The 144,179-nt window shown below is 39.3% G+C and overlaps 1 protein-coding gene and 1 long non-coding RNA gene across 5 annotated transcripts; one reads left to right on the forward strand and one right to left on the reverse strand.

Moving 5' to 3' along the window:
- Positions 1–5,002: 5,002 nt before the first annotated feature.
- On the reverse strand, positions 5,003–17,328 carry LOC128137092 (uncharacterized). 4 transcript variants are annotated; one of them, XR_008233555.1, is made up of 5 exons: positions 17,251–17,328; positions 16,374–16,465; positions 13,156–13,262; positions 10,570–10,665; positions 5,003–7,872 (listed from the first exon to the last, which is right to left on the reverse strand). It is a non-coding gene; the product is annotated as an uncharacterized LOC128137092 (long non-coding RNA). The 4 variants fall into 4 exon arrangements; XR_008233552.1 differs by lacking the exon at positions 17,251–17,328 and having other exon boundaries at positions 16,374–16,756; XR_008233553.1 differs by lacking the exon at positions 17,251–17,328 and having other exon boundaries at positions 5,003–7,890; positions 16,374–16,756.
- KCNN2 (potassium calcium-activated channel subfamily N member 2) lies at positions 16,393–87,908 on the forward strand. Its single transcript, XM_052777731.1, has 9 exons — positions 16,393–16,626; positions 17,370–18,523; positions 18,848–18,943; positions 38,336–38,754; positions 65,772–65,913; positions 78,254–78,364; positions 80,887–81,014; positions 85,616–85,685; positions 87,579–87,908. Exons 1-9 carry the CDS (start codon positions 16,416–16,418, stop codon positions 87,864–87,866), a joined length of 2,619 nt encoding a protein of 872 aa, XP_052633691.1. The 5' UTR covers positions 16,393–16,415; the 3' UTR covers positions 87,867–87,908.
- The last annotated feature ends 56,271 nt before the right edge of the window (positions 87,909–144,179 follow it).

Raw genomic sequence — 144,179 nt, forward strand, 5'->3', positions numbered from 1 at the left:
ACCTAGCCATCTTAGCAGGGGTATTCTTGCCAGGACTCACACCCTCACAACAGGCAAAATAAAGGTATGCTGTATTTTAATGCAAAGTTTGTTCATATTCAACTGCATTTTCCTTTGTTTTATTTATTTACAGTAATGTCTTGGTGGAAGAGCAGTAAGATTATCAGGGCTGCTATGCATCCTCTTAGTACTTAAAAATATAATCTTAAAGTGTATATGCAGAGAGAAAAAAAACACTGTAAGAATTAATGGGTTTGAAATGTTTTGATGAAGTGACTTGCTATTCTGCCTCAGTAAATGAAATGATTTAGTAAATTTTAGTGTTGTGGCCTTGCCACATAACAGTCTATTTTAATGCTTAAGAAAAATTATACAGTGGGGGAAAAAAAGGAGTGATTATTTACTGCAAACTTGATTTCAGGGCCCCACTAAACTGTCTTTTGAAAATCCAAGTGTATTAAATGGTTCTCCCTTGTTAACACAACTGTGTTGACTTCTTCAAGGAAATCCATCGAATTTTTAGATAGGGCCCCACCTGAAGGGTAAGAAAAAAATTTCATTCTTTCCCAAAATCTTATTGATCCATGTGTGTATTACTTCTATCTTTTATTACAGTTCTTACTCAGTTTTGCAGTCCTGACATCAGGTTTACTGGTCTGTCGTGTCACTTATCTTCCCAGGAACCTTGGCATCATATTGGCCATTTGCCAGCTGTCTGGTGTTGATGTAGTCTTAAGCAAGAGGTTATATATTCTGCAGTTAGTAATTCAGCTATTGCGTCTTGAATCATGAAATGCATAGATAAATTCTGCCTGATACTCCCTCCTTTATTTGTTTTTCCCATATCCTCTTTTTCTGAGAAATCAATATGGAATAGGTATTCAAATTGTCCATCTGGATCTCTTCTTTATGGGGGACTTGTTGAAAGATGTAAGATCAGGACTCAAGGCTTCTAGGCCTCCATCACATCTGCTGCTTGATTATGCAGATGCTTTCCCTTCTATCAGTCAGATTCCTGAGTCACTTGGTTTTTGGGGATGCCCAGGAATAAAATCTTACATGTAATGATCAGGTAAGCCCCCAGCTCATGTCTACATCTGACCAGAACAAACTGATTTTGAGTATTTCTTCTACCTCTCCCACCATCACAGCCAACTCCAGCAGGCATTTTTGCGACTTGCTATATATTTTCTCTCTTTCCCTCACTGCCCTTTCCAAAACAGAGGCGCTGCTACCCGTTCCCACAAATTCACTTATTAAATCATCTCATGGGTTAGGACTGTCTCCTAGCATGTGAGAGACCTCTCCTGTGTGATAAAATCTTAAATCCCTCTGAGGTGGATTCTCTAATTGCCAGAATATAAGGTAAGGTTTTCTCAATTACCTTACTGTTGAACAGAATAATTAAATAGCCATTGCAAAGCTCTACAGACTAATGGCTGAGGAAGTCATTTGGGAGTTGGAAGCCTGGACTCCAGTCCCTGGACTAATGAGTGTTTAAAGTGTATTCTATTAAGAGACCCATTTCAGAAAACCCTCTAGGTTAGTGGCTAAAGCATTGAGCTAAGAGATGCACATTAAAGCTCACCAAGCAGAGGAAGATATTGACTGTATTTGTTCCGCATCTTGGGTGTGTGCTGAGCAGGTGAAACATGGCACAGGCACTGCTGCATCCTCTTCTTCCTTTTCTGACTTCCCCTCCATTTTGCAGGGAGCAGTGATGAATAATGTGCCCCAGGAAACAGTCTGGGTTTGGGAGTCTATCTTGTGTACTGTATGGTAGCATCTTATTTTCATGAAGTGCCATCGTCCCTCAAATGCCAGTTATCTACTGTCTAAATCAGGTTCATGTGTTGCTTCTCAATTTCACAGTTAGATGACTAACTCTTCCAGTGTATTGTGTAAAGTTTCAAGTTGTAATTGGCAAGTAAAGCTTCTGGATTGTATTAGTGGCTTGACACCAAAGAACTGTTATAGTGCTAAGAAATTATTGAATTTATTGCTACTGCTGATGTGGCACCCAGCTTTTGAAGCTCTAGTTCTTGTCACAGAGGTTAAGTGATGCTCTGTGGAGCTGAGTGGGTATTCAGTAGTGAAGAGTTTCACTGATTAAATGCTTGTCGTGGTTTAACCCCAGCCAGCAACCATGCAGCTGCTCGCTCACTTCCCCCACCTCGCAGTGGGATGGGGGAGAATCGGGACAAAAAAGTAAAACTCATCGGTTGAGATAAGAACAGTTTAATAGGACAGAAAGGAAGAAAATAATAATTATAATAATAACAATAATAAAATGACAATAATAATAATAAAAAAGTTGGAATATACAAAACAAGTGATGCACAATGCAATTGCTCACTACTTGCCAATCAATGCCAAGTTAGTTCCCAAGCAGCGATCCCACCCTCCCCTGGCCAACTCCCCCCAGTACATGGTATGGAATATTCCTTTGGCCACTTTGGGTCAGCTGCCCTGGCTGTGTGCCCTCCCAACTCTTTGTGCCCCTCCAGCTTTCTTGCTGGCTGGGCATGAGAAGCTGAAAAATCCTTGACTTAGTATAAACACTACTTAGCAACAACTGAAAACATCAGTGTGTTATCAACATTATTCTCATACTAAATCCAAAACATAACACTATACCAGGTACTAGAAAGAAAACTAATTCTGTCCCAGCCAAAACCAGGACGACGCTTTACAGTTATACGATTTATGTTCTAGTGTAATAAAGTTCATAATTTTACACAATTATTGTAAAGATTTACTCAGGTAAGAGATAATAAATGTAAACCATGATTAAGAAATCCACCTCATGAAGTTCAACAAGGCCAAGTGCAAGGTCCTGCACATGGGTCAGGACAGTTCCTAGCATAAATACAGGCTGGGCGATGAGTGGATCAAGCGGAGCCCTGAGGAGAAGGACTTGGGGGTGTTGGTTGATGAGCTCAACATGACCTGGGAATGTGCGCTTGCAGCCCAGAAAGCCAACCATGTCCTAGGCTGCATCAAAAGAAGTGTGACCAGCAGGCTGAGGGAGGTGGTTCTCCTCCTCTACTCCACTCTCACAAGACCCCGCCTGGAGTACTGCATTCAGCTCTGGGGCCCCCAACATAAGAAGGACATGGACCTGTTGGAGCAAGTCCAGAGGAGGGCCATGAAGATGATCAGAGGGCTGGGGAACCTCTCCTATGAAGACAGGCTGAGAGAGTTGGGGTTGTTCAGCCTGGGGGAGGGAAGGCTCCGGGGAGACCTTACAGCAGCCTTCCAGTACCTAAAGGGCACCTACAAGAAAGCCCAAGAGGGACTTTTTACAAGGACATGTAGTGAAAGGACAAGGGGTAATGGCTTTAAACTGAAAGAGGGTAGATTTAGATTGTATGTAAGGAAGAAGCTCTTGACTGGGAGGGTGGTGAGGCACTGGAGCAGGTTGCCCAGAGAGGCTGTGGATGCCCCATCCCCAGAAGTATTCAAGGCCAGGTTGGATGGGGCTTTGAGCAACCTGGTCTAATGGAAGGTGTCCCTGCCTATGGCAGGGGGGTTGCAACTAGAGGACCTTCAAGGTCCCTTCCAACCCAAACCATTCAATGACTCATTCTATGAGCTATGAGCAGCTATTCAAAACAGGCAAATCTTGAAATGTGAGAGGGTGTTCTACGATACACAGTATTTGTCTACCTTAAGTGAGCACCTTTTCAAATTAATTTCTAAAATTAAGAAAATACAGTTTCAAAGATAAGATCATGAGCTATTCTCAAGCTCCTAATCTGGATTCTCTTCTAATAGTTTCTTCTTTTGCCAATGGTTTTCTGTGCTTCGCTGATCATTTATCATTTCTCCAGTACCAGGATTATGACACATCTGCATCCCAGTTTGGTCACGTACTTAGTGCTCATCTGGATCCCTGGAAAAAGTTGACTAGAGACGGGCAATTTAGTGGCCAAAAATCACCCCCTAAAAAGTTCACTCTTGAGATACTCAGGGAATGCAGATATTCAGAGAAAACAAAGACAATGCAAAAGGATTTTTTAACAGAAGTTATAAAAATGCTAATACTCCTCTTGCCAAAGGAGAATAATCTTACTTAGTTTATTGTAAAAAGTGGATGTTTACATCCATGATGGACTAGAAATGCTACTGCAATAAATATTATTCCTACAAGCAGGATTTGTGGGGAAAAATGCTAGCAATCAATTCATGTTTATTCATTATTATTAACTATTTATTCAGACTTAAATGCCTATTGCTGTTAAACATCTTAAAATTCCTCAGTGACCTTATTCTTTCATTTTCCTTCAGTGAGACAAAATGAGAAGGATTCTCTTCAGTAAAATAGATGTAAAGGGATGACTGCTTAGCACTGGAAATTTCCAGAATTATACAAAATTGTTATTAGGTAATTCTGGTTTTGGAGATTCCCAAGAGGCTATATTGTGCCAGGTAACTATATAAACCTAAATTAAGGATTTGCTTTCTGTAAGAAGGACAGTCTTCTGCTTTGAATCTTCTTGCCTGTTTCATTCATTCATATATAAATCAAGAATATATACAAGAACATGTTCATGCAATAAACATATTTAAGCAATCTCTTTACACAGAAATACAAGAGTGCTACAGCAGCTGGACAAACTGATTAACATTGTGCACAGTTCTTCAAATTTCAGATACGAATTTCTTGGGCTTCTCCTTGAAAGTCCTTCTCATCTAGCATGTCTTATTTGTGTCCACTGTCATATTGTTACTGAGAAAGTACTTTCCAGTATGTCTGATTTCAATATTTAAGGCCTCTTTTCATGTACTTCCCTCCTCCCCGAATTAGCATAATTCCAGTTATCTACTTTTAATATGATGTCTATATTTATTTAATACTTGTACTTTAATGCTACAAGAGAATCAGTGCCACCATGAAAAATAGCTGTCCTAAATCAAAACTACTGATTAGCCTAATACTTTCTTCTCAGATCGTTCATGAAGCACATATTCAGTATCCATTTTCTCCATAACCTTACATCCAGGGAAATCACCTGTCTTCGCTTGCACTGGCACTGTGCCACTAATTTCTTTAGGCCTGGAATACTTGCACCCTTCTTCTGCCTAGTATTGAAAAATAAAAGCTTGTACTAGAATTAAGAAAGAGTGTTAAATCTGTCAGTATCATAGTAATTAGCTTAATTTTCAGAATTGCTAAGCACCTGATCTAATTGTCAGTTTGGCAAAATACATCACCTAAGAAGTTCCAAAAGATCTGGCACGTGGCCTCCAAGAGTTTGACATAACTTGCTGGGTGCCTGAGCCATATTCTTCACAGGTATAGCAGAAATGAATCTGTCCCCTTGACTGCACTGCTCTGTTACATGTACATTAGAAAAACCTGAACATTCTTAAGTCTCCTGAAAAGTAAACTGGGTTAATCTTTGCACATGCCTTAACAGGATAAAGGATGTTATTAAGGTGGGCTGGTCATCACTAAGTATGAGTTCTTTGCTTGGACTTCGTAGATAAGCTTGGCTTCAACAAATGATATAAAGTTGGGAACCTTAGGAAACTACTGCTTTAATGTAGCAATAAATGGACAATATTAAACTTTCTTTTACAAAGTCACCTGTGGTGGGAATATTACCCATCACTGCAGGTAGCTCAGTGAACAGCTTCAGTATGCAGTCACAGCAAAAGATGCATACGTAAGTCATAGGATGAAGAATAACAGGAATAGCTTTATAACTTTGAAGGCAAAGCAGTAGCCACCTTTTCTGAAGTGCTGTACTGCACATTCTCTTTCAAGAAGGGCACTTCAGTGCTAAAGGAGGCTGAGAAAGGGATAATTCTATCGGCCAGACATAGAAAACACTTGTGAAAAAAGCATACTACATGCCCTCCTTACTTCTTAGCTTTTTTGAGTGGTCTTCTAAATATCTGCACTCCACAACGTTATAAGAATAGTGTATTAAATAAAAGGGCCTAAAAATAAAATACATGTTACAGAAAAACAGAACAGGACCTGTGTCTTCTGTCTCTTACCAGAAAAGTTAGCAGCAAGTAAATGAAGTATTAGAAATGGGAATATTCAAAATTTATAACAGGATTCTTTTCTCATAAATATGAACCTTTGCAAATTACTGTCTCTGTAAATATGAGCTTTAAACTCAGAGAGATTAGAAGGTGGCTGGGGTATCAATTTAGATTTATACCTGGCATTTCAAATAAGAGACCTTGGAAGACAGATCCAACCTATTAGCTCATAGCCATCACTGCCAAAACTACTATGGGGCAGAGCCGAGACCAGACCAGCACCCCTGCCCTGATGGCCCGCTGCATGGTGGAGATGCACTGGAAAGGGGCTCCTACCAGCAGCAGAGCTATGCTTGTCTCTCCTTCCACATGGACCCATCTTTCCACACCAGTCACCAGGCTTCTGTCACCCATGTCATTTAAAGTCAGCCTGAAAGCATCCCCCATTCTTCTGTCCTTGTAAGCACTAGCAAGGGGGATGGATTATCCCTGTACCTACTGCCAACTCCTTAGCACTCTCCATCTACTGAATCTCTGATTAGCTCCTGTCAGGGACAGGACACTGGCCTAAACTTGGAGCCTGGGCACTGCCTTCTCCCCACAGATTACAAAGACGGGCAGTCCTGGTGCTCATAAGCCTTATCTGCCTTCTAAAGCTACGCATGAGAGAAGGGACATGTCAGCCATCTCCTCCATCTGCTGAGGACCTACATCAAGTTTGTAAAGATGCAAAATATTCTCACTAGTAGAAAAGAGCATGTACCTTACATCAGCAAACCAACTTTCGTTGTTCAGGATTTAGGCCAAAATGGTATTTGTATTCCACATGGATAAGATCTTGTTCCCAGAATTTATCATTGGCATTTAATTACTGACATGCTTCCATTTTAAGAAATTCAGTGCTGGTGACACATCAAATTTAGACAATTTCTTTTGTATGTATATTGTGTATTTCTGGCCAAAACATCACCTCTCATTCTTATAATTACACTTTTCAGTCTCCATGTCTCAGATTATTTTTTTTAAACATCTACTGTCACATCTACTTTGGAATTGCAGCTTTTTTTACCCCTCATTACCATTCTTTCCACCTCACATAGTTTATCTCTATAGTTCCAGTATACCTTCATAGTGACTGCTGTCTTATTTTCACTTCTAGCTCCACTGTCATGAGTTACTTTTATATTACAGATCAGAGACCAATAAGCAATACTGATCCACTTGAATGGCTTTTAGCTGCTTACAAAGAAATTGTTTATGAGCATACTAGGGGGCATTTTCATGCAGGTTCACACTTTGCCTCATAATACGCAGAAGTGCCACTCTTCCTTCCAGTGTGGGAACTGTGCATCCATTTCCAGTGCTTTAGCACCTAACTTCCCAGTGTGCTTGCAGCCCTGAAGTTACACAAGTACACGTGTAGATGCAAACATATTGGCAGCGTTTGTGCCTGACACCTTTCTGCAAATGTAAGCCATTACATTTCATTTGAAAATGACACCTATAATTGCATGGCTTTTTATTAATACTTCCTGTATTTCACTTGCTGTACATTTATCATCCTGACCTAGATTCTGCAATTACATCTGCCACTGTCTTCTAGGACAGTTTTCAAAAGCAAACATTCAGACTATGTCTACAAAATATACTATTACATCTGCAAAGAGATACTTTTGTAGAAAGACATGAGCAAACATTCACTAGCACGCACGTTTGGTCTGTGTAAATACTTGCCTGTAGAAATGAAAGCACTAAAGTTGAAACAGAGTTGAACAAAGTTAAGAGTAAAAACTGTGAATAATTTACTTTTCAGCAGGGTACTTAGGAAGTTGAGGTTCACATCAAAGCAGATTTAGAAGTTCTTTTTCATCCCTGATGAAACCAGGAAGTCTCAACATGCAGTAACATGTAATTACAAAAAAAAAAAAAAAAAAAAAAAGAAAAGTGGTTTAGTTGTTGCAGTAAAAGGAAAATAGATGAACACATAATTTCATAGTAGGTGGCATTATTCTCTCCCTTTTGCAGTAGTCCTATTGTTAGACTCAGTCACCCAGGACATTGTGAACTTTCAAACCTCTCCTGGCTTTGCCTGGGGGATCCAGCCCTACAGGACTGGAGTACAGAGCAGAGACATTCTTGTGCCACCCTGTTGGTATTTTTCTGTATTGGATAGATAGCTACTCATTGGTGCAGGAGCAAAAATGATGGTATTCACCTTCAAGTCTTAGCCACCAGACTTCAAAGGCATGACTGCAATCTGTGACTTTTTGTTTAACACTAAATGTAAAAGCCTCAGAAGGAGAAATACAAAAACTTCTGTTCTAATCCCCTCATGCACAGAATGGAGCATGAAAAAGGTGTGAACTGGGATCACTGAGTAATAGCTGATTATTCGAGAAAGCAGAGATAGGCTCTATTGATTTTTTTTTACCAACAAAATTTCAGATTATTTACTTCTGTCACGTAACAGCTTAGGAACAGGCACTGGGTTTTTTTGTGGAAAATGTTGTACCTGCCAGGGGGAAAAAAGCCCAAATGATCATCCAGCTTTGGGGGAACTGCAGTTTCAACCAGATATGTGAAAAGGTGACAGTTCATTCTAACTTGCACTGCATATGTATTTAGCAGTATGTTATTTTTATTCCTCATCATAAGTACTTTTAGACTTGATGGAATTGCCACAGCACATAGTTCTGCAATCTTACCTACTTGTGTTGATACTGCTTTTGTTTGCATGGTAGCATTGACTAATTTAATAGGGAAATACAACCTGGAGTGTACTTTCTGCGAAGTCATGCCACTTAATAGTAAATTAGATATCCTGTCCACTTTCATGGCAGTCAAAAAAATAAAACAAAGTAGAATCAAACTTCTAAATTGTGTAAAACTGGCCACTAAGTCTAGAAGATAGGAACATTTCAGAGAGACAATTGTAGTATTTCCTTTTAGATACCACTGAATACCAATCTGATAAGTTTTCTTCAGGAGTTTAAAGAGTAAATTTCTGGTAGATCAAAGTAAAAATAGTCTAGGCGGTTTTTGTGAATAAACATAGCCAAACCTGTTATAATGTGGCTTTTTTTTTTCATTAATGCCACATTCCACATTATAAATAAAATCGTGGCTATTTTACATAAAATACAAAGTCTTTTTTCCCTTTTCCGTTATGCAAAACATACTTATAAAGCATGAATCATAAAAAAGCTTGGTGAAGTTGAAAAAGGAATTGTCAAAGAGTTAGTGAAGAACACATGCAGACACTTAAAATCACTTTGAACTTGCAGCTTCATGTAGTCATGTAGCAGCTTCACCTCTTGGAATGACAGTCCTGTCCATTACATAGCACATGCATGGGAAGGGCAGCAGGACAAAAACTTACCCAAACTGACAACTGCATGTTAACTGAATGACAAATGAATATGATGACATTAGCTTGTAGTGAATACTCCTTTTCCTACATATTTAACAGGAGAGATGAAATGCTGAATTTCATATGCAAGACTAAGTGACCACAGGTTGGGGTATTGTAAAGTATAAGCGCTTCTTGAATGTCAGAATAAACACTTAGAACCTGTTAGAAATTTTTAGCAAATGCCATTACTTCAGGCCAGTTCTGAAAGTAGCTTTAAGATCTGGGGTTCCAAGTGCTGCGTGCTCCCCTGAGCATTCAAACGCTGCTACCGCGCTGAAGCAGCCATAGAAGCCTGAACATGAGAAAGTCTGGAGATGGCCAGCCGGCTCCTGTGGCTCCTCCAAAGGGGACAGTGGTAGATGTTGTGGGGATTCAGTGGGTATTTGCATACTACTCTTGGAGATGAGTCTGTAAAAGGGTCTCTCTTCATCTCCTAGCAGAGTATTCCTGTTCCTACTCCAAAGAGAGTGACTGGGTTTTGGCTAGATCTATGTGTCTTGTGTACTCTCATTCGGTCTGACCTAATGAGTCATTTCACATTTCATGGGTAGAAAATTGTAAGGGGAAAGATTGGTTGTTCCTTCCCCCAGCTACGATGCAGCTTGACTTTTAGGACCTGCTCTCTGAGATGGTATATGCATGTGAGTCCATCCAGGCTGGCAGAAAGGAAAATCACTTTTTCTTCCCTACTGTGTTTATGTGGAGAAGAAACACCCAGACCCATCTAGCTTACATTTAAGAGGAGAACACAACAGCTGATGGTGTTTAAAAGAAAATGCTTAGGCTCCTACCCCATCAGGTGAGCATTCTCCTGAATAGGAGAGTCATCAGTTAAGTGTTGGTCTTGAGGTCATCTCCCTATCCTCAGTTCATACTCCTGACTAGCTCAAGCTCTGCACGTTGGGTTGCTAGCCCCTCTAATCCACCTGCTTGAGCTCTGCAGCAGGGATCAGGTGCCTAGAAACAAGGTGCGTGGAGGTGCAGGTAGATGTTGCATGTCCACCCTTCAGAGAACATGGCTCGCTAAACACTGGAATTCTGTCCTAAAAAGAAATTGCATTACCAAATAGTATGTGACAATTTGATGATTTGTTGCTCTCAACACTGTCTCACATCTGCATTGCTGTCTCCCGAGATGGTACAGGAAGATCTCTTACCTATTTGCCTTCTTACTTCTCCACTAATGATCACAAATGGGAAAAAGGATTCCTACCATGCCCTAAAGGTGGCTTTCTTGTCCAGAGGGTAGGCTTCTGTGAGACAGAAAAACTAGTTTTATTCAGACCAGCTTGAACACTGATACATTTTTAATATTAGGAAAATTAGTCTGAGAAAGAACTTCTAGGACATACTTTGTAATAGTTACAGCAGAGATTTCATAATTAAAGCTAGAAGATCTTTTCCATTTCAAACTTGGTTTTGATCTTCCCCAAAGATAAAGAATCTAAAATGCTGGTGAGGAGTGAAGAAACCATACTGTCCATGTATTTCCCATTTCTGCATCAGACTACTCTAATGTAGAATGTATTTTGAACGTGTGAAGCTGTAGACAGAATTTTAAAAAAATAATATTAGAGTTTTTCCTTTGAGAAACGGTCTGGTTATCCTAACTTTTTAAAGCAGTCTACGGTGATATACAAATTTTTAAATGCCACTTTGCTAATAAAAGAGCTACTAGTCTGATATATTGGGTTGCAGAGATGGCTTTTACCCAGCTGGAAGGGACTAAGTTTAATTCTATAGAAATATTTTCTGAATGGGATAAGATTTTACAGGCTATGTGAAAAGTCTTAAGCCCTTTCTCCTTAATCTTAGTTTTGATAACTAAAACTGCCTAGTCCTTTCCTCAAAAACTCAGTTAATTTTTTGTTGAGTAGTATGGAAATATAAGGGATAAGGGAGAGAAGTGACAAGAATTATACTTCAAAGAATGAAAGTTTTATAAAACTTTCCAGCACTTTCTAGAATGTCACCTCAAATAGTTGCTCAGTCTCTGAGGTTATCAAGCCACAGCCAGCTTGAAGCACAGATCGCTTGAATAACTCTGTACTTTGACAAGAGCTGAGCCACAGAACTCTTCCCTGTCTTCCACCACCTGACCCACAGGTACCATACGAATAAGCATCCTGTCTCCTCTGCAGCAGGGAAGGGCGAGAAGGATGGGTAATGTGAAGGGGAGGGGAGAAAAGAACGTGCTGCAGACAGACATAGCTAGGAAGGAAGGAGTGAGATGCTCTTCCCTCCGTGACTGCCCCATTCCTCTGTCCCAAACTCATTTCTCAAGTCAGCCATCTCATAAATTAGAAAAACAACCACACAAATACAATTAAGAGTATATTGAGGAGAAAGTGAAACTGCAGGTAACATAAAACTGGACATTGGCTTTCATCTTTTCCCTGCTTCCATTTGTTCTGCAAGTGTATAAATTTTCCAGACTTGTTACAGATATGATTTCTGCAAACAGGACCACAACATACATCGATATTTGTGTGTGTTATGAACATATCCAAAAGGCTTTAGGTGTGATGGTGACAGCAACAAACAAACAGACTTTTGTGACATGGGATTTGAACGTGCTGTGGAAGCTGTGGAGTCTTTCAGGGTACCAGGTCTGCAGAAACAAATAAAAAAGTCCCCAGTAAACACAATCAAAGAAGCAACCTTACATTTTATACATGCTTTGAATTGGCAGGGCTACTGACTGAAGAACCTACAATGCATTTAAGATTTGAAAGCAATCATACACACCACATATTTGTCACCTGACAAAAGCAAAGTCCATCTTTCATGTTTTAGAGCCTAAAAGGGATCATGTTATTAAGTAACCTAGAATGCATCTTCCAAACACAACAATGCCAGTGCAAATCTATAGTAACTGTGCTCTGATGGTAAAATGGAAGGGCTGATAGTAAAGTACCAATGGAAAAAAATACCTGTTTTTCAAACATGGGCAAATTAAATTTAATTATTTAGAATCAATTGCTACATGAATCAGAAATGACATATTTTATGGAGAGGAAAAGCACTGCTAACATCTTCAATTTGCGCACTACCACCTTTGCAAGGTATGATCTTATATTTAGATGTAAACACTGTCTCACGACTCAACAGGTCAAAATTCTTCAAATACTGGATTCTGTAAAGTTAAAAGTAAGCTCTCACACTTGATAACTGCCCCCACATGCAAAGTGACTCTGTGCTTTTGCATAGGCTGAAATAAATACTGCATGATGTTATTATTTCAGTAATTGTACTGAGTTAAAGTTCTGTTCCAAAACTGCAGCAATTTGTGAGACTAATAAAAGGTAGTCAGATTAAACCTAATGTAATAGTCACCTGCAGTGCAGCTGTATTGGCTGGGCAAAATAGTATTAATGCTGATGCAATTAGCTAGCTAAGAAATTCCTTGTAGGTGGCAGTATCCCTTGATAATGAGAAAAAAGTAGCGGCAAGAAAGGAAGTTATTAGGTTTGTGTGATCTCCAAGTACTATAAAATATCCAGAAAGGATGGAAAAGTGAATTAAGGGAAGAAATACTTAATTTCCCAGCTGTTTTGTGGACCCCATCCAATATTTTCAACATGTTTAATAGTAATAAAAAATGTTGTTAGAAAAAATTTGAAAAAACTCCATCCCTTCAGGAAGGCCCCTTGATTGGAGGAAAGGCGTGCAGCAATTCTACAGATTTCTTAAGCTGCACCCCCATAAATTAAGACATTTACACTTTTGAAAACTTTGGTTACCGTTTAGAGCTGTCAATACAGTGTCCTTATCTTTTGTATCCATCATGTCCCAGACAACAGATGAAGGTTTTGAACTGGAGTGAATCTGCATTTTCATTGGTGATATGCTGGAGAAGCAGAAGAAAGTGCAAATTAGTGGAACAGTATAAAATCAAAAGTGGAAACAGTAAAGCTTGCCTCCTTCTAATATGCAGCTGTATTATCTGCACAAAGTCATTATTTGGTATTTCTTCTCCTTCACCCACTACTGTGGAACATTATCAAAACGTCTTTGAAATAAGCACAGGTCCAGCAGGAGTGGGATTCCAGTTAGGGCATATAACTACGCGACAACAGAAGTTGCTGGGGTGAATGTCAGACATCTGGTGGGTAGAAGCCCTGCCAGATGGTATGCAAAAGGTAATTTACACATATGGCTCATATGGTTAGTTTCCATACCATCGTCTTGGCAGCTGTACTGCAGTCATTTGGTGTTGTCTCACAAAGCATTTTTATTGCTGCATGGATACCCCTGAGTGATCTCATGATAGCCTATTGCTGCCAGTGTTACCTCTGTTTTTATTAATGTGACTCTGCTTTCACTGAATGGCATCCTTCTGTGTATACACTGAGCTCTGTACCTGCTTGCTTTTTCCGAACCAGACAAGGCTGTTTCCTTTACTGCTTTCTAGAAACTCCTAGGTCTTGTGCAGAATATGCTTTGAGTTCAAACTGCTGTTACAGAATGGAACTTCCTAGACTTTTTTTCATTCTTTTTGTTTCCTTTTTTGTTACTATCTTTCTATATTTTTTTACTTTTTTATGAGTGCAGGATTCTCAGTGATTCTGAGAATTCTAAGTGATTTTAAGTCTGGCATGAGTAGGGGCAATAGGATAACAGCCAAAATAGCTTTCTAACACCTTTTATTGAAGCCTGTAGGTGTTGCACCTCCATTGGATGTTGTTATGTGAGCTTTTCAATGACTAGCCATTAGCTGTCATTTCAAATATTTCATAGTCGTTTTTTCCTCTCAGAAATCTAATTTTTCCTGTGTCTGTTGAACTTCCTCTCCTGCTGTTGGTACAGTTTTGCTCAACAGTATTTATCTTGTTCTTGCAGTTAGTGGGTTTAGAAAAAAAATCTGTTTTCCAAACGTCTCCAATAATCACCATTATCAAATGAGATCTGCAGTAATTGTCTCTCTCTTACAAAGGTATATGCACACATGCATGTACACACACACACATATGTATGTGCAAAAACAGCCTCTTTGGCAAAGCAGCAGCAGGACCTATGATAATCAGTAAGAGCAGTTCCATCCAGTATATAATGAAAAGGTAGGAAAAAACCAAAGCCCCCAATCCCAAACAGCTAATATTTGTTTCATAGGGGTTCACTGTTACCAGTTTAGTATGATTTAGCAGTTCTGAGCTGCACACGCTAATTTATTTGTGATACAAAAGAGTATAACAATTCAGTTCACATGAAGAACATGTTTTACTACTGAAAACAAATACATTCATTTTTAAAAGTGAACTTTGAAATTATTTTACAAGGGAAGACGTCAGATTAAATAGCATCTTTCTATTCCGGCTCATAAATCAGTGTCATAAAGAGGAAGGTTCACCTCTTTAGCTGTGAAAATGTAAACTCTCAACCATTCTTATTTTAGACCTTGAAACTGTGATGAGATATCCCAGGTTGCACAACAGAACTGAAATAAACCCCTAGCTGATTAGTTTTGTAACATGCTGTGTGATTAGTATGACCTCTTGTGTTAAACACGGGAATATTCATTTGTTTATTTGCATAATGAAACAACCAAGCAAGTATACGAAATATCTAAAAGCTAGTAACAGCACTGTCCTTGCTATTTCTACCAATAAACAGGATAGCAGCAGTAGAGGTATTAAAATGGGGACTTGTAACTTCTATATATGAATTAAAAAAATAAATGCCATCATTTCTCCATATAGAATGCAGCTATCATGTGTTTTAGTCTACCAAGACTTTAAAAAGATCAAATTTTTCTTCACAATTCTATTAAAACCTTGCATGACTAGACTGGATGAAATTACCGGACAAAGTCTTGGTGACTTCTAAATAAAACACGAAGATTTACAAATTTCTTAAAAAGCCTTTCATGGTAAACGAGGTCCTGAGGACTTTATCTTCTGTTAAGGAGAACACTTAAAAGAAAGTATCTTTAAGCAAACATTAAGGACATGGCATGAACGGAAAAGGAAAGATGAAACCTAGGCCTATCTGTATCTTTAACTAGTTCACAAATCATACATTTTGACAGCACACTTGTGCAGGACTTTTATTTAGAGAGTGATAAAAGCCAGGGTTCCATAAGATTTTCATTTTCTAAGATCCATGCAATTCATGTGTGTTCGAAAACCCAGGCAAAACAGGACCAGTGAGATGGAATTATAGTACCATGTTTTTTCAAACAAACAATGGAAGATCTAAAGCTGTGTTAAACAGCCCATTCATTCTCAAAAATAAACAGCATCTTTAGAACTCAGGGGAACTGAGTGCAACGGAGAGCATCCAAATACACTTCAGTGTAATTTAAAAATACAGTGATGTATTTGGAAAGTGCTTTATCATTCATGCCAGAATGTGTGTGTGTTTTATTCAAAACTTGGTTGTTAAACAAATTGTGAATTATCACAAGGCATTATGATGCTGTATATCACACATACTCCTATTTATGGGTGATTTTTCCAAAATAACCTATGCTTAGAGATTTTTAATTTTTGGTCACTCTCTAAATAATCTATCTATTTTGTACAACCACGATATTTACTACATTAGTGAGGGTTCTTTGACTGTATGTGTGTGCAATATGTGCTTGCTTTAAAAGGTACACCTTGGTTAAGTGTCACTGAAATTTTATAGCAAAGCATATTTAAAAACTTTGTTAATGACAATTCTAAAATTCAAGCCATTCAAAGGTGTAGAGTTTCTGAAGAAATTTAATGCATGTGAGATGCAGAAATTATAAGGACGTAGGCTTTTATCCTAGAAATGCTTAGTGAATCTTGTCTTTAACATTAATGAGAAGTTATAGACGTAAGGAAGCCTTCCACACTATCAAATTTTGCAGTTGATTTTTCAAGCCGCAAATACAGTGCCGCCTGACTGGGGGAAAAAAAAAAACCCAACCCTCCTCTTGTAATCTCACCTAGGTCACAGGAATGGCATAGCTGTAACAAGGCAAATCACTTACCATTTTCACGATTCTTCCCTTAAAGAATCCTGCCTTAAATACATGCAGAGAAGAGACTTTCCCTGCTGCAGACCTTACTCTGCCGAAGGGAGCTGTGGGAATGAATTATTCAGTGAGAGTTTGGGAGGGAAAGGAAGGGGAAGAGGCAAAATGGTAGCGGGCGACCAACTCAAGGACTGCGCTGGCACTGCCCGCCAGGACATGGGAGCCGGAGGGGAACACTGCTGCTCCGTGACACCGATGCCGTTTCACGGTAAAGCTCCTGCCGACCCGCCGGAGCAGGTCTCCAGCCCCCAAACCGCCCCCCCCCCAGTGTCCCGGGTGGAGGCCTCACACCCCGGCGGCCGGCTCTCCCTTCTCCAGAAGAGGGAAGGAGCAGCCGACAGAAGTCGCCGTCGACCGCCCCCCCCCGCTTCGTGACAGGCTCGAGATGTGCCGGGGAGGGTCCCGTCCCGTCCCCCCCCCCCCCCCCAACCCGGCCCCACGGGAGCCCGCGGCCTCTCCCAGTTCCCTCCGGCGGCCCGCGGCGGGCATGGCCCGAGGCCGCGGCGCGGGCGGCGCGGGCCCGCCGGGACGGCGGAGGGGAGCGAGCGCGACGCTGTGTTTTGCAGGGCGGCAGCGGCGGTGGCGGCGGGCGGCAGGCGCCGCTGGACAGCTCCGGAGCGCGGCGAGGCGCCCATGTTCCGGAGGCGGCGCAGATGTGAGCGGCGGCGCGGAGGCAGGGAGCCCCGCCGTGGAGGCCCCTTCCTGGCGGGGGCGATCCCGGGGGCGAGCGCGCTCCCCGCCCTCGGGAACCCCCGGGTTTCCACCGCGCGGGGCTCCCCGCGGCGGGCGGGGCGGGCGCGGGGCGGGCGCGGGGGGCGAGGGCAGCCCTTACCTGCGGGCGCGGGGTGGGCGGGAGGCGGGATCCCCGCGCGGGGCGGGGCGGGGCGGGGCGGCGGGGGGACCGCGCGCCTCCCCCGCCGCCTCACGCTGCGGCCGGTCCACCCTCCTCAGGTGACGTGATGCCCCTTGTTTTGGTCCGCCCGACCAATCGGACGCGGCGGCTGGATTCTACGGGAGCCGGGATGGGCCCTTCGTGGCGGCAGCAGGACTCTCCCCTGCCGACCATAACGCATTGCGCAGGGTGCACCACCGCCCGGTCCTCCTGCGGCTTTAACGGCGACGGCATGGACGCGCCGCGGCAGTTCCCGGCGGGCTTCGGCCCCGACCAGCAGCAGCAGCAGCAGCGCCCGCCGCCGCCGCCGCTGCACTGTCAGCAGCAGCAGCACGGCCAGGACAAGCAGAGCCTCCTCCAGCAGCAGCAACAGCAGCAGCAGCAGCAGCAGCAGCAACAGAGCCCATGCCTCCAGTGCAACAACTGCGCCTACTACGGGGCTGCTGCGGCAACCGCGGGGGATAACCTGCCCCTGCTGCTCCGCGCCTCCTTGCCCCTGTCGGGCGCCTTCCGGACTCACTCCTCGCCGCTCTCCTCCGCCGCCTCCTCCCGGCAGGGCAGCCAGCTGAACGTCAGCGAGCTCACCCCTTCCAGCCATGCCGGCGCGTCCAGGCAGCCTCACCAGTACCCCCAGTACCACCAGTGCCATAGCCTGCAGCAGCAGCAGGCAGCCAGCCCTAGCAGCAGTGTCAGCAGCGGCAGCACCCACCACCACCACCACCACCACCACCAGCACCACCAGCAGCGCCGCGAGAGCAACCCCTTCACCGAAATAGCCATGAGCAGCTGCAGGTACAACGGCGGCGTCATGCGGCCGCTCAGCAACCTGAGCTCGTCCCGCAGGAACCTACACGAGCTGGACTCCGAGTCGCAGCCGCTCCAGCCGCCGCTCGCAAGCCCCGCCGCCGCCGCCGCCGGCGGCACCCCCGCCGCCCCGGAGATCGTGGTCTCCAAGCCCGAGCACAACAACTCCAACAACCTGGCGCTCTACGGCCCCGCCGGCCCCGGCCCCGGCCCCGGCCCGGGCGGCGCCAACAACGGCGGGGGCAAGCCCAGCAAGAAGAAGAACCAGAACATCGGCTACAAGCTGGGGCACCGCCGGGCGCTCTTCGAGAAGCGCAAGCGCCTCAGCGACTACGCGCTCATCTTCGGCATGTTTGGCATCGTCGTCATGGTCATCGAGACCGAGCTCTCCTGGGGCGCCTACACCAAGGTATTCGCCGCCGACGCTCCCGGGCCCGCCCCGGCAGCCGGTCCGACCGCCCCGCCGACGGGCGGCCCCGGCCCCGGCTCCGGCGCCTCAGGGAGCCCAGCGAGGCGGGGCCGCGCGTCCTCCGGCCCGGCCCGGTCCCGGTGCCGGCCCCGGCCCCGGGCCAGGGCGCCCGTCCCGGCTGGTGGCGGGGTGCCGCCGGCCCCCGCTCCGCCCCCGGCACCGTGAGGCGAGGCGGCCCTCCGTGGGGCCGGGGATGGCGGCGGCGGGGCGGGAGCGGCCCCTGCGCGTGGGTCTCTGAGGGACGGCGGTGTCTTTCTCTTGCAGGAGTCGCTCTATTCCCTCGCTCTGAAATGCCTTATTAGCCTCTCCACGATTATCCTGCTCGGGCTCATCATCGTGTACCATGCACGGGAAATCCAGGTAACGTTTCCTTCTGTGGGTGACTGAGCGCCGCTGGCGTAGCTGGGGGTGCGAGGTGGTTTGTCTCAGGGCGCAGCGGTGGTAAGTACTTGGCACTTCCCGCTGGTGCAGAAGGTGCAGGTGATCCATCTCTGCGCGCCTGCCGAAGTTGGTGAATGGACCTCAGCCCTGAGAGAAACACGGCAGGCGTATATGTGCCAGGAAGCTCTGCCTGCCAGGGACAGTTGCCCGCAGTTGTGCTGTAGGGTTGCTTAGCCCCAAGGTTATAACACGCTTTCTCGGTGACATGCCCGCTGTCTTCTGTAGCGGATGTACAGCAGCAGTCTTATTTCCCAATGACTAAATGCCGTGCTGTGTGTTTTCTCTGGACGGCAAGGTTAATTGTCTTCACTGTGCAAGGTATGTAATCTTCACTGCACTGTCTCAGACACGAGCGTGCTCTAGGAGAATGTTTAAGAGGAGGGGGAAGACTTATGTTCGACTTGTTTTATTTAATGCCATACAGCTGCTAGGAGTGTGACAGAGGAAGACTGTCAAGAAAGGTAGGGTTAAAGGTACAAGGAACATAAGGATCAAAGCTGTAGAATGAGTCTCACAAATAATGTCACAGGTTCTCTCTGAGGGACTTAGTTCTAATTTCAGTTGTAATTTTTTTGACCAAGAAATTAAAATTTGGCATTTCAGCTCAACTGCAACATACAACAGATAGATTTCAAAGTTTTGAAGGGAAAAATACCTTACTCTCAGATACATCGGTGCTTTTGCTTTTTCAGATTAGTTAGAGACACCTTGAGCTACAAGCTGAAATGACGGCTTTCAAGGGCAAAGAAGACTTTTCCACTGGTACCAATCAGTACACACACACAAAAAAAAAAAATTCAGAATTCTGTAGTACCCTGTTTCTATGCAAATGAATGCTGTAGTTTCAATGTGAAATGGTACCGTAGTCTCCTACTTAGGGTAATGTTTGAGAAGTATTATGTTACTGAAGACTCTGTGCCAAGTTGGATCCTGTTGTGCAGTCCTTGCACATGCAAAACTTCTATTCCTGGCTCAGAACCCAGTTTCTCTGCATCAGTATCAAAGATATTGAAAGCTGTTTAATGATATTGTACTCAGTAAACAAGTGTTCTGGTGAAAGAACATCTCTATAAACTACTGGAGTACTGATGAAGAGGTTTCTTTATCTGTATAAAAATAAACGAGTGGTGCTGCTGCAATGTGGGAGCCACCTTCTGTGGTGTATCTTCCCACAAGTGGTGCTTGAGGCATGAAGAGCAAAGCTGAAAAAAGATCCCTGTAAATATTTGAATTACTCTCTGCATTTTCCAGAAACTTTAAATGGAAAACTTTATGCAAGATAACCAAATAGTTGTAGGTCCCTGTATGCATCAGCTTATAGTACGTAGTTACTCCAAGATTAAGTTGTAGAGTTTTTTTCAGGTAAATAGTTACAAATTTTCATTCCCTTAGGAGTGTGTTACGGATCAGAAAAAACAATCTTAAAACACTAAAGTTGTAATTCTGGTGTGTTTGGGTGTTTTTTGTGTTTTGGTTTTTTTTAATTGATCGTTTTTAAAGAACTTCCTCAGGTATGTGACTACATGGAAGGAGTTATGCAATCATGTGACTTAATCACGGTTAGTGTAGTTTTCAGTGCTGCCTGACAGTACAGAAAACAAGTATACCTGCCTGTAAAACAGCAATACCCTGTGTTTTAGCCTGAGAGACATCAAAAACTGCAGTAGGCATGGTGGGACCTGGAGTGAGCTGCATTTTCAAGGGGCTCTGTCATTCATGTTGGAAATGAAAAGTTCTCTTTTTCAAGGAGCTTGTTTGAAGGAATGGGTATAGTAGCACCCTTAGCTATTAGATACCTGACAGCTTTTTAATTTAGGCATAGTCTGGTTTTGTACACACACTTGACTTTTAAAAAATAACATGACAAACATGCAGAGCAAAAATTACATCCATCTACAATTGTAAATTTATCTTACACTTGACACCTGAAAACAAGAAGTACCTTTAAAACACTTTGGCTTAGGAACAGACGGAATCTTCTCCAGGCAAAAGAAAATACTGTGTAAGCCTGATAATGTAATGGTTTTTAAATAATCTTTAAAGCTGACTGTTTTCTGAAGGGCACACAGGCCTTTAATTCAAGCAAGTATCCTGCTATGTGCAGTGGAATGATTCACATCTGTAGAATCATGCCCACAGATGGATGGTTGTGTCCTGGAGGACTGTTTGCACCAGCTATTTGTCAATCCTGTTCATGTTTGAACATTCCTTTCTAACTCTTGTCTGAAGCGTACTTAGACTTTACCAGTGGATATGGTGTAAATAAGCAGGAATTCATTGAGAGAAGAAAAATTGTTCTATAGAACGGAAGAAGGTCAATGTATTCTGCTTGCAGTGTGGTATCTTTCATACTCTGGTGGAAGCAAACCAACCTAAACATAAGTAGATTTTTCTACAAAGCATGAGACAAAACATGATGGGAAATAAAAAGCTGACAGTTCAGTGATTATTACTGAGTGCAGATTTAATGTTTAGAAACTCCTGGTGACCTGAAGTGCTGGCAAATGGAAATCAGCTTTTTCATTCTTTTCAGTAGTCTGTGACCTTGATTTATTGGTAGGAGGTCTGAACAGCCACGCCGCAAGCAAGTCCGTGGGGCAGTGCCTAGCAGCATAGCGGGTGACTCTAGTCTTTCCGTTCAAATGACCTTGCCGGTATGCTTTGCTTTGCTTTGAAAACAGTCAGCCAGTCAGGTCAACCAGGCTCCGGAGTTTGCCTGTCCCAGACCTGCTGAGCATTTTAAGGGAGCTGGAAGGGAAGTTTATAAAGACTTGTAGGCATTCTTGCCAAGAGCTGAAAGGAGTGTACCGGCGTGAGACGAATGAGTTTTCTTTCTCATCTCCCCCCCCACTTAGACAGGGGCTGCTGTGCGGCGCAGGAGCTGGAGCACCTTCAGTCCCTCAGGGCTTGGGGGTGCCGGGGCGGGGGGGGCAGGGAGGGCGTTTGCCGCCGCCGCCGCCTTTTCAGCACCGCAGACAGCTCCGCGCGGCCCGGCCCGGCGCACCGGCAGCGGCTGGCGGGGGGCGGGGGGGGAGCAGCTCCGCGCCCCCCCCCCGCCCCCGCCGGCAGGTAAGCTCCCCCGCCGGCCGGCGGCACGTGCATCCATCCCTCCGGGCCTGTTTTCCGCCTGGCACTCCAAACCGGCCACCAAGAGGGCTTTGTTCTTGAATTCCCTGGAACTTGCCCAGAGCTCTGCACCTGACAGACCGAAGTCTGCAGAAGGGCCTAGCTGCGGTGTTTGGAGAAGAATAACTAACTCTATGGATGATGTGTAGCCTTGTGAAATAGTGGAAATGTTAAAATATTTTCATCAAATAGGTTTTCAGGGATTGCACTTAGTTATTCTGTATAACTCTAAGAACAAAGTGTGAGCTGTTACTAAATTTAATCAATGTGAATTAGTGTTAAGGCTATAATAAAAGTCAGATGAAACCAGCTGGTTTTAAATGATAAGTCACAGCTTACATTATAATTTCCAGAAAAGGTGATAAAAATTACAAGCGAGTTTCCTTCACATCTCTCCCCCTTCTAGAAAAAAAACCAAACCCTAATGAACAACAGTAGCGGTGCTGAAATTGAGGATAGTGACAACCCCAAATCTCTGTGTTCTCTTTTTGGTCCACTGTTGTCATGCCTGTAATGCTGTTAAAAACATCACACGTGGGAGATAATGAAACATGCATCGCTCTGTCCCCAAGCTCTTGTAGGTCTCAATTCAGTTCTTCAGAGCAAGTGCCCTGTGTTTAGAAGATCAATGGGAAAAATGTGATTCATCGTTATCCCAGCCTAGAACAGGTATTTCTCTGACGGTTAACTCCAGTTGACAGTTTGAAGAGGTGGAGGAGGGAAGAGCTAAGAAGATAGCATGATCCAATTATCATAATAGTTTTTGATGTATAAATTATCCACTTCATGCATAAACAGTTTGTTACTTAATACTATTTTACATAATTAAAACAGCAGGATGGAACATGGTTAAAATTGTAGTTCCTAAACAACTTATTGTTCCATTCAACATTTCCCTAGAGGAATTTGCTGTTAGATCAATAAAGGTAATGGAATTTAAGAAAGTTTTGGGTGGCAGTTCACACAATATAGCTGCAGTTTTTTTAGTTTTATTGAAGAATAGACCTCTCTGTCTGCCGGAGATAGAAATTCTTTTTCAGTGTGCACTTCTGAAGCTCTACTGGCACTTCCTTGTATTACTCAGAGCAAAGGATTAAAATCAAAATTCTGAGGTTGCCAGTAGGAAGCCTTTAATGTCTTCCATTGGCCATTCCACCATAGCCTGGTATTTCTTGAGGGATGGTGGTCACTGGAGGAATATATCCACTGGAACGCTTTTCCTTTGATGCTGGACTGCTTACTGTATCCCTTCTGTAAATAAACATTGCCCTTCTATTGCCTGTCCTGAATAATAGTAACCTGAGTAATGCTAACCTGTGCTCTCCTGGACAGAATCTCAACCTCTTTTGCTTCTCCCTGATACAAATGCTCTCACTCATGCAGAAACATGAAAGTTGTTGGTATTTGGTAGAAGTGAATAGAAATGTTCTTTTTTTTTTTTTTTTTTGTATGTCAGTTGACATTTCAAACCACTTCTAAAATGTATTGCTCATTTGTACTTAGATAGAACGCCCATGGAAAGTCTTGCAAACTCCAAGGTTGAGGTTAAGCCATTGCTTTCACAGCAGAGCCTCCCAGGGCTCTGGGGAGAAAGCACCTTCCATCCCTAGATGGTTCTGAAGTGGTGGGAAAATAATGTGCTACTGATGGATTTGGAGTGAAACACTTTCAGTCTTCATTAACTTTATGGAAAGATATCACAGCTGAGGGGCCAAATATCTTGCTGAAGAATGAAGAATCTTTTCTTCTTTTCCCTGTTTCTGAAAACTTGAAGAAATAGAACAGGCAGTATCAGGAAACAGCAAAGAATGGTAATAAGTACATATCTTGACCTGTTTATTGTGCAAATAAATTCCATAATGCATGATAGTAATAAACACTGTTTATGGGAATTTGACATCAGCGGAAAGTTCTGCTGTAAAATTTTTGCACTCATGAACAACTATGAAGTTAAACTCCCTTATAGTTTCCTGTCATAAGAAGTAATGGGTATTCTGCAAGCCAGATTATTTATTTGGTTTTATCTGTATTATTGGTTTGCCTTCACTGGGGTGGTACATGTGCATCTCATTAGCTGTCTTGTTGGCGATCTGTTGACTCTGTGCTGAGTCTAACTTGAGTTTGCTTAGGTACATTGAAACATCAGGGATTGCACACACAGACAGTAAAACTGCTGCAGAAACGTATGAGTTAGATTAAGAGCACAGAGAGCAAGTCTGTTGAATAATGGGTGAAAATCAAGAAATAAACTTCAAGTGATAATTTTATTCTGATCTGAAGCCTGTTGAAAATTAGTGATTTTTTTTCTATTTATTTTAATAGGCCTTAGATCAGGCAACAACAAAACTCACTGTGTAGCAGTTACGATCCAGGATACAGTATCTTTGTGTACAGACTCAAAAATTCACTTCTACCAATCGAGTTTAATATGCATCCCATATGTGTATTAAACAGAGCATTTCATACGTGTATTGAACAGCAGAAAATCATGTAGGAATCCAAGGATGCCATATCTGTCAAATTAACACTTTAGAGTATTTTTGTGAAAATACTTAGTTTTAATTTCATTCAGTACATTTTTGATAGCTAATATCTGCAGAACCTGTTGACCTAGGAAAAGTTACAGGTGCCCCATGTCTCTGAAACGCAGCACCGTAATGTATATGTCACGGAAAGCAGGCTAGAAAATACTTCAATGTTGGTCAGCATCCAAGAGGATCTGGGGCCTTTTGCATTGAAGTAGAAGGTGCTTCCATTTCCAACAGGCTCCATTAGAATGTAGGAGGAGGTTGTACCTGATGGTCAGGACACTGAATGGTTGGCTTGGCCGTACCTAGGATTATCTATTCATATGCACCGTTATTCTGAGCATTTTTTAATGAGGTTGTTAGAAGTTTATCAAGACACAGTAGTGCAGTGAAGTGTGAGAAGGTATGTTTTTGCCCTTGTTGGAGGAGAGCATTTGTAACCAGAGATCAGATTCTGGATTTGTGTAAATTGTGTAGCTTAGCTGAAATTAACAGAGGTACTGCTGTCTACGACCTTAGAGACATTCTGTGTGCACATCTTAATGTGAAAGTATTGTACGTGTCAGATCCTTCAACTGTGGGGACTTCAGATCAGAAAATTCTGTCAGGTACTTGACTGCAGCTCTGGTTTGCCTGAGTTTAAGTGACAGTGTGCCAAGACTGACAAGTGTGGATCAATGCTGTTGTGATTCTGGTTCTGGTTTGTATGGGATCTACTAAATGAAGTATTCTGGGCTTTGAATTTGATTTGAGACGTATTTGTGGTCTGTTTTGAGCAAAGATCAGAACAGGAATGGCTGCTGCTTAGGACTTTAGAGAGTTAAAAAGCCGTGTGGAAGCTTCATGCAACTTCAATCAGCTGTTTTCACCCTTGATTTTGATGATGAAAGTTGTTGTCACACTCCCTTACTAGAGGGTGAATATCTGCTCTGAGCTTATGAAGTTCTTTTTTAAGACATAAATTACCCCTAAGTGAAGAGGCTGTAATTGATTTTGTAATTAGCTTTCAGGTAAGCTGGATATATTGGTCATTGTACAAAGTTTCTTTTATTAACTGAAAATAAACTGTAAAGTATGCAGAAAAACAAGTTATTTTGTGGGGAGTTTCCACAGCTCTGTTCTGTGGGAAAGAGAAAAGGTATATATCGTGACAATGAAAAAAACCCAACAAAATTTAATATAACTTTTTAAATGCTTTTTTTTTAAAATAACATAAAATATATTTTGCAGTCAACAATGTTCAGTTAATATCATACATAAATATTTTATATGATACTGTTTTAATGTAGTTGTTGGGAATCACTTATTTGTAACTTACTGATTCATTCAGCTTTTCCCTCTTGAACAGTCCCTGCAATTGTGCTCCTTTGTCTGTGTGAAAACACAGTCCTTAATAAAGATAATTTTATATTGACATTTTAAGAACAAAAGGGCATGAATGTTAGATATTCCATGAAGGAGTGAAGAGGGATGAATTCTGAAGACGGATCTGTGCATCTTCTAAGGTGCTTCCTTATCTCAGTCATTTTGGTGGAGACTGACAGACCTTTCAGAAATAAACTCCGTTTGAGGAAATACTAAATCTTTTCATGACAGATGGAAATACCCCTGTGAATTCCATAAAAGTAAAAACAAGGGGCAGGTCTTAAATATCTTTATATTTTAAAATTGCTACTCTTAGTCTTTTTAAGAGTAATTTGCTCTGGGTTGTTTTTTTCTGTAAAGAAACATATTCATTAAAAGAAAAACCCACTCTGTCAAAGTGGCACCTTCTAAACTTTTATGCATATTAGGTAGAGCTACGCTGATGAATAGGGGAGAGCTAGGTTTTGTGTTATATGATTGACCAACAGTATTGTTTATTGAGTTCTAACTGAACACATGTCACAAAGTTACTGCAGACTGCAGGAGCCATGAGGGTCATAAATAGTTAAAAGGCTGTAGAGGTGTAACTCTAATTTGTCTTGCCAAGCCGCTGCTGCTGGTAAGGATGTGTCTGTGGGAAGGGACCTAGCTTGATACAGGGTGTGGGTATTCAGAAGAAGATATCAGAGGCAATGGAAGAGTTTTTGCTTGTAAAAGAGCATACTTGAAATAAAAAATAATTGAGAAATAAATATATATGGGCTCATACCCATAGATTTTATTGTCACCTGTGGGTAAAGAGCTTCTTGAGCTTTCTTACCTGTAGTCTGCAATAAATATTGTTGCTTGTAGTATTTTAGAGTGTAGCTGTGTGTCTTCCATAAACAGTTATACATCAGTTGTGTGGTTTGATGGGTGGGTGTAAGATAGCCTGTAAAGAGGTAAATGCATGTATAACAAGCATTTATATTGTAGTTTTGATTGTTAAAGGGAATTACCTGGGTGAATCCTCACATTTTTTTCTGTCACTTAAATGCTGTTTTTACAATAGGGAACACTGAGACCGAGAGTTCAAGTGCTGTGGAAGTAATCTGGGGAAGGCTTCGTAACTACATTTGAAGCTCAGGCTTGCCTGTCTTGTAGTCTGATGCTCAGATCAGTCATTTGTCACCTAAATAAGACACTGTTGTTGCCATCCAGCTATGCTTATAATTTTCAAGAATTCCGGCTGCTTTAGTGAATGTCCCAAACGCTGCAATGTAAAATGAATGCAGTGCTCCACAGTATGTCCTAATGAGATACTGTTGGGAATGTTTATGAAGCATTTTATTCCTATTACAATTGTTTATTCCAGCTTTCATAGCACTGCAACTTCTGTAGCATTACTACAGGTGTATGCAGACATTCACACCTGCCCTACCCCTGACCTCTGACGGGAGTGTCTTTCACTAGAATAACACATTATGAAGCAATGTTTCATCTTCAGTCTCGTAACAAAATAAAGATTCATCCCAGGTGGTGAATGGTATTTCTTGTTTTGTGATGGTTGCTATGCTTTTAAGAATAAGATCTGTTGCAGCCAGGGAATGAGGCGTGTCTTTAATTAAAAATTGCATAGTAGCTTTGATTCAGTCTGTACCATTGCATCCATAAAATTCGCATGCATGGAACTCTGATTTCAGTCTGGGAAACTGGAGAAAGACTGAATGTTCAGCTGTGGCTAGACAGCACAAAATAGTTTCCTACCTGAAACAAATAATAAATACAACTAGCAATAATGATCACTGAGCATTCACTGATAGCACCTATGTTTAATGAAGTTTTCATCAAAAGTATTCTCACTGCATTTCTGATACAACATTAGGTATCATTTTTACACAGGTCATGCACATTTGAGGTGTGTTTTGACTTATGTATTTGTGAGTATCTAAATTAGTGAGATCTTTAGAGCCTTTCAGTTTCGAGCATCCCCATTATATGCTAAGGATTTGATCCTTAACACCTTTGTCATTATTAAAATACCTTTTCAAGAAGACTTGGAAACTCTTGAACAGACATTGATTTATGAATAAGCCAAGGATACTCTTCACCCACTTTCCTTTGCCCACTGAGCGGCTTTCTGCAGTAGCTGTAAAATTCACTTCTGGCTGTGCAGCTGCTACACCAGGATAATAGTGGGTTCCTTTGACTGTAGATTCCTTTGTAGGATACTGCCCAAGAGTTGTTCTTGGGCTTTGTGTAAGGAATGGGCTGATAGAGGAGAAATTCTTGTCCATCCAAATTCTGGTATAACTGAAAAGGTACCCTGTGACAGCTACTACTGAACATGATGCTTCACACTAAGCCCACCCCCTCCTTTTGTTATCATTCAGGTTTGGGCTTCATGGTAAAAGCCAATAACTTGCATTCTGTTGTGATTTCTGCAGTATGATAAGTTAGAATAACTAAATCTTTATGCAGTAGAATAGACCAGTGCTGGGCCTGATGCCTTCCCAGTTCAGCTTCCATATAGCTTTAAGTTAATGGCAAAATATGTAAAAAAAAAAAAAAATTAATAGAAGACTACCCATGACCAGTCTGCTTTCCAGATCTGGTTGTCAGATAGGAAAATGTTTGATTCTGCATCTTTATCTGCAGCCATATATGAATATACATTTGTCTACCTCCCAGCAACAGAATGGGGATGCAGCGGACCCAGATGAGAAATTTAGCAGTGTGGCTGTAAGCTGGCAGACCATTCTTTTCCCCTGCCATTTGGCACTTGGAAGGAAAATAAAAAAGATGAACAGGTTTTTTATATCCAGCCTGTGATCAGAGATGTCAGCTTATCCAAAATTAATAATTCTTGCATTTCGCCTGTGACTTTTTAATGTATGTTGTGGCTGGTATCATCCTGTGTTAACTGCTGGACATCAGACTTTTTGCTGCCATGGACCATCCCATTGAGCATAATGGTTGTGAAAATAAAGCTTTCTAAAACATTTTGAATACCAATTTTATGTTTAAACCATGGAAGATAAGGGTGTTGGCAGCACTCAGTGCAAACTTGTTTCATCTATTTGGTTTGCAGACTTCTTAAAAAAAAGTAGCTTTGAGAACAGAGCATCTTTTACCTGAGAGAGCTGCTGTAAACTAGACAGACTTGATGAAGTTGTAACCTTCAAATAGTTAATGGGGCAGCAACAAGAATTGTGTATGCTAAGAGGTGTTTGACAGAATATGCTGGGGTTTGGTTTTTGGGGGAGTTTTTGGGTTTTGTTCTTTTTTTTTTTTCCTGAGGAAGCAGCTGCAGTAGTAAGTAGTAATGATTAAGTAAAACAGTATTCTACCTATAAAGAAATACAGGTAAATACCTGTAAAGAAACTCGTGTCTATGTTTATTTAACCTGATGTTGAAAGTTGCCCTTCTTGAAGATATTTTAACTTAATCTTTGAAGCAATTTTAAGACTTTATCTGCTATATGGTTTGGCCAGAAGCCTACTTTAGGCCTTCAGGAGTAACAGGTACTAACTAAATAGCTGCTTTATTGCTGCTCCCTCCCAGTTTTACTTGCCAGGGTGAATTACAGAGGTAGTTCTTGCAGGAATGCCTCTATACACTTAGGATTAGTGTGTGACTATGTTTATTAGGATTTTTAAATACACAAGTACATATAACTCCACTCTGCTTTTCCTGCTGCGCAGTTCTTAGTTTCCCTTATTTAAGTGGTCATGCTTTAGGAGAACACTTAAATACTTAGATTTTGCATTTCTGGATTTGGATTTATTTTAAATGTATCCTTAAATTAAGTTCCCAGTTTAACTGTGTTTCTGAGACAGTAAAAACACTATAGGGACTTCATAGTTCCTGTGGTGCTGATGTGTATTCATCCATTGTCAGTTAAATAAAAATTTACCCAGTTTAAAAACAAACACGCAAACTTTCCCAAATACCTGAAGTATTTATGTCAAAAGTAAACACTAAAGGAGGAACTGAGAATACAGATTCTTGTGTATATGATGTGTTGGTACCAGTCATTCCTTAAGAACAAGTTGCTAAGTTTAGTTACCAGTGTACTCCTTTGGCAGAATGAATGAGTTAGCTCATTTTATCTAGCTTGAGATTCGGTGTTTCTTCCTTTAACTTCTGCTTCTCCTATTCATTTACAAAAGTATTTTTGAATTATTCAGAAAATACATCCTTTTTTTAATTGGTTCCAGTTTTCCTAGGAGTAATGAAGCTGATCATCCCTGAAGAGAGTGAGGCTTCTCTTGCATTGGGAACAGTGGCAGATGGCAGCCGTTTTGGGAGATGGCATTTCTTCGTGCAGTGATCTGTAGAACAAATTATTTTTAGTACTGAATGAAGAAAAACAAATCCTAAATGAAGAATTGTAAAATAATAATTTAAAATTAACAACATAAAAACATTGAAATGTAGATGGTTTTCCCCAGTGTGTTTTGCTTCTGCAAGAAGATTGTAGAATCAGGGTTACTTTATTTCTGAGGTACTCAAAATGGGGAAAAATATAACACAGACCACTAAGTTTCTTAAAAAATGCATTCTAAAAATTAGTTCTACTCTGGCAGGGAGTAGTGTGGAGTGGCAACTGATGGAAGCTTAGTTCTGAACAAGTTGTGGTGTGATTAGGGTAGGGTAGGGTAAGGTAGGTTAGGTTAGGTGCTGAAATGTTTCTTAAGGGCTCGCTACATCCAGATAACCTTGCTCAGTCCTTAGGTTCTTGGGGAAAAAAGCCATGGTTGAAAACTATGTATCTTTTTCGTTCCATCTCTGTCAGTTGTATGATGCCGCTATTCTGGTTTCCTCTGGGTCACACAGTGTATTCTCTAGTAAATACATCTGTTATGTAGTAACGTACATCCTGTTTTTATTTTCTTTGTTATTTCTTCTCTGCTTTTTAAATAACAGAATAATAAATAGTATAAAACAAGATTAATGCTGTTTTAGTGAACTGGTCCCATTTTCCCATTTTGCATGTTTATGCAGGAGGCCTATCTCAAGTGTTCCTTCTCTGTTATTCTTCTTGCACTTAAGCAATATGCAGAGCTTTATTAAGTCATGCTCCTTCTGTGTCTGCTTGGAGAACATTTTTGACTGTCAACCCAGTCAGAAGAGCTTTTGGGAACTGCTGCTGGCACTGGATGGATGCCTTCTACATGGGGTAACTTAAGGAGCTTCTTCTTATTGTGTTTTAAGCAGCTGCAGATGGTGGGAACTGGAACTTTGGTATAATGAAATAGCTGTTAAATTAAGAATATTGTTAAAATGAAGAAATACCTGTTGCGGACGTTGACTTTGTAGAAATTCCTGATTCAATCAGTTTAATTCAGTCACTTACTGGTGGGTCTGCTGAGTATCTCAAATGAAAATAGTAACCCTGAGTGGTGGACTTTTATTTCTGGACCTCTGATTTGGTTCAAAGGTTCATAAAAATTCATATAACTAAATATCTTCCTGTTGGTTACAGATCTGAGGAAGCTCAGCTGTGATTGTTCCAGCAAGAGTCCAAACTAAATTCAATTAGGAGATTGTCTTGTGAAATATCCTTTTAATAATGAAAGTGAAAAAATCTTTTGGTTTGCTATTAATTTTTTTTTAGATCAGCCCTTTCTATTAGTAATAATAAGTTCATTATCTAATTCTTTTGATTTTGTTATATATTTATAAGCTTGTGATGATTTCTTAGTTCAATGCATAATTACTCTTTTCTCAGGGGGTTCTTCTTCTCCATAGCATTGGGAAAGAAATCTTGATATCTTTTAATGTCTTTTTTTTCCTTTGTAGTCCTTGGATTCCAATTCTTAACCCTATTACCTGCATAGAAAGTTACTGGGTAGAAAGAGGGGCATTTTTAGGAGCATCTCACCTTCTTTGGGTCCCTGGAGCACATACATATATATGGAGAGACCTATATTAAAAGAAATTACGTATGTCCCAGCAATTGCTGAGTGCTGTAATGGTCTTTTGGCATTGTAGGTTGTCAGGGGGTTAAGCCATTTCACAGTTGTTTGAGATGAACGATAGAGCTGTAAGTCTGGCCAGTACCATTTAAAAATACTGAGCAGTGCCTCTGAATATCTTTGGAGAGAGAAACCTAAAAAGAATACTGTCAATATGATTTAAAACAAAAGGGAAAAATGGGTAGATGGAATTTAACATTGCATGCTTAGGCAGAATTTAACCCTGTGTTAGTTTATGTGACCATATATGTCCTGTCTTTGTAAAAAGTCTCGTAGAGTATTTGGGGTAGGTTTTTTATAATGATCTGAGGGACAGAGGTTAAAAAAAGGCATAGACAAACCTGACAAGAGCGTTGTTTAACACATATCTGTATTTTTAAATAGTTGTGGTTACGTGTGGCCTGTCAGAGTAATGAAGATGTATCAGATGTATTTTAATGTGAAATTTTTGATGCTGCACTTCTGAAAATAGTGGTTCACAAAGACTATAAATGGTCTAAGCCTCTTTTATGCATTCCTTCCTGAGATGATGAGGTTTAAACGCAGTCTTTGAGAGAAGTATTTTGAGCCTGCTTATAGCCACCAGCACATGTTAACGTGAAGTTTTCTTTACATGCATTGATGTACACAGTGTTTATAGCAAAATACCAGTAACTATGAAAAACTCATTTTGCACAGAGATGTCAAATTTAAATAAATACACTATGCAAATAATAATTTTTGTGCTGAAGCTAAATACCAGGCTTTTACAATCCTCTGTTTAAATTGGCATTTTTATAAGTGGGGGTGAAGAGGTGTGTGCATGTATATATGTATAAGTGATAGGGCAGTCTAGCTTCCCCATTTGAATGAACTAAGCGTGTTTCGTTCTGTAGATAGCTGTATCCACAAGACCTTGTGGATCAATTTCTAATGACCTGCTAGAAAGTTTGGGTTTAACTCTGGATGTGGGAAACATCCTGGAAGATATAAGATAGCCAAGCCTTCATGTAATTTTGTGAAAAAACATATTCTTTGCCTTCAGTGCTTTGCATGCAGAAGATGTTTGATGCCTCGTGACTTTATGCGTGACTTAAACCCACTAACGTCTCTGCTCTGTGTTTGTGTTTAGGCTTTGTGTTTAGGATGAGGAGTACAGCAGCCATCAGGGACTCCTGCAGGCTCTCCAAGGTCAACGACAGGGCTTTAGATAACTTACAGAACATTTGATTATGTGCCTTCTGATGATGGAAAAAGGTCTTTTTCAGCCCCTAGTTCCGGGGAACTGTGTTAAAGGCTTGAGATGTCTATCTCCCACCACCATATAGTTTTAAATCATTTGTACTTATGGGGTGCTGTGGGACGATAACTTGGCTGCTAGGAGTAGTGAGATGAAAGCAGTATCTTCCTTTCCGAGTACCATAATAGTCTTTTTGGTTGTATAAATGATATTTTGGGGACTACAAACTATAGAAAAATGTCTGGTCAAAAATTTTGGTAAATCAGCAGCCCCAGAGGCTCTATTTTGCTACTCTGAATTATAGTCCTATCAGTTCTTTTATATGGTTTCAGTGACTTCAATATCAATATTTAACCATTTTAAATTGGGATTTTTAAATTAAACAATTGTTACAATATATTTCTGAGTACAGTTGATTCCCCTTCTGCAAGGAATGCTTCCAGGAGGGCAGCTGATGCTACTTTATCACTGTTTATTGCTTCCTTTTTACTCCTGTGTTAATGTATCCCCACAGTGATAGTTTTCACATTTGTTCTTTTACCCGGATTATAAAGAAATTTTTAGAAAATGGCTAGTTTCCTTGTTCTTTGCATTCACCAACATTCTCTGGTAGCCTGCTATGAATTTGTTTTGATATACTAATGATTTACAAAATTAACTTCTCTCCTTTTGTTTTAAGTAGCTTCAGGGAGTCTCTGATCTAAGTTGTCATTGTGTGCAATCTGTCTACTTTGAATGTGTTTCTCTTTTTCTCATCTGGTGTTATATGAATTTAACAAAGTGTTACGTAAATATACCCATAACTATATAAACATCTATGATAATGATATTTATTTTTATGTTTTTACTGTGTGAAATTACAAATACCAAGTTTATTTGAAGTTAAACATTGATTTATGTCTTACATTTACATACAACATGCTGGAAATACATTACGTAATTTCAGGTAAAAATAACTTTAAAATTTTTCTTGTCGAGTGCAGACTTCGTAAAGCTATATGAGAGTTCTGTATTTGAAGAACCTTGCAGAACTCTGATGAAGTACTTGCATAAGATTTCAACACCGAATAATTGTAAGAAATTTGAAAGCTATGAACACGCATAACATCTTTGACCTTGACTGGAGTTTGGCCTTCTCTGTGGAGCGCAGGACTCAATTCTATAGGAAGAGCTTGCTCACTCTTTTATTATGTTCTTTTATTGCTAGCATCATTCTCCAGTCAAATGGGGAGTAGTATCTTGAAATTAATGCATGGTTATTATAACAGGATTCACTGAAAGCAGTTAAAGAGTACCCTTTAAATTGTGCTCTTCAGCTGTTCCTTCTCTTTTTTATTCATTTATCTTCCTTGCTTTCCGAATAGGAAATGTACCTGGCCAAGTACAAATACCTCTGTATCTTCCAAACTAAAAGTGAAACTTGCATGTAGTAGGTTGTATAATTGCAAGTATATACAATGTACATGAAATCCTGTACTGATTTCTGTGTCATTTCAGTATGTCCCAACCTAATTGTTATTCACAGCCTGTTTTAGAGGCCCATGTTTGTTCCAGAGTGTTTGATATCCATCATAGTTTGAAGCTAGAGACACAGAATTGTGAGGAAATCTTCCTCATAAATACAATTCTGAAATGTTAGTATTTTTATGAAATAGAAGTGTTTTTACTGGTTCTGTGGTCCTTTGTGGCTTCTGGTGTTTTCTACCTTCCATGTTTTCACCTCCTAAATCTCACTATATATCAGCTGAAGATATTATCACTTTAAAATATTATTTTCCTTAGAAGAAATTGGCATGGCTGAGGTCAAAGGAAGTTGATAGTGATCTTCTGTGTCTGCAAACGTAGTCAGTTCCACTGAGCACTACTGAGAAACTTCTTTCTTTGTAGCGTGTTAGCATTTCTTCTGCTGACGGGTGGCTATGTTATCAAGTATGTATTCCATAATGACATCTTGAAGTTTTTTAAAAACCCAGTGATTAAATAACAATTTCTTCTATGAAAATTGTAAGATCAAATTTTAATGCCTAAGTTTAACTCAACATTCTTCTATTCTCATCTTTTAAATTGAATCAGTACTTAAGGTATCATTTTTCTTGAATTGCCTTTCTGCAATCTTTTAGAAATCTGTGAAGATGGTAGGTAAAAAGGGAGGACAAAAGACCATTGCTTTCTTCAGCAGATTTTGAAACTTTAAAAGAAATTTTAAAACACTGCCAGTTTGACATGTTGATACTTATCTGAGAATTGAAGTACTTAACTCTGTTGTTAATTTATTCTTTCCTTTGGAAACCCACACAGCATTTGAGACATATGGTATGGTCTCTTTTTAAGTTAAGCTGGTTACTATTCATCTGTATTCTGGGTGTTCTAAATACCTGGACCTCTTCATAACTGATGTAGCACTTCTGTGATCTGACTGACAGCATGTACAGGCTAATCACAAGAATCAAATACACTTGAGCCTTACTGTACTTTGAAAGTTTGGCCCGTCATGCCAAGTAGTACATTTGCTAAGTGCAAACCAGCACTCTTTTGGTAATACATACATACATGCATACATACATAAATGCATGCATAAATACATAAATTGGCCTTCAGTATCAATTTGCATATCTAGTATGCAAAGTTTGCAGAATGACCACAAAGTAAAAGAAAGTGTATGTGCTCATGTTGCATACATTGAATTCACTGAGTGTTTCTTTAGCTTAATTCAACACTGTGTTTCTTTGTCTTTAATAGTATTGCAATGGCAGTAAGAACTATATGTAAGTGTGGTGGTTTGACCTTGGCCAGCTGCCAGACCCCCACCCAGCTGATCTCTCACTCTTCCTCCTCAACAGGACAAGGAGAGAAAATAAGATGAAAAAGTTTGTGAGTTGAGGTAAAGATGGGGAGATCCTTTACCTATTAATGCCACTGGCAAAACAGGCTCACCTTGGGGAAAATTAATTTAATTTATTGCCAGTTAAAAGTAGAGTGGGATGGTGAGAAGCAAAGACAAAAGCTAAACCACCTTGCCCCACTCCCCTCTTCCCAGGCTCAACATCTCTCTTTCATTCCCCACTCCGTTATCTTCTCCCCCATGAGTGGCGCAGGGGATATGGGGAATGGAAGTCATTCCACAGCAGTTCCTCTCTGCTGTTCATTCCTCCTCATGCTTTTCCCCTGTGCCAGTGTGAGTCCTCTCCATGGTCTGCAGCCCTTCAGGCTAAACCTGCTCCAGCATGGCTCTTCCATGGGCATTAATTCTTGTAAGGAGAAGCTGCTGCAGCGTGGACTCTCTGCAGGTGGTAGTCCCTTCAGGAAATATCCACCTTGCTCTGGCACGGGGTCCTCCGTGGGCTGCAGTGTAGGTATCTCCAGCGTGGTCCTCTCCATGGGCTTCAGCGAAATACCTCCTTCACCATGGTTCTGTCCATGGGCTGCAGGGAAATTTCTGTTCCAGTGCCTGGAGCACCTCCTCCCCCTTCTTTTCCTCTGACCTTAGCATTTCCAGGTTTGTTTCTCACACTTTTTTCCCTCACTCGTCACTGCCTGGGCAGCGTTTTACTCTTTCCTAAATACGCTTTCACAGAAGCACCACCAGCTTCACTGATGAGCTCAGCTATGTCCTGCAGTGGGTCCATTGCAGAGTAGCCCCTGACTTCTCACAGACACCGCACCTGCAGTCCCCCCAGTACCAAAACACTGTCAGCAACACCCAATGCAGTAAGATGGAGAGAAAGAACATAAAGGGATGAAAAACAGGTCCACAAACACAGAAATTTGTTTTGTCTCTTACTATGGTTAACTTCTTTATTTCTTTTACTATCAGTTCAACTACAATAAAATTAATTTGTGGTTATCACTTTTCTAAACAAATGACTGGAGCAATTTACTGAAAGACTGCACCTGATGGGAGGAGGATGTAGAGTGTGTTTTCAATCTCTAAAAACATATACAGAGAGATCAGGCTTGTATTTTTAAACTCTTGAAAGATGGAAAGGGGCAAAGAGCAGTGCAGATGAATAATTGGGGTTTTGGCTGTGTATATCATGTGTAGTGTGCTGAAAATACTTTTCTTACATTAAGGAGCGCATTCTTTGTGTACTTTTCCTTCTCACCCATTATTTTTGAATAATCTAATTTTAAAAATCCTGCAAAAGAATTTTTATTTACTGAACAGCCTTGTTTAGATTCAGACTATAGATAAACTGATGAGAAGGTCTTCTGTCACTGAGATTGTATCTTCTTTGTCATTATGGGTTATGTTGAAAAGTTGCCTATTTGCAACTTCTTGCATACTGCTACTCTCTACTAGTGATAAATACTGTTTGATTAAGTACTTATTTAGTAAATAATCAGGAACATCATTTACTAAACAGCGTGAAATGTTTCAGTACCTTTGTTCCTGGATGGTAAACTGAAGGCCTTGATTGTGCAAGAACCAACATGTGCATTTAATTTTCAGCTACTAGTACACATCACCTGGCTGCCTGCGCTACTCTGATATTTGCCGGCCTTTGCTTTTCAGATTTTCACCATGAGATATCTTTTTGAGTCTTTGTGCATTTTCTCATGTGGTTTTGCATCCTACATTGATCTGTATTGGTGCCTGAAGCTTGAAGAAAGCTTGGATAGTTCCACAGAAGCTATAATATCACCCTGGCTGAAGCATGGATATGCTCTAGGACAGGCTTAATATCGCATCTTAGAAAGTATTTTCAATTTATAATTTAGATATCCATTCTGAAAACATTTTCTTGAATTTTTCTTAATTTTATGAACACAGAGTAAGCAATTGATTTTGAAGGGACAAGGCTTAATTGGTCCAGAGTTTTGTTTTACCAGAAATGACAGTTAAAGAAAATATGAGGAATTCTTAGTAAATGATATGTGAAAGTTCGGTTTCATGTCCAGTTTTAAAAACAGTGCATGAAAAAATTCTTTTTGTCTTAACCAGAGTTATGTTTCACTTCATAGTGATGTAGTAATGTCACTTTTTGAAATGATGTATTTATTTTCTTTTTTAGTGGTCATTGGCAGCTCTGAAAACTATGGTGTTTTAAAATGGAATTATAACAAGGTCTGTTGATGACGTACTAAAGTTAACCTTATATTTTATTATTTCAGTTGTTCATGGTGGACAATGGAGCAGATGACTGGAGAATAGCCATGACTTATGAGCGTATTTTCTTTATCTGCTTGGAAATACTGGTGTGTGCTATACATCCCATACCTGGGAACTATACATTCACATGGACAGCCCGGCTCGCCTTTTCTTACACTCCATCCACAACAACAGCTGATGTGGATATTATTTTATCTATACCAATGTTCTTAAGACTATATCTTATTGCCAGAGTTATGCTTTTGCATAGCAAACTTTTCACTGATGCCTCATCTAGAAGCATTGGAGCATTAAATAAGATAAACTTCAATACCCGTTTTGTTATGAAGACTCTAATGACAATATGTCCAGGAACTGTACTGTTGGTTTTTAGTATCTCATTATGGATAATTGCTGCATGGACTGTCCGAGCTTGTGAAAGGTAAGGTTGTTTTGTTTGTTTAGTTCTTTCTATGTGTCTTTCTGTTTTTCTTTCTTGTTTTGCCTCTTCCATTTTGGATTCAAGGAACCTAAATATTTGATGGAATGGAGCTTCCAGGTCCTTGATATTTTGTTTGTTTGTTGGGTTGTATTCTGTGTCACAGATTGTCAGGAATGCTTTGCCTTTTAATCTGAAGGACTTCTACACAGAGGTTTGTGCCACCCTGTTTACTGTGGCACTGTGATTTGATTTCAGTGTTTTGATATAACTTTAGTATGTTTGCTAAAACACAGTGGACAGATACCATAAAATGTCTTTAAGAGTAATTGTTGATATTCTGCATTTATATCAGCTTTCATTTATTTTGTTTGTAAGTCAAATTTATTGAGGATAAGGTAGATAAAATAGCCATGTAAAACTCGAAAATGTTTGGGTTTTTTTTATTTTGAGTTTTATTGTGCTGTAAAAAAACAATAAGGAGTGCAAAATATTGTTGGGAGTTGGCAAGATCAAAAAAGGGGAGCAGGCATAACAGTTACAGTAATATGCTTTTTTCTTCCCCTAAAAATCAGAAAAAGTGCATTTGAAAGGCAGTCTTTCATTCATTTCAGCTAGTTTTCCAGCCTTTCCTTCCCACAGACTTCAGTGTAGGTGCAGGTGCAGAATAAATGGCTATCAGTGCTGACAGCTTGAAATCTAATTTCTCAAACATAGCTTTTACAAAAAAGAAATGAGCTTCTGATTGGATAGGATTGCTTAGGAATACGAGATAGGTTAACTCTATGGAGACAATCAGGATGATTCTCTATGAAAGGTTTAATGCCTGGGACAGCTCTTAGATCCTGGAATGAATTTCTCCTTACTTAAGCCAGAAGATCTTCAACATATTTAAGGCATTTCTCCTGGTGGTTGTTGACCATTTTGTTTTTCCTCTTCCTTTCCATGTCTGCCCATTTTAGAAGCAGTTTAGGGGAGTTATTTGTGTCAGCTAGCAGATTTAAATCAGCAGTTAAATTGCACACTAACTGTTATGGTTTTGTTACTTTAGGAAGTTACTCCTTGCATTACTTCTCAATTTGTTACAAAGAAAAATAGCTGATCTTATAAGCTGAGTGTAGAGATCCTGTTGATGTAGGTTTTAATGTTAATATTGCCAGAATAGTGGAATGTAGTCTGTTACAGTAGATGCTTTGTGTCAATGTTGTTTCCTCATGTTAAGGCAAGACTGATCATTTAAGAATGTTCTGAAAATGCCATGTTAACAGTGACATATTATAGTTTCAAAATATTCCCCATAGTGGGAGCAGTCAGAGCACCCTAGATATCAACTCAATCTATAATAGCTGTATTTTAATAAGCATGTTCTCTTTTCAGATATAACTGTCTTCTGTAAAGCCTCTCCTCTTTGTCTGACATTGTTCACCTCTGTTCCCACCAGGTTTTTTTCAACAGAATTACCGCTCAGGAATTCCTGAGTGTCTACTCAGGCATTTCCCAAATTGTCACTTGTGAAGTGGCTCTGTATAACTTCAGCATCCATTGCTGTCACTGTTTTACATATCACTGTTTAAGAATCTGTATTTTTTTTTTTTTTAAAGTAGCATTAAATAGTCATTGTGTTACTAACTTCTAAATAGATGCATGTTCAAAATAATCTTATAAAACTTGTGCCTCAGTGAAAATAACTGAAAAATACTAACTACTGTCTGATACACATTTGTAAAACATTTATTTGTTAGTATAAAGATGGCAGGACAAGAATGTATAGTGTATAAGTAATACTAAAAGTAAAAGAAACAAAGACTACCTCACTCATTTTCCAGTCAGAGAGAGTGAAGACAATACTAGCACAAAGTTTTGATTTTTTGAGTTTGTTTATTTCTATTTAGAAACTGAGGCACTTCTGCATCACTGTGATCCTGGGAAGAAGCTTATTTGTTTGGTCAGATACACTGAAATCAGGCTTGCAGACAAGGCTGAATTTTCTTCAATTCTCTGCTAAACTAGTAATGATTTTCCAGATTTTAATTTGCAGTTGCTGTCCTTGAAGTGGCTGTATTAGCTTGGACAGTAAGCTGGATAGCTACTGTTTCCTCTAAAACTAAAACACAACTAAAAGCAAGTTAAATATAGAAGTATTAGATTAGTATGTCTCTAGCATAATTACCTTCTGTCACTGGAGTGTAGTCCAAGATTATGTTCCTTCACATTAAACAAAATTGTTAATTTTATGTTTCAGAAACACTAAAGGGGATATATTTTGGCTTTGGGAATTAGATACTTAGGTCATTCATGCTAGTTGCGCAGCCAATTTTGCGTGTTTTGTCTCAGATTTTCCCTTGAGGGAATATGCAAGTATTTTGCCAAATGAATGATACTGGCTCTGGATTCCAGTTAGTAATTAGTCCACCAAACACCTGTAGATCCATAGTCCATAGATAAGTACATTTTTAAAAAAGCTCTCAGAAGAAAACCCCCAAACCCCCCACACCGGAACACTCTATATACTCTGCCATATGAAGCTAAACATCCCTTTTTGCATAGCTGGAGACAGATACAGTAGCCATTTGTCATGGGAAAGGACAAATAGCTGCTGAATCCATTCTGTGCTGTGTAGAGGTCATAGTCCTCAGAAGATGTCTCCTGAGATCTTAATGGCTTTGATTTGCTCAGTAGTTAAAAGTTTAGTTTACACAAATAAAATACATTTCTTTCATCTGCTCTTAAGTTGATTTTTTTTTTCTCAGTTTTAACTAGAGGGAGTCTTTACGTGTTGGAATAGACTACTTTATGTACACAAAATGATCCTGAAAATAAATGTTATCGTTAGAAGGAGTATTTCCTATTCCGCTTGACACTATACATGAAATGCTAATGAATTTTGATATATTTATCAGAAATTAGGAATTAGGCAGCAGCCTGCTGGCTTTGTTTTGATGAGGAGGGATTTACATGAATGAAATTTGATGGCATTAAATGGTTCTCAGCATCACTCTAGCACCAAGCTTTTTAATTTATTTTATATAGTAGTTCTACATAAAGCTTTGCCCTAGCAGTTTTAGTATTTCTTCAGTGTATTAAATCAGTTAGCTGGCCATCCAAATTGGAAGAAGATGATGGTGATAAGATTTAATAGATTAAAATATTAAAATTCTGGAATGGAGATGAAACATTCTCATGCTATTCCGTGTCCTCGGTGAGGGGGGAACTCGCAGTAGCCAATGTCCTTACTGTGAAGTTGTGTGTGCTTTGCTGCTGAATGACAGCCTGATTTTGAGACTGTTGTTCTATTCAGTCAGATTTTTCTCATTGCAGACTGTCCTGGGAATAGGAAGGGAGATTTGAAAGCACCGCATTTCATAGCGAGGAAGGTAACATGAAAGAGCATCATTATCCATGTCTCTAAGGAAAACCCTGTTTATGGGGTTATGGGTTGAGGCAGGCAAGCTGACCATCTGAATAAAGACTTCACTGCTTTAATGGTCATCTGACTGATCACTTGATATACACTGAACTAAGGCAGGACGTGTGTCTTTCTCAGTGCCTTAATGGCTGTATTGTTAGCTCCCAGAATGCTAATTATAGCAAGTGACACTTAGGGTTGGTGAGCAAGGTATTTTCCAGGATTGCAGTTTAAGGTCATGCATGAGGGCAGAATGTGGCACAGATAATGAAGGTGGACAGCCAGCTGAGTATAAATGGGTTGCTAGGGCTGCAGAGTAATCTGGCTGAGGGAGTTTGGGAGGAGAAGGTGGGGAAAGCACAGAAGGGGTGGAAATACACAATGCCAGAAACTCTTGCTTTTTTATTGTTCAGGTTTTTATGTCTGTTTTGAGGGGAAGATTACGTTACATAGGTTTTAATATCTGCCTTTTCATTGCCAGCATCAGTATATTGTTGTCTGTCATACATGGGCTTCATAATGAAAATCTAAATTTTTTATTAGGTCTAACTCAATAGATTTTTGTGTTTATAACATCTCTGAGGCACACGATCTAGAACACTTAGGAATATGTTACTTTTGTATGTGAATTATGAGTCCTGTAAGCAGATTACTTTTTGCAGTCTCCTATACTGATCTGGTTACTGAAATAGCTCGGTGGATGGTTATCTGTTGTTTATAGCAGTTAAAATAGAAATTTTTGGTTTCTAAAAAAAAAAAAAAAGTTAATATGTATATCATTATGTCATTGAAAAGTCTGACAAATTTGCTTTGCTCTTCTGGAGAAGACCTGTCTCTGTTGTGAGAAGTGTGCTGCTTTTCTAGGTTACATAGAAGGTAGTTGCTCTTGTTCATCTTTTTTTTTTTTTTTCTGTGCAAAGGAATAAAGAACCTTGCCTTCTGAATGCACACATGGCTATAACGTGCCCATGTATCAGGGCAACATGAGCCACGTGTGCCTACATTACACTGTTGTATGTCCAGAACTGCTTATATCACATGCCTGGAGTTACTGTGGATTTACAGCAGCAGAACTGAGAACAGAAGTGGATCTTCTGCTTCCCCAGAGAGCACGTTTTTGGCAGCATTTTTGGTTCTGTTTGTACCTCTCTCTAACTTCTGGCAATGAAGTCAGTTCAGATTGAACAGTTTGTGTAGTCAGCATTTCTTCCTCCCATCAGCTTCTGCTCTGTATTCTTTCCTTGATTTAACAAAAACAAAAACAAACAAACAAAAAACACACACACAAAAAATCCATCTGTGTGTGAAGGTGAAATCCTTTTCTTCTTTCTGCTCATTCTTGTTCTCTACAAATAAATAAATATCTGTCTTTATTCTTGGAAGTATGATGGCAACACAAAGCTTCCAGTAAGCAGCTCACACATGACAACTGCTGGGCAAATGTTAAGGATTCATTTGATACAAGCATGTGGATGCACCAAGACTTTCAGTTGTAATTCATGCAGGAAAAAATGTTTCTTAGCCATCTAATTTCCTTGCAGTACGTGTCTGACTTCTTTGGTTGGCTTGAGGACCTTATCTGAGGTTCTACACTGCACGCATAATCCCAAGGCCACACTCCACTGGAAATTGCGTTTAGCAGTCTCCACAGTGCCAGTGCAAAGATTCTTGCTAGTAGTTTAAAAAAAAAAAAAAAGCTTGGGTATTTAGTTTTAAACGTGTTTTTAGCCCCAAAACTCAGAAGCAATGATGTATCGTTTTAATTTTTTCTAGCTAATATATCTAATTATTGTCAACAGATCAAATAATGTTTGTGTATTGACAGGGCTGGCTGTTTATCACAGTTCTTTACCTTCTCTTGGCTCACTGAAAATAAAATATGCTACTTGCAGTCAGGTTTCTCCAGTTAACTGAAGGCAAAAGTTAACTGTTAAATATTCAACACAACAGTGATCAAAGATGGCCCATCATCATGTTGACTTGAATCTGTGCTATGAATGAATGATTCTCTGCCTTCCAGTCTTAATTCCTGGTTTTGCAGACTGAGTGTAGATTAACTGTAATTATTAGGTTACTCTTTTATAATATTTACATCTCAAAACAACTCATGGCTAAAACCAGATGTAACTGGTTGCATTTTCATTACAAATGTTACCAATAGACATCAGATACATTGTTTTATCAAACAATGAAGGCAACAAGAGAATCCATCACAGAAGTACATCAGTGAATGTCTGATATACATTAACCCAGATCCAAAAAAGAACAATTGATCCAATGCTAGGTGTATCCAGAAGGATTAATAGCTAAACAATGTGTTCTTCTGCTTGAAGACAAAACAGTTTATGTACATTTAATGGAGGAAGCAGAGGCACCTATTCTAGTGCATGTAGAGTTTGATCGCTATTCTTTTAAATTCGTATTTTCCTTCCCTTTGGAACAATGCTGCTTGTGTATTCTCAGCAAAAGAATTTTTTGAATACAAGTAAGAACATATTCTTCAGTTTGTTTGGATTTGTAGAATTAGCCTTATAGCTATGGAAAGTAACAATAAGTGGTGCAGTAACTCAGTGGATATAGACATCCCGTCACAAAAATTTATCAAGCTAAGATAGATTGGTGTTTCTCTAGTCCAAAAATAGCAGACCCAGCTTGGGGAAAGGGAGTGCAAAAGACCAAAAGTTAAAAAACAAGCACAAAAAAATCTCCTTGCTTACTTAAAAAAGATCTTATATCTGGTTTTCAGGGTCATCTAACTAGAACAGGAAAACTTTTTTTTTAGGTTGAATTCCCTTTTATTTACAAAGGATTTATACATAGAACAGTTGTATGAGAACAGAATGAAGTGGAAAACTTATGTATAGTTCCAAGGTCTCGTAAGAATGGTAAGCAAAGTGAAAACTATTTCTCTAAGCGCAAAAGTTTGAAGAGAACGAGAATACCTACAAAGGAGTACTTACCTGCTTTCAATGGCAAAACGCCTTTTTCTTTTTCCTCATTAATCTTGAATCTGTAAAACATAATTCAGGGAACTATCTTTCTTCTGTTCAGCAAGAATGGTTCTACACACTTCAAATTCTTTCAGATAAGAGAGCAATCTATGGAATTTTTTTACCATTATTTCATTACTGGAGCCAAAGATACATCCTCTTATCCTTGCATTTTTAAATGCAGTAGTTCATTTTTTTCCTCTCCATTTCAACCAACACCTTGAACTGTTTAGAATATTTTGCTTTGAAAGGAGTCAAAACTATTTTCCATAATAGCTTAAAAGCAGTCCTTAGATAATACAATCACAGTGAAGCAGGAATCAACTTCTTATCACTTCAAAATATAGTATGTTGCTCCAGTAGCTTAATGTATTTGAAAATTGCACCCTGAAGTGAGGATTTAGCCTTTACTACTGGTTTTCTTTTGTTTCTTGATCTGGGTATCAGGCCACAGTGAGGAGTTTGGATCATGGTTGTCACTTCAGTGCTAATAAACGGGCGATATGCTCACTGAACTCTGACCTCAGACATTAAAGAATTCCTTTTATTGGGAATTTACAACTCAGTCCTAAATATTAAAGTCTATAAGGTTAATGCAGGAGATAGATAGTGTGGGAGGAATTGCACTGTTTAAAGAAATTAGTAGTTATATGGAGGGAAACAGAAAGTGCTTTTTAAGTATTATGTATGTTCTTTATTTTCCTTTTCTGTGCTCCTCCCCCTTTTAATTTGTTGTCCCAATACATTCAGATTTTTTTTTGCTTGGGTAGTTTTTTGCCTTGAAAAGTTCAAAATCAGCTATAGTTTTTGCTATTGCTGTTCTTGAGATGGTAAGTGATTTGCAGCAAATCTGTAATCAGTATTGCAGAGGCCTCACACTAGTGGCCAGCCTATGCTTAGATCATCTGCTTAGGGATATGGCTGGGGAGTACAGCTCACCCATACAGCTGTCCCATAGCTTGACATATTTACAGGTTACTTTAGCTTTTACCAAGTAATTCAGTGCTGTTTTGTTTATGCAGAGCTGATAAAGCCTTACATTAAAACTGCTTATTCAAAGGATGCCCAACAGAGCTTCCTCCAGTACAGGTCAGTTATGCACACAAGCCCATAATCCCTATGGAAACATTTGATATTTAAACCTGCAACAAAGTTTGACAGCAGTTGGGGAGAGCCCTAATTTTGTGTCATGCTGCAGACCAATGCCCAGTGAGTGGAAAGGTCCCATCACCAGCCCTTCTGGAATATTACTGAGATATATTATCGAGTGTCGAGTTTAGAAGTGGCAGCTTCCTCCTCTTAGTGGGAGTGAAAAAGAGCAGAGCTCCACCTGAATTACTTGATCTGTATTGCTGGCTGTAAGAAATGAATGCTGGAGGAAACAGGCGCTACCAAAGTGGAGTGATGTGCACGGCAAGGATTAGGGAGATTTACCCTGACATGACACCTTCTGGGTCAGTCTGTGAGATGGGAGCACTTCTCGCATGTAGCTCTGCCTGAAGAGTCAAACCAAAGTTTACATCTGTTCACTTGCTTTGTGTTCCAAGCAACTTGCCCTTAGTATTTCTTCTTTTAATGGTTTTATGTATAAAAAAAGATTGTTGCTCAAAGGAAAAGTGACAAAGTGGTAGAGGGAAGGACATTTTGCCTTCTAAATTCATTGCAAGTGACAAGGCTCTTACCCATTTTGGCTCAAAACACAGGAATTCTCATATCCTGATACTAGTATTTCTGTAAAGCTTCAATAGTATTTCTGGACTGAAATCCAGACACCTTTTTCACTTTTATTTGTACTGGTTTATTTTAAATATTTTTATAAGAATACCCTACATTCTAACATTTGTAGTATGTTTTAGACTTTTGTATTTGGGTAATTGAATCAGACAGAAAGTATTATGATTTGTTTTTTAAAAAGAAGCTTGTTCTTTTTCCTCCATCATTATCAGTGGGGTGTGTATGTGTTCCTGGGATCTCAGTGTTCTCAGATGTGCAGTGCTCATTAACAATGAGTTTGGAGCTAGGACCATGGTATGTGACTTTCTTTCTTAATCTTTTAACTGTGCAAGTGTTGGTGTGTGTTATCACCTATACTCATGCCCCCAAAACCAGTGATGTTATACTCGTTCAGAGCTTGTAGGCTGATCAATCGAGAACATTCCTGAGTTAGAAAATAGAACATGAATCTACTTGCATTTATTTTTCTCTAAAACAGGGTGATATCCAATATTTCTTTTTAAGCCTTGGTCTGCATTAAATGAAATCCATTGGCAAAATTCCTGTGGGTTTCCACAAGAGTGGTTTACTGAGTTGAAGTATGTTAATGGCAAACTGAAGCTATCAGTTCAGTGTGAATTGGACAGCTACCTTGGATTATTTACGTTGCAACCTTCTGGGTCAGGGATTGTCTTTGTTCTGTGTTTGCACACTGCTTAGCACAGTGGTATCCAATAATAACACTTATATATATAATATTGCAGTACTAATAAATGTAATAATTTCTAGTGAGGAAAAAAAGGAGCTAAACACTTCTAAAAACTAGTGATGTTCAGATGAAGATGAATGCCTTCATGTGTTGATATAGCAGTTTAAGATGAACTGTTCAGTTTTGATCAATGCTGACTGTGCTGATAACTTGCACTGAGAACACTGCCCAGGCAGGAGTAACACCCTGCTAGCTGGCTTGTTTTCCCCGCAGACACTCACTGCCTGAAGTGGAGAAGGCTGAGTTGAGAGACTCTGTAGTCTCACTTGCAGAGGGGAAGCTATGTTCATGTCAGTCTGACAGTAGAACCTTACAATCCACTATCTATTAGGGTCAGTCAACTGTACTCCTATTACGTGTGTGCAAGCACTGCTGCAAACATGCATCAGGTTCAGCTGGAATGGCCCAGCACTACACTGGGGTCTCTGTGCTATACTTTCATTTCTTGCGTCTGTGATGCAGTGCTTAAGTGTATCTTCTGACACCAAGCTTGACAGCAAAAGAAAGCAGTCCTTGATAGCAGGGAAGGTTCAATGAAGATAAAAAATACACCAAGTGTCCCAGAGTAGCAGCTACCTGAACAGGATAAGAGCAGAAACAGTAATAGGTGGTGTCACTGCCATGGGGCTACAGCCTGGTTTGGAACCTGATGCAAAATCTGTGGAAGCCAGACTTGCAATGACTTCAAGGCCTTTGATGATGGAGCTAAAATGATTGCATCCTGACTGTGAAGTCATGCAAATCATGCCAAGTTGTCGGGGTGAGCCTTGGGTACAAACTTAAGTATCAGTTGTAAGGAATTGTGTACAGGTCTGAAAATAGGTTTTGCAATGCTAGGAAAGAAATCTGCAACCACTGTTACTGGCATCAGTGTGCATGAAGAGCAATGTTACCATCACCTCGGAATATCCATCTCAATGTGCGTTTGTGTGAGAGAGAAACAGAAAGGGAGAAAGATGTATGGGAGTAACTACAACTAAAACAGCTGGTTTGGGTTTGGTTTTCTGTTGTTTTTAAACACTTATTTATTCAATTAATTCATTTAATATTTACAAATAACTTTAACTTGCAAAAGACTACTTTTGGTGAAAATAGCAGTAAAAAACAGTGTATGCTGTCTTTGAAACAATAAAATATATTGTAATACATAAACAAGAAATGATAGAATGATTAAAGATGTAACTGTAGGACAGAAGATTTTAATTAATATTAACATAGTCTTCTGTGATAATCATGATCACCTAGAAGTGTAAAGAAATTATTCACTTAATATAAACTGAATGGGATTCATATTGTGGATATGCCAGGACTGCAAGATTGTGTCCCAGTCTTAGGAGTGCAATGATGTATTGTTCACTCATGCTTATTTTGTTATGATAACATAAGCAGGCTGTCATTATGTTAAAGAGTATTCTTAATAATTGTAAACTTGAGTAGATGCAAATGTAGTTACATTGCATTTGTTTTGTCTCATTGGACAGGCTGCGTTAAAAGTATTTTGAGTTGTAGGCAACTTTGGAATACAAAGCAGAAAGGTTTTAAAAACCTAGGAATTGAGAGTTCTGTGGGCTGATCAAATGAATGTACTCTTTCAAAGATCAGGATTTTGTATAAGAAGATGAGGGTACTAAAAACAAGCTTTTCCAGATCCATTTCTGCAATCTGGGAGTTTTCACTTCCTACAGCTATACTTTAATTTCCTTACCTATAATGCTGTGACCCCTCTTTTGGGGCAGATTATTTGGCAAAGAAACTCTGCAAGCAGGGTATGCACGGTTTGGAAATGCAAAGCAATTTTTACTTACTGATGCACCTGAAAGCTAGCTGGAATTTAGTGAACTACTAGACTAAACATTAGGATGCTTACCACCCCAGTAAGACACCAAGAGAGCCTTTGCTGGCCAGGCAGTCTTGAGCTAGGTGGTGAAGGTCTGGCCTCCACAGCTCCCAGGGACAGTCCTTTGCTGCTGCGTTGCCACCTCTTCCTGCGCTGCTGGCATCGATGGATGGATGACCCTCCCTGGCCCCAGCCAGACCAACCAGCCTGACTGGTCGCCTCTTTTTTTTCCTTTAGGACTTTATACCTTTCCATGTTGGGATTTTACCTCTTGAATCCTTGAGCTACTAACAGTCCTCTCAAGCAGAGGGGGTGCAGTTCCCTCTAGTTAGAGTAGCATTTAGTGAGTATGACCCAAGGCACTGTTGGCTTATGCATATCCATTTTGGAACACGTTCTTCATTTGTAGAAAATTAAACATTTGCATCTTGCTGCTTGAGCAGAGTAGCTGAACTTCCATTTTATTTCATCCTTATATCTTTGGTTGGGTGTTTCCTTCTTAGGATCAATAGCAGACCAACAAAGATAAAAAGGACACAGTTTCAAAGTAATATGCTTCTGGTCATTGCGCAGTAGAGCAAACAGATAAGTAGAGATGTGACTCAAAATCTTCAAAAGTTTGGGGCTCAGCTGTCAAAACCTATGCAGGTTCAAGCTGTGACCTTGTGATCTCATGCTCTCATAAGCTAAGCCAGCTTGAGCCATGAAAATCTATGTTTGGGAATGGGTAGGGATTGAATAACTGGTGCTAAATTATCATAGAATCATAGAATCATTTAGGTTGGAAAAGACCTTCAAGATCATCGAGTCCAACCATCAACCATGCCCACTAAACCATGTCCTGAAGTACCCCATCTACTCGCTTTTTGAATACTTCCAGGGATGGTGACTCAACCACTTCCCTGGGCAGCCTATTCCAATGTCTGACAACCCTCTCAGTAAAAAAATTTTCCCTAATATCTAACCTAAATCACCTTTGCCTCAACTTGAGGCCATTTCCTCTGGAGAAATGGAGTTAACAGTTATCTAGGAGTTAACAGTTCTGCGATATGGAAGTGTCATTTTTTCATAAGACATAAACTGGTCCCTAATTATTACCTTTAAAGTCCATGATCTTTTTCACAAACAGGAGAGAGAATAATACTAAAAAAAACTAGCAGAATTACCTTGTCTTTGCTTGCAAAAAGGACTGTGAGCCAGTAATGCTTTTCTGCCCTTAGTTTGCTGCCTATTAGCTGTGTCATGCTGTCTGGATGTTTTTGAAATGAAACAACAAGGAGTCAAAAGACATTGTTGGCCTAGCTGACTGTGTAAGTGTTAGAAGAATTTGATGTAAAAGGAAGAAAAAATATTTTAGTCCCATTGCAGCTTGATGGTAATTGAGGTGATGGTGATTTTGGCTGAGCGCATTTTCCTTTTTTGGCTTGTTTTCTACTGCTGCCACCTCTCTAGTAGGTATAGGATGGATATAGGACATGAGATCTAAAGGGGAGAAGCTGCTCCCTTGGTCCAGCTCTGGAGGAGAGTATGGAAGAGCATGGAAGGTATTTTGGTTATTAATCAGTCATGTCAGAAGGGTCATTGGCTTTGTTTTGAATTCAGTATTTGGCTATGATACATCTGAGGGGGCATATTTCTATCATAACACAACTTTAACCAATGCTGTTACAGACTGAAAAATTAAAGCAAACCTTAATGGTATTGACAAATTTCAAAGATTATATTGTGTAAAAAAAATATGGCTGCAGAAAGGAAATACACATGCATATATATATCTTTTAAATTAAGATTACAAAGTGCAGTGCTGAAAAATAAAAGTTTTCCCTCAATCTTAAGCATGAGTTTGTAAAACATTGCACACCAACTGCTGGATTTGCAGTGGTATGGTGGTAGGAGCATGTGGAGTTTACTCTGGTGCAGGTGCTGTTTGGCAAGTGCACTGACAATTCACTGCTTCAGGCTTGCTTTTGGTAGTTAGAGAGGGATGATGTTAATCTTTGTCCCGTCTCCTTCGGCCACTGCATTCTTTGTTGTTATTGAATAACCTAAATTTATCAGTTGTGTAGACACTTAGTTTAATTGTCTTAACCTGAGAATTGTCCAGGAAAACTCCTTTCTGACCTTAGTGTCAGTCCAGAGGCTGGACTGCATATTGCTGGGCATGCAATAGCATATGTGGGAAGGGACCTTGCAAACGATTTACATTAAGTAATAGTCTTCTAATAAAAATTATTTATCTCTTCCTGAGTTTCAGAAAGAAGATACTTGGTGTTCTAATTCCTGGAGTTAAAGGTGATCTTTTATGTTATTTTATTCTTTAAAGAATGCAGTAGATGTAACCTGCAAAGCTTCCCGCAATCTGAAATCACAGAGATGCAACATTGCCTGAAATTGAACAGTGAGATTTCAGATCAAGTATTCATGCCCAAATGTCTTTTCCTTTTGACTTTGTTTTTAATCATTCATCTTCCCAGAAAATCACCATACACCTTCAGACTAATGAGCTTCTAAAATTGTAACCTCGACTGTTTAAACTTTGGTGTTAAATTGCAGTCTTTCACAGTAGATTCTTTCCAAGGTATTCGAAAGAAAATTATATGTTACATTTAGTTAACACCAAAGACTCTTGTCAGCTCTCAGTAATACTTGCAGCATTAATTTTCTTTCTTTTCCCAGCGTACCAGCATTTAACAAAAGTTGTGCGTGGTGATTCTTGGTAACACTGCTTTTAGAGTGCTGTTTGCTCAAACAGTTGAATCTCCTTGCAAGCAGATCACATCAGTTGCCTTCCTTGTTCTTTATGTGCTGGGAGGCAGAAGACCTGCTGACACAATCAGTGTACCACAGCAGGACACTGTTGTCCTTCAGTCATTGTATTTCTGATTGCAAGGAGTATGATTTCTCTTGATTTTTGGAAAATGAGATCTAGCACAGATAATCAGCCAAGAAGCAGATGCTATGACCTGATGTTCTAGTGTCTGCTGGAGACATAACAATCTGCACCAGGAACTACATGTTCTATCAGTTCATTTTCACTTTCTTTCAAAGGAAAATAAAAATTTAGACTAAAGTAATGTTAGCATGGTTTTAATAGGATCAACCCTAATGCTTTGCTGTTATTCTGTTATTATACTGCCAGGTAACTGGCAGTGGTGGTGTTGGTAGTATAGAAATATTGACGTGAAGGTTTTAATATACCAACAAAAGTATGCTAAATGTATACAAATAATTTATAAATTCACAGAAGTATTAAAAAGTGGAAATTTTTAGTGGAAAATGCCATTATTTAATGATATAGAAGATGTTCTGTTTGTTAAAAGCATGAAACAGAGAATCCATCCTACAGTTCTGTTGTGATCCTGAACAAATCACTTAAGCTCTTTGTGTCTATTCCATGCAGAGAATTATGTTTACTCTTACTGTTTGGTGTGGTGTCCTTATACCAAATAACAAAATGGTTTGAACTTACCCAGCAAAAAGTCCTATTAAACTATGATTGCAGTGCTAATGCTTTTACATTGTTTAAAATTATTTTACAGGTAGAAATGCAATCTAACCTATACCCATTCTGAGGAGCAAAGGGAGGGGTGTGAAAATAGAGGAAATGCTGTTAATTCTGTATTTTTACATTTTGCATTCTCACACTTTGGGGAGAGATACTCAGAAAACATAGGCCATCCCCTGCAGGAGGCTGTGTGGCTGTACTGCAGCTCTGCACCTACTTCTCTTCAGTCACAACTGCTGAGCCTAAAGGAGAAATTGACTGAAGCTGCATGTCATTGAAAAGCCAGACTATAGATCTTGTGTATTTTCCAGGGATTTTTAATCCATATAGTTGGAAGTCTTTGTCCTCTTCCCCTTTGGGGGACTCATGACTGAATTTCTTGAACTCAAAAGTTGCAGTCTAGAGAAACCCAAGATGTTTTTTTTTTTTTTAAAGACGAAACATAATTTTACTCTCAGTCACATCTTTTCTTGAGTTCTATAAAAGGTAACACTCAAATGTAGCTGAACTCTTATAGAAAAATTTTTCAGTCTATGTTAAATATGCCTTGTTTATGAATTTTTATAATGAATGTTTTGTAGCTGCAGATATACAACTTAGGTATAAAGTGGTCCCAACTCCACTAGAATGAGACACACATTTTCAGTTGAGTGTCTAGTCCTCTTCTTCCTCTCCGAAACCAAGTATCATCTGCTGAGTATCTCTGACTTGTTTGTTCTTTCATGTCACGGACTGCTGCTAATGGAATAGGTGTCTCTGGCCTGTGAGCTCGTGGTCATTACTCATTTAACATGAGGGGCAAAAGCAAAAAAAAAAAAATTTTTTTAGTTGTTCTTTGTGATGCTTTCAAATTATAGTATCAGATACTTTTATGAAGCAGGACAGCTGAAACAGTTAAGATAACAGAAAAGCTGTAGCTGTGCAGTCACATTGGACCTCTACAAATGCCTGTGATTTTTTAAATTTTTTTCAACTGGATTCAGTTTCTGTTGTATATGTAAAGTCTTGCAGAAAGCCAGTTCTCCCAAGCAAGTGAAGACGATTAGTAGCTCCCTAGGGGCAGCATATACGCTTCCCTGTGTTTGTCCCATCAGTGAATTGGTCTCATTTCTAGGGCCAAAAGAGCACTGTAAATTAGATTTCAAGTTTGTTTAACATTTCATCTTCCCATTCGTACTCTTCGTTGCATTTTAATACTAATTATGTTGACAACCTTTATGAACCATTCCACAGTCTGAAAAAGGAATAATTAGTAACCGTTGAAATTAAATCTAGTTTTCATATCAAGCCAGTATAGTTACAGACAGCATGCCCAAAATCATGTGTTCCCATGCTGTACATCCTTAGTTAAGCATGACCCCTGATTATGTACTTGCCTGCTTAAATCATGACCAAAGAGTTAAGTATGAAAGTCACATAGATACCTCACACTTCTACTGTATGATTTGCATAGAAATTACCAATAGAACAATCAATAGGCATTAGATTATTTCTGTTTTATTAACAGATTTTTCCAACATGTTCAACATGTAGACTGCAAGATAATGCTGTAAGTGTAGGTAGTGCAAAAGGTAAGTTCAGTTGCCACCCCATCCAGACTTCTCCCCTCCAGTACAACACAGAGTGACAATATGTAACTCCTTTTTCTTGATGAAAGTGTCACCTGCTTGCGTTCCTTCAGAGCACAGAATTTCATTCCTTTCCTCAGTGCTTCACTGAAATCAATAGAAAAGAGAAGTCAGAATGTCTTGAATGAGGGCCAAGATACCAGGCAACAAAATGGTCTTGGTAAAAAGAATTTGGCAGTACAGAGAGCTCTCTCATGTGCATGGTCTTTAGAGAAAATACTGCAAGATCTTTTTTTCTTTTTTCTTCTTTTCTTTTTTGGTAAATGTTTGTCATTAAAATGAGAATGATCCCTACAAAAGTTGTTGTGTCCTGAAAGGAAACAAACATGAAAAGGCAAAATTAGGAAAATCAGAAAGCCTTATTTTAATCTCCATTTTAATGACAAAGTAGGGAAGAAAGTAGAAGAGTCAGACTTCATATAATCTCACACTCCCAGTATTACAGAACTTGACGACAACATGCCAAGGCCTAAAACCGAGCAAAGAAAACTGTAACTGCATCTGGAATTTTTAACGTACTATGGTGAAGGTCTCTTAAGCATTTTCTTTTTGGGTGCATTTAGCTGGGCAATACTTCTGTCTTGAAATTTGGCACCGTAGAGGTCTGTATAAGCAAATGAGGATGATATTCCTTTATTATCATCACCAGAGTTAAGCACTACGTACAGCTGTATTACATTTCTGATAGCCTGACTCAGCTTGCATTTGCCTTGAGAGACTTGTGGCAGAAGTCCATCCCATAGTTGATCCATGTACGTACTCACTCCACTGTAAGGCATATGGCAGGAGAGAGACACAAAAATTTGTCTTCTGTGTAGATAACCTTCCTCGATCCCTAGCAAGTGAGCGTCTCTAGATTAATTACAAAAATTCACCCTGAAATATTTTCCTAGCCTTCTGATCAGTTTGATGAACAGAATTAAAAAAGGGAGAACACTTTTTTTTTTTTTTTTAATATTGACAACCTCATGCTGAAGTTTCATACATAAAAATGTAAGTGGAAAATATTTATGTTACAAGTGCTTTCCATTCTTATACTTCTTTATGTTTCATAACATTAAATGTACTGTCCCCAGTACATCACTAACGAGTTGTTCATGAAATCTGGCACAACTTTCAGATGACTCTCAAAAGTACACAGGCTTTGGGTTTGGATTTGCCTTTATAAATATTCAGTAAAATCTGTCTAGTTTCAAGCTGTGTGACTTAGAGAAGCTAAACTCAATACAGCCTTTCCTTTTCATAAAGGGAATTAAAATATATTCAAGGAATAAGTGCACTTTAGCTTGATTTATGTTAAGCATAGTCTTCAGTAGTGTTCATGATACAGGGTGTGAGCCTAGTCCCAAATCTGAGGCAGTCAATGAAATTTTTTCCACTGACCACAGGCTTCCACTCTCATCCAAAGTTAGTTTAAAAAAAATTCTGCCTAGATTTTGTAAAATGGTTACTTGTAAGGTGCTGTGCTATGTAAGATAGTTTTATTCTCCAGCTTATCCAGAACATGTATTTTGATGAATCTGTAGGTTATTTTGTTATTTCTAAGGAAAATGAAATTGGATTGGCCTTTTTTTTTTTTTTGGTCCTCTGTTTCCAATGTTCATTACATGAGAGAACATATGTATGTTGGTAAAATTGTTGCTATTTGCATGAAGTTTGGACCAAAAAAAAAAGCAGGCATTATGGCTATGAGCTTGTACTTCATTCCTTTTTATGGAAGGCAATACGTCAGCTTGTAGAAAACCAAGATATTGAAAAATAGTAATTTGCATTATGATAAATGAAATTAGTTCCATGAGAGAAAAATATCTTCAGAGTGCTCAGTTTGTCAGAAAATCTTCTCTGAGGATTCAGCATCATCTTTGCTGTATAATTTCCCCTTCTTCTGGTTCTCCCCCCTTTTCCCACATACAGGAGAAAAGAAAGGCTAACTTTTACCTAGTTCTACTGTTTTATGTCAGAAAAAAGGGTGGGCTTAATTTTAAGTGCATAATGATTAATTCTATTTCTAATTTCTGAAACTCTATTTCTGCAGGGTTTTTTTCAGCAAATTACTTCAGATTCTTTAGACATGAGTTGATTCTGATGATCTCAACTTAAAAAAACCCCAACAAAATACAAACCTTTCCTCCTTCTGAGGGGGGCTTTAATAGGGTATCTCCAGAGAAAATGCAAAATGCAAGGTAGGGGAAAATTTTAGAAGGGAATTAGTTGCTAGTGAATATAATGAATGATTCACAGTAGAGCTCATAAGAAACTCTTTGATTTTGAATGATTCATATTTCTATCATAACACAACTTTAACCAATGCTGTTACAGACTGAAAAATTAAAGCAAACCTTAATGGTATTCACAAATTTCAAAGATTATATTGTGTAAAAAAAATATGGCTGCAGAAAGGAAATACACATGCATATATATATCTTTTAAATTAAGATTACAAAGTGCAGTGCTGAAAAATAAAAGTTTTCCCTCAAGCTTGTTTATGTCACTTCAGTTTACTTCTTTTATATTCATGCATTATAATATTCTTTTAACTGTGTATTTATAGTGGCTTCTTTTACTGAACTTCATTTGATAAAGGTGATATACAGAACAACAGAAAGAGCAGCTCTTGGATATTTTGAGGTTTATTTCTATTAGTCAATGTGCTTGTGGTCTCAATACTTTCTGGATTACTTGTTGAATTTTTCTTTGAAAGCAGAGCTATTGATTACTCAAAGGAGTGGTTTGTCAGGGATTAGAATGGACGTGTTCCCTTCTCCAGCTCCTGTCCTAAGCCTCTCTCCACTAGATTAAAGAGTCATGCTCTCTCCATTTTGAATTCAATTTAAAGTTGAAATAGCTTCAAAAAGATACTTTCAGATACTTTCACAATCTGTATACTAACAGGTAGGGCAGTGAGATGAAGATGTTGATGTCGATCAGCTTTGTGTTTGAGAAGTGACTTAAAGCAAGTTTGCTCCCCATGGTGAATGCTCTTGTCATTAAGCTGCTAAAGTCAAAAAAGAGTATCAACAGCTCTTTCTCCTGTGTCTTGTGGGAAGCCTGATGGGCTACTTGTTCCCTTAGAATTTTTCCATCCTTGTTTCTTCACGTATGGATACTGAGGCATTTTAAAGGGCTATTTTGCTGCTTCGGGACATGCCGCTATTTTTGGCAAACTGAAGAATTTTGGTGTTATGCAACTTTTGGATGTCTAATTTAAGAGATTTATTTTTAAACATATGTGTCATTATAGAGGACTTTGAGTTCATTGTTTTTTAGTTGGAGCTTTGAGCATCCAGGCTAATCGAACTGTGAAGTATAGAGCTGAAAGCTCAGAAGGTGAAGACCACCAAAATAATGATAAGCTGTAACAAAGCTGGTTAACTTCATGCAGGGAGTTTGTCAGAGCGCTATGAAAGATTAAAATGTGATTTTTCACTTCCAAAAAATGAGGCAGAAAGTTGTATGACAATAAAGTATTTTGTGCTATGGTCATTCATCCCTGGAGCAGAGCTGTACCTTGCATTGAAAAAGACATTACTGTGCTTTTGTGAAGACTGAAAAGTAGCATATGATCATGGAATTATGGAGTGCATTGTAATACGCATGCCAAAGTTCACGAATAAAGATTGTTCCGGGCCTTACTGCTTCAGTGGTGATTGCTACTCTTGATCCAGCATCTGACAACAACCATTAAAGCCTGAGTTTGCCTCTTAGTACTTGAGTGATATGAATCATGCTTAGTTTTTCTGCATGGTCTGGACATGTATATAGGAGTTGGGAAAGGCTAGAGAGTTGAGTTTTTAATATCTGAAGGCAACCCTGTGAAACATGAAAGCTGTTTTTGTTGGAGAGAGAATAACACTGAATGTAAACAAATTTCAGTAGAGCTGGGAAAAGCAGATTCCCTGAGCCTGCTCCATAGTGTGAGAAAGCTAGATCTATCCAAAAGACGACTGAGTATAATAAAATGTATTAGTCCAAATACTTAACATTGAGCAAAATTTTGCACAAAGGATAATTAATACAAATCTTTTGAAATGGGAAGAATCAGTCATGTAACTTTCATGGCAGCTGCTACTGTTAAGTCCCAGCTTTTGTCTCTGAGAGACAGAAAGGTATTCCTACTGGCCTTACTTTCTTTTCTATTTCTCTTGTGCATATTTTATTAAAATGAGCCATGTTTAGACACAGTGAACTTGATTATTTTTCAAAGCAGTCAGGATATATGTTTAAAAAACCGTGCTGCAGGCAGAGCTCATTCAGGTCTCTGGGAGTTAATGGTTGGTTTAAGGCTTCGGGTACAGCTTTCCAAGATCTTTAGTGTTATTCATGCTTCTACTGAGTCACAACGAGCATGTTGGATGTAAACATATGTCATAGCTAAGTTTAAATCCCCAAACAAGCATTTCATTTCATTGTTATGCTTCTAAATGTTGAAGAGGAGAAGCATAGATTTTTACTCTTTTTTAGTTTAATTAGCTTAGCAATTTTATTAGGGTGTTTCTCGATATACGTTATGATACTCATAACAGCAAAGCTTTATTGGCATCCAAAATGTGAGATGAAGACAAAGGCAAAGTAAGAATTCTGAAATGGATAAGCATAGAAACACTAAATGGAAACATTTTAAAAGATGATCAGTGGAAACTCTGGCAAAAAAAAAACGGAATAGGAATCCTGGTCCCACAGAAGTCAATGGGATCTTTGCTGCTGACCTCAGTAGAGATAAGATTTTACTTCAGTTATGCCACTGCAGGAACAAAATAGCATGAAACTGCTGAAAAGAACACAGTGGGAGAAAGAATATGATTGTATTGGGGGATAAGCCCCAGCGGTGGGGTTTGGGGGGCTGGTGAGTGTGTTTCTTAATCAAGGCAAGCAAAAATTCTCCTTGAACAAACTCTCTGAAAACTTTCATAAGACACATTAGTGTTTTCATATAATCTAAGACCTTCTGAAGCAGTAGTTATCACTTTATTCACAGCATTTTTTTTGTACACTGATACTGAGCACTCCTGTCTTTGCTGCTGTTCCTCTTAGTGGATTGCTGTCTGTCACAAATTTAAAGGTTTCCCAGTTTCCCAATACTTGTAGAATCGATTCAACAGATTCTCCTTAACACTCTTACACCTGAATGTAGGTTAAAAAAAAAAAAAGGCAGGTATTACTTTGAAGGAGCTTCAGCAACTTTTGATATCTTCAGATTATGTTTGTAACTGAATGGCTTCTCTTGGAAAGATAGAAAATCTTTCCATCTACCACAGCTGCAGACAGGTATACCAATTTAGCAGAACATCAGCTCTTTACAGCATCAGGAAAAAAAGGCAAGACCTTCACCAGTGGAGGTCAAATAAAAGTTTGGTAGCCTTTGAAAAAAGGGCAATTAGTCCTTATTTCTCTACTGGCAGGTTACCCGTTGCCCAGGCATTGAGAGGTAGAGACCTGACAGCAGCTAGGCCTTCAAATAATTTTAGGTCTTCACGCTTATGTTTAAACTGCAATTAATATTCAAGAATAATGATAAAATTTCCTAAAACATGTCATCTCACCCTTCTATTTTTGTGTTGATTTCTCTCTCTCCTCTGTCCTCTTGTTTTCTTTTAGATTATTTTTTCCACCCATCTTAGGTAACATAGTAACATATGCTACTTATGTAATGATATTTAGCATTTCTCTGTTGGATTTATTAGTTTTCCATAAATAGTCCACAAATACTCTTAATAGAAAAATCATGAACATTTTGACCCCTGTAGAAGCAATCCAGATAGCTTACTCGCATCCGTTACTTTTGGTTGAGTTCAGAACTGCTACTTATGTGAGTCTGTCTGTATGAAATCCAGATGTTTGCCACGGTCTTTTCATGAAGCGATTTTTATGACAAGAACATTTTTCCTTCTGTTCATAAATATTTGAGGGATGTCAACAGACATGTTAGAAAAAAGACAAGGAGCGACATGCACTTTTCAAGCTGCCTTTTTGCTCCTAAACCCGTCAAGGCAGGCAAAATTTCTTCTGTTGACTTCATTAGACTAGGAGTCGGCCCTGCCGTTCCTTCCAAGTGCTGTTGTGGTTTTCTTTTTTTTCTTTCTTTTAAACAGGAGAAAGTGAGAAGGAATAAAAAGACCTGTCTATTATCATCACTATATTAACAGATAAAAAGCTGCCAGTACCTACCATCTAACACTTAGTAACAGAATGGCCTGATACTGTGGGAGAGCTCTAATAGCTGGTTAGATCAATCAGTGTCTCAACAGAGTCTTGAAAAGTTTCTGATTTAATGGGCTGAGCCTGCTTCCAGCTGTTATTAGTCTAAAAGTTTTTAAGGTTTGACAAGACTAAATTCAGCCTAGATTGCCATTGTAGTGCAGGCCAGGAATTTCTTCATGATTGTGGTAAAAACAGGCCATTTTCTTCCCTACAAAAAGGGTAATTTTTTAACTGTTTTTTTAATTCTTTCCTTGACTTGTTCAAGAACACAAACCCAAAGATGGCAAAGTTATCAGAGGCTGTCTGTGGAGGCAAGATAAACTGAAATGAAGCTGCTAAATGTGAATTGATGGACCAGTGGTCAAGCTTAATGTTATACTTGATTTATTCATCACTTTTTAAAATGAATGTGTCTTAGAAGTCAAGGTGTCAATGTGTGATAACTGTGTGCAGCTAAAAAGCAGATGTTTTGCTAGTTAAATGAAACATCATCAAATATGAACATAGTTCTGAAGGAAAGCAGTACTGAAAATCATGATACTGATAGTGAAACCAGAAGAAAAGGACTGCTGTTTGATAAAGAATCTGGAATATTGCTTTGACAACGCAAGCCACTGCAGTATTGTCAGTTGAGGGATGTATTTATGTCTTCCTGAAATGAATGGTAAAACTCCCACTCAGTTTGGCTTGGGAAGGAATCGAGCCATGCTATTTTTGCACAAATCTAACCATTCAGCTATTTTTGGTCTAAATTAGAGTAGTCTCAGGACTTATATATACTGGTTGGTGAGAACTGGATGGTGGTGTTTCACAGGATAAGGATTGCCTGGTGAGTAGTGTGTTCCAGCTGCAGCACTGCCTGCCTGCTAGCGCATTCCTTATTAGAGAAGGAGAGAAAAAGTGATAAATAATACTTATGCTTGTGTGACTTCAGCCAAGGATTTTCCTGCCTCAGGGGAATACATAGCTTTTCTAAATGACCCTTTATTCTGCTGCCATGTGAGGCTGGATGTGATCCAGAAAATCAACCTGTTTATAACTGCAGTTTTAACACAATTAAATACTAGCTCTTAACTTCAAGTGGCTCACTGTATTTCTGGTGCAAGTTTTTATTGACTAAGAATAGTGGCCTTTAAGTATTTAAATAAATATTTTTGTAGTAATTAGAATATAAAAAATCGAAATCTTTAAAAAAAAAAATGTTTACCAACTAAAGATTAATGACAAAAAGCTTATGTTTGGGAATTTGGTTGGTAATGACTGGATTTTGCTTAGTGTGGAACTTGTCGCTGAAAGGAAATCTCCTTTTTCTTTACTTCCTGAGCTTTTGGGTTTCTGAGCTGTTCATGGTACAGTATTTTCCTGTCAGATTTCAGAGCTCTGAGATACAGAGGGAATGGATAGTTAGGAGAACTGCAGTTGCATTCTGGAGAGTGTTACACCCAAGCTGTCTTTCACAGTCCAGCTGGAATGAGGAGATGTTTGTAGTGGCTGATGACAACTGACAGTAAGCGAGACAGCTCTGCTCCAGCTGTTCGTGTGGATGGCTTTTCTCATGACTGTAATGTACATTGCAATTGGCTCTGCTGGGGGTAGTCTTAATAGCAAAGTGAAAAATACAGTGACAGGAATGACTTTTCTTAGGTCTTCTGGTGGCTTGAGTGCAATACATTAGAGGTGCACTAATGGAAAAATATGGGAAAGTTTAACTTCTGCTGTGTTCATTTTACTGTTCCCTACATAAAGGGAGAAGTTCAGTCCTTAGGGCTGTGATAACTTTGAAAGCAAGTAAAAAAAGCAATGAGTAGATTTCTTTTCCCCTCCTCAAAACAAAGCAAAATGCCTCCAATGCTCATTTTCAGCCATTCCCATGGCTGTATAAATAAGATGTTGCAATTTCTACTTCTTTAAGAAATTGTTTTTCCTGGTTTGATATAGATGTAACAATTTGCTACCTGATTGTGGACGCAGGGTAGCCAAAGACTCCCCTGGCTTTGCTCATTCAGGCTTGAAACCCAAGCAATGGTGGTGCCTAATGACACAGCAGGGCACTTGGAAGTGTATACTGGCACAACTGTAATCTTATGAAAATCAGGAGGGTGTAGGCATGTACTAGAATTACTAACCCCAGAGATTCAAAAATCATGAGTGACGTTACAAAAAACAAAGACAAAACAATCCACCTTCCTATAAATCTGGCATAGAAATGATGAGATTATGAGGACAGTAACACCCTTCCCCCACCCACCCTTTTAGATTGTCTCTGTTTTACTTACAGATTATTAACTTGAGAATTCACTCCTTCAACTTTCCCTGTACAGTTGTGAGAGAAAAAGAGTTTTTTGGTTTTGTTGGAAGATGAAATTAGGTTGTAATTTGCATGCTTTGCCATGCTTGAGCAGTTGAGCCCATGGGGGGGGTACAAAGTGTCCTTTGTTTCTTAGTCACAGTAAAGTCATAAGTATTGATGATGATTTTTAGATTAAGTGTGCACCATTTGATTGCTGAACTATAGGCTTAAAATCACAACCAGATGAAATATTCAGAATAGGAAATCCAAGAGTGCTGAGCTAAGAAGATAAAAACATTTGAACAGGTCCTTGAATTGTGTTACTAAATATGGATGCAGATGGCTTTAATGAGTATTTCATCTAGGGGACCTTACTAATTAAGATCCATGTCTCCAATGAAACTTGAAAAACTAATGTTGTGCTTTCTGAAATTTAACCCTATGTCACCTTTGTTAAATGATCTATGTATAGATTGGCTTGTGTGTTTCCTGGCATGGTTAAAGGAGGATAAATGGATAAAGACTCCATTACCTTTTCCCTGTATTGTTTAAGGCTTAAAAGAGAGGGTTTGGCATTCTTTATGTGAAACTGGTGTTTATTTCAGGAACTTACTGAGTTGTATTTGAATGTTTTGTTTTCAGTCATACCAAGATTTCTATAATTATCACCATGTAGGGCTGAAATTTGGTAAGGATGTAACTATTTGGACAAAACGTAGAAAAAAAATTTAAAAGCATTGCATTGCATTTTTGTGTTCATAGGAAAACTGTTTTCTATCTGAAGTGTGGAAATGGCCAGGTTCAAAACCCAAAGAGAGGCATTAAAGAAATGTATTGTAAATGTTTATGTAAGCATTTGTTAGTATTTAACTGAATTGCTAACCTTAGAATATGTGTTGTGGCTTTAGTGCACTTCCGTGAAGCTCATCCAAAGCCTATGGGTGATATCACTTACATGGTACTCTGTAGGGACTTGCATGTTACATAGGCTTTCTTCTTGCCTCCTAGATGAGGTGAATATGTCTCTCTCCCTGCATCCATATATTTCACAGACATTATTTGCTAAGTTTGTTAAGTGTAATCCGTAACATTTAGTGCAGACTGGAAAAAAAGCAATGTCAGATCTCTTTTTTTGTTGTGCAGAGCTTTGTGGTCATGAGTTAAAAATCAAGTTTGCTGTCGTTCTTTTTACTACTCTTGTTGCTGTTGTGGTTGTCATTTTCTGTGTCACTGTCATCCTTACGAGCTCCAAATGTGGGCTGTTACTGCATTGTTCTAGGTGCAGAACAAAAAAACTTTGAAAGATTGCATCAAGTATGTGAGAAAGACAACAGTGACACCAGGAGAGAGAGTACAGTTGAAATGTGGAACAGACTTCTTTGGAGTGATTGCTGTAGTCTCTGGCAGTCAGAGTTTTTAGGTTGTTGTAACCATCAGGGCATAGGTGGGACTTTGAAGAAGGCATTTTGCAGATATATATAGCGAATATCTTGCAAATGAGAGAATAGGGAATTTCCTGAGACTGCCTTTGTGCTCACTGCATTCCTGCTCTGCCATGGAGACTGTGGTCCAGAAAGGAAGAACACTGAAGTAATTCTTTCAGTTGTGGAAAGCAGGTTGCTTATGGATTTGTGAACTAATTTCCTAATGGCCCTCTGTGAGACACGGATTTAGGGACTGGCTAAAATAATACACTTGAGGATCCAACAGCATAGATAGCTAACCTGAGTCTTCACAAAAGCTGCAGGGGTTATTGCAACCTTGAGGCTGCAGTGGCTGCCACAGATGGTCTCTGTTGCAGAGCTACTCTGTCCGGGGAGCAAAATTCCACCTACATTCGGCTATTAGACATTTCCCCCCCCCCCCCCAGAGTGAGTGGTGACAACAGGTTTTAGCCCTAAAATGTGTCCTTACGGCTTCCCAGTTAATTAGGTATATATGTCATGTGAAGACTAGATTATTCATCTGAACTTGTTTTCTTTGAAGGAAAAAATGAACATATTCCACTAAGACAACACTTAAAACTAAGACAACAAATGACATATCAGGAAATTACACTTAACAGCTGACTTACTTAACAGAAAAGGGAGGTTTTGCTATATTTAAGGTAAAGTTCTTTTGTTGATGATAAATACAGTGGCATACTTTTCTATTTATCTTGAAAATGTTGAAGGAGAGGGAAGATCTTAGGTTGTCTAAGTCAGCATTTACATGATAGTTCACGATTAGATTTCCGATCACAGACTTGTGTTTAGGCCAAGGAGATGGAGATGTGCTCTGCTGTCTGCTTGGCCACACATCATTTTCTGACTTTCATGTTTGCCTCAGACTGCAGCAACTACAGTAGACTGGTGTCTTACGCCACTGCAGAAGATTAGCAGAAGTTGTACCCCTGATTAAGAGATTCTATTAAAAAAAGAGGTTTCTGCTATTTTAATAATAAGAACAGAATACTCAGTTATAAACCATCTCTACTACTGGTGCTGTTGTTGTACCTTCTGTTTCTTTACTGCTGATGTAATTGTATTTGAGTTTTTTTTAATTCCTTAATAGCGGCTTTTAAAAAGCAAATAATTGTAGAATACAAGAATGGTTCTTGACCAGTTAATGCAAATTCTTTCTGACAGCACAAAAGTTTAACAAAAGTTTTCATGACAAAGAAATTGTTTTCTTTTTGTTTTCAGGTACCACGATCAACAGGATGTTACTAGCAACTTCCTTGGAGCAATGTGGTTGATTTCAATAACTTTTCTATCCATTGGATATGGTGACATGGTACCTAATACATATTGTGGGAAAGGAGTCTGTTTACTCACTGGAATCATGGTGAGTGTTTCTGAATTTATTCACTGGGTATTAAGATTAAGTTTGCTGCAATTAATCCTGAAACTTGTAGAAGTCATAAAGAAATATTTATTTGCTGGCTTGTAGAGTACATATACTTACTCACACCATTCCCATGGTCTTTCATTCCTGGTAATGGAATGGAGGGTTTTTCTTTAGGTAAAATTTAGCAGCTGTGTAATGAAATACAGAGAAATAAATTCCACCCTGACATAATTTGCAGATTCAAAGTCTCAGTAGAGTCTTTCATTAAATGTTAAGGTATCATGTTTTCTCGATTATCTTTGGACATGTGTAACTGGACCAGTAGTAATAATGAAACCCCCATTCTGACTTTTGTTTCTTAAAATTAAGTTACTCGCAAACAAAGAAACGTGATGGTGGCTAATATGCTAAAGCATTTTGCTTGAGCATAGTTTTCTACTCTATTTCTTATAAGTCTAATAACATAATACCCATAGCATTCCAGTCCTGTCAGTGGATTTGCGTAGTGCAATTTTCACTGTAAGAGTTTTTGTTACCATTGATACAATGCAGCAATTGTTAGTGCATGCATATTCAGTATATATTTATTAACTGTACTTCATGTCTGGTTTTAACTTTTCTGTATTGCACCATTTGGTCAAAGTTAGGCAGGGAATAAGGTGATGTGTTATAATATCTGGGAAATTTATGCATATATACACTAAATTAGAAGTAAAAAAGCTCCAGGCTCTGCCACTTTTACTTGTATCAATTCCTGTGTAAGTGTCCCTGTGAACGTGAAGGGCAGAATGAGCATCATATATACTGTATATAACAGTAAGGTAAATATTTGTTTCTGAATTTTTGCCATTGATTATAAGTAATGCAGCTCCAATATCTACCTCTGTTAAAACAGGTATATTGGGATTATGGCTGAAAGCAATCAAATACTTGCCCCTTTTGAACAGGTGTTTTAGTAAAATTTTCATTTATAAGAGTGTATTTTTTGTCCAAAGAGTAAAATAGATCAATGTATTTTTGTAATGTTGAACAATTTTTTTCAAATTTTTTTTTTTTTTTAAAAACATCTGAGAGGTTTCAGGTCATTGGCCTTTATTGAGAAGGACTTCCAGTACATTTTGCCGGTGGTGGCAAATGCATATCTCCTTACATACAGAGTTTGCAATGTAGTTGGAAGGTACAGGCTGAAAGCAGAGGAATGACTCAGAAGGTGTTTTTAAAGGCTGTTGGCTAAGCTCAAATCTGCCATCTTCTGGGGTATTTGCCTTTGCTCTTTCTCAGCTGGATTTTGGTGCCAGAGAGAATAAAACATGGTCATAAGTTCATTAGGAAAAAAGGAGGACAAACAGTATATATTGCCACGAGGATGTACAGAATGGGGACAGAACCCTGTTATAAAGCTTTCCTTCTTCCCAAGCACTGTTTAGAAATAAGAAGCAAATGCTTGAAGATGCAGGTACAGATTATTTTGTTCTCTCAAATTGTTCAGCACTTTTCGGCATTTCTTTATGAAAAAAACTTACAGTAACAGAAATCTAGGACCTTCAAAGGCCTGAAAAAGTGCAATGAGAACAGTAGTTTTGATACTAATCATCCATAGGTTTCACACTGCTATTGCATTTATGCTAGTGCAAATGATAGCAGCATCTGGACTGTTACTTTGAATAGCTGTGGGTAGGCTTATGATTTTATTATGATGAAAACAAGGTAAAAATAAAATCAGAAAAACAGACTCCAGATTATTGCAAATGTTATTCTATATGCCTCTGAATGAACCACACAGAAGCTGAAATTATAAGATATATTTGTCATTTTGCTTATGACAGCACCATTTGGATTCAGATGTAAAATTATTTATAGCGGTTGCTTCCATTGCTTTGGTGAAAGACTAAAGTACTGATTAATACTTACCATTTGCACACATAGAATTTCTTTTTCACAACTGAAACAAGATTCTGTTGAAAATTAGACTTATAAAATGTATGGATAATACTCACCTTCATGTCTTTGATTGTTTTTTATGATTAAAAATTCTGCAGCTGCTTTGGAAGCACCAAGGCTCCAGTCAGAATCTCATGGTAATAAGTTTGGGATAAATACCTCCAGAGACAGAAAGCATTCTTAACCAAAAAACAAGCCAGGTAGCTAGTGTGTGTTGATAGGTAAGACAATACTGAAAGCCTGACCCCTAATTACATTTTTAAGGATATCCATGGTATGGCCTTGGCAAACATCACCTTTGAGAAAAACATTATGGAGCAATCGGAGAAAGTCAGATTTGAAATTACTCTTTTCTTTCTTTCTTTTTTTTTTTTAATAAAGGATCTGAAAGATATGAAGTATGAAACAGTGAACATAATAATGAACTATCTTCCAGCCTAACCTGCAATACTAAAAAGCTTACAGGTGTTGAATAGAATTCTTTAAAACCAGCTAGTCTTCCGAAACTTGTACAGTAACTAATTGTTTGTTGTGGAATAGGTAAGATCCTAAAAGAACAGACTTACTGATTTTTATTTCAATAGGAGTGGTTGATGGTCTAATTAAAAGATACAACAGGATAATTGTTGAATGAATGTAACAAATAAAATGAAACCGTGTATGTGATTTTAATAGGGAAGATGTAATTCCCTCGCATCTGAAGTAGCAAATACATTGTTGGATTGGTGTGATCAATACCAAATACCACTGAGTTTTTGCTTTCAGATAATGTCCCTGTTTAAAAAGAGTGCAAGGGAGAATACATAGAAGTACTTGTGAATACAAGAGTAGTTACACAGCCCACTGAAGAGTTAATATTGACTTTGCAAAACTGGTGGCCCATGGAGGGGTTCTTTTGTGTCTTGACTCCGGTGAAGGGAGAGCACAGGTGCCCTGGCTGTCCTCCCACTTCTGCCTCAGGAGCTGCTTTCTGTGTGATGGAAATCGGACTGCTCAGGCTGAACCCTGTGTTGTGCTGCAGCCTGGGAGGTAGACTTTATGCAGTCTGCTGATGGCACCAAGTTGTCCTGGCTATTGAAACTGCAGCCACTGCAATCTTGAGGCACTGGTTCAAGTGATGTCTTTTAAATTCTGCAAATGCACACTGCTGGAAAATAGAAAAGTCTTTACACTTTTTCAGACTATACCAAAAGGAAAAAAACCAAAGAGGTCTGATTAATGTATTAGAATGAAAAAAAAAAAAAACCCACAAAAAACTCTGAACAAAGAAGGCAAATAGTGAAAAACTATGTACTGTCATATTGAACAATTTAGGTTTTGACCTTGCAAAGCACTTAAATATGTGAAACATTAATGAAAATACTGACACAGTGCAATACGGAGTTTGTGGCATGCATTAATGCAGAGATGCTTCACAGACAGGCAAATGAAACTGAACTGGGTACCTCAACTCGATTACGTATCAGTGTTTTTCTAATGAGATTTCATTAAACAGCAATAGTAGACTATGGGCCGAGTGGACTATAAATCAGATAGCAAATGTGTCCTCTGTCCTCTGTATACATTAGGTAGGTCTGCAAGAGTGTGATGGATGGGTAGAAATATGAGTGCTGTCACTGTTATCGGAACAGGATATAGAGAAGATTGGGAGACCTATGGCATCTTCATCATGCCATGCAGTTCATCGGAGTTTTGTCTGCCCACTGAAGATGCCATCCGTGGTTGTCAGTGCAAACCCAAGCAGATTTCTCAGATCCTGGTCAGCAGGCTGAGCTCAGCTACAGGTGGAGCACTTCGTTTGTGCTGGTGCTAAGTAGACCTGCTTATATAGGCAGCGCTTCGACCTCCTTAATGCCTTTTTGGAGTTAGGGCCTTAGAGCAATTTGCCAAATTTTCCTTGCTTTATGAGGAGTATAATGAAGTTAGCAAAAATTTAAAGGAAGGAAGTAGAAATTGGTAGAAGTCGAAGGAGGGGGGCAAGTGTGAGAAGGTATGAGAAGATACATAATTATTGACTGTGAGATGGATAATTTTTATGGATCTTTTTAAGCTTTTGTACGTACGCAAGATAAAATAATGGCAATCCATTCTTCCAACTCCAAATACAAGGTTCTCTTGCAAGATTTGGGAAGGACTCTTTTCCTTTCACATCCAGCATTATGTGGTGAGCTAGTGCATTTATGGTATGATGCAAAGTTAAGGATGCAGAATCTTCCTGCAGAGCCAGCTGCCAACGGTTAGAAGCAGACATGCAGAACTAGTAGGTCAAACCTATGTTGCTACAATAAAATGGATGAGTTGCAATTTTTCTGTCACAGGATGCGCAGGGTGGTTGGCTATAGCTTGGGTGAAGATTGCTTTAAATGAAATAGCTGTTATTTCAGAATGTCTGACTTCCTAATGCTGACAAAATCTCCTGGAAGGTGTAACCCTGTTTTAGAATTAGAAAAATTAAGGAAAAAAACCTCCCTTGGAAGGTCTTCAGTTCGTACCAGTAGAGCAGGGAAAGTTTTGAAGTGTCAGAGGCCAGGGGAACTGTTTCCCACTTAGGTCTAGCTAGGAGTTATGGATGCATTTCAGCAAGTTCAAAGGCAGTTAGTTCCTGCCTGGAATGAACAGCAATTGTCCCATGGTATCTTTGTTTACATAGATATGATGGGAGCTGATGACTGTTACAGCAAAACTTCTGCTTTGTTTTGAAAAAATGTAATTTCATCTGCAATAACTTCAGATCTAAACTGCAATTTTAATATACTTTCACACGTATTCTCACGAAACTTCTGTATTTACAACACAGGTGTTGGACAAGAACATCATCAGTAGCCATCATCCTGAATTATTAAAGTAATGTTTCCCATCAGCCTTGTAGTCTGTTGAGCCTGCTCATTTAGTGAGATCAGATTTCACCTTCTTGCTCAGCAAAAAGGGTTTTTCCACATTGATAGAAACCGTCTTGATCTCCAGGGGTTTTTTAGCTGTTATGACCACTGAAGGTTTCCCAGGAGCCAAGCCACCAGGGTTCATTCAGTTCTTGGGCTTGTCAGAGTTAACACTACTATCATTTATAGGTTCCCCTGCAGAAAAGAGATTGTCTTCATTTTATAAATCAGCATTTTCTGTGCTGTCCCAGAAGCCTTTCTTGGTACCCAGCTTGCATTACTCAAGAAAAGGAGTTTACTTCACCCCGACTATGATTACCCATTACTGCGTCTGAGAGTATTTAATCAATTTCCTATGTCTGTATGACATTTAATGCTCTTCATAATTTTTATTTTTGCAACATTGCTAAAAACCTTATGGGCTAATTAGAAGTAAAGGAATCTGGTCATCTGCTGTTGTATAGATTAGAAGTTTAAATGTCGCAATAAAATTCTAGCTGTGGCACAGACAAACTCCACTGAAGACAATAGTAGCCAGGCAAATATTGAATATATGAAAGTATAAATAATGCAAAACTATTTTAAGTCACCTTTTTGGCTGAGATGGCATAGTTGTCCTATTACTCATCCTGTTTTGTTTCTGTGTTGCAACGTTACACATCTCTCCCAGTAAACAATGACAAATGCAAAACCACATTTATACAACACCATTTCCTTAGCCTCTGTCTGTCTTGTGGATGGATTCCTCCCTCAACTTTTGTATTGCTTGTTTTGGAGAGGTTTTTTTTACTTCAAGCAAGATTTTTTTTTTTTTTTTCCCCTCCCCTGGTGGACCTGTAAGTCCACCTTCTAGAGACCCAAATGAACAAAATGCCTCTTTAAATTCTTACAGGATTTTCATTTTACGCAGAGCAGCAGGAGGAATGTTGTGCCTTTTCTGGTGCAGAGCTAACTTTCCCACCAGAACCATATGTCTGCAAAGCGGACCTTCTCTCTCCCTCAGTGGATCCCAAGGGAAGTGAGCAAGAAATGTGGCAACTGCCTTCTCTCAGCTACAGGCAAGTATAGCAGGACATTTTTGTGACCACTACAGCACTACAGACTGCACTTCACTTCCAGTCCAGTAAACCAAAGCTGCCAGGAGACTTTCAGCTGAGACGCTGATACAGCATTGCTTCCTTTCTCACCGTTAGAACCCTCCAGGCATATATATGACCTCCAGGTAGTTGCAGAAATGGCTCAATTCATTGTTATCTTGTGAAGTTATTTTGGAACCTTACCAAAGAAAGAACCAAGAGGAAATGCCAGAGGCATTTGCTTAGAGTACAGGGTTTCTCTGCTGACCAAATGCTGTTTTCAGTGCAGCTTATCAGCCAGTGCTAACCACTCTTTGCCTTAGATAACCCTTTAGTTGAAGAGTTGCAAGCACCTCTCTCTGGTTATCACTAAAACTGGGCCTTTACCAGAATGTTAGATGTAAATGCTAAACTTTATTTAAGCCTGAACTCTGCAGTTTTGCAATCAGTGTGTATTGCACCAGTGTGAACCCTGAGTCTTGGCACTTGTGAGCGGTAGGAAAGGCATTGTCTTAATCCAAATTTGATAGCCTCACCTTCACTGGATGCTTTGGGCAACACCATCTTTTTCCCTCTAGCTGCCATGGCTATGTCTGCTGTGATTTGCCATGATGTGAAATTCTCTGTGGTAACTTTAAGTTACTGAGCTTTGGTCTGGCGGTTCTGATGATGACAGCAGAAAGCTCAGGGTGGGCTGCATCAGTGAAGAGGACAGAGGACTGTGATTAGACTGCTAAAGGCATCTCAGCTGGTATAGTATATAGTAAGTATATTGATACATAATCTCAGCAAACCACAGCAGGATCTGAAGGAGAACAAAGGCAAAGTCAGGTCTAGTACTGTGATGTGTACAGTATAATTGGTTAATACAGACCTACCATCTATCTTTATTGTTATTTATATTCTTGTAGCACTTCAGGACTCATAACACCTGATCCTGTTGATACCAGTACTGTATAAAGACAGTAGAATTATATAGTCCAAATTCCTGAACAGTTTACCATCTCCATATAGCAAAGAAAGTGGGGAACAAGGAGGCATTATGTAGGATAAAAACAAGTGATCTTGGCACACCAGAATCTTAAGTACCTTCACTGATTTTGCTAGGCTTTGTAGTAAGTAAAATCCTAAAAAAGAAGGGGAGGCATTTGAAAGAAAACTATACATTAAATTTGTACATGTTTCCAGGGAGCTTTTCCTAAGTCAAGAGATGGTGCAAAGGATTTTATCTGAAAGGGCTTATTAGAGCTCAAATGCGTGAGATGGAAGAGCCTGGAGTCATAAAATATTGCAGTTGAGGACAAATGTTCTATATGTGGTGCCATAGAGAAGGGAATCGATGGACAGAGCACAGTAACATAGTAAAAATGATGGGCAAAGAAAATAACCATTGCAGCAATCTCTGATATGGCTAAGAAAGAGATAAATTTGCTTTCTTAAAGCAGATGAAAGGAAGCTTGCAGTAATTCAGAACTAAGTAACAAGGGGAGAGACTGTGCAGACAGATAGGGAAAGTTCCAGTTTATGATGCCTAAGGGTAAAGTGAAAGATAACACCAAGTAATAGTTATTTTGTTCTGAAGGGTGTGTTTAAGCATTTGTTAAAGTTGCTAAATTTAAAGTGTAACTTAAAATACAATGAATTTCACCTTTCTTCTCTTGCTGTTTTCAAACAGTGTGGGCTTGACATCAAAAAGCCAATGCCTGTTGACATTTTATTTTTTCCCTCAACTTAGTCCGTTCTTCCATTCGTTTTCTAAGGAACATCAGTCATCATTTAGGCTTGTGTAACTGGGAAAATAATTAGCCTACTAGTGTTTAACAAATACCTAAGTATATATATGAGTCAGATATCCACATACACTTATTTCTATCAGGGCAACTCACTTTGGATTCTAGGCAGCAAAGAGGGTACTGAAGGAGGGCTTTCATGGACTATTGCTTACCTGCATGAGCATTTGAACTTAAGGCATCGTTCTTTGACCTGAACAGGAGCAGCATGTTTAGAATTTAAGATATGAAGAACATCCTAAAGTTGTTTGCAGACACATCAAAATGTTTTCATACAGGACGGATTGACAGTCAAGGGGAGTTCTGTCCAGTGTAAAAAGCTGCAGATCTTATGCTTCAAGGTTGTACTGCTCACAAATGGAAGTTTTACATCACCGTCAGAGATCTGATGCCACTGCAGTCCAGTGTTTGTTGCTTTTCCCAATTGAAAGATTGAGGATGTGTCATATGTTTGTTTTCAGACTCTTGCTTTTACTGAAGACTAATACACACCAGTTCATATCAAGCAAGAAATATTGTGCATTCGGGATGAGGTTCACGTGCTTGATCTTCAGATCCTTGCAAATAGGAAACAGGCATTGCTCAGCTCATCGGCGGAATCCTGGTCTTGTTGTTTTAGAGAAGCCCATTTTTAAATCTGTGATCCTTAAGGGCTTCTGGTTTAGTAGATAAGTTTGTTCAGCCTCTACATGCTTTCTGAAAAATAGAAGAATTCAGGTAGATCAGCTTTTAAAACTGGTGGTTCCTGACAAACCCTTGATCACAGAGTACTTGAAAGAAATCAGATTAATGGATGGTTAATTCTGTTATTACCTGTTTCCATTAAATGGAGCAAATGAGCAATATAGTAAAACTTAACTTTGGCTTGCCCAAGTTGCTTACACCGTGTGTGTTGTAGTAATTTGTGTCGAGGTTATTAATAGCTGTGTCTAAATTGTCAACACAGCTTGTAACTGTTCAATGCTTCGTTTCATGTGAACACATAGAAAACTTTTCTGCATAGAAAAAGAATTCTGCAATTTTGAGAAACCGTGAAAGCAGAATTGTTGTGTTTTTCAAATTTGCCTGAAATCACTGAAAACCTGAATAGTCAGCATCAATTAATTAAATTTTTTGGCCATTTTTTCCCTTTCTTGTGAAATAGGCTTGTTCTGATGTAAACAGTTATGAACATTTACTAACTAGTACAAACTGGTGCTTTTTAATGCTTTGAAATCTGACACTTGCTTTTTCATCTTTTACTTTAGCCACACTTTGAATGGACTGTTCAATGGGGTGGAAGTTGGTGGCTTTCAGATACATGTATCTCTAGCTAAGGCTGCAGTGGACTGATGAGGGAACATTATGAATATTCTTTCATTCTCTTTTTCCTCAAATTTTGACATAATGCAAGTCCTAAGCGCCCTTAAAATCAGGGTGCTTACCAAGCCAAAATACACTACAACAACTCTGTAATGCAAAAGGTGGACAGGGGGCTGACTGAGGAGTGCGGATTCCAAATAGAATTAATTACTGCCTTGATACTTGAAAATATATACATTCCTGCCTTTTTAATTTCTTTTGTATTATATATCATTCCCCTGAAAGTTAAGCAAGAGCTTGAAGCAGTGATTTAGTTTATTATTTACTTCAAAACAGGATAAAAAGAATGATGTTGGAAATTAGAAAATGCAGTAATCAAATATAAGACTTTTTAGAGTTTTATTCTCAAAAGAGCACTTCTTGCAGCTGAAATAATTATCATGGTGCTTTTATGTAGCCTAAGTCATTTTAGTAAAAAAGTAGCTGCTGCATTATGTAGTATTGATTTAAAAAAAAGCCCTGAACATACTGGTTTTCATGTGAATCAGGATATTTAAAAACAGGGCAAGTATGATCTTACAATGCTACCATTTTAAAGTAACTGTATTGCCTCTATTTAATTTCCATAATTTGAATAATTCTCACTTTATTAGTATTTTTAAGGATGCTGAGATCTGTATGGGAGCCATAACAGTACAGAGCACTGTAACTTGAAATATTAATTAGCATCACATGCCTTAAGTGGAATTTCAATCTTATTTCTGTAAGCTGTTAGTTGTTTAAAGAATGAGCGTAATTTGTTTTCCTTCAAGGTACTGCAAAATGTAAACATGCAGATAGTAGAATACTTTCTTCTTTTGCAGAAATGATAAAAGAGCTCATTTTCATATCCTGAGATCCCATCATATCCCACAAAGCCAAGAGGGGTAACCTAAACCTAGAATGCCTTGCTGTTGCAGTAAGCTGTGCTGGAGATAAGGAAGATAGCAGTGCATATACACTATAGAGGTGATTGTCATAGCTTGCCAGTGACAGTATTCTGCTGCTGCAGGCAGTTTCTTTCCTGTGAGATATAAACCTGCTGTTTTTAACAGTGTTTGGCCCTTATAACTGCTGTGCCACTCTGAAAAAGCATGAGAGTTAATCTCAAAGGCTGGAATAATTTCAACTCAAACCATATTCCTGTTGTCTGTCACCGTTCCTCTAGCCTTTTTGGGGGGGGCTGGGAAGGGGGACCTAATATTTCTCTCCCCTGGTAACTTGACATAAACAGCTGTTTTGTGCCATTTTGCCAGTGGTGTCTATATCAATAATTTCATTCCATTTTAGCATTTTTGCTGTAAACAGGCAGAACTCAATCTATGTCGTTAAATCAACATCTGGCCCCAGTTATCCGGACATACTGGGAGAAAAGATGTCTACTTTTCTCTCCATATTCTTGCTATTGTATGGGCTAATTTATTTATTTGCCTGCAGAGAAGTCTTCTACGTATCAGCACTTCCCTCCTGCCCTCATCCTGGAAGGATACCAAAGGAGAGCTGTCTATTTTCTGGGGAGGTAGGGCATGTAGTAGAGCATCTCCTGCCTCGTCCTCTTCTCAGAAGGCTCGATGCATTTCTGAAGTGCTCAGCCTTGAGCTGCATTGGCTGTCATCTTCTTTTTTAACTCTTAGTGGGATGTGGAGAAGCAAAGGAACTTACTTACAGCCCCATTTTGACTCATCTCATGGAGAGAGCAAGACTTCAAGTAAATTTCATGAACTTCTGTTGGCTCAGGGTGGAGAACAGAGGGAGAGCAAAGCTAGAAAGCTTAGTATTGAGGATGGGAGAGAACCAGGAAATGCAGCAAAATTACAAGGGACTAATTCAAGGGAACATTGAGAGTGGTTGGGGATAGAAGCTGTGATAGGTGAGAACTAATTGCAGAAAATTAGGTGTTTGTGAGGGAGCAGATGGATTTCTTGGAACAATCTACCAGGGGAATGGAGACTTAATTAATTGGAGACTTTCACAAAATTCATTGGGTGCCTCAGTAAGTAAGCACAGAGAGCAGATTCATTTTTTTGAGGACACTATGTGAATAAGGGTTTCCAATGAGTTAATTTATTTTGCAGTCCCTGTGTGTTTATTAGTGGAATTTGTATTTTGGAAACTAGATTCAGAGATTTCTTCTGGATTTTCTGGAGAGAGTAAGGCAGTTACAGAGGTGGGGAATGGAGAGAGAGTAAATGGGAGAAATACAGAAAGAGTGGAAGAAAGCTCTGCGAATGCAAGTGTGGTAAGCTTCAATGTGCAACAAGAGATTGCTTTATACTGGAGAGTAACTGACACAGGTGCAGTAACAACTAGATCAGGTGATCTAGTAACAACTAGGATGAACCTGCAAGTTAAACACAGCCTCATATATTTAATGTGATTTTTGTACTTTTTAAAAAAGAACCTGTAAAGATTTGTTTAAAAAAAAAAAAAAGACTAAGGCAGCAGAATTTATTAATAAAGTAAATGATACCTCTAGATGTGTATAATAGACACTGCTTTTCATTACATGGCTCATTTTAGCCTCCTTTCCTCCCCCCCTCCAAAAACATTTAAATTTGTAATGCTGATAAAGGCACTATTTCAAAGGGACAGGCACCTGCTGGCTTTGGCCTGTTGTGAACATGCATGTCAGTGTATATACATGCATACGCATACATATACACAGCACAAGTGAGAAAATTGATACTTTCTTCATCCAAGTTTTGAAGAAATGGTCTTATGTATGTGTGCTGTTTTAAATGGTAATAAGATAAGCAGAAATACTATAGGAAAAGATTGTTGAAGGACTCAGAGAGCAACAGGAAAGTATACTAAAGTGATTAAATACAAAATTTATTATTATTTTTAGGCCCTACAGAAAATCCTAGGAAGCTTTTCTCTTTCTGTATGCTAAATACTAATCTAATCTTATTTCCTCTTTACCGATTGCTGTAACCTTGAGACAATTGTTAAGAACAAGGTATTCTGCATTTTTTTACTAATATTCTGGGGTTTAAAAGTTGTTTTGATCCCCCCCTTTATTTATGCACTAGAAGTGGGATGTGTTCAAATTTTCAACCCCTGCAGCAAAAAAGCAGGACTTTTAAATGATGCTGCTCACTAATTATTTTGATGCCTTGACAGTTTACCAGCCTGTAATTACTGACTTTTTCTATTACTCTGAACTGAAATAGCTGTAGCATGTTCACTATATTTACCAGGGATGAATCACCTGATGCCTGCCATACTTCCACAGCAAAGGAGAAACTTCAGTTAAAAACTCTGCAAAATGCAGTAGTAACATCTTGGGGGTTTGTTTTATTGTTTTCAGGGTGCTGGGTGCACTGCACTGGTGGTAGCTGTGGTGGCAAGGAAGTTAGAACTTACCAAAGCTGAAAAACATGTGCATAATTTCATGATGGACACCCAGCTAACTAAAAGAGTAAGTCACACTTTATATTCACAACTGAAAGGAAATGTGTGTTAATTTATTTCTGCATTTGTTTTCAATAGTCTCCTGCTCCATCCTCCTACTGAACTTTTTCATGGGTGCAATTTTGCAAGGAGGAGGAAGTGAATGCCTTGAGCTTTTCTCTGAATTGAGGGCAACTGCGAGTTCTCAGCAGACTCTGAGGATTTGAATACCCTTCTGTAGAGGGTCCTTGCACCTGAAAGATAATTGGTATAACCAACAGTTAAATGCTGTGAAACTAAAGACTTACATTAAACTAAAAAAAACTTTAATGCAGCATATGAGAATATATAAAATTTTTGTAGCTAAAATAGGTGAAATGACTGATATATACAAGAATTTCAAGCTACGAAGGATGTTCTTAAGACAAAGACATATTCATAGTTTGTGCGAGACAGTCTTTCCAGTTCCTTTGTGTACTCAGCACAGGGTTCACTTGCCGGCACACAGTACTGAAGTGCCTTGAAAGATGTTTGTAGAGAATAATATTTTTAGAAGATGTTATTTAAAAAAAAACCCTGTAGAAATCATTAGAATTAATAAAAAGAAATTTTAAAGTTTTCCTTATGAAATATGATTTAAATTACAATAACATCTTGTGAAATGAAAGAATGCAGCGAACAAGGCAATAGATATCCTTTATTGAAATAAAACAGGTCAGTGTTGAGGGAACAAGAAAATGAGTAGGAGCTACACAGTCCTCTCAATTTGTTTAATCTTCGTTACTGAGACGAGCCAATGTGGAGAAGGTCCTTACACTCACAACACAAGCTCAGCAGAGCTTGTCCTTACTGATGGTGTGGAGAGGGATGTCAATGCCTGAGCTGGAAACCAGGGCTCTGCTCCAGGCGGGAAGGATGTTGGCTGACTCACTGCAGGTCTGTGCAGCAGTGCAGTGCTGCGCTGCCATGGGTCCTCTGCTGCAGAGAGCTGCATCATGTCCCTACACGCTGTGTTTCCAGGACACGTCAGCACACAGCTCTGGTTGTGCTGGCTCCTTTGTTTCTATGCTGGTCACCACTAGCAGCCTGTATCTCCCCTAAGCAGTCATGGTGGGGAAAGACTAAGGATGAGTGGGAAGGCAGTTCTCATGTAAGTATAAAGGGTGTCCAACTTGGAGTGTCTATCTGAACTTGTTGATGTACACTCCTACTATAGTCAGTTAAGGTCTTGTTGATACTAGACCACAGACAGCAATTTGTCCCTTCCTAACACAGGCACTTTTCTAGTGTAATCTGACAGCTGAGCTCAAAGTGTCTTTCAGGAGAGAAAAACATTTTGTAAAGATTGGCCAGATTTTGAGTCTGGTGTTCATTTGTGCCTGTTAAAGTTTATTTTATTCAGCTATCCTTCATATAAATCTAAATATCAGTCTAATGCTGTATCCAAGTGGTGCTTTGGTAGCTTCAAACTCGTGAAACTCAAAGCACATGAAAAGCAAACCAAGCAAACAAATCTGAGATGCACATCAGGTCACAAATCAGTTATGCAGATACTAGAGAGGTTTCCTCACAGCCTGAAGATAGCCATACCTTGTGGAAATGCAAGGACTAGGTAGAGATTTTGAGGAGGTCTCTAAAATGTAATTGTGCTTCCACTGAAGTCAGGACGAAGGTTCTCCAACACTTCTACAGGTACAAGGTGGGGACCCCTTGCTGGGAAGAGCTACTGCATGGCATTCCTGCAATGCCTTTACCTAGACATTGACTTAACTTTGATGCTGCAGTGACTGGCAGGATATAAATTTGGAGGGAGAAAAAACCAAGATGAATAATAAGGACAGTTTGCAAGTAACCTAGTCATTCTGTCATTAATCAACATTGCATTGAAATTCTTTGTCTGTTGTTTTCAAGCAAATTTTGGAGCACCAAAGAAGGAACTGTAGGTGGTCTTACCTTTAACATTTTATGGAAAGCCTAATTTAAAAAAAAAATTCAAAGCACTTATGAAATAGAACACTGGCCACATTAATTGACAAGATATTTTTTCATCTCCTCAGAGAATGGTAAAAAAGAAACAAGAATAAAAAAGTAAACAAAAAAAGAAAAAATATGTTCAAACATCTCTGAAATTTAAAAGACTCTTAAATTGCTAAGCAAATTAAGAGGTAATAAACATAGAACAAGAAAGAGAGAAATTTTATGATCCTATTAAATAAATTTAGTTAATTACCATACAGATAATGCATTAGTATTTCCTCACTGTAATTTATATTGCTATAAACACCAAATGGTGCTAACTCTTTAAAAGAGGGACAAATTATTCCCCGATGCAAAGAGAGCTGGTCCCAATATTATAAGTAAGACAGAAATTGCTCAACAGTCCCCTTGATCCAGTTACAGCTTTCTGCCCTCAGTATTGCAGCTTCTTGATGTCCCCACTTCCCACAGTTAGGCAGGGGTTTAAGTGCTTTAGAAAGAGTTTATACCAGAAAAGACAAAACATGACATAATGCTACTTTGTCAGCCTGGTGTTTTTCTTTTATTAAACAGGTGAAAAATGCAGCGGCCAATGTACTCAGGGAAACATGGTTAATTTATAAAAACACAAAGCTGGTTAAAAAGATAGACCATGCGAAAGTAAGGAAACATCAACGCAAATTCTTGCAAGCTATTCATCAGTAAGTACTATTTTGCTTTGTTTTCCTCTCCAGGTGTTTTCTCTCTTGGTTTCCCTTTCCCTCATAGTCACTCTTAGTCCCCATGTCCCATCCTGCCCCATCCCTTCTCTCCCCACTTCCCTTCACAGAACATTGCTCTTGAGGTTGATTTTTCTCTCAGAGTAAGAAAAAGATAAGGTTTTACTGTATTACCTGTTTACAAAAAAAAAAAGTATGATGGCTGTGTATGTCCAATCTAGGGTAAATCAAACTTGTTTATATTTTTTTTAGAAGTTTCCCATGCTTCTTGAATTATCTAAGACTTTTTTTGTCTTTTGCCACTGGGACTATCCTTTGTTGTTACGTATTTGCTTACAGGTAGTAAGATACAAGCTACAATAGACAGAAGAAAATGAAAAGAGTTTCATTTGTAGTAGATGTTTTAAGAATTTAAAATTAGAATGATGGGATAGAAGAGAGCCTGTAAGTATGTATATAGTGTTTAATGAAAAGAATATACATCAAGCATCATTGTACAGCCCAACAGCAATTAGTTGTCTCTCTCCACCATATAGTCTCAGTGCGTAAAATCAAATGTTGGTATGTCAGCTATGACCCCTGGCATCTGTTCTAGAAAATGGGACTATATGCCAGCAGTTGTTGCATGACCTTTGAGCGCCTCTGGCATGATTCACATGAGTTCTTCCCCTCTACTGAAATCTTGAGAGGTTGAAAACAAGCCTGAGAACTGTAGCCAGTAGTAGGATTAAGCTGAATTATGGTATTGCCAGACTGTAAGTATTTATCTAAAGTTCGTAATACATATTTGTCATAAAGCACATCAAAACCAGCAGAATTGCACAACGATTCAGTTGCTATTCTTTGGACTACATGGGAGATAAAAAGGGACTTTTGTCCCCAGGAACCACACATTCTTCTTGAGGAATGGTCAGGACCCATGCCACTATTTGTCTGCCCTACCTGAGGCAGCCATTTGTACAGCCTATGAAATTAGTTTCCATGAGATACTGGGGTGATGTAGATAAATTAAGTTTAATTTTGAACTGATTTTTTAATAACTTTTGAGTGTGGGTCTGTGTCAGAGCCAACCTGTGAAGAGATGTGAGGGAAGCATCCAGCAGGAAAAGAACACTTATGTGTCATCTTGCAGGAAAGACAGGAAGGAAAGGCCAGGTTACCATATTTCCTGTTAGTAAATTTAGGCTAACAGTCATTGTTTCTCTGTTTCATAGCAATGTTTTACAGCAATGGGTAGCTAAGCGTAAGGTATGAGTATTCTATAAACCTTGATTGCTATATTATATTTAACAAACTTGCAGGATTAAATTTTGCTGTGCTATTGCAGAAATACTTGAAGGAATAGAAAGACGACAAAAGGCGAGGCATTTTTATGTGGATATAAAAAGTATATTTTCCCAGTTTGGTCATCCTGCTTAGCTTAAAGGATTGGGAGGCAGAGAGGAGTGTCAGAGGTTCTGGGACAGAGGATGGCATGTACTGTGCATCCTTTGCTGGACTCGAATCCTTGTTTGCAAAGGTTATTCCTTAATGTTTTAACTTTGCTATTTATTTTGTGTGAGTCTGTGTGTGTGTCTGTGTGTGTGCGCACACACACGTTCAGAGAAGAATCTAAAAAGCACAGCAGGCTCGATCTGCACGTTTATGTATCATTCAAGCCCAGAAGATCTTCACAGGATGTAAAGTGGTGTTCTGAACCTGCCTTAAAAATTCATTAATAAGGTGGGGTGAAGAAGGTGGCAGCAGTAATTTTTTGCTCGCTGTGCCAGCCAAACTTTGAACAGCTGTGTTAATAATGCATTTCCCTCTGTCCTTCAGCACTTTGCATCGCATTTCCAAAAGTTTTGTATTTAAGGAAAAAAAAAAAAAGGATAATTTTCTCAATATGCTGAAGAATGTGCTGTGGATGAAAACATTGCTCTCTAGCAGTTTGCTTTCTTCCAGCTGTAGCAGAGTAGATGGGTGCAAATTACTTTTTCTCCCTTTGCATCTCTGAACTTCTCTCAAGTGACTCATGGTAGTATATGGCTCTTTTCCATCTTTCTGGATTCTTAGTTTTTTATTGGTCCCCCTCCTTCACCTTTCCAACCATTTCACTGGAGACAGAAATAAAAGGAGTGAAGTTTCAGGGCCACTTTTATACAAGAAACCAGAACAGATCATGGTAACAGTCTCAAACTCACAGTCACAGCTCTAAAACTGCCTTCAGCTGGTCTGCGTCTTTTTTGCTTCTCATGCACGCTAAATAAGATGAAGGTGAAATCATCAGTCTAAATGATACTATTAAAAGACATTTTATGTATGGTATGAATAAGAAAATGTACAGATGATAGTTAATGGGAAGGTTTGAAACTATTGCAGGTTCCTTCTTCATGAATGCAAGTTAGTTAGACTCCATCTCAGGCAGTTACTGATTGAAAGAAGTAGCAACTCCCTAGGACTTACCACCTGCTGAATCGAGCCCACTGTGCTCATTTGGTTGTTTTAGTATATTTTACAGTTTGTTTTCTTTTGTTTTGTCTCTTTATTTCAACAAAATGAAAATAGAGCTCGGAAGTAAGTTGTATAAGCTGTTCCTTTGTAAATTTGCAGAATTTACCACTGTCTGCATGCAAAAAATAGAGTCTTTATTTGTGAACTTCAGTGGTCTGATTGCTGCCATGGAAACGCGATCGAGAATCATGATCTTTTGCTGTGATAAGTGAAGTTCATAAAATTAAGTTGTTTCATATTTTCTTTTAATGAATTTAGGAACGAAAGTCTGACAGTTTTCTTTAAATCCGGCTGCTGCAGCTAAAGACTTGCCATTATCTAGAGATACATTTTTACAGTCTGTGATAGGTATTGGGTTAGTTACCATGAGGAATTATCATGTTGGTGTCAGCTGGTACTTGTATTCCTACAATAACAACATATTTCTTGGAATTTTAAAATTAAAATACTAACTGGCAAACAGATGAGTTAATGAATCTTAAGAAAAGCAGAAAACACATGTTCCACAAATTGAGAGATGCTCACCAAAACACTAGGGTTATCATTCTCCAGTCAAATCATTACATGCTTACCTCTGAGTAATTATTCTGTTCTGAGACTGTGATGATATAACTCCATATCTTGGAGACTACTCTGTATTTTTTGCTTTAGAATAACTCCAGTTCATAGTCTGCATTTATGTTATGCTCTGAAGGAAGCCTCCAGGGGAAGAAGTGCATATGACATGCCAGTAACAAGCCGCTGGAATGTCAGTTTTATGTGAACAATTGATTTCTACCTTACCAGTTATTTCCATGTGTTTTAAAAGATATTTCACTCTTCACAAGTTACTTTCTCATGGTGGTTAGCCTAGATATGCAAGGAAGTGCTCGGTAACTAAAGATACGAACAGAAACTTCCTGATTTTGGAATATCTCCAAGAAGGCTTTCTTTAAACAAGCTTTCTAAGTAACACCATCACTGAGAAATAGGTAGAATATACATTAGCAACCCACCTGCCACAAAATGCTGCCAAACTTATTTTCATGTGACAGCTGACCAAATGGTTAGCTTGGTTGGCCCTTGACATACTAGTAGACTGCATGGTATCTTGTAACACATTGTTTATAACTTGATATGTTGTTTTTGAAAAAATGCTATTTCCTGCTTAGAACAGCCACCAGAAAAGTCACTGAAAGTCCAAGTATTTCTCTGTTGGGAAATGTTGAACAAATGACTTGTACTTAAGGGCAAAATTGCTTATTTGTGAAAATTGCATCTGCAAACCACTCCTCTAGTAGTTAATCTGAAAAACATGGACTTCGTTTCAGGGAACACGTAAGAAAGGTCATGTGTATATATATATCTTTCAAAGAATGTGCATAACTAATAATAATGCAGATAGGCAGGCATCAAAGAGAAAAATATACCCTTGCTGCTTCTTTCATAGCTTTTCAGTGCTGTAGTTTAAATAGTGCATTGAAAAGGAATGTCTAATGTAAGTTTAAAATGTAATTATATTTAGAATCACAAATTGTGTAAGCAAATCAAATGTATTGGCAAGTGTGTTGGTTATTTAGCTGCTGGTCAGATGGAAGTTCTGTTGAAGTAATGAGAAACTCACTTATCACTGTATTTCCATCAGGTTCAAACACCTGCTAACCCAATCCATTTCCGACAGAACAGGGCTAATACCTGTATCTAGTCATGTAGGCATGGGAAGATTCTTGCTTGCTACAACATTAATGACAAATACCAGTTGCTCTATGTTTCTTCCTATATCTACTTGTCACGATACTGAGGCTTTCAGGAATGTTTTGGCTTTCTTTCATATAGTCTGGATAAATTGTTATCTCCCTTCTTGAATTCAACTTTGACCATGGCAAATGGTATTCTCAAGGACATCACATTCCCTTGCTCTTTCCTTTTTTGCGGTGTTGAAGAAGCATGCTTCTCATTGTAGCAGGCACATGACCAATTCTGACTTTACACAAAGTACTCAAGGCATTGTCCATGCAGTTACTCGCTCTTGTAAGTTTTGTGCATGCTTTTTAGAAATCCTAATATGACCACATACACAAAAAAAACTGACTTAACATTCCACTTTTTAGATTAAGAAGTGTAAAAATGGAACAAAGGAAGCTGAATGATCAAGCCAACACTTTGGTGGACCTGGCAAAGGTTAGTAGGCAGTTACTGTTGTTTTAATATTCATCCTTTCAAAATGAAGAGTTTGTAAGTGAAAATGCTATGCATTATACATGCAAATATTGTTAACAAGTTTGTTATTTGTAGAAAATGAAAATATGTGTGTGTTTTGTGGTAACACCTACTGAATGAAACATCTTGTTTATGGCTCTGACAAAAGTTTGAATGCACCATAAATTTTTTTTTTGTGCATTTGAAAAAGATTTCACAGTTGAGAGGCTGATCCTGAGAGCTCCTGAAGCGACAGCAGTGGTCATGGTAAATGCTGAACTGTGAGTCGGCCGTAGTAGTGTAGTGCTGTGTAGTAAAGAGATTTCCCATCTGGTGCTAGTGACTGTGCCATGAGGGACCATAGTACACAGGCTCTCACACAGACTGGAATTAAAGGTTCTGGTTTTCCATTCCTGTTGTGTTATGCAGCAGTGACTTTGGACAAGTAAATTTAGGTCTGTATTTGTTTAAGTTTTTATAATGAATAATAGCTGCCTACTTTGCCTATACATCATAAGGCTTTATTAATCTTTTTTAAGCCATTTGAGATGAGGTAAAACAGGCTATTCAGTTGCAAACTGCTTGTCTATTGTTGCTGGGATTTTTCATTAATATCAAATAATAACTAGAGAGTTAGAGGGCTGAGCTGTTAACATTCCAGGTTTCACATTAGACCTCAGTATTTAACAGTTACTTTGATCTTAATTTGAGGCTACATTAGAGGCATTAATGGGCTTTTCCTAAGGGTTTCTTGTACACCTCTTCATGTACCTTACAACCCCCCTCAATTTAAAGTGCATCAAAGCAAAGATTAAACTCTTCAGCGTTCACTCCCCTTTTGCTTTAGAGAACCACCAGACAACTTCAATTGCTGAAAATACAGTCTAATGCTTCTCACAACTGATAAGGACTTTTCAGATACTATTTAACATAGACTACTTTGCTTTCAAGGGTTATGCTAGCATCTTGAAACAGGGAGCAGAGAAATGGGTTATTGAAACTCATGTGATACTGGAGTGCTTTACATTTCAGGCAGTCAGTCATTCAATTAATATTCATTCCCTTTGGATGGTTTATAAACTTCAACCAGTTTGTCTACTGAATTACATCCAGTTTTGACTCTAGTTAAGTCTAATCTGAAGTCTCAGTCTATCAGAGGGAGAAATTTAGTCATTATTTTTAACTGGTTCCAAGTCTCTATGAAATAACACATTCAGATTACATTTTTACTGACCACTATGGCATTTTAAAGTACACCCTATACACTTGCTGTAACCAAACACTGTTTTGTAGAGGGCAGATAGTCTGGGGAATGCAGAAGTAGAGAAGCATACAGTGGAGTTTTTCCTCCTTGCACTACATTTAAAAACAATCCACTCACCTACTCTTACTACAGCCAGTTCAAGAAAACTTCGTTAGTTTAAGGAGAAAGCAAATGAACAACATTTGTGTTCTGCTTAGAAGAATGAGGGTGTTTAAAACCGGAGGAAATACAGAAGAGTCAAGGATGGATCACGGCTTTGGAGCCTTCGGTCTTCTGGTGGCTTACACAACTGACTGTTGACAAAGCTTAGCATGGTGCATTTCTAAGAACCTGAACTTCCAAAAAAGGTCTTGTCTTTTGTCTAATTCATTTAGACCTTGTCATCTAAAGTGTTACTCAAAATACATTACATTTCTGCTCAGCAAATTTAGTAGAAGGTTTATTCTGTATCTACAAGGAAAATTATTTCACAAGACTAGATATTGTTATAATATTTATATCCTTTTTTTTGTGAAATGCAAAAGCTTTTACAAACCCTAGTAGAGTTGTGCTACTTGTTACAGTATCTGTAAGGTCTCTCTCAACCTTTGTTTACATCCTTCTACTTTCAGACTCAAAACATCATGTATGACATGATTTCTGACTTAAATGAAAGAAGTGAAGATTTTGAGAAGAGAATTGTTACTCTGGAAACTAAACTGGAAACTTTAATTGGTAGCATTCAAGCTCTTCCTGGACTGATTAGCCAGACAATCAGCCAGCAACAGAGAGATTTCCTTGAGGCTCAGATACAGAATTATGATAAGCATGTTGCCTACAGTGCTGAACGATCACGATCTTTGTCAAGAAGAAGGAGATCATCCTCCACAGCACCACCAACCTCATCAGAGAGTAGCTAGAAGAGAATAAGTTAACCACAAAATAAAGACTTTTTGCCATCATATGGTCAATATTTTAGCTTTTATTGTAAAGCCCTATGGTTCTAACCAGTGTTATCTGGGTTCTGATGTCAGAATCCTGGAAACCTGAACACGTTTTAGGCCAAAATGAGTGAAAACTCTTCTTTTTTCCCCCCTCCTCCTCTCAGATGCACAGTGAATGCACCTATTATTGCTATATTAGATTGTTCCTCCTGTAATTTCACTAACTTTTTATTCATGCACTTCAAACAAACTTTACTACTACAGCATATAATATAATAAAAAGGTTAATTTCTGCACATAGTTGCTTGGTTACTTGGACTTAACAACTAAAAAAAGCTCACAATTTAAAGGCCTAATTATAAACTTTTAAGAATCAAAATTGAAGCTTAATAATTATCTCTCAGTATGAAAACTAATTCTCTAAACTTTGCTTGCAGTGGAGGGGGAAAAAAATCAATATTCATCTATCAGTGTGCTGTATATGTATAGTCATTTTAAAAGGTCACTGACAGCTTCGATTTCTGAAGTGATTAATTAAAAATACAGTTTATCCTAGAAAATAAGTTATGAAGTACGCTATGGGTTTTTTAAATCTTAGGGCTTTTGTTTAACGTGCATTGGTACACACACATAGATAATATATATACATATATACTTATGTATATAAAATTATTTATGCAATGCCCATGGCAAAGATCTTTTAAACTGACTATTTGTAAAGCTACTGGCATGCAAAAAGCACAGGTAAAGTCCTGTTCATTTATTCAGAGTCTCATAATTATGCCAGGTAAGTATGTCCAGACAGAAGCATCACTTTCAAGCTGGCAGTCTCCCATTAATATTATTTGGGTTTTGAAAGTGTTAGGTTGCTGGTTTCTCCACTCCCTTTTTTTGTGTTTAATGTTTCTGGTGAATGACTGACACACAGAGTTATAGTATACACAATTGTGTGATGGCAGCACAGTGTTCTGTATACGTTATGTTTGGGTAATCCCCATGGTTTCTGCTATGCAGTCAAGCTTAGCAAGACACTTTTAGCAATATTGCCAAAAACTATTGCAAAAAAACCCTGTTGTAGACTGGAGTTACGGCAGTGGGGTATCTGTGATGCTTCATTTTCATGCACAAATAATGTGGTCTCCTGCTTTCTTGAAAAAAAAAAAACCACAAAGCATAGTGTACACATTTGTGAAAAAGATCTGGCTGACTTTTTGCGTGGTTTATATTCCAGAATAGGAAAACTAGGTAAGCTTAAATGCTCAGTACATGCAACTTGCATTCACAGTTCCTAATTATAAACAGAGAATTATTTGGCTTTATGAAATATTTTATAGTATTTGCTACTTATGAAATATACTAGTCTCCCCTTCCCCCTCCCCCTCAATTTACAGACAAGGGTAACACTATAGCTGAGTATAACAAGTAGGCTTGTTTCCAAGGAATACGTGTGTTTCTGAGGAATACTACATCTGCCTAGAATTAACTAACATGCACGTTGAAGAAAATGGGGATTGCTCCATGAGACATCGTGAGTTCTGGGCAGTAGCAACAGGCAGGGAAGACAGTAATGCAGAAAGTCAGGGCAGAGCTGTGCTGGACAAGACAGAAGAGCTGTTCTTCCCAGCACCTGAAATTCCCCAAACCAAATACATAATCTGAAAAACAGCAGATGCTTTAGGTCTGTTTAAAATAAAGGGTCTGCTTTTTGGGGGGGTTACAAAATATATAACTGATGAATATAAGTTAAATCCAGAGGCATTGCTTGTTTACAAAAAGGTCAAGAGTTACTCCAACACTTTTTATGTCCTTGAGAAAGGTGATGGCTTTGCAGTATTTTTCCCCCTAGATGAGCAGGAGAGTTGCATGCCTTTGGAGTGCCTTGTTTACCAGGCTATGGTATTTTGTGACTGGAAACAATAAGCAGTATGCACAGTATTTGCAGTTCTGCTTTTGTTTTTATGAAGTTCATTTCCAAAGAAAAAGATGGATATTACATAGTGCTAATACCGTGCTAGCCCACTCCTAAACTACATCAGATTTTTGAGTGGTCATGAGGCCACCTGCTTTACACTGTTTGCAGGATGAGAAGTAGTGATGAATAATATTGGAAATTAATAGTCAGGTTTCAGAATTCTTTTTTTGAAGCTTTTTTTTGTCCATTCTCCCATTTTTTGTGTTTAATTTAAAATATTTTTCCTGTCATTGAATGTGAAATACACTTGCTGTAGCTTGAATACATTCCTTTTTGTCCTGTCAGCTTGAACTACCTCTTTTGTTGTTTACATCTTTTTTATATTTGTAAGACATGGGGGTTTTTGTCATCTGGGTTGCAACTGGGTTTTTAAAGAACTGTAGCTCCACATTGAAAATTCTTGCCAATCTGTCAGAGTTAAGTTTGAATTAAGATCCAGCTATAAGTATTGAGCTGGTTTATTCTGATGTGAAAGAGCAACTGTAATCTTTGACCTCTCAATGTCTTTTACACAGTAGGACACAGGAGCTTGAACCTACTAAATTCTTGTATCAGCTTTATGCAAGCAGGGCTGTGAAATTTACCAGGATTATCCCCATCAGTAGGGCTCTCTAACAATCTGCCAAATTCTTTTGGATTCCTTTCTTTGTTTTTAAAGCAAATAACAAATGATGACATCATGGAATACTCCAGTTCAATTTCTTAATTTACTCTAAAGTTCACTACAAAAATTTTATCTGCATTTTTGGTACTGATGATTCTTTTCTTCTAATACCTGGTTCTGGAAAGCACTTAAGTGCTACATGTGAATGCAGTCGAAGAAAAGGTAGATATAAATTTAAGTTTAGGAGAGCACAAAGCAGTATGGGTTTGATTTTCTTACTCCTGATAAAAAACTCCTTTTAATCTTTCCTTCTTTGAGTTTTGTAGTACCACAAATTCAATTACTGGTTTTTTTATTTCTAAAACTTAAGCTCCTTCACCGTGTTCAGAGTTTGAGCTCACCAAAAGGAAAAAGTGGCGTTATGACACATCTCTGAAACTGCTTGTGTGATTGAACGTAGATTTTACTTTGAAAGATTGTCTACAAATGACAAGGAATCTTTCTCAAAGCATAAGGCATAGTTACTATGTTACAGTTGAAAAGCTTCATGCACCTCTTGCTTTAGTCCCTCCAATAGGAAAATTCAGCTTTCAGTTGCTATTGGACTTCTCCTTTTCACTGCATTCCAGACACCAATTCCATTTATCAGTTACTTTGGAGTCTTGTTGCTAATCCCTGCATTTTTAATGACACTTAGCAAAGATATCTTGCCTGTAAGGACTGAAATGTAAGATCACAAATAGGCTTATTCACCATGCTTAAAACTAAGTACATTGATTTCGATAGTATTTTTTAGTTACATTTAAAAGTTTTTGCAGGGTCAGAACAATACATTCACAGATATTATACTTGCAAATGCTCTGCAGTTCTTAATTCTGCAAATTGTTGTCTATTGTAAGCCTGCAGATCTTCCCAGACAGACTTGTGCAACTCAGCCTTTCTTTACCTCCTGCTGCTCCATAAAGATGGATCTGATATGGAAAGAGCTTCACTATCTCAATGTTAAGCATCCAGCTTAGGAGCTCTAAACACTTTCTGGAAGCCCATACCTTTCCTTGTGAGCTATTTAAAAACTGTGGCTCCCCAGACTGGGTCTGAATCACTGTCATCATTAGAGGTGAAAGATAGGCATACTGTTTTACTGCCAGTCAGTTTCTAAGACTCTTTCCATGTTAGATCATATGTGGACATTCAAATTGATACACTGCACACTAAAAGTATATCTAAGCATAAAAGAATAAATGGTTTAATTATGAGTGTCTTAATATTCAGAATAAAACCTATTACCCATACCAGTACTACAAATGGAAATTGTCTGAAAGCTCTTTTCCCCTAACTAGAAGTTATGAAAAATTCTTAGTAAGTTTTATCTACGGAAGGAAGATTTTCTGATTAGTAAGTCTGTCTCTCCATCTGCCAAGTTTTTTGTTGCTCATATTGTTTCTTTTTTTAAAAGAAAGTCCTTAAAGTCCTTTTGCCTTTTTAGTCGACCCCTGTCAAAATAATTATTAAGAGGTGAGAAGCAGCCAAATAAAGAGGGGAAGGGAGGAAAATGCTAACACTGCTGTGTCTCACTTTCAGAAACCTACCCCTGCATCAGCATATTGATGTGCTCGGGTAGAAATAGTCACGAATTTCCTCCATCAGCTCTCCTGGCTACCTAGATACAAGCTAGCTGTAGCCCAGGAAGAGCACTCCCATATCAGTACAATCCTGAGGTGGAACTTACACACATCCAGAGCCAACCATTTATGTATGTGGAACTTTATGCATAATAAAATTAACCTACATCCGTCAATCAGGGCTTATGAATCCTATCCTATACCTGTTAGCTAACACAAGTGCAGAGAAGACTGAGCTGTGGTATCTGTTAGCCTTTTTTCTCCAAACCTTGTAAGAAGTATCTATAAGGATCTTTGCCCTCTCCATGACTGAGAGAATAAAGAAAAACAGATTCTTAGGAGGCACTTTGCAGCCAGGTATGCACAGGTATGGCTCTGACCTGCCTGAGTGCCTCACTATCTGCATATCAATTCTGGTCCAGAAACCACAGGGTTTCACTCACTGTAGAGTGAGTTAGCACAGCACTGAGCAAATAAGCCCCATCTCTCAAGAGCAGCCTAATGCGCAAGGTGATCGCAATAAACAGGAGAGGAGAGTTGTGGTAATTTATGCACCTCTGCTCAAGACTTGTGGCTTAGGATAGCACCAAGCCTCATGCAGGCATTTGACTCCCTGCCAAGAATTCCTTGCAGCTGGGCAGTACAGCACATGGATGGAGCAGGTGCAGCATAGTCTGGGCTAGGGTGTGTAGACATGCTTTGAGAAAGCTAAAATGGAGGCAGTTGCCAGAATTAGCATGACCATACTGCTGTATATTAGACTTTATTACAGTGATACATTTGAAGCTCCATTAGGTCAATAATTTTCAGGCTTTTATATGAAGAAGATTCTCCTGCAGAGGACTGCAAAGCCTTTCTGCATAACAGAGGATATGCAACACAGCTGCAGTGCAAGATAAAACATGCCACAAACATGAACCTGTTGCAATCTAACATGGCAAGTAACCAAATCAGATGGAGAAGTGAAGCATAAAATGCTTTGTGCTGACTTCCCTTGCATTCAGATTCACTTAAACCCATTATTATCTTCCAATATTTAGGAGAATCTAGACTGTTTTCAATTATACATGAGGCAAGCAACAAGCTTTTAGTTAAGAGTAAAAGGTTGTACTTCAAAATGATGCTTATTCCGACCTCTTGTTGCCTTCCAAACCTACATTTCCAAATATCTTGAGTCTAAAGAAGGAGCTGCATGTCATGGTAGGTGGTTACAACAAAGCATGTCTCTGAGCAGAAGAGCATCTGCAGTCCAGATAAATGATCAAACATCATGTGGCATCAGGAATAATAATGAAGTTAAAAGAAAACATTCAAGTAGGTGAATTGACCAAGTACCAGCTTCAGAGCTTAGAAGAGGTTTAAGTGAAGCCTCACACCAGGTCTGCAAGTCATGGATATCAAAAGTCAGAGATTGTGCAATTGTATTTCCTGACAATGAACAAGAGGGATGCACTGTGTTTAATACTATCACCTTATATGGAGACATTGTCAAGCTATCACAGAAGTATGAGGGCTGCTCATCACACAGAAATAAAGCAAGATTTTTTAAACAAAGAAATCCAAACTCTGTAATGCAAATAAGGAGAAGACCTGAAAGAGCTTGTGCTAGATTATTGTCTCCAAAGACAGGCACCTAGCCTCCAAAAAAATTGCAAGAGATGAGGTTTCAAGTGGTCTCAAGCAAAAATCAAACAAAAAAAACCCACCCCACCTCGGGAGCAGTTTTGCACACTCAGAATTGCTCTTCAAAAAAACAAAACAAAAAAAAAAAAACCAAAACCTCTACAATGTGCTGAGTAGCACAAATCTGTGCAAAATGAAGTATGGCAGTGCTCTGCCTCTCCAAAGTGACTGAGTCCAGATTCCTGCTGGAGAAATTAAAAACATCCAGTGGTCAGCACATGAACCTGACGTGTGTGTAGGAGAACAAGAAATCTATCTCAAGAATCACTCCTAAACTTAACCTGCAGTTTCAAATAATTGTGGCACACTAGGTAACATTGCAGTAACGATCAGAGCGCCAAGATTTTATTTTTGCAAACATCACTTACCACATGCACACACGTGCACGTGCTTTGGTTAAAAGGTCTCTCAACAGCCCGTGCCACCCACACTCCTTCCATTGCTCCTGCCCACCCTCAACCCTTTGCTCTTACATTTTTCCCTCTAGCAGCTGCTGAGCACTGGGAACTGTGTCTGCCTCTGTCAGCGTCCCTGGTACAGAGCTACCAGTACTGATCTGAAAGGCAAGGTGCCCCGGGGCATTTGAGAAGCCACTGGCCCAGTGCATGTAACTGGAGAGAACAGATAGCAAGACCCAACCCAAAGGCAGTCATAGCCCCCTCAGCATGTATCCTGGGGGTTACGACTCCATCCGTTCTTCCTCCCGCATCACTGTATCACTACATTCCTGTATTTCTCAAATGGTCTTATGGACTGAAAAATGCTTTTCCTATTGTATCTCAAGCGTGACAAGACCTCACTGGTTTTGACAGGCTGTGCCACTGCTGTGAGGAAAGCACGAGGTCTGCTGCTCCACTGCGAGCACAGGGCAGCGCTGTGCCACTCAGCAGGACCCTTTCAGACAGCTGCCCTCTTTGGAGATCGAAACTGACGGCACTCCACCAGCACCAGTTATCAAGATTCAAGGGGAATAAACCTTAGTAAGGTGTTCTGGCTGGGCAATGAGATTCAGGAGCTTAGCTGCTAAGTGGTTAAACATTAAAGTCTACTCCTGAAAAAATGAGATGGGTGGAAAAAACGGTGCAAGGAGAGACATCAATTACTCCTTCTTGATATCTGTGTTCACCGGAGTTCAGCGTCTCACTTGTGCTGCGTGACAGTGAGACAAAAGACTGGCAGATTCAATCCTGACCATGCGAGTTCAGAAGACAGTCCCAAGCGTGAAATGTGCTAGCAAGCCACCTAGCTTCATTAGCTTCCTTTGAAACAGAGCTTTCAGTCAGTTTGACTAATAACAGTGAATCAAACATGTTGCATTACCTGTGGTTTCAACAGGCTTTGAAAGCACCTCCTGCTGCTGGCCTCAGGACCCTCCAAGGATTGTATTGACTTCAGGCAGCTCAGCTGGCACCACTGCCAGGCTGTTTCCACAGACGTGCCAGAAAATGTCTGTGGCCGTTGAGTTCATCTAGTCAGCAGGTGCTGTAATGCCTTTTACTGGCTGCTCAGCACATCATCCCTGATCAGGTCTGGAGAGAAGAAGCTTTCCCATGATTTCCCAAGCTACTTTGGAAGATAATGCAGGAATAGCTGGAAGGGTTTCTGTTCTTTCAGACTTTTTAGTTACAGTCTACACACAGAGGAAGCTAATCAGGTATTGAAAGTGCTGTAGTAGGAAATTAGGCCATACTTACTTAAGTTATCAAGTGCGTGAGAAGAAACATAAAAATCGTACCTAAGAAACAGACTGCTTTTCCAGAACTCCCATATTCAGGGTTATATTTCCTGCCTTGCTACCCTGTTGTCTTCAGCCTGTAAAACATATTTAGTGAGTCAGCTATATTATTTATTTTCCATTTGAAGCAATTGCTGTACTACAGCAGCATGAAGTATGTGCATTTGCAGAATCCCAGGTATTCTTTTCAGTAGAAGGGAAACAGAAGAGAGAAGTGGCAGGTGGGCTTTCCAAATGAGCTTTGCAACAGATTTTAGAAAGGTAGAAATAGGACAGAGAGGGGGTTTGATCCTCAGCTGGCACAGCCTGCAGCCTCTCTAGCAGTGTTCAATGGATAGGTCTGAATTGTCCTTTGGAGGCCATGTCCACATCGGCCATGGAAAAGACATGGGGCCATCTCTACAGACAATGTAGACATGGTCTGGTGTCTGGTGGCAGCGTGAGGGTATCTGGCTGTAGCCCACACTTTGCCCATGTCAACATCTACTTCCCGTGCCATCTACTTCCCCAGCCAAGATCTCCAGCTGTAGCACACCATATTCAAAGAGGACTAGACAAAAACAAATAGACAACTAGACTGCTACATAGAAAATATTTGGTTTTAACTGTTTAACATTTGCCTTCTTTCTCCTCTGCATTAAAAAGATTAAGAAGGAATAAATATGAAGAAGAGTATCGGTTTTATTCAGTAGGAACAGCTTGTTTCCATGACATTTATACATTAAGCTTTTTCTAAATGACAAGCAGATTGGAAAAGTCTCTCTTTTTTTTAAAGCTGTCTTTGCCCTGCCCCCCTTTGATCTTTGCTTAGTGGATGTAAAAAAGACATTGTCAGATGCAGAGGCCTTTTGTAACCTTCTAAGTTGGTGGAGAAAACGCCTCTTACGTGTGTATGAAATGGCCAGATACTAGCCAGTGGCATTTGAATGCATGGTTCGGGATATGAAGTTCCACCTGCCTTGACTCACACTATTTGCCCTGCAAGGAGCTACAGAATAGCAAACCTTGCACTGCTTCACAAGTTGTTTCACAGTTGTTTGAACAGTTTTGGCTCAGTTCAACTGAGTGCACAATAAATAGGCTGAGCACCAAGGCTAGGTACAAGGCAGCTGCTCAAAGGAGCCCAGCAAATGATGTGGTGATTTCTGTCTTGTGAATGAAGAAGCACTATCCCACTGCTCTGTTTAATTTACTTAAACAGAGCCAGAAGCTCCCCTGAAGCTGCATGTGTATTATTGCTCCCAGTAATTTGCAAGATGACTGTCAGAAAATCTTGATAGCAAATAAATACATTTCTGTTGCAAAGCCTGGCATTTCTGCCAGATAACTCTCCCATGGAAGGGAGGTCACTGAGATCAATAAAGCTATCTATCCAAAGTGATCTATAGGAAATACCACTCTTTTCTTTGAGATTTGATTTCTAACCCCTCAGGGATGGATGTACATCACCCACACCTGTAAATATACTTGGAGTTCAGTGCCTCTTCCAAAAAAGACTTTTTTTTTTCTTTTTTTTTAAGGAAAAACATTTCAATTAACCCAAAAGCAGAGTAGCAATGACACTCATAGGAAAAAAAGGTTTTTCATTTCTGCAAGGTGGTTTCTCTTGTGAAGTTAGTCCTAGGCTTTTTCTATCCCCCATTGGTTTTGTGGGAAAGAAAGGTGGGATTGGGGGGGGGGGGGGGGGGGGGCAGCCTATAGCATTTTTAAAACAGGAAGCAAAAAGATAACTGCTTTAAAAGTTCTTCTATAACAGAAAGAATGAACAAATAAATTTTTTTTCCAGAAATAATGGAATGATTGTGCACTTTGGAGACTAATCCTATAGGGAGCCAGCAGTGAAGAAGGGCATCTTCACAGGTTGGCCTACCAAGTTCAGTGCTTTTGCTTTCTGATAGCTGCATTGCCCTGTTGGCATTCAGAAACACTTACAGCATCTCCAGCACAACAGGTTACCAATACTTTTGCCTTTATGAGGAAAATAAACATTAATCTGTGCCAACATCCAGTTAGATTGCTGTCTACCTCTCTAAGCACTATATTTGAGCACAGTAATATCCCACAAATGAACACTACCAAAATGTATCCCATCAGCCAGAAGATCATTGGAGCAGAGACTTCTGCCTGGCAGGTGTTTGTATAGTGCCTGGACACATGATGCTGCTCCCTGACTGTAGCTGGCAGTACCTGGCCAGCCCGCTGAAATGCCCTTATAGCATCGTCTTCTTACAGCAGTGTTGCAGCCCTGAGAGGCACCAGGCATGTCCCATCTTAGAATCAAGCCCATCAGGTTATTTTGGCCACTTTTCCATTAGTCTTAGATACTGAGTGAAGATTATGTTAACACAGGCTGATGCCTAAACTCCAGATGTCAGTACTGTAATTCAAAACTTTTATATAAAACACCCCCACAGTAACGATAGAGGTATTTACATGAATCAGCAAAGAGAATGTGCCATACTGTACATTTTGTTGCTTTAGGAAAAAAGATTGGCTTAAAAGGTCACAGAGATGACTGCTTAAGATTCTACTAGAGAGTGCTGACTTTAATAATAAAGGACGTGTTTATATTTTTATTGAATGTTATGTTCCATATATTGCAATAAGCAAACAAGAAGACAATGTTAAGGTTGTTTTTTACTATACTATCGATACCACATGGGCCAAACCTAGCAAGCTGGTTAAAGTTACACCATATGCTATTCAAGTGATGGTTATAGGAAAGCTTAGTCTGATCAAGGTTAAAATTGCTTAGACAGGAAAATGTACAGAACAGTTACAACAACTGAGTTGTTAAACTCAGAGATTAAGGGCATTAACTACCATTTTAGTGCTGATTTCTCATAGGATTTAAGTACCTGTTGTCCTATCAGTGATGAAGTAGGAAATAAGGAGTCTCCTCTTCAGCTGTGATTTAAGAGGCAGTCAAATGTAACAAGAAAAAGCTTAACTCCAAGAGGAGTGATGCATTCAACTAGGGAGAAGCACTTCTTGTTAAATGTCTAAATTATTTCCTCCCACCCCAATTTACCTACCTATCTTTGTGTATCTGGGCATTTTTCTTCTAACTATCCTTCCTAGCTGGTCCCCAAAACAAGCTGGCCCACTACATCATCTTTGTATGATGAGTTAGTTCTCCCTTTTATTTTTTGAGATGCTTTGGATGCCAAATCTAGGTCTAAGTATTCCACTAGAAGGCTTGACTACCTTAGGAGGAGGTATGTAAAATACAAGTTGAGTGGCACCCAAACTCTTTTGAGAGCCCTGGTTCTAAAATATCATTAAAATTATTTTTTAAACCTCATTTCCCCTTAGTTAAATGGGGTGTCTCTAAACTCCCAGAGTATGCTGGGGCGTAATATAGGAATATACATAGGTATACATAGGTGCGTAATATAGGAATTTTTGTAGTAGACATACAAACAAAAATGCTAGAAGAATACTTGGTTATACATTAAATGAAGGGGAAAAGCTAAACCAGCAGTGTTCTTGCTGTTTACTTTTCACTTAAAACATTGCAAGAACTTAATAACATGTAAAATGCTGGAAGTGATTTCTTTCACAAGAAGTTCAACAATTTCAGAGGTAATTTGTAACGTGCAACCATTTGGGCGTTAACCAGTCACTTAAAAAGAATCACATGGGGATTTGCTGCTGAAAAATTGTTGAACATCACTGTTTTCAACTATACCAGACTCTAAAAGAAGTACATGGGATAGGTTGACATGTTGTGCTTCTCCATTGTGTCAGATTTGCATTATTTCAATATTCTTTGAAATACTGGCAAGAGACGAACACTGTGGTTTGAAGAAAAAAGTCCATGCAGAGTTCTAAGATTTATTTTAAAATATGGATGCTCCTTTCAAACCTTACACAAAAAATGGCTCCTATTTCACTGTTGATGACCTGCTTTCTTCTGGACTTCCACACACTTGTCATTTGTATTTTCTTTAAGTAGTGACAAACACATAGAAGACTAGCATGGCTACCAGTGGCACATCAACTGATCTGGAGTCATGTTTTATTACTCAACACCTCACTCTTCCTCCCAGCCAAGAAAGTTCAAAATTCATTGGACTACAGAAAATTCGTATTCATCTAACTTCAGCCAGCTCCCATCAGTTCTATAACAAAGACAACCAGAGGAAAAATATCCAGTATGCCAATAACAGGGCATGGGGAGGGGATGGAATTACAGAAAAATTAAAAAGGTTATTAATTAAAACCAAAGCCACCACCCCCCCACCCCTGCCGAAGTACTCTGGAACAAAGTCAGTCTAGATTAATGATAGCCTTTTAAACAGATTTCAACAGGCTTTAGACAAAGCCCTTAGTGTTAACAGGATCAGAAAGAGTAAATACTACATCTCACCTCTTGGTCAGATGCTGAGACCCAGTGCTGTTTTACCTGTAGTAGCTACAGCCTTGCAACTCTGAAAATATTTACTGGTTTCTCTGAAATAGTCTGTTCAGTTCTTAATGAACAACAGCATCCACTCTCAGCTCTTCTGGGAGTTTAGTTAACACAACTACTATCAGCGCACTAGAACTGAACTCCTCCTTCACTCTTCTCTCAAAGGGACTCTCTTGTTTCCACAAGTTGTAAAGGGTTAGCTTTAGCAGCAGCTGCCCACTTCCTAACTAGAAATCCTCCTGGTGGGTTTTAAACTGGTTGCTACTAACTTATGAGAAACTCAGGTAATGCCAGGGGGACAATACTAGAACATCAAATAGGTGGCACCCTGTGTAAGTGTGGTTAATTGTGGGTCTTATGATATTACAACCACAGAGAATGCAGCCATTCCCTGACACCAGTGGAGAGAAAATAAGTAAAAATTAATGGAGAATGGTGCTCCCAAACTTCAATTTTTATACACACACACACACACACACATATATACACACATATATAAATCAGTCAAGAATTAATACTTAAAGGAATAAATAATTTTAATTTAAGATTTAACTTCCTAAAGCACCTGTCATTGTTGTAAGATTAGCACACCTCCGTTACTATATAAAGTCATCTTCTCAGCTAGCATTAACAGTTTCTTAAGTCCTGCAAAAATTTTACGTATTTGCACACTAGATCTTCATGACCTGTTACATCTTCCAAAGGAAAGAATGTGTTTTGCTGCATGTTTGTTCCCCAGGAAGACAAAAGGGGTGTCCCCTACTATTGCAGCTTCTAGCAAATAACGGCCATCAAGGAAAAGCAAATCAAAGCAGTGGCTGTTGTGTGGCTCCCCAGCATTAAGGCATGGTGCAGAGGGACTGCCACCTTGCTGCTGCCATCCCCAGGAGCTGTGAAGCCATCTAATTGCAGAGGTCTTGAGGACAGGGGGAAATAGTTCAGTATGCCATCAACTTTTAACACTTAATTTTGTTCTGTATGGGAACAAAGACAAAACAAAAAATAAATGAAGCCTTTCAAATGCATTCCTGGTAAATAAAGTGCTTCTACAGTATACTGGTAAGGGCACAGGACTGGGGTTTTCTTGGAGATGCTGGCTCAATCCCTGTTTTGCAGCACACATGAGACTACCATTTTCCTACAAATCAAAAAATGGTAGTTTATACTTGGTTGGACACATTTCAGGCACATACTTATCTGCAATTCAGCAGAAGTCTCCCTCACTTTTTCTAAGTCATGAAGGAGAACACTTCTTCATTAAATAATCTGTCCTCAATGAAAAAACTAATTTCCCTGAAAACACATTTGGCCAACTTCCCCCTACAGAGTGTGTGCCCCTTCCCATGCTGCAGTTTGGTCGACAGACACAGTGTGGAACAGTATTTGCTTCCAGGTGGACTGAGTTAGAAAGGCAGGGCACTGTAGACTCCTAGTAGCTGTAGATAGTCAGACCCACAATACAAACTTGCAATTATAATTAATTTGCTCTTAGCTATAGATCACTTGTGACAGCAGTTAAACAACTTTTTTAAGAAGGGAAGCAAATGGCAGTACTACTCATACAAGCAGATTTTGTTAGTGAAGAGATGGGAACCTAGCTCACGGGGCACAAAGATGTTCAGCATTTTTTCCTCACCCCTTAGAACAGTTACCACCTCACTCTGTCAGTTATGTCATCGTTTAAAAGCCCAGAGCCTTTCAATTGTATAATACATCTTTTTAAGTTAAGTACAGTTTAGAGTATTTTTTCCCTTAAGGTACATTTTTTTTTTCACTTAATGGAGGTGCTTATACATTATTCATTTGTTTTCCTTCAGTAACAGCAGAGCACTTCCCTGGCTTTTATCTGAAGAGCACAAAATACATTTGTTCATTTGTTTACACAAATCTGTTCATCTTTGCAGTTTCCTTATTCACTCTGCTTCAAGCTGTTGTACATCTACCAGAGCACTAAACAGAAAGCAGCATACCAAAGCAATAAGCTCCTGAAATGAATAGGAGTGATCACCAGATACAATCCACGCTCACATCATTGAAAGTATGTGCTACATTCTCTGTTTTATTTTCTTTATTACTAGTTTTTTGGATTATCTATATTGACAATAGGGCAAAATAAGTTTATTCTGGTTAGCAAAGAATGGGGTTGTCTTGTGTTTTGTGTATCACTGCACGCAGCAAGACTATCCCTACCCTCTCCCGAAGGCATTTAAGTCTATACAAGTTTAAAAGCATGGGGGAAACTCATCCACCAAGTTTGCCACATGAAACTATGGCACAATTTGGAGGTCTTTGTGAAGACCAGACCCCTAAGCTCATAGGCCACCTGCTGCTCTACCAGCAAGCTCTTGGCAGCACTCTGCTAAGCGCATGGAATTTGCATATCATATTTCAAAAAGACATAACCTTTCAGATACATTGCCTGCAATTCCTTCACACTTAACTTTGGCAGTCAGGGTCACACAGGCTAAACAAGGAAATGCGCAACTCTCACATGACCGAAGCTTTTGTTATGGCAGATCCTGGCTTTTTTTTTTTCCTTTTTGTTTTTTTAAAGGGCCAGTATGTCAGTGTATCAATTTTATTAGTACCACTTTTACCCTATATCAAGATAGAGCCTTTGGCCCAAGATACCTTTTGTCCAAAATAACCTCTTTGACCCTAGCAAGTGATAGTGCAAAAAATCTAAACCCTTTAACTAAGGCTTTGGATTTTTGTGCCGCTATTTATGGAGTTTCCCTTTCACTTTTCATTTTTTGTTTGTTTCAGGGTTTGAAATCCACTGCAAATCCACTGCAACTTCCTTGGCCATGGCAACTAACTTGGAAGGATACCAAATACCATAAGCATTTGAAAACTACTGTCTATCTAAAATTAAGAAAGCTAAATAAAAAGCTAAGATTGTAGACAACCCATTTGAAAGAATTAAGATGAAAACAATGTATTTGTAGAATTAATTTACCTGCATATTTCATTTTTGGTATTTTCTTTTTGTTCCTTAAGTCCTGTCAATTTGTGCAATTTCTCTCTTTGCTATGAAACTTTTGCCCAAGAACTTCAGTCCTTACAGTCTTGCAAAGTTGCTTCCCTCTGAGGGAAGGCAGCCAGAGACCAAACAAGCTGCAAGCTTCCCTGGGGAATTCAACAGAGCCCAAATGAAAAATGCTTGTAGCACCAGATGAAGCTGGAAAAGGAAAGAGGGGAGTCCATGCTAATTAAAAGCAGTGTTGCCAGTTCAACAAGAATAATATTGGGAAACCCTTTCATGATCTCTGGACTTCCCTTACAAATACTTGCAAGTTTTAATGCAGCTGTTAGTGCAGAAAGAGGGTCCCTGACCATAGTTGAGTCTTTCAGATGAACAGGCACAATTGTTTGACAGGAGACAGCGGACTGCTGAATGTCAGCTTAATCAAACTGGAGCTGTCATGGATGCTGGTAAACCTCAGCACCCTTTCTGCTCATGTGTAGCTGGATCTGCACAGATCTCAGAGAGGTGGTTTTACCTTGGTTGTCACAAATTGGACTAGAAGAGATGACTGAAATGCATCTGGTGTTGCAAGAAAGACAGTGTAGGATTCCAGACCAGTCAGGCTCATATCATCATTTGCTTTAAAAAAACCCAATCCAACAACAACAACAAAACCCCTTCACCTTTCTCCAAACACATCACTCAACACCCTCTATGTGATTCACAGAGACTCACAGATAAGCAGTTCCATGAGTGCAGGGACCACAAAACTGGTCCTGGCAGAGGGCCAGACCCTGGCTGAGGATCCAGCTCTTGCATGGATGCTGCCATGCCACAGCCCTTCCACCAGCAGTACAGCAATAGATCCTCTCTTCCCCCAGCTGCTAAGGTCCTAGAAGTTTTGTAAAAATGTTTTGTCTTACTCTTCTACTCCACAGTTAAATTTTTCTGAAATTAGCCAACTCTTTCAAGAGAAAAGAAGGGAGCAATTGATTGCATAATCCTGCACACCTCACTGCTTTAGGAAGCCAGGTCAAAGCACTTTATATACTCCCACAGAGGTACTAATCTGTACCCAAACTGGCGAGCTAGCTAGCTCTTGCACAGTTATTGGTAACACAGAACTAACTGGGAATCGCTGCCTGAGACACAAAATCTGGTTCCCCTACAACTGCAGAGAATCCTAAAATGCTCAGATGTCTCCACAAGGCTCCTTTCATACACAGGTGTTTGTTAATTAAATCTCCTGGCTGACCTGTGGCAATGATGCGCGTGACACCTTTCAGAGGCAGCTAGGGTGTAGAGTTGTAGAAGAAAAGAGGGAAGTTTTGCCTATAGACTCCTAACATATGCTTCATGCGTGAACTACAGGACTACTCAGAAAGCATTGGCAGTTCCTTAGGAGCTGGAGTCCACGGCATCTGGAATACCTCAGACTCTCACTAGCTTACAACACAGATTTTTCAGGCCAGAGCAATCTAGCCACGTAAATATTAAAGCACACCAACGTTTGCACAAGTACACATAAAGTTACTTTCTACTCTTAGCCCACATTTACCACTGATGTTTTCATTTCCTCTCAACATAATGTGATAATAGGTATCAATTCTATTTTTCAATGTTTGTATGTTCACTGTTATAGTAGGACACCTCAACTCACTCCCCCTAAAGCTCTTAAAACGTGAAGGCTAGTTAGTGAAAGGAAAGTAAGTTGTGCAGTTGTCTTTAGCCTGACAACAAAGCTGAAGATTTTCATTCCCTTCTCCCTCATGTCCACTCTACCAGACTTGTGATTTCATGGGAGAAGAAAGCCCACCACCACAGTAGTGCCCTCCTAAACACTTATATCCAATAAACATGTCTTCATCTTTGGGATACATTCCACTGCACATGCAAAACTGGCAAAAAAACTTACAGGTATTCCTGCTAATTCTCAACTTTTTGTGCGCATCTGGCAGTCATGTCCAAGACTGACTCTTTGCAGCGTAAGTCTACAGTTCTGAAGACACTAATCATGTGCTACTCCAATGCATGGGATGTACATTGCATTCATAAATGCAAGAACTAAAACAGACCAAAATTTTTCTCCAAAAAACCAGTTAGCATTAGCTGTTCACTGGGAATAAAAATCTTGCAAATATTACTTTGGCATATTAGTTATTAAGTTTCCTTTTTAGGACACTTTTTCCTCAAGAGTTTTACTAAAGGGCCCAGTTCATTAAATCTGAACATCTGTCTAGCTTCTATTTGCCACCTACAAAAAAAAAAAAATTGGCAGGATGTTGCTATGTGAAAAATAATTGTAGAGAAAACAGAGGTCAATAAATAAACCAAATGCTTTGTGCAGTACAAGGTACACCTTGATTTTCCTAAACACAGTAAATAAACTTCAAACTTTTAATGCTGTTAGCAGGACTTAATATTAGCCTTTGTACACAGTTATGTGGTCACACATTTCTGGGTGAGCGAGTTTGTGGAGAAATACTGATTTCTTCGTGTTGGCCTTAAAAGTGTCCACATTTAGCTCCTAAATCCATATGCCAGTACATAAATAACCAGCTTAATTTTAGAGCTTGGAGAATGCATTAGCGTCTATCAAATTTCCATATGCTTCACATATTGTAATACTTGGATCGTAGTTTGCATCCCTAAACAACAGCATACCCTCCTAAATTTTGAAAATCGTGTCTTTTAAAACTAATTATTTTATGTGTTTTGTGAAAAAGTGAAACTGCTGCCTATGAACAAAAAAAAGCATTGTCCGATTTGATCAGCCAACTACAACCTCTTTGGCTGCACCCTCCAAACAACTGAATTCAAACTGTATTTGAATCATCCGCTGCTGTCATTGCAGATACTAAGCCCCCATTCTCTTAAATAGGTTGAATTTTAGTTGAGACCCTGTAACCATCTCGAGGAGTTTTTCTGAATCTTTCAAATTTCAGTGGAGGTTTAGTAAAGAAAACAGGAAGGGCTAGGGAGGATAGTGCATTTTTTTCTTCTCCAAAGCAAATCCAGGACAACCAGCAATGCAAGAGGAAGGGTTGCTTAGCACTAGAGCACATAAAGAAGACAGACATCTTCCTGCATGATCTCTTGAAAAGGAAGGTTTCTGTTGTCTGCTAACAAAATTAGTTGCAGAAATAACAAAGATCAGCTGTCCTTCCAGTCACTTCAATGATTCCTGGAGGTAAATGGCTGATAGGACAGTAAGAGAAAACTAAAAGAAAAAAACAGACCTTAGCAATAAAGTGAAATTAGACATGAAAATAAATAGTTCTGCCTTAATTACTGTATTCTCTGACAGAGAAATGGAGTCTCTCTCAAACATGTGCTTGAAAGCCAAGATAGTATAATCAAATCTACTTGAGTTGCTGCAGAACTGTTTTTACTGAAATAAGTTAATGCTAAAGGAAAATATGGAGTTCATATTAAGTACATATGAAGTAAGAATGTTAAGTATCATATTGCAAAATACGTTTCAGTATCATATTGTGAAATAAATCTTAACTGCAGTCTCCCTTGTAGACAGCAGCCCTCTACCTCTTCGCATGTGAAGCATTACATTAGGAGCTGGAGAGCAAGATAGAATGCCAACAGAGAGTTAATGTGAAGATCCAGTGATGGCAAACACAACAGGCAACTGCACTTGTTTGCTTTGTAGCCTCTTCTCCCCTATACATTAATGTCAAAGGCAGCCTCAGCCAGCATCACATATATCCAAAGACACTCAACCTGTGCTCTTTAGTGTCTGACACCAATACAGAATATAGTATCCCAGACAGATTTCTTTCAAAATTTTATGAATTCAACCAAAAACTTCCTTTACATTTAGGGAAATCCCATTTAGGATGAAAATAAGTTTCTTTTGAGTTCCTGAACAGTTTGCTTTGGAAGAGACACAGATCAAAAGCTTTACACAGGTCTTCCTGTTCCTTTGTGCTTCCTATGTGAGATAGTGAAGGAAAAGGTAACTGAGTGCTTTCAGGCATGCGGCCTTTGTGAGGGGAGAGAGAGAGAAGCGGAAAAGGGCAAAACCAAAGCAAGTTCACCTTAGCACTGCACTTCTGAAATTGCACCTTGAGAAGCATAAGTCAGAGATACTACATTTCTTAAGAAGGTGCTAAAATCACAGTTTTAAAAGATGCAATTATTACTGAATGCTGTTCTATCTTCCTAAACAAATAACTACCTAAGTCTAAAGCTGTCTAGGCAGTGATATTTCTGGCCATGATTACACTGGAATAATAATTCATTTCTGGCTATGCTAGCAGTAAGTGCCTTTGTGGACTGTCTTCTAGCATAAACTACGCTTTTTTTTCTTTTTTCCAGGACCACTAAATAGTGGAAGGTCCCTGTGGAGAGGTAAACCTTTACATACCTTCAGAGCATGCAGCCAGAGTAGAGTCTGCCTGTCCTTAGCACAAAGCAGTAATAAAGAGGATCTCAGCCCTATGCAATCTTATCTTGCTGCTTTACAGTCCTGATCAGAGGCTGATGCAACTAATGGCTTCGGTTTAGGCTCATAAAAAAAGACAAGGTTCAGGACTCTGCAGGAATACTGTGTGTGACACATACTGCCATGTCTGCCCAACAGGTAGAGACAAATGAAGTATATAACTGGATTTGGTTAGTCTGGATGATAAGCAGTGTTTCTGGCCCGAACTGCATCTTCACAGGAAGATGCAGCAGTTGTCCACAGTTGTGGGACTTAAGTGGCTTCCCCTGCCAAGCACCGTGGCTCCTGCCGCTGGAGTCACCTAATGAACAGGGCTTCCACAGGGGTAAGCAGCCTTGCACTGATGTAAACTGTAGTCTCTTCATGAACAACAAGGAAAGCATCTAAACAACAGAGCTCATGAGTGAGTAATGAATCTTGATCCTTTACCTCTGGTCATGGCATGAATCCTAGCCAAAACCCAGATGTTTTGTTTTGGCTGCAGCACTCAGCATCATTTCTTTCAAAAGCCACAGAACCAGAATTAAGGACCACTTGCTGGAGAGTTAGAGGAAAATTTCTAAAGAGTGTCAAGAGTTTGGTGACTACCATTAAACCATTAACAATGGCTATTTCACTCTCCTTTGTGAATGTGGAAGCACTCAAGAAAATGGAATAAACCAGCATGACTGCTGCTTTAGGACAGATAACACTGAAGAGTTGCAAAGATTTTTTTTTTTTTAAACAAAAAACTGTCTCTTTGCACCCAAAATACTGAACAACCTGGAATTATTTTGTTTTCTCACTTCAAAAGTTCTTTTATAAGTTTGTGAAAAGTCTGTGAAAATCTCCTGGCTTATGTTTGAGATTATCAAATGTCAACAGGACTTATTTTTCTGAAACTAAGGTCACAGCTGGAAGGTAACCGGTTGTTGAAAAGGTAAGGTGTGACATAAGTGAGATTAAAAGACTCATCAACAAAATGCAGATGATGATACTGTGACCAGCTTCTGAACTGCCTTCGATCTGTGACAGGGAATCCTGTTGACCAAGTACTACTTTAGCTTTTCTTTTACCTACTGGCAAGTGTTGGGTACAATGAAAAACATGAGAACACAAACATGGTATCTCAAGTCCACACCTATATCAAACAAGCTTAACTCATTTTTAAAGAGGGGGGAGGTGGAGTTGGGTAGTGAAGGGATGCTCATAATCATGATGTACAAAAACTTTCCCTGCTACTCACAGCACACTCAAGAGAAGAAATCTGTCATTTAAATATTATAGCACCTAAAAAATGTTTTTTAACTTCACAGATTGTCCTGGTTTCAGCTGGGATAGAGTTAACTGTCTTCCTAGTAGCTGGTACAGTGCTATGTTTTGAGTTCAGTATGTGAAGAACGTTGATAACACTGATGTTTTCAGTTGTTGCTCAGTAGTGTTTAGTCTAAAGTCAAGGATTTTTCAGCTTCTCATGCCCAGCCAGCGAGAAGGCTGGAGGGGCACAAGAAGTTGGCACAGGACACAGCCAGGGCACCTGACCCAAACTGGCCAACAGGGTATTCCATACCATGTGACATCACATCCAGTATAGGAACTGGGGAGTGGGGGCGGGGAATCGCCGCTCAGGGACTGGCTGGGTGTCGGTCGGCAGGTGGTGAGCAATTGCACTGTGCATCATTTGTACATTCCAATCCTTTCATTATTGCTGTTGTCATTTTATTAGTGATATCATTATCATTATTAGTTTCTCCTTTTCTGTTCTATTAAACCGTTCTTATCTCAACCCGCAGGTTTTGCTTCTTTTTTCCCGATTTTCTCCCCCATCCCACTGGGTGGGGGGGAAGTAAGTGAGCGGCTGCGTGGTGCTTAGTTGCTGGCTGGGGTTAAACCACAACACAAATCCATAGCTGTATAGCACATATTCATTTCTGCCAATAGACTGAAATTCCAGAGCAGTTTAACAGGAACAAACTGATTAAGAAAGGAGAAAAGCAAACACTACTGCCAGTTGACCAACTGAACTGTTGGGAGCACAAGGCTGTCTTCCAGCAGCTGGCTAAATACCACCTACAATAGCCTTCTAGACCAGAAAACTGAGCCTGCTGGGAGATCCAAGTACTTCTTTAAACTTAGTATTAACAGCATATCCATTTGGGGAAGTGAAAAATTAAATTAGGTTGCTAAAAATACAGTCAATCCCAGTGTCATAAGAGAGAAGTTCAATTAGCTCAGACAGGTCCCCAAAATCATATTCGGAAAATGAGATAATGATGAAACACCACGTTTTTTTTTAAATTAGCCATTCCCTCAGCAGCTCAGAGGGAAAGCTCGGCAGTGTCAGAAAACAGGAGTGTTTTCTGTTAAAATGCAGCAGCTGTTTGTAAGGGCTTGTTGAAATCACCATGAAATTTGAACCTTACTGGAGGGAAGACTGAAACAAAATAGCCTGTAAAGAGCAGCTGTGTGTGAGGAGTTCAGCTTTGCTGCTTTTAAACTGCAAGCCCATTGCAGAGAGCTTTCTCCAGCCTCAGGAAAGAATTCTCTCAATAGCAGGGTCAGAGGAATTTTTAAAACCTCCCTGAGTCAGAAAGCTCATTTATCTGTTTTGATTTCTTGCTAAGACTAACCCACCAGACTTTCAAGAAGTGACAGTGGTCTTCTCACTCTTAAGTGACTGAAGCAGCCAACTCACTAACTACCAAGGAGGCAACACTTGACTTTTTATATTTAAAAATAAAAAATAAAAAATCTAGGATTACTTACAATGAAAGTTAAACCACCTTATATTCCATCTCCTCTGCTACAGAGTGTAGGAGTCTCCTAAATATTGCTTTTCCCTAATGAGGTAAAAAATAGACAACTATAAGCATTGTAAAAGGATTGCCAAATTCTGAGCCATTTTTTCTGGGTGTTGCCACTACTATTTATGCAGAATCGCAGCACACATCACTTTAGAGAAGCTTCCAGACATGCAATTAATACAAGTAAGAGGCTTTGTTATGCATAGACCATAATAGTGGCTTCATAGTACTGGCAAGCAATTCACTTCTATAAAAACACGTGCAAAATCTAAACCAGGGGGAATGAGGAAAGGAGGTGAGAACTCCTTGATGAGGTGTCTGCAGAGACACAACACAGCCAGATCCCAGGAGGAGCTGCCCAAGAGCGACAGTTGTGCTCTGCATAGTGTCCAGCTTATCTGCCACAGCTTCTCTCTTCTGTAACATATAGGGCAAGAGGAGATGCATACCCAGTTAAAAAAACACTCAAAGAGTATAAAGCCATTTAGAGTCCAAACAACAATTCTTTGCACAGATATCAGAAACCACTTGGGTATATAAAAGCTGCACAAATTTTGCAATATTTGCAATAAGCAAGGTTAGCTATGCGTGTGTAGGGCAAATTGGCAGTCTGGGGCCCAACCCTGATTGGGGGTGTTTGAGAAGCGCAGCACTTAAAAGGGGTTTGAAGAAATTGCAGTAGTTCTGCTCAGTGAGAGCCTCCAGGGCTCCAGCATCAGTCCTCACTCTACCCTTTTCCAGCTCTCAGCTCAAAACAGCAGCTTGTGGATGGAGTAAGGGAGCAAGGAAACACAGTGAGGGTGCTTAGCTCTCTCCCTGCATTAGTCCCCAGCTCCCTAGCCCTCTCATCCCATCAGCCAGAAAAGGGCCACTCAGCTGGATCTGCAGTGCTCCTCAGAGAAAAGGTTGGCTTGCTGTCCAGAGCCCTGTTTGCAGTCCAACGCCTGTCATTTGCCACAAGACGAGACAGGATGAGGGTTGGCTCACCAGCATCAGGGCTGGTGGAGTGGATTTATAGGAAGATGGCATTTAGGCAGGTCTGTCAGAACCCAGCCTTTGTTTGTCAGAGCACCCAAAGCTGAAAAAAATCAACGTCAAATAATAATAGGTAGCACAAGTACAAAGGAAAAGAAGAGGGATGTTTTTTCCTGACCAATTCAAATCAAACCTGTTTTCACCCTCACAAATACAGAGCTGTCTGTGTAGTATGCTTGCAAAATCTGACCTTTCTACATTCTTGATCATTTTGGTACTAGATCAGGTTAAAAGGGGGGAGGAGGAGAGAGGAAACTGAAAGGTGGGAGTTCATCCTCTGGAACTATTAAGCTTATTTGAGTACAGAGTATAAGCAGTCCTTGCCTCCGTAACTTAAGTGATATTTTCCCCATTTCTAACATGTTCCATCTGAATACTTCACAGCATTTCACACTTGGTTCTCACAACATTGCACGTATCTGCCAATGTGGGCCTTTCAAGCCTACACAGTAACGAACAGAGTTAACATGATAGCACAGCATTAGGGTCAAGGACGAGCAAAGCCTTGCCTCTTTCACATGCCCGCACAACGCCTCCATCCTCGTTACTGCAGCTGCTCTGTCACATCCCTTTCTGCTACTTGGTTTGCTAGAAGTAGTGCCAGAAGGTCTGGAAGGGAAGGGGTCAGAGGAGGACTGTATGGCTGCCACTTTCATTTTTGGAACTGGAGAGCAGACTCAGCAGGAATGGGAGCAGGGAATCACAGATCTCCGTTGGTGGCATGTTGTATTGGAGGCAAGGCAGTCAGCCAAGACAAGGCTAAGAGTTTTCCATTTCTGATACTTTCTGCAGTTGCAATGCCCTGTTGAGAGGAGCAAGTGAGAAGAATATCATTTCATAATACATGTTTATTCTGCTTACTGGCAACTGAGCATTTGAAGGAAATCAACTTTATTAGCATGCCTGATACATTGCTATTTGCAGTATGTTTTCCAGGTCCATAATCTGTAGTGCAATGGGTTGAAAGATGAGTATAACGGAGAACCCATGAAATATCATATTGCCATGAGGCTTGAGCTGTTTAAATTTAAAAATTAAATGAGAAGAACATCTTAAAAATGCTGCAGGATGTCAGGGTTCCGTGTGAGGAGGGGAGACTCAGCAAACTTTCCACCCTGCTCCTCAGGGTGTAGCTGCCTGTGTTCAAGGTTGGCTCTGCCATGGTGCAGCCATGCAGCCTTGGATGAAACTCCTGTGAAAACAGCTGTGTTGTGAGAAAGAGCTGTGAGATGCCTCATGGAGCATCTCTTCCTCCTTGGCTCAGGCATTGCATTTAAGCTCAGGCTCTTGCTCCTTGGCCCTTGCCTGAGCCATCTTGCAGATAAGTACTTCCTGGCCTTGTACCTTGCTGAGCCTGGTCCACTGACTTGGCTCCCTGGCTTGACTTGCTACAAGCCTCATTGGTGGTGCTGCTACGGTGGCCACAGGTCCCCTGGCTGCCCCTCCTCACTGTCGCAGCCCTGCGCAGCTCTCCTTGTTGAGGCGCTGTGGTCCTGTGTCCTTGTCGGCGAGGGCATGGCTCTGCCTGCCGCTCTGTCACCCTTGGCTCCCAGCACTTGTGGAGCAGCTGGTCCCTGACAAAGGGTGTCTTAAAAACAAAACAACTTTTGAACCAGAGAGAGATGTATCATGTATCAGCATCACAAACTTATCTGGTGGATGCACTACCACTTCCACAGTTGCCTTTGCGCTCTTTCAGGGATGCCCTCCCTGAAATGTTCTGAGCAGCTGCTATCCTGCCCTCCCCTGCCTACTTTCTTTTGCAAGGCTAACAAGCAGCCAGCCTGCCGGGGCAGAAAGCAGGACAGCCTGGTGGATTCCTTAAGATTTTGTTCATGTTTAAGTGGGGGCAGCAGGTAGGGAAATCCATGAAGAGCACTCCCTGTAAAACTGCATGCCAATTAGCCTGCGCAGCCTGTGTGGAATCCCAGGAGTTCTCAAAAACAGAAATCAGGATAGATTCTCAAATTATTTGTGCTTCACGGAAGGGATATTCCCTCTCACATATTTGTTCAGCTCTGCTGCACTGCAGCCCCTAGGCATCAAATCATCTAGTAATTTTGGTTCTGTTTTCAGAATGTGTCAGAAGTCTCTGAAGACACTCACTGAGAATGGGTTGCAATCATTCCAGTGAATTAAGGGGCCATTACGGGACTTTCAGTTCTTTAACTTGTGAGGATTGTCTATGCAGGAGAGTTAGTCTAATCTAGAGCACTTTCAATGTGCTGTTGATTTTGATCAACTCCAGTAGATCAGGCACTTGCCTACTTTGCTATTCACTTTCATACAGCACAACAGAAAAATCAAATGCTAGCCGGGTCACCAAATCTTTGCATTTTTTGTGATCCTAAGAAATAATTTTTTGCTGAGCAGGAAGAACAGAAAACACTCATTCTTCTCTCTCACCCAACAGCTGTATTTAGATGCTGGAAATTGTTTCTTTAAACAATCTCCGCAAAATCTTTGCAAATAGGTAATGTCACATTGCCAAGGCATGTGTAGGAGTTTCTTGAGCAAGTTGCCATGTATCTTTTTAGCATGTGAACTATGTAGCAGAAAGGCTGCTACGGTAAGCATGCAGCTTTTTGCTTTTTAAAAATGCAGCACCACATTCCATAATCATACAAACTTCTGCAAGTTGCTGGCATATAAATGCTGCTACTCAGAGCTATCTTATCTTTCAAATTCAACCTTTTTTTCTTCACTCTAATTTCCTTCAGGAATAGGAATTTTTACCATGCAACACTAAATTATCAAACAATGCAGCTGTTTATGATAAGCATTGAGTTGCCCACACGCCACTCACACTTGCTTTCCAAATGAAAACAGAGTAAGATGTTTTAGCCGTGCAAGTGGTAGGATTACACTAGTTTAATAGCACACACATTACAGTCCCGTTCTGTCATATATATCAACTTTTTCACACATTTGAGCAAGATTCTGTTTTCAACAACTTCTATATGTTGACAGGAGTCCAGCTGACAGCAGCACTGGACCCTAAGGCCTGTCACTACTGCTCCTTATCCAGAAGTCACTCAGTATTATTAAAAGGACTTCTTAGTTTGATAGTCTCTCTTTTCTTCCCCTCCCCATCACATACATTTTCATTTAACAAAATCATCTCATCTACTTTTGTACTCTACTCTGTCTGACCTGACCTTCATTCTCAGCAAATTACTTTAGAAAGCACCCACCACACTGTGCAGAGCTTTTCAACATCTCCCAAATATTTTCTATGCATGAGAACAGCTGTGCTTCCATAGAAGCTTCTGCCTTTTTGCAGTTACTCTGTTGCATCTCTTGGCTTCCTTTGCATACTTACAGCATCAGCTGCACTGCAAAGCCATTGATCTGTACTTATTAACATTTCTCTACACATACCAAATACTGTGGCCTATAACTGGCAGAAGAAAACTCTCTATGTTTGGAGAGGATCACAGTAAACCGTGGAAGCACAGAAGTGTGTCTTTTTTTTTTTCCTGTTTCAAGAAAGACTTCCCACATTTTCTTTGTTTTCTTCCAGTAGAACACAAGTTTTCTATTATCAGGACTTGTTGATGCTCATTTGGTGAAAGCCCATTACATTTGACACAGTACAACACAAGCTCTAGCCATTACTGTAAAGCATAAAGGACTTCAGAAAGTAATACAACACTCGTATGAAGTAGACTGAAGTGGCTTGTGCTTCGTATGTCTTGACATACCTGACCAGACATCGCTCCCATACACTTGGCTTGCTTCCTAGGTGAAAGACTAGTCCCTTGCTGCTTTTGGAAGAGCAGACAGAGGACAACCCTTCTCAAGTTCATTTATGTACTTCATATCTATTCCTTAGCTGGTTCTATTTTGTGTGATGTTTCTCGCATCAAGATTGTTTCTGGTAATGTTTGCAGTTTGCTGATCTGAACATCTCAAATCTATCTTTCTCCTGGAATAGAGATGCAACTTATGAATATATATGAACAATTACAGCTTTGAGCATGCCTGAGGTAAATTAACCCTGGAAAAGCTGCAAAAAATACCAAAAGTGCCTTGCCTCACCACTGCCATCAACTCTTCCACATGCTGCACTGACCACGTACTGGATACAAGTTACAAATTTTCTTTGTCAGATTACCTAGCAGGATAAACAAGAGTTGTTCTCCAGGTGTTTTGAAATCATCACAGTGATTACGGAGCAAGTGGACTTTGGCATTGGTCCTGCCCCAAACCTTTGCAGATAAAAAATTATCTTCCTGAATGAGTGTCCAAGTCATCATGAGGACTTTGCAAGACTGCGCACTTCAGCCTTATGCAAATCCACAGAGGCAAGATCAGATCTACCAAAAAAGCACCCTAAAAAGTCCAAGACAGCAATGCCAGCAAATTCTCATGTTTGTTAATATTGCTGAGCACAGTTATTACATAGTCTTCTGAAACCCATTCTGAAAATCTTTGTTGCAATCTAAGGTCAGCTGAGTGGCTGCAGAACTAGACTGAATATTATCCCTCTATGACATTGAAGTGTTGCCTTTTCCTACTTTAATTAGCCCATAAGCTTTCATAGTAAGGCAAGATAAATAACATAAGTAGAATTAAAACTGCTGACAAAATTTATTCAACATGCAAATAAAGTAGAGTTGAATATAGCATGAAAGGTCTGAAGGAAACAAGCATTTAAGAAAGGCTCTTCTCTCCCATTCCTCACCCTATGCTTTAAAAAAAAAAAAAAAAAAAAAAAGACAAATCAGAGCCAAGGATTTTTTTTGCTCAAGTGCTGTAAGCAGAATGTGGCTGCAGAGAGCAAACTAGCGCTTGGGGCAACAGTGGGCCATTACTGCTTGGGGCAACAGTGGGACATTTTTTTCAGAAGTTTCTCCAGTTTCCCTGGATTATGCAGACCCTCAGAACCCCTGAGACTCTGCTTTCCTGGTCAGACTCCCTGTGGGATACATGCCAAAAAAAGTCGGGCACCTGGAAGCTTAGAGTCAGAAATGGATTTCTACCTGCAAATTAGGACTTCTATTCTTTCGCAAAACTGCGTCTTAAATATATATCCTTTAACTTTGAGATCTGCCACAAGCAAACTTCTTCCCCAGCAGAAAAACAAACAAAACAAAAAACTTCAGCAGCACTTTTCTCAACAGCTATACAGTTTCTACTACTTGAGATACTTGCTACTTTTCTTCTCTGTAATCATACTGTACTACCAGAAATTTCCATCAGAAGCTACTATTGCCTTTTGAGAACAGAATTCCCAAGGAGACAAGGAATGAGAAGTGGGAAGAGCAATTATCTAATATGGTCGCAAACTTTAGAACAGAAGGCTGGTTTTATTTTCCATATGAAAATACCTGCAACGGGAAATGACTCAGGTGCTACTTGTCTCCACTATCTCTCTAATTCTAACAGATACTAAATACATTTTTCCTGCCCTTAACATTTATTGTTGGAGAAGGGAACATTGCATTATAAAAGCTGTGGGTTGAGATGAATAAAGATAACTCAATTCTGAAGATACCAGAAGTCTGAGGTATATCAGTACACACTCCACATTCATTTTCTGATTTGGTTATCCTACTAGGGTGTTTCATCTCCTTTCAGCCTTCCCAAAATGAAAAGAGAGACAGATATAAGAAGGAAGACTGGAAGAGGCTCAGCCAGTAAGGGAGGCAAAATAACTATGAGCTGATTATTTTCACCTGACATTTTTTGTGATCTATATGTCTGCAGGTCTCCATGAAAGTTACAAGCAAGGCACCCAGCAGGGTGGGAAGGTACAGGTAACCCCCGTTATCACACTATACAAGGAAAGCATGCAATGTTTTGATATTGTTTGAGCAACTTCCTTACTCTACCTGTAAGAAATTTCAACCAAGGCAATTTCCTTCATAACTTTGATAGTAAGGACCTACTTAGCTTTCTTCCCGCTCACTAGCACATAAGGCTGGTTTAATTTCTGTTTGTGTTTACCTCCAATTACCTTGCTGTGCAACAACAAATCTGCCTCTGTACTTCAACACCTGACACCAGTAATAGATAGAAGTAGCATGTGTACACTGAATTTGATACAACAGCAAACCAGTGATGTAAAGCCAGTGCAGAAGCCCAAAGACCTAAGTCTGTGCCTGCACATGGAGTTCTTTTCAGTTTTCTGCTTTTTGCAGAGATGCGCATGCTTATGCCTCAAGGATGCAATTCTACTTTAACACTTGATAATAGCAAGCCCCATGCTGAGTTTCATCAACTCAGCAGGAAACAACCCGAGGTCTTGGGTCCTTATCATACACCTCTATACAAATAGCTTTTTGGTATGCATTGTCTGGTATGGATTCACCCTTTGCAGAGATCAGCATGGATCTTTTCCCAGTTTAGTTTCTAGTCTGCGCTGAAAAATTGTTCAGAATTGCTTATAGCCCTCCCAGACATTAAAACTGAGGTGCTTTGATCTTGAAACATTTATCTTTTCCCATACTAGCCTGCATACTTACAGAATTAGGGTCTGAAATATAGATGCCAATACAGAACTCAGCATTTCAGGGTATTTCCTGCTCCATGCCTTCAGAGGTATGAACATTTAACAGGTATTTTCTGGGCCTGGGCTTCTGCTGTGCTTGAAGGCTACTTAGTTTATGAGCACAGCTTTCCACCCCACTTTGAACAGTGTCTTTAGTATTGCATACTACATTGCTTGCAGCCTACAAAAATGTAAGAATAGCTCAAATAGAAGGTATTTTTTACACTGGCATGTGCAGTCATCATTGTGGAAACCACACATGATATGTTAGGTTCATGGTTTCCAGCATGAAATCATCCTGCATCATCCTTTTACATTAAGGGTTCACAAAAGGTTTGAAATCTTACACTTAATTTAAAGAAGATTTCAAAACAAAACAAAACAAAAAAGATATGAATAAAAGGAATACATTCTTTAAAACACAAATTCATACTAATGAACTACAGGCAGTTCACTTTCTAACCTCATGAAAGAACAAAATTCCACCTCTGTTTTAAATACGTTTCACATTTGCACAAGAGCAACTGCATTATCTCTTTCAAGGCAGGGTAAGGTACATGTGTAAACATCGGGATTGACTGAGAAGTTCTAGATCTGATTCTAGTGGCATCAAATCCATGGTTAACAAAGGGGTTAATGCTGCACTGCTAGGAACATGGTGCCTTTAACTCTTGGACTCCCAGCGCTGGACCAGAAGATACTGCAGCCATGTAGTGCACAGCCCTGCTGTGGTATAAACCAACTTGGGTAGATCACATTCTCACAGAAAGATCAATTTTGCATAAGCAGGCTTCAGGCTAGTTTTATGCTGACTAATGAAAGAAAACCAAGATTTTGTCTTATCTATTTTCTTTACCACATCCTTTGGCAAATTCTACAGAAGCGTGATCACATGCCGTGCCTGGTTCAAGTCAGATTTTTATCACTGAGTGACTTGGTACTGTGCTGATCTAGTTTTATGATTGTGGAAGCAGCAGCTGAAAACAGCAAAAAGGTTTATAAGACAACAAACCTCACACTTCTGATTAAATTCTGTTCCATGTGTATCACATTAAAAGCTACTGGGACATAAACTATTCCATCATATTCATTAAATATCTCTCTATGGGTTTTTGGTTTTGTAACTGTACCAGTTCTTTTCTCTTGGGTCTTCTGCATTAAGGTTAGTTAACACAAGACGGTATTATTTATACTTACAGGAAACTGACAACAACAACTGACATTTCGAAAGTCGGTATCTGTCAGGCACTGAGTGCACCAACAGGCTCAAATGCTTTCCCTCTGTACCACAAGTGTTTAGCTGCCTGCATTCAAGCTTAGCTCTGCCAAGGTGTACCCTTGGACGAAACTGCTGGGAAAACAGCTGCGTTGTGAGAAAGGGCTGTGAGATGACTCACTGAGCACCTCTCCCTTCCCAGCTTGGGAGCTGCATGTCAGCTCAGGCCCTTGCCCCTTGCCGTCTCTGACCTGCAGACTCGGCTTCCTGGCTGAGCCAGGACCTGCCCCATCAGTGGGGCTGGTGCGGTGGCCACAGATCCCACGGCCACCCCTGCTCACTCTCCCAGTCCTGCACCACTCTCCTCGTTGGGGTGCGGTGGGTCTGTACCCTGGCCGACGCGGGCGGTGTCCTGCTGGCCTCCCGACCACCCTCAGCTCTTGCTGCCGGCTCTCACAGAGTGTTTCCTTCCTGACGGTATCCTAGACTTGTCAATCTCCTTTTCTACCCCAGAGTTTACCAGTGCTTCTGGCTTTATTTCAGCTATTTTCAGCTTTTAGACTGTGTCCTTCTGTTGCCCTTTTTAATCTACGTTCCAGGAGTCTTAGGGGAGGTTGTCTCTTATTATTAGAAGCTTTCGGTAAATTAGCATTTTGCACTACTTACAACAGTAGCAGTAGACTTTGTCAAGTCAGTTTTTTCTAGTTAGGGACATAGAGTAACAAAATACATTTACATGAAAATTTTTGCCCCTCTAATTGGACACTGACAGTCATCTAGAGACAAGAAAAAACATGTGCTTCCCAGTTAATTTTGTTCATAGTGGACACTGCATTCCTGGATTTCTCCTGCATCGTGCTGAATGATTTATGACAGTTTTTAACCTCACTGGTGGCAATTTGTCTTTGGATGTTATGACTCTTAGCATATCTTAAATTCAGATATCATGAAGGCAAATATTAGTCTCAAGAATCTGAAATGTCTCTGGTTTTCCAATGCTGCAGCCTGGCAATGAGCACCATTCAAATCCCACAGCATATTTCAGTGTGAGGTAGGTCTCTTCAGTTGTAAGTGTTTATTTAGTATTTCTAGTAATATTCTCACATGCTTAAATATTTTTTCCTTGTTCTCTAATGTTTCATCATCATCTGTTACAGGGTTACTACTAATTCCGCGGCAACCAAGTCACCACTACCATTGATCTTGTCCTCTAGGGTACTCAGTGTCCTCAAGAATAGTCAGTACTTGAAGAAAGAGCTAAGGGCTGCAGAAAGTGATACTAACCAGCTTTTCCAAAAGAATTCAGCACAGAATTGATTACAGCTCTATGACTTCTATGCTGCTTTACATCACAGCAAACAACTCAATGATGTAAATTCTTCTCTTAAACAATACTGTGAGCCAGCTTTTATTTTTTGTTTATTCAGTAAGTTATTAAAATTATTGTATATCTATACAGTGCATTATTTTGTGAGAAATAGCTATGATACAGTAGCATTTTGGTACTGCAATGAACATGGAGTGAAGAGAATTACCTTTCCTATCACTCCCTTTGGGAAGGAGGGAGGCTAGATGGATAATACAGGAGAACTCTCCAGAGCAAAAGACATTCTTCCTTTTTCTCTTATTTGGCTTGTGCCAAAATATTATTTTAATCCCATGGGAGTTGAAATTCTTTTAAGCTCACCATAAAGACGCAGAGTAAGAAACGGTAGCACTGAAATTTAGGACACAGCACTTAAGTGCTGCAGTTGCATAGTTCATCCTCACTTATGGCTCAAGAGTTGTTCAGGGACCATAGGAAGATCTGAGAAATGTCATCTTGACCTTTGCCAGTAACAATAAAACAAACATATCAGAAATATGCCAGCACCAAGATGAAAATATAATCCTTTTTCCATTTACATCTACAAAGGTGCAAGGGAAATACAAAAGGAGCTAGGTCCCATAGACCAGGTCACTCCTTCGATAAGTATACCGGTGCCTTCTCAACACCTACTCTTGTAAGCCTCAGGGTCTTCAGCTCTCATTCAGATCTCCCCTTGTGCAAGCTGGCTCTCCCTCCATGAGTTAAGGTCTTGAAAACGGCTCCCATGTATTCCTTCTGGGCCTTGGCCATCCCTTTGCATTAGACACTTGCCTGATGGGACTCATGCTGGCCATAAGCTTTAGCCACCTGGAGATGGCAGTTCTTCAAGCTGCAGCTGCTTCCAAGTCACTTTCGTCTTTGCTGACTTTCTTTTCTGCCCCACACACCAACAAACCCCTATCCCTGACATTGTCTAGCTGAATAACAGACTAACTTAAATTTTACTTCACTTTAAATTTGTTCTTTCAGAAGGGCAAGTGTGGTGAAAATTTTTTTTCCCTGCCCTGCTATGTCATCTGGTTTAACTGATTACTTTAAGGCCATAGTCTTGTATCTGCACCTACTTTTATTTATACATTATTCTTCCCACTCCAGCCACACCACTGCTCTGCATCATGGATGTCACAAATCTCAGGAAAAAGTTGTCCTGCAATTCAAAGTGCTCACCTAGATTCTACCAGGATTGGGGGCTATCAGAGCTCTTATAGTCCTTTTCCTCAGTTGTAAAGATTTCAACCCTTTCTCAGTGAGATGATTCAAAATTTCACTTTGAGGGCTGTTGACAGGCTGAACTGGAGACCTCAGTCCTGGTACACAGTTGCCCTAGTAAGCCTATATTTCCTTTGCTCATTCATCTAGCTTTAAGCATGATTCCAGCCCCCAAAACCATCACAAGGTCCCATTGCAGAGCTCTGTAACACTTACCTTGTCCCTTAAGACATTAGCTCAAATCCTGTTCTTGTTCCTAATGACGTCTCATAGTTTTGCTTTAAAGAGCTTGTGTTGTTTTGTTCCTACCTGAAACTCCGGAGTTGGATTCCTAAAGACTCTGTGTTTTTTCTTAAGTGATGTGTAGGACAACACTGTAGAGAAACAGATCACCAATGCAACAAAAAATTCAAATTGTTGGTGTTGCTGTAGGAAGAGATTTCTTTAAGGGTTTGCTTAAATCTATAAGCAATAGGAAATGCTCATGAGTATCCCTGAAGATCTGCAGGATACTTACTTTTGGTTACATGAAAAGAAGATAAAACTCTTAAGAGCATATAAACATCTAAGAAAAGGGAAATGCACAAAAATTACTGAGCTAGGAGGTCTTCACCATATAGAAACAATGAGTACAAAGGAGGGTGGGACTTCACAAAGCTTTTTGGGACATCGCAAACCTTTTTTTTTTTTTTTTTTAAACAGTAGGGTGTTCAGCCTCACATAAAGACTACTGGAAGTTCTAGACACAGGTGACCAATGAAGAATATGTTCAGATACTTATCTGAATTTTTTAAAAATGTATTAGTCAAATCATGTACCTGTAGAAGCTTGGAAGGCAGAAAATTCTGAATTTCAAAATAGTAATGCTACTTGGCTAGTTCTGGAAGCCTTAACAAGCTGAAGCCAAAGTAAGAAGGGAAGAAGAAGAAATGCTGTAAATTGAGAAGACTACAGGCATGAAATTGTTTTTCTTGCTACCCATAATAAGAACTTTTTTCTCAATAAGGCACAAGGAAGACAATGTTGAAAAAGTCAGGAGAACCTAGGCAGTAAAGCCGCTAAAAGATTTATTGTGGCAGCAATGGTAAATTGCAAATGCATGCACATGCAAGGCCACAGGGTATTATAAAAGGCATAGCACAGTTTCAGTTTCCATACAGAGGAAAAGTCACAAACTTTGTCTAAGCAGATTTACTGTGGTCGTATGTGAAACAAAACATTTATCTCTAGAATGCTCCCTTATAGGAAAACAGAGGCAAACTGGAGCAATTAAGAAAGAAAATTATACTGCCTACACACAAACAAAATCAATAACCTAAAAGCGCAGGTTTAACAAGAACTTTAAGGAAAAGTTGATCTAACAGAAAAAATAAGAAAGAAATGCTAATCCAGAAAGATGTAGGTCTGATAATATAAATGTTAAGGGAGGGGCAGTGGGCAGAATCAGCCGTACTGCTAAAAAAGCACATTCCTCTACCACTTTCGTTCCTCTCTCCTTGAAGGAGTCCTGTAGTAACTAAACTGAGAAGCACTCCAGGTTTCAGTTCTGCACTATCATTTCCATGGCAGCTGCTACGGTGAGGAGCACAGGACTCAGCACGCAGGGAGGCAGAAAAGAGGAAACACACGAACTTTGTCTCTGTTGTCCCACAGGTTAAGTCACACATCCAGGTCTGAGTCATCTGTTCTTCTGCTCTCTCCTCCTCCATATCCTCTCTTATTTGTGCAGACTGCTCCTTCTCTTAAATCTACCAGCGTCTTCCTCAGCATTTCAATTTTCTTCCCACTTCTTCTCACATTGCAGCTAGCGTCCTATCTATCAAACATCCATATTTGGCTAACACCTTGCATCTCCTTCTCATGCTCCCCTTGTTTGCTAGAAATGCTCAAACGGTCCACAGAACAGTATTACCACAGAACAGCCTTCATGCCAGCTGTGTGCAATGTGAGCACAGCTAACAGAATGGGCCCCTCCGGTGGCAGCGGCCAGGCAGAGCTCAGGTCCTGGATGAACTGGGATGGAGCTGAGGAGCAAGATGAGCATCCAGCTGCTTGGAGTAGGGAACCTGTAGAAATGCACGTACAGCTACCTCAAGGGAGGTCTGAGAGCTGCAGAGAGGCTCCAAGATTCAGGATGGAGCAGGGTCCTGTGCTGCTCCAAGGCTCCAGCATCTCTGAAAGGATGGCCCAAACCACAGCCCACATCACTCACTGCTGTGGCTCTTCCTCAGGACACACCTTGTCACTCTTACTAATTTTGAGAAGTTGATTAGACTGTAGCTGACTTCTAGCATAAGGTGTTCCATATAAAAATTAGCATATGCTTTCAGGTATCTTTGGGGGGGACAAAATGTTTCCCATCTTTATTATTATTCTTTGGACCACAGGAGTGACAAGAGACGGAGAGCATATCACAAGTCACACAGCAGTAAAACAGGAACGTGGGATCCTGTTCTTGGGGATTTAAAGTTAGGTTGTACTGAGCACTACTTATACACTATGAAAAAAACCTTGGTATTGCCAGAGTAATAACCTTAATGACCTCTAAAGTCTTTCTTCTGAGCTTGCTGGGATCTTTTGATCTTTTTTAAAAGGACCCATTCTTTGGTGTGCTCAACAGGCTATATAACAAACTGGAAAAAAATTGAATAGGCTTAGCAAACCTATTACTACATAACCAGTACCCTGTTACTGTTTTGATGTGCTTCATGTCACCAGGGAATTCAAGGAAATCCTTAATATAGGAGTGTCCTGGTTTCAGCTGGGATAGAGTTAACTGTCTTCCTAGTAGCTGGTATAGTGCTATGTTTTTGAGTTAGGTATGAGAAGAATGTTGATAACACTGATGTTTTCAGCTGTTGCTAAGCAATGTTTAGACTAAAGTCAAGGATTTTTCAGCTTCTGACACCCAGCCAGCAAGAAGGCTGGAGGGGCACAAGAAGTTGGCACAGGACACAGCCAGGGCACCTGACCCAGAGTGGCCAACAGGGTATTCCATACCATGCGACGTCACATCTAGTATATAAACTGGGGGGAGTGGGGGTGGGGGGGATCACCGCTCAGGGACTAACTGGGCGTCGATCAGTGGGTGGTGAGCAATTGCACTGTGCATCACTTGTATGCTCCAATCCTTTTATTATTACTGTTACCGTTTTATTAGTGTTATCATTATCATTATTAGTTTCTTCTTTTCTGTTCTATTAATCTCAACCCACGAGTTTTACTTCTTTTCCTGATTGGCTCCCCCATCCAACTGGGTGGGGGGTGAGTGAGTGAGCAGCTGCGTGGTGCTTAGTTGCCAGCTGGGGTTAAACCACGACAAAGAGGAAATTATTAGAGGAAAATCCAAAGGTCATTATCTTTTATGTTCTAACTTTTATGACAAAATATCCAGAGGACCAATAATTTTATTAAAAACTAACATCCTGAAGCAAATAAGTGAATTTGAAGCTTTAGCTTTGTATGATGGAAAGGGAATATATAGTTTATGAAACATTAAGCTCCAGTTAAAGCCAGGAACCATAACCTCAACAGGTTTAAAGGAAAGACTGAGAGGGATATTGTTATCCTAGGAGTCAATGGCTGAGCTCACACCAGCCTCAGCAAGATCAGACTTTCACCCTCCTGGATAGCCAACAAGACTTGCCGCACAAGCCTGGCACTGAAACAAATATTCTACATGCATTTTCCACAGTAGACTAGCTGCCATTAAGAACCTATCAGCATGACGTTTCTGAGGTATTTTCTACTGGGAAAATAACTATGCCACTTCCTTACTGGAAACCCTGTGCCAGGTAGGAGCATTTTAGCAATCTGCCATTAATGCTTATCTTTGTACTTAATAGAAGTTCACAGCATAGCTTCTTCATTTTCTCTTCCTTCAAGACTATATCACATCTATAGCTATTTTTGGAAAGAAAACCCCAGAATCTTGTGCTTACTACATTAAAGAACGATTTCCAGTACACAGCCATAGTTACTGGCATATTACTTGTTACTTAAAGGAAAGCATGAACTCCGCCACTCGCCAGCCATGCTCTGTCTCCTGTGGTGAGCTTCATTATCTCAGCAGGCTGCAGGGCACAGGCTGGTGTGGGAACTCGCTGGTGCACTGCACAGCGATAAATGGCACTTGGACTGCAGGGCCCACGCTTGCAATCACAACGCCTCAAGATTTTCAGATTACTGTCTAGAGAGGGATTGATCCAGTATTCTCTGCATGTGAATGAGAAACCCACAGACCTCCAACACATACATAGGTTATACAAGATAGCTGCTGTAAAGAACGAGTGATAGACTTATAAATGCTAGAAAGAATATCACAAGCTTTCTGTAGTTAAAAGATACCAGTCTGACTTAATTCATTAGGATGTCAAATAGACACCCACATAAGAAAGGAAAGTTTAAATATGTGCTGAACAGAGGAAGGAATAGAGAAGGAAGAGCAGGCTTTTGAATTTTTGTTTAAAACACTGGACAGTCATGCCCTTCACTGGGTAGTTGTATTGCTCCTTTTAAATCAAGTTCAACACTCTTGACACGAACCCACTATATTTAAATTGACCATTCAGTTAATTTGTATTTTTAATTCCCCCTTAAAGATCCACTAAAATGTAGCCAATGTGAATGACTTTAAAAGGATGTCAACTACCAGGATTTACATCCTCTGAACAATAATTCAAACGGACCTTGACAAGCAAGACCTGACCCCCTTAGCAGAGCAAGTAAGATTTGAGAGACACCTCGATAGGTTGGAGAAATGGGCTGATGGGAACCTCACGCAGTTCAACAAGGGGAAGTGCAAAGTCCTGCACCTGGGGAGGAACAACCCCAGGCACCAGTACATGCTGGGGGCCACCCAGCTGGAAAGCAGCTTGGCAGAACAGGACCTGGGCTCCTGGTGGGCAAGTTGAACATGAGCCAGCAGTGTGCCCTTGCTGCAAAGAAGGTGAATGGTGTCCTGGGCTGCATTAGGAGGAGTGTTGCCAGCAGGTCAAGGGAGGTGATCCTTCCCCTCTACTCAGCACTGGTGAGGCCACACCTGGAGTGCTGTGTCCAGTGCTGGGCTCCCCTGTATGACAAAGACATGGACAGAATGGAGAGATTCCAATGAAGGGCCACCAAGATGATGAAAGGACTGGAACATCTCTCCTAAGAGGAAAGCTGAGAGAGCTGAGACTGTTCAGCCTGGAGAAGAGAAGGCTCAGGGGGATCTCATCGATGTATATAAATACCTGCAGGGAGGGTGCCAAGAGGACAGAGCCAGGCTCTTGTCAGTGGTGCCCAGCGACAGGACCAGAGGCAATGGGCACAGACTGAAACACAGGAGGTTCCCTCTGAACATCGGAAAACATTTTTTCATTGTGAGGGTGACTAAGCACTGGCACAGGTTGCCCGGGGAGGTTGAGAAATCTCCATCCTTGGTGATGTTCAAAAACCATCTGGACATGGTCCTGGGCAACCAGCTCTAGGTGGCCCTGTTTGCAGAGGGGTTTGGACCAGATGACCTCCAGAAGTCCTTGCCAACCTCAAACATTCTTTGATTCCTAAACAATTTGCATGGCTAGCCTCTGCACAGAATTAAGATGGAAATCCTTTTTTCTTTTTCTTGTCCTGAGGTTTTTGCAAGAAGTCTAGATACCATTTAAAAATACTTAAAAACCTTAGTGCTCAAATAGCTATAATAAACTGGATAAACATTAAATAGACTAAACAGCTGAAGAACCAAATCAGGCACAAGTTCACAAAATTTTATCTGCAAAATGGTCATTTTTGTTGCATGACTGCCAAACAACAGCGAAGGAATAGTTTCGTGTTTATAATATCTTGTATTTACAACATCTTGTATTTACTAATTCTTACTTTTTATATTACAAATTGGAAGGGAGCAAGAACCAGTAAATAAGCAATCTAAACATAAGTTTCAGGAAGGTCTAGACTGAAATAAGTGAAAGGAAAAGGAGAAATTTTTTGAAAGAGTTCTTACTGAAAACAAAATAATCTTAAAACCAGATCCACTGAAGAAGTCACAGAGAATTCTCATAGCAAAGTTTCAGGGAGGAATACGGGAATCTCAAGAAGCCTCAATTATCAAACATTGTTTTAATGGATTTTTTTCTGCAGACAAACATTAAGTCTCTCCTGTCCTTACAACACATAATATTTTGATTATCCCATAAATAAGGGTTAGTAGCTAGGACAAAGCAAAAAGTCTTTATTCTGTTCTCTATTAGGTCAGAGAAATATTTTTTTCAAAAATCTTCACTTACAGTTGCATTTATGGAGCAAACTGTAACCTCCTACTCAGACAGCAGGTTAATAAATTAGGTATTTTCCATCTCCTAAATTCAAAGTAACAGGAAAATAAAAGGCATCTGTTTCTCTACTGTTTTGTTTTCAGGAATTATGACTGTAAATCAAATTCCCATCTGTCAGAATTTTGCTGCTTAGGATACAAAAAATAATTCAATATATCAAAAGAACAGCATTATAAAGCTATTTTAGACTCAGAATAAATTTATTTCACTCACCTGAGGAAAAAACCCAAAATCTTCCTGAATGCTTCAGAAGTATCCGACTCAGACACTGGCAACCTGAAAACTGTAGATGTTAATCAAGTTTAACCAGGTGGCTGCAGTATTAGGTAGTTCCATTAACCACAGCAGCTAGACGTTAAGAATTATTTTAAATAGACATGACCCAGGTAAGCTTCTGGAGCTCAAGTTTGCATCCTTTCAATGAGAAAGGAAAAATGTCTCCTTTTTTGCACAGCTTCATAATAGGGGCCCAAAAGTAAAATAACAGAAGTGTACGAGGTCAGCTCTTCATCCAGAAGACTTTACTGTGATACAGCTGTACTGAACAATTTTATATCTCTAGCTGTAGAAATATGCTTTGCACTTATAGTGGTAAAATAAAGGCATTAATTATAATTTTTAGCCATTCATTCAAACAGAAGTGTGTTTGTACTTTGATAGGATTCTAGATATTCATGCATTGCTGAAAATTGCTGTCACAGACTAACCCTTGCTTTTGCCCCTGATTTTGCCTCATAGACATGGGAAGGAGGATAGGATGAGGAATAAAGCAAAGTCTAGTCTCTGTGATTAATTAGAGCATCCTTAGCATTATTTTCACTCATACACAGCTGTATTTTGGCCTTCCAGCCTTGTCTGGTTGCAAGAGATCACTAGAATACATAGCTGCTTGACTGTCATCCCTTTTACCAAGGAATATACTTGCCACTAAGACAAGGGCTGTGAGAGGGATATGTAGATATAGATAGATATATATATATATAAAAGATAAACTGGAAGAATTTCTTGGTACTTTATTCATCAGAGCAGAGTATGGCAGGTGATACATGTATTTCTGGTGCTATTACATTTATACAAAGTGTGCAAGTGTCCATGTAGAAACTGATAAGAATTTTATATCTGAATTCTCTGGAAAACAATCACTGATCTGATACTGCAAGTAAATTCCGAGATTGTACTGTACATGCAGAAACTGAAATCAAGCTGCACATTTTGTACTCAGAATTAATTTCTAAAATAACTTTTAGAACACTTTTAGACAATAATTCATTGTAATTAAAATAAGGTCTTGAGATTAATCCTACTACTGCATGTTCAGCAAATTTAAAAAGCAATATTGCAGATGATAGTCATGAAGTTAAATTCAGTTTTAAAGAAACTGAATGATTGTCCAAAAGCACTATCTTCATAATAAAAGCTTTCTTTAAAAATCAGCTGAATGTTAAAAAATATTTAATGCAGAAAAAGCATTACCGTCTTTCATTTGTCATCAAGAGGGGAGAAGAAATAAAGGATGAGCCAGATATTCACAAAGTCTTCCTTTTCAAAGACTTCCTTTTTATATTACTCAAAAATATAATTTCACCTTAGCTATGCACTTGACAAGAGGAAGTGCTTTAATATATGCCTGTATCCTGCCAGCAGAGAGGTATGGTGCTTCACTCTGCTGCTGCCTTGCTGGTGATACACTGGAGCGTGAGCATGTAGTATTCTCCTTGTCTGAATGAGAAGTGAGAAAAAGGCTGCGGACTGTGTAATACTGTCCTTGATGATATTACTGAATGGTTTCTATTAGACAGCCAGCATCTGCAGAACATTTTGCTCTGGTTTTGCTCTAATTGTTCCCAAAGGAGAAAGACTTCAAGGTATTAATGAGTGAATCATATTTGAAAGGTTATACTTCTGACATGGGGATATATCCCACTGCTCTTCATAGAACCGCTAGTCCTTTGCTTTTGAAAACTGTCAGCTGAGGGAGGTTAAAAAGGCAGGGCTTTCAAACGTGGACAATTTCTTTGAGGGAGAGAAGGTTCACAGTGTTTCAGTTGTTCATCAATATTTCACTTGGATTTTGGATACCACAAGTCTCATATCACTATTTTTCACCTCAAGGACAGTGAATTATTCTACATGTAGGGACGATAAGACAACTGACTTTCATCTTTTTCCATTTCTTTCTCTCTTTCTCAGACACCCTAGTAACTCCTTTCTCTTATGAAACAAGCCCATTCTCCTCTCCTCAGGCCCTCCAGGCATCACTCAAAAGCTAAGCCTTCCTTTGTAGGGGGCACCCAAACGCTGGCACCGATGGGATTCCCAGGCTGCCGATGGAGCCCGTGCTGCCAAGATGGGACAGCAGGATTCAGAAAGTCAGACAGCAGCAGTAGCTGCAGCAAGCCAGACTGGGGCTAAAAAGGAGATGTAACATCTGTGCTCTGCATTGTGCAGGGTACCAAAACCACACCTGCAATCCTATTAAACCAAATGCAAAACTTGACAAAGATACATATCACTTTGCTTCTCTTAAAAGGAAGGGATTGCCTTCACCTGTAACTGCTACACTCATTGCAAATCATGTTATTTGTATGTCTAACAGGCTAGGTTGTCAGGTGGCACAAGTGAACATCAGGCTCTTGTTATCTGTAGACCAGTGCTGGTCTGCACTGTCAGAGGATTTGACCTTCCCGCTTCTTTCACCAGTTAGCCTTTTTCTTAGGAGAGCATTGCAGAAGAGGCTTCTGGTGCCTGACTCCTTTTGGTGTCAAGCACATTATATCTGGAAAGGATAGATTTGATAGTGAATGGAACCTCTTCATATGATTAGGAAATCATGCTTGGACTCACTTCGTGTCCTCCTGGTTCTGAATGACTCTGGAGCATTTCCATTGCTGTTTTATGATACTGTACTTTTTTGTAAGTGCTCAGATATCATTTTAATAGTCACTGTGCATGCTCCTAAGAAGATACATAGAGGGATAGATTACTCATATGTTTTATCTCATAATTCACTATTTGATTCTGTCTAACCCTGGCTGCAGTGCAACTACTGTATAAATTTTGCAGTAAATCTAGCTTTGCAATGTGAATAGTTAGATGCTACCATAACTACATGCTTTTCTGGATGTAAACAGTGAAAAAAAAATTAGAAAAAGAATAATGCTCTATAATTTTCTCAGAGATCAAATAAGAATAATATTTCATCTTATCCAGAAATGATAGAATGCAATACATTTATCCACAGGATATAGTTCTCTTTTTTTAATATAAGTGTATCATAAAGAATAGCACATTAAATGTGCTTAATATGTGTGTTCATTATTACTTCAAAGGAATCATTCACTTGACTCACTGCTGAGTCAAAACGTAACTATTAACTGTAACAATACAGAAGTATTCAAGCAGGTCATATCTAGGACAACCACTTATGGATTACAACCATTACAGTTTTATAAAAGACAGAACATGAAAATAGTGAATTTATATTTATGAATAAATTACAGGCATTATCAAAGAACTGGGTAAGAGGTTTGGTTTAAAATAAAATTCTCAAGGTTTTATAAATAAGAGGTTAGAACTTTTGTAATTCTCCATGCCCATTTTTTTGCTTCAGCAATCAAACATCACTGAATAGGCTTTTGTGCACTGCAGCTGAACGCTCAGGATAATAACATTAAGACATACAAAATCTCTGCTATAATCCTGCTATGCATGCCATAGGTTGAGTACTGCTCACTAATGTCAAACTTCCTCAGAGAAATGTAAAAAACGTTTTGGTGGAAAATTCCTACCTTACGTAACACACCTATCCACTTTGAAAGTTGTTCTTACCCACTGCTACTTTTATTAAGTAATTTTAGTTTGCACTTCAGCGTTATATAGGAACTCAGCTGTGGACTAGATCCCACCATGCTTGCCACTGTAAACCACAGATGCAAAAAAAATCTCTGCCCAAATAACTCAAAAGATAAGATTTTTTTTTCACTATTCTGATAGGCAAAGTTGCCAGTTATTTCCCAGATCTACTCTTCTGAGAATTACTTTGACTGTGAAAATGGACATGAAATTAGAACAGTATAAAGGAATGTAATTACAAGGTATTAGCTCAGCTGAAATGGGGAAAAGAGTATGAGACATACAAGGGATAGCTCATGAAGGTTCATTACCTTGCATGTGGAACACACTCCCAAGGAAAATGGTAGCACTTCAAAACTAAACAAAACATAATACTGGATAATGTACTGTGCAGAGTCAAGTATGGCAAAGGTTCAGAGGCAAGGGGGATACTCTAATATTGTAGGTCATTTCCATCTCTGGAGTCTTGGATTTTTTTTTATTGTAATACATTTCAATTCATCAGCAAAAATAGGCAGTGCACATTAGCCAGTAAATTCAAAGCCCTAGTACTACACTCAGAGAGACCGTGAGGCTTCTGTGGACTCTTTCCAAAAGAAAGATACCAACATTGTAGTGAAATTATAAATGCTTAAATGTGACTCACCCTGCAACTAAACAATGATACATGGGAGAAGAGCCTCTAAACTGTGTATAGTCATAAGTCATACAACTAACATGTTGCTTAAAGACAGGTAAGGATTTCAGAGGCATAGCTTGAAGCTCTGACACTGTATTCAAATGTCAGGGCATGATCATTTCTTGGGTCTGTCAGATAGTAGTTTTCAGTGAAGTAAGATGAAAGAGAACAAGGATTCCCAGGTCAAAACCTTTCACCAGGTACTTCTGTTTAATTATGAACCTCAGATCATAAACCTCTTTAAAAGGTATTTAGAAATTAAAGACTGTCCTTGTTTATTGCTGAAAAATTAGTAATATGACTATTAACTCATTAGTATTATATATATTATCTTTGTCATGACTCTTAAGAGGTACAAGTACCTCTTTAAACTCTTCTTTTTCTACAGTTGAAGGCATCTAAAAATTCAGCAAAAAGTAAGGGACTGCTATTCCCAGACCTGTCTGTGAAGGGTTAGAACTTCTGTAAATTACAGATGGAGGAAAGAATGATTAAAAGGAGAAGTTTAGACCCACAGGAACACCTGTCCTGCACAGGTCACAGTTTCTGCCTGTCTGAGTGCAGTTCTCTGGTGACATCTACATCTACAGAGTGCCAGATTTGGATGACAGAAGACTGAGAAATTTAAAAATAAACAACACAATGATGTACAGGAAAAAATTTTTTGCAAAGTAACTTAAATATAACTCTCTAAGAAATCACATGCCTTAACGCCTATAATATGTTATCTCTATACAGAAGACTAGTGCAGTTCACAGTTGCTAAAATTTGTCTTTAGCAACAGAAGCAGATTGATTTCATACCATTTATAATTTGAAAACATGATGAACAAAGAAAAACAACAAAGGTGAGTTTTGTGTGATGACTGTGTAGCAAAGAAGCCAGGAGGCTCACAAAACTTTTTAATTTTGCAGATGCCATAATTAATTTGGTTAGCTCTTCAAGCCGCATTTTTAAATTTGACTACATACTTACACAATGAAGTGGTACACTACTACAGGCTGTCATTTTTTGCCAATGCCTCCATTGACACTGGATGCCATCTAGCAATTTCATTAACATTAAAAGAATCATCAATTTGGAAACACCCCAACAGAGAGCAAATTAGCCAACTAAGATGCATTTATTGTTATAACTGAATGCAATATTTATTGGTATTAGCAGATGTAATATTTATTATACAAGAAATGGAACTACAGTGAGCATGAAGTCATTAGATTGCATTAAAAATAGAAATGAGCTTGAGCTGAAAAATCTGGCATTTAACAACCTAAATATTAGTAATGTCTGGCTGCCAGACTTTGGTCTGGCTCTTTTATAAAGGGTTCTTTAGGAAGACTTCATCATATTTTTTGATTCAAAGCATTGGTCAAATTTTACAGCTTGGAAATGATCTGAAGAACAGATAGAAATAAGGACAGCAATGTTTATGTCATAATTCTTAAGCTTTAGTCCAGGCTAGACATATTCTTATGGATGTCATTGAGAGATAGGACCAGTCTCAGGTCCTACTAGAAAGGCTACTCTGTCTTGTGAAATGCTTGCTGTCACCTTTCAGCTGCCACAAGATTTGCAACTGTTCGCCTAAGATGTCAACTTGGTAGCAACTAATGTACCCATAACTCCCAGTGAAAGTTTCAGATCTCACATTTGTAAAGCACTGTGATACAACCATTGGTTTAAATTACTTCCACATATTTTATTGGATTCTCAAGAAAATATCGAAGAGAGTATGATACGGACTAGATAAAGTTCTATTTAATTAATAGCTGATTAAGCAAACAGGGCTGCTTAGTAATGAGGGTGTTGTCTGGGGATGCCACAGGCCTGCGTATCATTTCCAGCTTCACAGGGGGCCAACTTCAGTGGCTTCTCTGAGCACAGTCAATTTGCCACAGCTTGCTCATCTAAGGCGCTGCTTTTGCAAAGTAATGGAAGTACTATATAAGAGAAAAAAAATCACATCAATCTGTTACTATCTTTCTTACTTCTTTGGAAATTTTCACTCCTAGTGTTTATTCAGAATTAGTTTGGTACCCTTGTTAGTGTAAGGTCATTTAATACAAGGCAGAGAACAGAACAAGGTTTTTCCCTAATTAAATTTTTACTACTAACATCTATGACTATGGTATAACTCCTGTTGTGTCTTTTTTAAAGTCTATTTCAGAAATCATATCTTCACTTTGGCTCCTTAAATTAAAGGCATCTTGTACTGCTATTTAAATAGTCATATAACCAAAAGCAAATGTCCATCTGTTTCTTGAAAATGGCTCCTTTATATAGGGAGGATTTAGGTTCAGCGTCAGGCTGCTGAAGAACAAAGAGTATGTTCTCTGTCATGGAAACCAGATAATTGTTCTTTGCTGGCTTTCCTCAAATGGAAATAAAACCTGTTCATATATTAAAATGAAAGATATGTGTCTTGTTTCCAAGGTATGCAGGAATGTTTATGATCAATGTAAAATGAGTTATGAAATATGTGAAGTACATAATTTTTCAAGGAAGTTTGTAAGGTGAAAAGGATTTGACAGTATGTATCTTCTGTTCTCCAGAAGGCACATAGAATACCTTAGAATAATATTTTCTTTCTGTTTTAGATAAAAAATGTGAGGTAAAATCTTGGTCTACTTTACGTTTTAAATTCTTATAGGTACTTTGAATATTTTTACCACTTTCTACAATTTCTTTTCCATTTCTTTGCCCTAGAAATCAGTCTTTGTTTACCTTTAATTTGGAATATAAACTATAAATGAGCATTTATAGGGTCCTTTCAAAGTAAAATAGGTCTTCCTTATTTGTCATTCCTGATGATGTTCCCATAAAAGATGGTGGTTAATGCTAAGATTTAAAAAGGGAGGTTATTTGACTTATTATCCAACCCTGCAAAATAATGGTAGTACAGAAAAAAACAGAAACCAAACCTCACATCACGTTATGGATTTAAGCACATTAAACACATATCTCTCAGCATGTTTTTCCATGAAGGATCTTTTCAGCCTTTTCTTCTTAATCCAGTTATTGGATTAATCCAGTTATTGGATCAAGATAAACTCTCTGAGCCTTCTGAGATGAAATCCATACCCTGTGCATCTTTTGTTCCCTGTTACTGGAAAAAACTTTTTATCAGAACAATTTTCACAAGGAATTCTTGCTCATCAGTGGTCATCGTTGCAAAATGCTTTGGACTTAAAAGCTTTGACATGAGACACATCCAGCACAATTGCTCTTGCTGCATTGTCTCAATAGTCCAGACATCTTACAAAGATTAACAATGGCAGAGGGACTATCATTGGCAGAAGTCTCTGGCAGAAGAACTCAAAAGCAAAATGTTCTTTTTTGGTCACCCTTTGACCAACGGGAAGCAAAAGTAAAATGGAAAAAAGAGAAAGCATAACCATTTCACAGATGCTGCAGGTGCCAACATTAGGAAAAATAGGATCAAAATGTACTTTATTCGTGCCTTTTTGGTTTCACCTCTCAACTGAAAATGGCCAGATCTCTCACTTAACGATCAGAAGATCTCGTGTTAGTGCCACACTTGGATATTTACCAGGAGCTTTTCAGATCAGGTATGCTTGAGCAGCAAAGTTTTCAGTTTTTCGTAAGGCTAGCTGCACTCATTTTAATAATGTTTCAGGCTTGTTTGTGTACTATTATTTACACCAAATTGGAACTGTAAGATAAACAACTTCCTCATGCCTGTATCCTCACTTCTAATTGTGAAAGAAACTCCTGTTAACAACCCATCTCACATTCCGAGTAGGATGTTTCAAAACTCAGGACCATACAGAGGAAAGTTTCTCACGATTTTTTTCAGGAAAGCACAAAAGACAGAGGATTTTATTTAGGAGTAATTAATATTGAACACCTAGCAAGGACTACGGTGTCCAGAATGTAAAAAAACAGTCATTAGTTTGTGTATAGGTGCATATTTCATGGGTGATGAGGGCTGGGTATAAGAAGTGAACCTACACCTTTCTTGGGAGTGCAGAATACTAAGTGTCCAGGGCGACCAAACAATTTCTGTAAACAAAAATTTTATTTCATAGATTGTTTTGTAAATCCACCATCTGTTTTTTGTAAATAAGCAATGAATTCAAAGAGGGCTGTTGGGAAAAATCTTAATTTCTAACATTGTTTAATGTAGCTGAAAACCATGTTGTCAGAAATAATGATTAATGTGTTCAGAAATCTGTCTGCAGGGTGTATACTGCTCTAAATAAAAGAAGTCAGACCTGTCCATAGCCTGTCTCTACCAGTTGCACACAAAGAAGGTTTGCTTTCTAATGCTACCCCAAATTATTATACTTTGCCCTTTAGCTGATGGTGGCTTCAAGCTATTACAAAACATTTAGAAAGTATGATCCACGCATTCAGTGGGATTATTACACTCAGTATGAATAGATGCCTTGCAAGCAAGGAGAAAATAAAGAGATGAGATGGGCAGAAATTATGATACTTTATTTGCTGTGAGTTTGTGAGAGGGGTTTTATGTTACACCAAAAAGCATCTGAATTTTAGAATGCTTTTGGTGTTTAATTTTTTTCTTCCATTTCAGACTCTGACTAGTTTCCTGATGGAGCTGCTTTCTTAATTTCCCAAGTACGGTTTGTATCGCTGTTTCATGGTTAACTTCTATTGGTTGGTGTTTTGGTGATTTTTTTTTAAATATGTTAATCAACTCTACAGTGTGCAAATTACTTTAGAGTCATTATTTAATACAAAATAAAATCATCCACTCTGCATGTGCTTGCCTCAGAAAATACACCCTAAGCCAAGGTGATGTGGGAGAAAAGAGGAAAACGTGTATCAGGCACCCTTTGTGGAAAGGCAGCCTGTCAGCTAATTGATTCTTGTGGGTTTTCTTTTGTATGGCAACGTACACCCCTTACTTCATTACTTTTACACATACTATGTACAGCTTAATTTTCATAATTGCACATAATTGTAAGCTTTTGGGGTTTATTTGCACTAGAAAAAAACTAAATTTCCTTTCTTGCCCTCTCTAGATGATTTACCCTCTGATTCCCTTTTCAGTGAGGAAGGCTTAAGAAAAAAAGCTGGCAAAATTTCAGGTTAATGTGGTGAAGGTACTTAAAACATTTATGATCCTGACACCAATAATCACATTCTATGATCAGGGCTGACACCTGATCTCTCTGGCTGGAATGTAGTTGTCAAATTTTATCACGCACAGGGCTTGTAACATTTCTAGCCTTCCGAGCAGAAGACAGCACTCAGGAGCAAGATCTCAGCTTTGGAGTTGGGGTGGGGACAGGCAGATGGACCATTTCTTAGACTGACTCATATGGGTTGTGAAATCTCAGCCTTCATCTCCCTTTGCACACATTTCACACTGATGTAATTTTGCAGAGGCCTCTGGTGAGCCGGGTTTTGTGACAAAACACACCCAGGTGAGAAGAGACTAGGCGCCGACCCATTTTAAGTAAATGGAGACTGTGAAAAGAAACAGATGTTTCTGGAGCTTATCTCTCCAGTTTCTAGACAGCCCCAACGTACTCTGGAGGAAGCAAATGGCAGTAAATGAATTATGCAGGTAGCTGAGCAGGACAGCACATTTTTGTAACTAGATCCAGACTTTTGTGAGATTATTCTATGGTCACTGCATGCAAATTAAAAGAGTTGCTGAAATAAGCAATGGTCTGAGACTGAACAATTGTTTATTTAGTTACTAAAAAATCAGTAAATATTAATGAATAATGTTTTTAGAGTGGCTGTTGCAGGGCTGTTGCATAACTATGTGGTTATAGTCTGACTAACTTTCTAAATTACAAAAATAAATTAAAGACTGAGAATTTTATTCAGCTGAGAATTTTATTCAGCTCAAGAAGTGTATGTAACTATCACACACCTGGAATAAGAGCATACATATTTAAAATATTACAGTCTTCTGTGAATCAGTCACAAGTCATAGTTCTTCCATCTTTTCATCTTTAAATGTCTCACAGGTAGGGATGCCTTCAGACATCCTGGGATTTGGGTGCGTGTGGGGCGGGGGAAGTTGACATTAAAGAAAGAAAACAACATAGCCCCTGCCAAAAATTGCACTTCTGAGCAAAGGTAGCATATGGCATACATGAATTATTCTGACTGAAGTCCCTGTGAAAGCTGCTGGTTTCTGCAGCTGTAGGATGCCCTGCAACAGCATGACAACTTGGAGGGTAAAGCCTAATTGATTACCTGGTTTTGGCAACAATGAGACCTTTCCCAGTCTAGATTACAAGCACATTTAAATAAGTTAATTAAAGTCCTTGGAGCTCTTTATAGAAAGACAAGTAGGCAGCACCTGAAGTTTGTAAAGTCAGAAAGTGGATACAACAAATCAAAAACACTATAAAGATGTCACGAGAAATCTGGGGAAGTCCTATGCTAAGTGGCATACTGAGTTTATAGCACTGAAGGAAAGACGACCAGAAACATAATCTGGGCAATTAAGTAGCCGAGGCAATTGTAGACTTACGTCTTTTGTTTCAGTAAATCTAATTATAAGGATCTCTAGAGCTATTGTTATGTTGATGGTATTTGAGTCACATCAGTTTAAAACACATGTCCCACCCAGAAAAGCACTTTAAAAGTGTTTAACTTTAAACACATGAACACTTTCATTGTAGTCGGTGGAATTACTGAATGCTTACTGTCAAGCAGATGTTGAATCCCATGTTGAATCAGAGTTTTCTCATTGCTTTTCAGTGGATGGCACAGACCAGTATTTTTAAAAAAAACTTCAACAAAACCCAACTGCATGGTTGAGTTAACAGTGAGTTTCAGATGCCAGTGACATGGCTTTTCTTAATCTTAACAAACAGAATACCATGGGATTTTTAGTGCTTGCAATGAATCTCTTATCAACTTAGTTTAACACAACTAGAGTATAACAGTTCTTGACCGTTTACCCAGAAGACAGGAAACAGTGCTTTGTAATTGATTATAAGGAAAGGAAGACATATACATATTCAGTTTTTCAGATTAACCTTAGTGATGCAGCCTGCCCAATTTACAAAGAAAATGGTGATAGACAAATAAAAATATAGAATCATAGAATCAATTAGGTTGGAAAAGACCCTTAAGATCATCGAGTCCAACTGTAAACCTAACACTGCCAAGCCCACCACTACACTATGTCCCTAAGCGCCACATCTGCACTTCTTTTAAATACCTCCAGGGATGGCAACTCAACCACTTCCCTGGGCAGCCATGACTGTTTTAAGTTGTTCAAAATATTAAATGGAAAGCAGAGTTCTAAAACTGAAGAAAGTGTCTCAAAGTAAAGAGGGGGAATTTGTAGAGAAACACTGGAAAAACAGCTTCCTCTGCAACACCAATCCTAAAAAGCTCTAATGAGCCCAGGAAGCTAAAACAACCGTTCTGAATCACCACTACTTTGACTCTAACAACCTCAGCACAGTAAAGAAATGTCTTCTCCAAAAGTGAAGCTGTTAAGTCTTCCATGGCAATACACTGTACAGCAAGAGTTCAGCATTCCCTTGGTCTATCTGTCACATATTCAGCTTTGTGTGGTGGCCAACAGGTATCTGATAGTAATGATGGCTATCAAGTCACAGTTTTATTATGTGTAGCCTCAGAATCTGAAATACTTATTGTAAAGGCTTTCTGTACAGACAACCTCAAGATGGAAATGAGACAGAAACAGTAAGGAAAACATTCCATGTAAAACAAAATAATAATATCCTTATTTGGTACTCATATGCTAATCTACTATTTCAGAAATCTTCCCTGCTGTTTAATGTGCCTATCATATGAATGTCCATATGGTTATTTCCTGTTACACAGTAGCTGATGAGTAGAGAGGCTACCTGATAGTAACACTTCCTCTCAGCTGGAGATAAAAGAAGGAGGAAAAATTCAGAAAGGGCTTCCACTGTCTATGCAGGGATTTCCTATCTGCTGGGAAGAAGCAAATCAGAGAGGAGTAATAGCTGGCACCAAAGGAGCAACAAGTGAGGATAAACCTACTGTTTTTGTGAGCGTATGGACTCTTTTGCTATTCCACTGGAAGCAGAGAGTAGGATTTAACACAGGCTGCTACTGCTGCTTCATAAATCCAACTCACGCAGTTAAGATATTTATCATGGTATATATGGTAGAAACATCAAACCACTTTGGAAGATATCCACTTAGCTTTAAGTGAGGATATCTACTCTAATGGTCTCTGCAGCTGCATCATTTTTAAGAGTTTCTTTAAAGAGGAGGGCCTGATGACAGAGGTGTAGGTCTAAGGATGGGAAAAATAAAGACTGTTATAAAGAACCTAGGGAATCAAGAAAATAACTTCTGAAATCCCCAGATTCTTAAACTCCCAAATGAAAACGTGGGTTGCTGTTAACAGCGTAATCTAAACTGTACTCAGAGGTATATCTATTTCTAATATGTGGATGTTAGCAAGTAATGCAACATCTTAACATGTAAATAACAATGAGTAATAGCTGGATTGTGCTGTGACATATGGAAATCAAGTGTAAGACTAAGAAGTGATGCAGTTAAACAGTACACATCTGCTGACTGTATGTCAGCACATTTAGTTACAGAAGGGCAGTGGAAAGAAAGTGAATAATAAAAGAACTTCTACCAAACAACCGGTGATCAAACCTGGCTGCTTTCCAACTGCTTTGTGATAGCACAAATTTAATTGTACAAAACTTCTTTTTACCAGTAGTACCAATTCTGAGTCTGATGATAGCACTTTAAGTGGTGGGTTAGAACATGTCTGAGGACCACATGCATATCCACAGCTCAAGAAAAAATTTCTCCCTCACTCCCTTCTTTCAAAAGGTGTAAGAATCCTTATTTTCATATTGCCATTTCAAAGACTCTCCTGGGTTCTGAAGGGAAATAGGTAATTTCCAAGAAAAAAACATTTTCACCAAGTAACTTCATAAGGAACCAAGCTGTATTTCTCATGGAAGTCACCAGGTGGGAATAGCACAGCCATTTAGAGTTTGTAGGCGAATAATTTTAGAAAAATGTTAAAAGTAATCTCCAGCAAAAGACAATGGAAACTGAAGAATTGGAGAGCTATGATTACTTCTCCTATTTTACAAGCTATTTATATTTACTGTTATTTTCATTGCTTCCCTGCCCTCCTTTCAGACTTCTTTGTCTTCTTCTACTTGTTATATGTAGCTGTTCAGGAATAGGTCTAGTAACAGTCAAGTGTGGGCAGAGAAACTTCTATTCCACCTGCACTCAGGCTGGCCAGGTTGAAGCCAGCTCTTATGCAGCAGCTGTGTAGCTACATTAATGACTGAATCTATACTAACATACTGTGACCCACACTCTGTCTCTCAGCAAGCCAGGTGGGCTACCCAGCTTCCAAACCAGGCTGGGCATGCCCATCCAGCACTGGGCTGGCAGCAGTTAAAAGCTCCTCTCACACTTGCCCGTGGGCTGCTCCTCTACCTTTCTGCTTGGGCTGTGGGTTCAGACCAGCCATTTCTCTGACATATGCATGAGTCTAATCCTGGGCAGCTCTCAGCTCTTCTCCTTACTTCCAAGTCCAGACTGGCCGAACTTCCCTTGTGAACCCAAGTGTGTGTCTAAGAGTGAGTGGAGACCAGCTGTGCCTCGTCCTCAGTGATGTACTCGCTGATACTGACAGGGCAAGTGATGCTGTGCATGTCTAATACACCTCAGAAGGCCTCTCATGAGTGGAGTCCAGTACCCAGAGTCAGTTCTTCAAACAGCCGGCTGGGACAGTTAGTGTTTCAGACAGGTGAAAAAAGCACATGCCAAGAGTGTCCCACAGATAAGCAAGGGAGAGTGCTCACTGAGTGGTATCAGCCTGGCCTTCCATCCCCCTCAGGAGCTTGGATGCCTCCATCCATTTCAGATTTGCTGTCTATACACTTCCCAAAAAGACTGAGGCCTTTTAAAGGAATAAGCAGGTCACACCATTTTTTTTGTTTCAAAGGTAGCCAGAAGAAAACACAGTGGTGTTCAGCTTTTAGATAATAACTTTATTACCTACACCTCCTTGGCTCACAGTTCCCCTTTGAGTTCTATAGCTCCTCCTTCATAAGCTATCTGTCTGCAAGAGCCTTGCTTTAGGTAGTCCTTTTGTTCTGGTACTCCTGCCTTCTAATGAAAGAAATTAGTGTGGTTTTGAGCCATAGACAATCTTCTTGCCTTAACTTGACTTCTATATAAGGGAGAGAACTCTGCACTTAGAGGGCCTATTGCACCTATATTATGCTATTTCATCCATAGACAAAATGTCTTAAAAAAGAGAGAGAATAGGAGCAAGGTAAAAGGAAGGGTTTGCACAACACATTTCATCCACTTACCTGGGTTCAGTACTATTTCAGGATGAAATTAATTCAGCATGACCAGAGGAACATTTGATCACAAGGCCCCTACGGAAAAATTGCCTCACCTCATGCAAAGACCATTTATCTTCTAATCATCTGCCTTCTTGCCTCTAGCAAGAATTCCTTCAAAATTCCTCTTGTGCTCGGAAGAATGCCCGCACCAATCAAGATGATTGGCCTGCAGACGGAATTTCCACTGTTCCTTGGGGAAGGAATTAGATCACACTCTCTTGCTGTAGACATCCAGTTGCTACCTCTGCTGACCTCAGCTATTGTCATGATCTGCCTAATAAAATCAAAGCAATTTTTATGTGAGAAAGCTTTGCAGTTAGACAGAGAGTAAACATACCCTTAGCAACGTCTCCAAATTAAATTTTCAGATCATAACTCTTTAGCCCCAGGCCATTCCCTAGTAAACATACTGGGCCAAATTAAATTTCTGAATGCACTGTTCAGAATTGGGTTTTTAGTATCATAAATATTAATTCTTTTATTCCTTATGCCAATTCTAAGAAGCCACAAATAAAGGTACGTTTTGGCACTATGCATCAGCATAGCACTTCAAGCACCAATTACCTGTAAGAGAAAACACTGTTTAAACAGTATCAGGATGGCTCCACAAGTTTAACAAGGGGAAAATGCAACAGAAATGGGTACAGTGAAGCACTGAGTAAATCACCTATTGTACAAGAAGCCCCCTTTATAACACAAGAAAATGGGGTGCACATCAAGTAAGTGTTTATTTCTGAAGTGAAATAATATCGAGAAACCATGTTTAGAGAAGCCACATGGCAAACACCAAGCAGTTCTGTAATCAAAGCATGTGCTAAAAGCAGCCTGTAGTGATGATAAACTGTCGATAAAAATCCAGCCAGAAAAAAACACTCTATGGACTGTGATTAGGAAGAATAAACCATGATGTAATGAAGATTGAAACTGGCAGCGCAACACAGTAGAAATGTTCCAGTGACAAAAAAGACTGGGGGAAAGAACCACAAATATGTAACAAAAACTGGATGTCACATTTGTGAAAAGTTTTCCATTCTTCTGAAAGAAAAAAGGGAGCTAAAATGAAACATATGAGTTGCTAGTTTCAGTATGGGAGTGTAACAATGTGTGTGAGTCCTGGGAGAAGGAACACAATCTGCAAGGCAGAAAAATCTGGGATAACACAAAAAGTTGGTCCATATGACTAGAATGAAAACTACAGTGGCACCAACTATGTAACAATATAATAAAGATTTATATTGTTCTAAAAATGTGGTTTCTTCTTCCCTCCTTAACCAACACGCCCACCCCCGCCTCCCACTAAACAAACTTGAAACAAAAGGAAACACAATAAAGTGAGAGAAAGTAAGAATGACTTATCTGGAAAGTGTCCTTACAGACACCTGTAGGGAACATTCTGTCACCTTTCACTCATAGTGCAGGGGCATTGCTACTGAAATCAAAAGGACTGATGGATAATTTCCAGTATCTTCTTCTCCTACTCAAACAAAGCTATTAACAAACATTAATAGGCATTTCAAT

The sequence above is a fragment of the Harpia harpyja genome, chromosome Z (genome assembly GCF_026419915.1).
Source record: "Harpia harpyja isolate bHarHar1 chromosome Z, bHarHar1 primary haplotype, whole genome shotgun sequence".
NCBI lineage: Eukaryota > Metazoa > Chordata > Aves > Accipitriformes > Accipitridae > Harpia > Harpia harpyja.

What these genes read in the sequence shown, in the direction of transcription:
- KCNN2 (XM_052777731.1), top strand. Translation starts at nt 16,416, where the DNA reads ATGCAGAGAAGAGACTTTCCCTGCTGCAGACCTTACTCTGCCGAAGGG. An exon ending in TTCTTGCAAGCTATTCATCA is followed by an intron (nt 81,015 to 85,615) that starts GTAAGTACTATT and finishes TCCACTTTTTAG; the next exon opens with ATTAAGAAGTGTAAAAATGG. An exon ending in CTTTGGTGGACCTGGCAAAG is followed by an intron (nt 85,686 to 87,578) that starts GTTAGTAGGCAG and finishes TTCTACTTTCAG; the next exon opens with ACTCAAAACATCATGTATGA.